The sequence below is a fragment of the Haliotis rubra genome, unplaced genomic scaffold (assembly GCF_003918875.1).
Source record: "Haliotis rubra isolate DU_JTF1 unplaced genomic scaffold, ASM391887v1 Scf196, whole genome shotgun sequence".
Taxonomy (NCBI): Eukaryota; Metazoa; Mollusca; class Gastropoda; order Lepetellida; family Haliotidae; genus Haliotis; species Haliotis rubra.
The window spans coordinates 1474945-1591084 of NW_025765958.1; the positions used below are offsets into that span (position 1 = coordinate 1474945).

At 39.5% G+C, this 116140-nt stretch overlaps 6 protein-coding genes across 12 annotated transcripts; 2 read left to right on the forward strand and 4 right to left on the reverse strand.

The window, feature by feature from the left end:
• Positions 1-3848: 3848 nt before the first annotated feature.
• LOC124274930 (tripartite motif-containing protein 2-like) lies at positions 3849-32462 on the reverse strand. 5 transcript variants are annotated; one of them, XM_046710302.1, is made up of 3 exons: positions 32363-32462; positions 7819-7913; positions 3849-6341 (listed from the first exon to the last, which is right to left on the reverse strand). In XM_046710302.1, the coding sequence occupies exons 2-3, from the start codon at positions 7883-7885 to the stop codon at positions 5266-5268; spliced, it is 1143 nt and encodes a 380-aa protein (XP_046566258.1). In that variant the 5' UTR covers positions 7886-7913; positions 32363-32462; the 3' UTR covers positions 3849-5265. The 5 variants fall into 5 exon arrangements, with proteins under 5 accessions (XP_046566258.1, XP_046566260.1, XP_046566259.1 ...); XM_046710304.1 differs by lacking the exon at positions 32363-32462 and adding an exon at positions 19284-19355; XM_046710303.1 differs by lacking the exon at positions 32363-32462 and adding an exon at positions 18983-19225.
• An 8267-nt stretch (positions 32463-40729) lies between these two features.
• On the reverse strand, positions 40730-59064 carry LOC124274931 (tripartite motif-containing protein 2-like). Of its 3 annotated transcripts, none has more exons than XM_046710305.1 (3): positions 58922-59064; positions 44707-44867; positions 40730-43318 (listed from the first exon to the last, which is right to left on the reverse strand). In XM_046710305.1, the coding sequence occupies exons 1-3, from the start codon at positions 59047-59049 to the stop codon at positions 42267-42269; spliced, it is 1341 nt and encodes a 446-aa protein (XP_046566261.1). In that variant the 5' UTR covers positions 59050-59064; the 3' UTR covers positions 40730-42266. The 3 variants fall into 3 exon arrangements, with proteins under 3 accessions (XP_046566261.1, XP_046566263.1, XP_046566262.1); XM_046710307.1 differs by lacking the exon at positions 58922-59064 and adding an exon at positions 53724-53980; XM_046710306.1 differs by lacking the exon at positions 58922-59064 and adding an exon at positions 48621-48767.
• Positions 59065-71051: 11987 nt separating this feature from the next.
• Positions 71052-82317, reverse strand: LOC124274932. Its single transcript, XM_046710309.1, is given in 4 exon segments — positions 71052-73867; positions 74375-75458; positions 75460-75607; positions 82211-82317. Coding segments are annotated over 3 exon segments (2337 nt in total). The 5' UTR covers positions 75553-75607; positions 82211-82317; the 3' UTR covers positions 71052-72707.
• Positions 79382-80506, reverse strand: LOC124274917 (archaemetzincin-2-like). Its single transcript, XM_046710285.1, has one exon. The coding sequence runs from the start codon at positions 80504-80506 to the stop codon at positions 79382-79384; it is 1125 nt and encodes a 374-aa protein (XP_046566241.1).
• Positions 82318-82374: 57 nt separating the features above from the next.
• LOC124274918 lies at positions 82375-94057 on the forward strand. Its single transcript, XM_046710286.1, has 7 exons — positions 82375-82449; positions 85362-85444; positions 88080-88162; positions 88398-88577; positions 92561-92676; positions 92825-92913; positions 94051-94057. The coding sequence occupies exons 2-7, from the start codon at positions 85386-85388 to the stop codon at positions 94055-94057; spliced, it is 534 nt and encodes a 177-aa protein (XP_046566242.1). The 5' UTR covers positions 82375-82449; positions 85362-85385.
• Positions 92566-115377, forward strand: LOC124274921 (serine/threonine-protein kinase ATR-like; the record flags this gene model as incomplete). The annotated part of the gene is made up of 24 exons (XM_046710288.1): positions 92566-92676; positions 92825-92913; positions 93329-93442; positions 94384-94514; positions 95011-95326; positions 95510-95652; positions 95992-96088; positions 96922-97016; positions 98172-98338; positions 99167-99234; positions 99777-99858; positions 100405-100499; positions 100605-100708; positions 101008-101106; positions 108579-108655; positions 109103-109213; positions 109604-109736; positions 111288-111452; positions 112152-112248; positions 112560-112634; positions 113567-113683; positions 114148-114243; positions 114361-114462; positions 115282-115377. Coding segments are annotated over exons 4-24 (2409 nt in total), but the record flags the coding sequence as incomplete, so codon positions are not given.
• Between the last annotated feature and the right edge of the window lie 763 nt (positions 115378-116140).

A 116140-nucleotide genomic window follows, 5' to 3' on the forward strand; every position in this document is an offset into this window, starting at 1 on the left:
AACAGAGCCATCTCGGTGTGATAAGCCTGTACGGCGACACAATAGGTTCAATGGTATTGCAATTCACAATCAAGAGTGTTTGAATAGCGGGTGTGTACAAGGGAGATAACTCTATCGACCTAACAACTGCGCACAGACGATCCCGATAACAATACCATGCCTGCATTCATGGAATTCAGAAAGCACGACTGCTGGTATTGTTCCCTTGAAAATAATGTGACACATGTCCTTCTTGCACGTGGATGGTGAAAGCTGATCTTGTTAGAGAGGCTTAGTGCTCGATTCAATAAGGACTTCATCAAGGACTAGCTGTGCTTCACGCCTCATCAACTTCATGAGCTTAGGATGAAAACTTGTTATTGTTAGTCTGTCTGCATTTCTGTGTTTCTCATCTCCCGTCCGCCTTGAATGTTCTTTCTGATCTGAAGTGATTTTCTCATTTCAAATTTGCACGCCGATGTTGAAATTTATGGCGTTTTGCGATAAACAGCATACACTTAGCTCTGTGAATGGCATTTAGAAGTGATTCACATAAGGAAGAGAGTTTTATGGATGTCAACTTTTTATTTTGAGGAACACAACGTTTCGGAGTACATCCTTACTCCTTCATCGTTGTGTTTCTCATTATCAAGAAGTTGACATTTATAAAAACTCTCTTCCTTAAAATACACTTAGCTTTGCAGACTCCTAAAACAGCTTGAGGTTTCTCAGGTTAATATATTATATATAAGTTACACAATTAGTGAAACACATTTTTGTTAATGTATATATTGCTTATTCCTTGTTTTCGTGCGCTGTCTGTCTTGATGGTTCAAGTTGGAGATGAGAAATATATAAACAAATAAGCATGGCCTTACACAGTGCGTACAGGGCGAAGGGGCTGGTAATACTACTACCTACTTGATTATATTGTTGTGGGTTGTGGGTTAAGCCGACAGCTGTTTATCATATTTATTAATAGGTTGTTTTCCTTAATGGAACAGGGAAGGCAGTGTAGGTGTTAATTTTTCATCTGATTCTATCAATTTGTGTTCACTTATGTTTGCTGATGATGTTTCTGTACTTTCTGATACATGTAATCAGTTACAACAGAAGATAAATGCACTTGAATGTTTTTGTAAACAAACTAGAATGTCAATGAATCTTAGTAAAACAAAAGTTCTTGTTTGTAGAAATGGTGGGTCGTTATGGGAATATGAAAAGTGGTTTTATAATGGTAATCCTATTGAAACTGTATCCTTTTAAAATACTGGTGTCACCTATTGTATATGCCTTATAATAGACTCTAAAACATTGTTATATTATGCTCAAGTCCTTAGATGATGCTGGCCGCACTACTTGCGCAACTTGTGTCAGAAATATTTTATTTAAGTATGGTTTTGGCTATGCATGAATCAGTCAGGATGTTGGCAATGTTGATTGATGGACTGACCCCTTGCCACATTAACGTCTATGGCTGTTGTCCTCGAATCTGTTTCTAAACATTTAACCAAGACGTTTTAAAATTATGGGCAATATTGTAGTTAGCGTCATATAATAACTTTAACAAGAAAGATCACCTGCGGAAAGTGATACACATTAAACAGTATTACATATACTATACGTTTAGAAAGATGTAACTATGCTTAAGAAACAAGTCATGGAAGACATTCAATTCATGAAAAGGACCATGCTTTAATGCGCACATTAAAGAAATAACGTATGTGTGAAACATTGTTCATTTAACGGGTTAAATGTATGTACAAACATAGTTTATTCTTGCAACCAACCGATATGTATATATGTTACCATTTTGTGTATATCATACATGTATTTAACATAGATAAGTTATTCATAATAATGATGTAAACATGAACCTCAAATGTCGCAGAACGCGGCCAGAGTGTAAATGAATTTCTGATCAAGTTCAAGGTCATAAGCAGACCAAGCTGCAGGGTAACCCGGTCCAATACGGATCAGGTTTTAGAATTCAAACTCACCTATAGACCTTTCTAATGGCTTGTAACACTCTGAAACCTGAAAGTGGTGGTGTTGTGTTGTAGAGGCCTGATTCAACTATGTTTGGTTCACACCGTAAAATCAGAAATGTAAAATGTACGTGTACGTATCTTACGCTGCTTTTATATTATATTTTCCACTTACAACGGAATAAAAGCATAATAGCGGGGTCGAAGGCGTAAACTATTTGTGATCACATGAATGCAAATGTTTCCGTAAAACCTAACCCAATAGCCACAGCGAATCAGGGATTTGACTGACTGACTGACTGAGTTTGGTTTTACGCCGCTTTTAGCAATATTCCAGCAACATCACGGCGGGGGACACCAGAAATGGGCTTCACACAATGTACCCATGTGGGGATTCGAACCCGGGTTTTCGGCGTGACGAGCCAACGCTAAAACCACTAAGCTACCCCACCGCCCTAATCAGGGATTTGAACCCACGATGAACAGCACAATGAACCTGCCCTGTATCATTTGTGGGACAACCGCGACCTGTGATACGATTGCTATATTGTTACACGCAACTGAGCAATGAAGGACAGGACAGGACAAGATATGCATTTGTTCTTAAATACATTGGGACAGGGTGGTGTTATGTTTGCGAACGGGGGATATCACATGGAGGTTTTCCCAACCGATTATGTGTGTCGTGGTGCGTTGAAGGTATGGACCGGACCTGTTTGAACGTATCTTGTTTCGAGGGAGTGAGTGAGTGAGTGAGTTGAGTTTTACGCCGCACTCAGCAATATTCCAGCTTTATGGCGGCGGTCTGTAAATAATCGAGTCTGGACCAGACAACCCAGTGATCAACATCATGAACATCGATCTGGTTTCGAGGGAGGATGGCATATAGCAAAGTGATTATGCTGCATGAAAACTATGTTCAAATGCCTAGTCACTAGTGTTCTGTTTATTTGTAATATTCGTAATATTTTGAACGACAGATATATTGTGTATACATGATAACGCCCGTCATCGTGTGAAGAAACAGTATTTCAACATCGGTGATTACGAAATAAGAGGCATTTCCAGTTTTAATTCGGGATATCCATGCTGATTATTTTCAAAGAATTACATGTTGTGAATGAATGGCGGGAATGAATGTTATTAAGTGACCCGTCTTGTTACAGCACAGTGAAACAGGAAGTGATCTCTCTTCAAGGGAGACAACTCTTTCTGCCCTGGTGAAGGTGTAGACTCGACTCCGCCCTTTTTTGACAGGTGATGATTTACATAGAGGATAGTATATGAGTGCCCATGTCATACTATGTTTACGACACGAGTGCCTAAATTTTGGTATTTCCCGAGCGAGAATATAATATTCTGTTTATTACCGAAGTCGTCAAATTGAGGAAGATAATCCCAAATCTACTTTCAAACATAGGCTGGCTACCCGCGGTCGCCGCATGTAGAACGCAAAGTCACCGAAGAAACGTGACGTCATAGCATTGTTCATGACGTCACGTCACCATGACAAAGTGATATTTTGCCCTAGGGCATCGTATGAAAAATATGAACCCCGATATGTTCGTCCTCGTAGGTATAAACTGGTGTATGTTGATTTATTGTTAGAAGTGTATTTTTCTCATGGATAAGATGTATGTATTACTAAGTGACTTTAAGGATCACTTTGATTAGGCTTTCAAACCAACAACCATGAAAATGGATCTGGTATACGAGCCCCCAACATAGGACTGGCATTCCAACCAGTTGCAGCTCTGCTCACTAAACAGCAGAACGAGTTAGGGACGAAGCTTCCTTGGTTAGAGAGAAGAGTATTTATAAGGCATGATAATATGCTGGCACTGTGTAATCCATCGTCAATAAACACAACAAAACAAGATAATCGATTGATCCCTTTAATACAACTAACAAAAGACAGCAATCAGGAATACCACTGACGTTATGTTATATTGTAATATCAATAATTCTCAGAATTTCATTAATTCGGAACATTTTGTTCCTTTTAACCAGTCTCATAGCGCTGAACCATATTCACAATATCTGTATGATTTGTAATGTTTTCATAGTGTTACGTAGTACATCAAATATAAAGATATTACTCTATCCATATCATATGTCACAACTGACGTCAACCAGATCACTGTTGTCGTGTAACAATACCACAACTGTGAATACCAGCCTTTAAACGTTACCGCAATTAAATATTTAACTACTTTCATGAGAAGGGCCACTATGAGAAATTAGAACCTTTATTTGCTTATGAATAATCAGTAAATACAATCATTGGAGAAATATGGCGTATTTATGTATATACTTCAGTGTCTCCTGGCTCCTCTGAGAAGTCCCACACCCAGATTGTTATTCAAATGATTAGCATACGAAACGCTATTGTAGTAACGAGGACTAGATTGACCACAAAAGCCCGTGTTGAACATACAGAATATGGTACTCAGAAACCGTGGATCAACTGTATCGCCGGAACGACTTCATGCTCATGTACTTGAAACTGTTTTTGGCATTTGTACAATACCCCATACAATCAATCATTCTCACATTTTGACAAATTTTTAAAAAATGTATTAGTTGTTACAGTGCTTATAAAAATAAAACAGAAAAATATTACCGAAACACTATACAAAAAAGGAATTCATTTTTCATTATCTGATAACTGATCGAAACAAAGTGTATATATAAAGCGAAAACGTTTATGCCTTTTCTTTTAAAAAATTACTTATTCCCACTTTACTGTAACTAATCCAAAACAAGGAGTCATAATGAAAAGAAAAGGTAAAGTAAAGAAAATTGAGTCTCAAAATACATATTTTTATGTTAAGGTTGAAGTTACATCAATCTTGTATTTGGTAAAACAGTTTCAATTCTCAATGCACTGTTTTCCACAAGCATGTAAAACGTTGCCATGAGAGATGATCACAGATATAAATGGCTTGGTTCAAGGTACTCAAGAAGATACGTGTATAGAAACATGGAAAAGAGTCTCGAAGTCATATCGTGCCCCATGCAGACATCTAAAACGAGATCATTGGGTGAACACAGACGAAATTGATAAAGAAGTCACTTGAAATGCCGGTCTTCCTCAATCCTCTTCGTAGTCACCTCTTATTCATGTGTTGCAATTGCCAACATGGCAGCTTATACAGAAGGTTCAATAAGACTTTCAATGGACGAGACGAAAGGCAACACTGAAGACTCGTTCGAGTCTATGTTTCAATCATTATTGCGTGTCTGGCTGAAAGTCCAACAACTGAAAGACAAGAAGCGAAATACCAGGCGCGTGCACCTACTTGTAGGTGCTCCGGGATGTCGGGTAGCGATAGCTGAATGTGGACTCCACTTTAGCACCAATATCACCGAAGTTGTTAATTCTGGAAGAGATGATGGACTCATCTCTGGCATTGAAGGAAAAGGTGGTCATAATTCCATCATCAATCTCCCTGATCTTGATTGGGGGTTGAGACCTGTACTCTCGGTACTGTTGATGTATGCTAAACATCTCCTCAATACTGGTCTCTTCCTTGGCTTGTTTCAGAGTTGATGAATGATCACGCAGGGTTTTCCTCCGTGACGAAAGGAGTTCAACTTTCTCATCCAACTTCTTCTTTTCTTTATTCACTTCATTTTCAGCGATACTTTCTAGTTCTCGCTCACGCTCCGCTATCTGCTGCTTCAAACGACCGAACGTGTCATGGATGTTCTTGAGCAGATCTGTTCTGACTTCTTCCAACTTCTTTGTAGCAGTGTCTAGCGTCTCCTGCTTCTTTTCCAGCATTGCAGCTTCGTTATCCATATCTGTGATAGCCGTGTCTAGAACTGGAGTATACTTGTCTAGAGCTTCGCTTAAGTCCATAACAAGATGGCCATCTTGTTCTTTGTGTTCTAACACGGTGCAATCACGACACACAGGCTGGATACAGGGTTCACAGAAGAAGTTCAAAGCCTGTAGCTTGTGTTTGGAGCAGAAGCTTACGGTGTATCGCTCGGTATGTTTAACAAAATCTAACAACTGGACCACTCTGTGATCCGTGGGCAATGTCCGTACGTTCTCCTCAGTGGTGATGAAGTTACCTCTGCAGGTCGGGCAGTGAAGACTTACTGCTGTTGGCATGCCCCTCAAAGAAGGGGTGAGACTTTGACGATACTCCACCTCAGTCCGGAACAGCGCTTTGATACACGGGAGGCAGAAAGAGTGGTGGCAAGGCAGAAGTTTAGGGGGCTTTAGAGGGTTCGTGAAGGAATCACGACAGACAGCACAGATGAGAAAGGTCTTCTCAAAACTCTCCTCATCCAAAACCAAAGATCGCTTGTTCAACGTGCGCTGAGATTCATATTGGGGACCTTTATTACGGAGCGTGACTCCTGAAATATTAAAAGCAACTGTTAAAAAAATTCACATCGCTTAAAACAATGAAACTCTACAAAAATAAACTTCACTCAAAATGTAATTGATGTGTTTGCATTAAGTGGAGTATTCACAGTTGTTACACTGTAAACCAATTTAGAGTTTTTAAAGATTTATAATGACAGCATGGTAAACCAGTCAGTTCATATAAAATCATGTATGCTGACTCAGGAGTTAAAATACACAGCATGCTGTTGCGTGTTGTGTGTGCCTACCATAGACTTAATCTTCCATTGTTCAAAGCTCAACGTCTGTGTCATCGGTAAAACGTCAAGCTGCACGGTTGTTGTTGTGGTGTTCACTGACACACAACCATGTAACTTGATGAGAACAAAACATCCAAGAATGATATCAGGTGTAGTCACTATATAAATAGGGTCCTTTCATTAAACAGGTGTCGAATAATTCAACTGAAAATTACACGCCTCCAGCATCGAATGAATGTATAGATCCAGAAAGGAAATTCATCAAATTAGCATTCTCTTCATTACATTACGTGATTCAGGTAATATTTCTTTCATGATAGCTCAGTCCAGACAGACCTTCAAGGACTTCTAGGACACTAATTACAGGTACACATGCACAAATCATTGTTATCCATGCATAGTGTGTTCTGACTCCAGTCATTCTAGGTGACACTCTGACCCTTATCGTCAGACAAGTGTGAAAATGTGGGGCTGTAATGCAGCAGGAATGAATAATAGATATGGCCTCTGCTCGTAAATAGGTTTATATAAATAGAAAACAACTATTATCCTTGCTCTGAAAGCGCAAGCTCTTCTTAAAGGTTCACAACGTTGTGGATTCCTTGGTGTGTACCCTCTATTGACATTTATCAATGTGCAATTCCTAGGATATTCACATAGTGCTTACAATGGGTCTTGCGTCTGACCGAAAAAAGACATGTACCAAACCATACCGGAATGTTTACCTTTTGTCAGACAATCATGTTTACTCCAGATTTAGGCTAGATAAAATCAATTAGAAGAAAGGTGCGTTACTGGTCCCGATGTTTCCAGTAGTAAGAGGTTTAACTTCAACACTCTATATAGCTATAATATTTGCAGGATATTGGTAGCATCCAAGTTGGGGACACACTCGAGCCAACATCTGTTCATCGCCATATGTCCATTTCTGATTTCCGACATAAGATATAACAATAGGCCTATTCACATTCTCATTGATCCCTTATTGATTTGACCAACATTGTGTCTAGTTGTCGTGTTAGAATATACTTATATACAAAATACCTTACAAAATACTTAATCTTTATATGAAATTGAACACTCGGCTCCTCGCAGTCATATCCAGATTTGGTAACAATTGACCAGTCTGGACATCCAAGAATACGACTTGTGTCAAAGTCAATTTTAGTCAAAACAAGCGTTAGGAAGATGTGATTTCCGAGTGTCCACCATTGGTCAGAATACTCACCTTCAGTCAAAGCTTTACACAGCTCCTTGTCAGGTGCTTCCTCATCAACCCAGCAGGCTTTGGCCATTCTCAGCTCTGCAGGTTATCTCCCTTTCCTAGAAATAGGCAAAGAAAAGTGTCACTGGCATGCGAGAACGGAAACTGTATACAGTCAAACCTCGTTATTGTGGACGTCGTATCATGAGGACGGCACGAGTCCACTCGATATTTCAAACATCACGTTCCACCTTCGTCAGTTATAAAACTGTCCAAATTAACGAGGTTTGACTGTTTTACCTAACGCGATACGGCTAAGAAGGACCAAAATGACACAAAGTGATGCAGACTGCTGTCAGATGAAGTATTAGACCATGTCACATGCATTGTATTTCCAAGTGCAGCAACTGATCGAGCAGTGTTCCATATACATGGTCGCAGATATGTGACCTTGTCTGATTCATAAATACACAAATACGTATTTTATAGGGTATCAACACTTTAAGAAAGCACTTTGAAGGGATATGAACTACACCGAAATATACCATCTTCATTCAATAGGGATATTAACAGTATAACAGTCACTTTTCTAACATGCTTGAAATATACCATATCCATGTTACAGGGGTATCAAATGTTAAAAAAATCACTTTGAAGAGACAGGAACATCACTGAAAAATACCATGACATCTCAATTTCGAAACGATGTCAACCTTACAAGGGAGTAACTGTATCATATCCCTGGGACAAGTCAAAAGACTTCAGGCAGGTCATGAGTTGTTCCCCTAGACCATCAGAAAGGATAAAGATGTAGAGAACATCGAGAAATAGCTTAATATTGTTTAAACAGTACGCTTTCAGTGTATCACAACATATTCTCACGACCATCATGCTAGTCATAAGGTTGAGGCATAGTCAGATATCTCCACAGGGTCTGTAGAAACTCGAACCCTGGCCAGGCAAACCAGTGGTTGATAATATGAGGACCCACATCGATTTAAATAATTACACAGGATTAGCCGAGTCGTCCACATTAATCGGCCCTTACGATAGTGACGTTAACTTTTACGTTCACTCGTTCTCACGACAAGCATGGTACACTGGTGACTTCCCTGACCCGACATGTCCATGACAACGAACGTTAACAACAAAACTGTTTGAACAATAAACGTTTTATGTCTAACAAAACGAAATCGATAAGAAATCTTGTCTCAATTGCCAGTTAAGTAGGAACAGCCATACCTACAGTGAAAATGTAGTGATTTACAATAACCCTTGAACGAACTCAAGAACTGATAAGATGAGAACTGACTGGCTTGGTATGAACTGCAGGCCAACACACACACCACATACGTTTGATTAATACATACATAAAAATACAATAAATAACACAGGTATGGATATTACTGTTTATTACTGTTTATTTCAGTCTGGGTGTAAACTGTACACGTAAATCGTGTGTCGTATCAAAGAGATTGGAAGGGAATAAGCTGCATGTACGCAAAGACAAACGTTACCTGTAAGACAAACTGAAACCGATAAGAAATCGGGTGTCTGTTGCAAATGAAGTAGTTACGATCATGGCTACAGTGAAATGTGGTGATTTACAATGATCCTTCAAGATATCAAGACAGAACCCATATGGTTATCTGAGCGGTGAATGCTCTCTCTGACTTGCCTGGTAAATAGCAGCAACGCCTACACCCCCATTAGAAGCATATGTTTCACGTAACAACTGTATTTTGGATAACACCTTCTTAGTAACGTACAAATCCGAGTACGTATTCGGTTTGAGTCACATCCGGGATTCGAACCCACTCTCTCAGAGTGAGGCATATGTCCTTACACTAGTGTTGGGAATTGGTTAAAATCTCATAATTGATGATTGGTTCATTACTACCGATCAATCATCGAAAATAATTGGTTAGCGTCATTTATGAAATTTGTTAATGCACATAAAAATAAGGAAAAAAACCATGTAGTTCTTTTGGGGTTTTTTGGCAAATTTTCATATCTTTAAAGGATGACTAGTATGTTAGGAACATAAATTTCTTGGAATCTTTAAGATAAATTCAATCATGACTTGAAACGAGCTTGTAGTGCTTATGAAATGTAACAGACAAAACCAACCTTGTGAAAAATATTGTTAATAAAAACAAGTGTTCCAGAATTGTTTGTGTTCGATTATGAGAAATTATGATCGATTGCTTGGTCGTTTAGTCACTACGACTAATCTTCGATTATTTCAATTTATCGGACCACCACTACCTTACACTACATAAAGGTACAGGTAATGAACCCACTCACTTCAAGTCGTATGTGTCTCTCCCATATCCGATCCAAGAAATGTGTTAATTATTGCTATCCAGATCAGTTTTCCTGTTTCATTACCTTATTGATCATCATGGTTGATATTCTTGAGTTTGAAATGTTGTCCTGCGTATACCACCAATATCAATGCACACGCCTCCTGTTCATTCAAAGCTAAGAATACCTTCTCTGCATAGTCGACATACGACCTGATAACCTCCGCGGTAAAGGTACAACACCACCTTGGCCTAATATATACTCCTCACTGAATGCAACTTCTAATGCCATAGTGAGCGTGCTTGGTTGTGTTATTGGAACCACATACAGGATTTCTTTGGATACACGGGGAAGCATGTTCCGTGCATACACGATGGGTATTCCAGCCACGTTTTGCATATAAACATGGTAGGAGTGTGACAGACTTGACCCTGCAAGCAGAAGAATACCTGCTCTGCATTAAACAGGCACCGTACAGGACCTGTGAAAGGTTGAAAGATGCTAATATATAGCATTAACAGGTACATACAGGTGAACGACAAGGCATGGTGTAAGAATTGCATTGAGATATACATAACACATGTGTTGATATAGATGTATTGATTGCGAGATAGCTCAAGAGCGTGGTGTACAATACATAGTGCGACATTCTATGTATGTGTGCCATGTAGACAAGTCACTGAAACGAAAACATGACCTTTTCATTTGGACCGATATTCCACATATATATCGAATAGATAACAATGAGTCAAATAGATCAGAGATGCTGGCATTGATGCAGGGGGACATTAAGGAAGCATCTCCTCCACATATGGGATAGTCGTGCAATTTATGCTTCGTCTACTTCGCATACAAGCAATACTTTGATATTTGTATTAAGCCAGTATCGTGCGTAAATATGTATCAGTTAGCCTTACCAAAAAATAGTACACTCAAGTCTATTAGAATAACCCATGTGGTTATATATCCGTTACATGCATTCACTACTCCAGAGTTGAAATTACACAATATACAGGAATGGTTGGAATATAAACCATCCACAACATGTCATCGCTGTTTAAACATTTCAAACATACAGACTGTTTATTCAGTATTTAAAGGTCTAATGGCCCATCGTACAGCAACAGATGCCAGTAGATAACATTGTCACGTGTTTACAATTAGATGTAATTTGTCGTAAGACAAAATCAACGCTGAGACGGTTATTACACCTCCTACAGACTAACAAAAAATCGAATTCGTCTTTAATTGCTACTTTCAAACATTTTACAAGCAGTGTTACTTATTTCAACCTCGTGCGATCTTCTGTGAATACTTATTCCAATGCTGTGCAGTGAGATTCGAAATTTATATAAAGCACTCTCTAATAACTTATCTCATAAATGGAGTAAATATTTCTGTGGCTGCAAAATAGATTTTGAGTTGTTACACATAGAGATATAGTCCAACTACATTGTTCAGTTCATTTCTTTTCATATCCCATCCACACTTAGACAAAGAACATTACTCTACTCTGCCCTCATATGACATGAGTGAGTGAGTGAGTTAATATTTAACGTCACATCGGCAATATCTCAGCCATATCCCCTCATATGACGTATAAACGATAGCTACTGCGTTCATCCTTTCAAAGAGCGACAGATGCTTGCACCAGTTGTTAAATGATCCACGTACCTTGTGGATTTTCATAATAGGACGAGATCTCAACATGTACGAAACCAACGACGGCGTGTAAACAGAAATACCCTGCTATTGAATTTAGGTCGTGTTGGATAGGACAGAGATAGCAATTTGAACTACTCCATTTAAAATGGGTTTATATATATATAGCAAACACAAGGTCCTGAATCTACAGTGTTTAACTGTGCTTCAACATTTCCGAGACTAACATCTCTGCATCAAACACGGTATAATTTCAAGTCACATTTAGTAGGTCATTTGTCATGGTCGTATTTAAAATACATAGTTCTGCATTCGTGTTATATTTCTGTACCCGTTTCGCAAGCAACTGCTGTCATCATGGTTTTTTTCAGTAAACTACATTTATTTCAAACACGCAGATAAAAATTGACGTATGTAACGAAATGGTTTTCTGTCCTGTCCACATTCTGTATGTTTTGGTCGAAATGAGTATGAAGAACTACAGTTATTAAAAGTGAGTGAGTTTAGTTTTACGCCGCTTTTATCAATATTCCAGCAATATCACGACTGGGTACACCAGAAATGAACTTCACACACTGTACCCATGTAAGGAATCGAACCCGTGTCTTCGGCGTTACCAGCGAATGCTTTAACCTCTAGGCTACCCCACCGCCCCGGTTATTACGATCTACAGTTATTGGTTCCTTAGTGATTTAGTATTAGTTATGTATTATACTATATTGTATTGTAATCATCCCCATCTTGCCTTGTACACCTACATGAATCTTTTTCGACCGATAATCGATATTCTCTGGCGTCGATGTTTTGTTTATATCGTGCATTCGTTCTTCTTTGACAAAACAAAATTCGGAAAGCAGCCCGTATAAACATTGCCAAGATGTATTCCCACGATCGATGAAGTCTAAAGCACTGATCAAAGTTGATAAGATCTGGTTGATTTCAATGGCCTATGCCGTTGGTGAAAACTACATGTACTTGTATACGTTTGAACTCCAGATGATAGATACTGATTATATATAAACTGGTATAAATACGCCTGAAAGTTCGAAGGTCGAAATGAGTATGAAGAACTACAGTTATTAAAAGTGAGTGAGTTAGTTTTACGCCGCTTTTAGCAATATTCCAGCAATATCACGACTGGGTACACCAGAAATGAACTTCACACACTGTACCCATGTAAGGAATCGAACCCGTGTCTTCGGCGTTACCAGCGAATGCTTTAACCTCTGGGCTACCCCACCGCCCCGGTCCTACAATTATTGGTTCCTTAGTGATTTAGTAATAGTTATGTATTATACTATATTGTATTGTAATCATCCCCATCTTGCCTTGTACACCTACATGAATCTTTTTCGACCGATAATCGATATTCTCTGGCGTCGATGTTTTGTTTATATCGTGCATTCGTTTTTCTTTGACAAAACAAAATTCGGAAAGCAGCCCGTATAAACATTGCCAAGATGTATTCCCACGATCGATGAAGTCTAAAGCACTGATCAAAGTTGATAAGATCTGGTTGATTTCAATGGCCTATGCCGTTGGTGAAAACTACATGTACTTGTATACGTTTGAACTCCAGATGATAGATACTGATTATATATAAACTGGTATAAATACGCCTGAAAGTTTTAATTCTGTCATTGACCTCGATGAATCACTTTAAAGTTCAGCTCCGTAAAATGTCAAACTGAAATGATGCCCCAGAAAGTATGTTAAGTACATAAGTGAATAGAATGTTGCGAGCCAGTAGAATCATAATGTCGATTTACATATTATTATTTCCTGCTTTAAATGTAGAGGCTTGAAAATGATAATAATGAAAAATCAGCGCCATATTGACAAAAAAACAACTAACCTGATTAGGTACAGCTCGATAATGTGAATACATAGCTCGAACCTGCATACCTTCTTTATATCGCGTCCATCCCACCCACATTACACGACTGTGATCAATGTTGACACACGCCCAGGTCTGGGGACGACTAGTAAAAGTTGTGTTGAGCCAATTGGTTGTGTCCTAGTCGGTATGTTTGTTTAGCCTGTCGCTAGTTGACATAAGATCACTTTCACGTTTATTTTCCGCACACTCAGCAAGTGGTAGTGTACTTGCTGGAATGGGTTTAGCATTATGGACCTTCTGTCGTATATCTGTAGTTAGAATTAAACACTACTCGAAAACATGTTCACTGGGCACCCAAAGAGGAATACATGTCAGCATATGAATGATGCCTGCAAAAGGCGATTTAAGCATACCTGCCAACAATCACGCCTTTGGCTTGAGACTCACGCTTTTGTTACTCATGTCATGCTCTCACGACAAAACAGAATCTTAATCTCACCCCAATCCGGGTTCTGTGATAAATAGAAATCCGTTTCTCGAATCCTGTTTCACATTTGGGCAACTTACAATCACCCAAATAGGTCTGAATACATCCTTTTCTGAGAAGGGAATTTGCAATCATGCCTTGACTTCAGGGAGGCTTGGCCCCCCGTCGTCCCCATCTCCTATCTCCGCCCCCGAACTGACCACTGAGTTCCGGCATCTCAATTTTTTCTGTCTTGGTGTTGGAAGCTCTGTTGCAATGTAAAAGTACGGATCACCCACTTGTGTGGGCAGGGGTGGAAATAACTTTAAAATTGCTAGTGTACTCCGGTACAGTGGCACATGTAAAATCACTTGGCCTGATAATTTTTCCACTATACCGGCCGTTTTCTTGTTGATTTTTAAATAAACAACATAATTAACATTGGAATATCAACTGGACACCGGTACAGTGTGATATACAAATTTGCTTGCCCGACAGAAAAAAACACTGGACTCGGGCGTCGGGCAATGGGTTATTTCCACCCCTGGTGTGTCAGGGGATGCGGTAGCCTGATGGTTGTAGTTCACACGCGTTCGATTCCTCAAGGGACAAAATGTGGATTCAAGATACGATACAATGTACAATGTCTGTTCTTGATGGTCCTCCCTTGAGTTTCTGTTATATTGCCGAAATACTCCCAATACCCACTGTTTAATGTGAGTCGTGTTAAGATGCATCACTGTTGGAACGATAATTTAACAGACCAGAGCATACAAGGAGTCAAACACGTGTTTTCTTTAAGTGCAACCAGCAGCTGATCCAATGCAAACTGATTGCAAGTAGGCTCAGGTCATATTGTACTTTTACGTCATGAATGACAATAGACTATTGCCACTGGACTCAGATCACAAGGTAAGAGTTCAAGTAGCCGAGCTGCTTCGATCAGTCTTTGGGGCGGTAGCCGGGTGGTTTGAGTGTTCACTCGTCTCACGAAGACCAGGTTTCGACCCATGAAACTCATTTCTAGTGTCTCCTGTAACACACGTTGTATTTGGGATTACTCTTTCAATAAAGTACAGTTTCTGATACTTTTGTTGGGTACTAGAAGCTGTATTTTACTTAGAAAGTGTAATTACACACATAACATGTGTTACATTTGACCACTTTCTAAATGGCATTGTGTATTGATATTCAAGTGTCTTCTGTAACATTGTAGGAACAAATTACATCGAAACAATTCTCAATCACTGATAATACAGTTAGTCTGTATTAAATTCTATGATACTTACAGTGATATATATATATATATGTGTGTGTCTAATATGTCCACATATTTGTGGTTATTCACGGATTAGCTCCAAGATTTACGATATTTTTTTTAATCTACCATTAATATGTTTATTTCAGAAAATGAAAACAAAAACCTTCGTTGTTTGATATTGTTATTGTGTAACTCCTGTCAGAATACGTATCCAGCTAAAAAACATAGACAGTAAAAGGGCGCGGATTTATCTCTGGACACTGTTTCCTTGCTGGAGGCTTGAATAAGTCCAAACAAAACACCAGCACGGTCCCGAATGGAAATTTCACGGCTGAATGGCTTCCATGGGTCACGACTGGGTCGATATTGAACATCACGCGGTTTTTGAGACAACTATTGAGACTTGGCAGTCAATACCACATGTTGGACAAATGCCACATTTATTCCTTGAAACACGTTGCATAACTAAATACACTTCATATTTCAATGTCAAAAACCATAAAGGCGTCTTACAGCTTGTTGAAGTATGTTTTAAAACGGTGCAACTGAGTTGTTGTTTCTCTTGAATTGTGTGAATGTCAAATATAGAAATTAATGATTTCCGATACGGTCCTAGTTGGTGATGAACTATGGCTGCTCGTGAGACCATACAGTTTAAAATAGCTGGGTTAATACATGTTCGAGTGGATCTACAATGCGTGAGCACAAAGCACATTAAAAGGTCAAGGTCATATAACATCTGTTTCACTCGACAACTGTGACATTTTCATTTTACGTACCTTCCAGTAATTAATAATATCATTTTCTCTGTATATAAATAGTATATCGATAAAAAATATCAGGAAATAAAGACGGTTTTTACATCGCCCAAAAACCTGCATGTTTTTTTCCTCATTTCAACAGAAATCAAGTCGATTTACTAAAACCTATATACATCAGCATCGGTCTCGCTACAGTGAAGCAGACGAAACGTTTTCCTCTGTGACCTTCCCGCCAATTTTAGAGTGCATAGATTGCATGATCATACCTACTGCCAGGCTTGTGTTTCCTATTTCTATTAATACAACGCTCAAAACTGGTCGCTCTACTGTCTATTTGAACAACCGACTTCAAAACGCACCCCTACATGCCGCAGTCACCAGTCACGTGGTCAAACGCCTTGCTCTGTATAGTTTCGCCAGTCAGCAGAACCCAACCCCCAATCACACACCATACCTTGTCAAATAATATTTAAAGCACACAGTCCGTTAACAGGAGCAAAATGCTCGTCAAGCAATCTGTGGTAAAATAAGTCAACGAGCAGACGACATTCGACATGGAGATATAACAATGTGTACGTTGGACATTCTCCACTCAGTATTGACATAGTGCTTATTACAATAAAGAAGTACACTGGTGCAACGGATATCGATTACAAACGTCCCACTTCACAATATCATCCTATAGTAATCAAGCTTACCGTCTGTGTCATCATGGTTGCTCGCCAAGAGCAGCTTGCCGCCAAAACGCAGAGACACTGTCCTCCTGTGACCTCAACAGAATATGCAGAAAACGTCACAATATTCCGTGCACCTGCCTATTCGCAGCTTCCTGTATACTGGAGTATATGTCGAGTGTTGTCACACAAAGAATCACACTATTCACACCCACACCGGTTTAGGATCACGAGGCTCAATGGCTACATGCAGGCCCCACAGTCATAAAGTGACATTCACAAGGCTCGTCAGTGTTAGTAAAACCGTGTCAAACGAGACCGACCTACCCCATCCATCATGTCCCGCTCTCAACTTTTGTCTGGACACAGCTTGGCAATTGATGGTCCGGTGTTATAGTACTCAATACTGAAGGAGGTGAAGACTAATCATGCCCTCTAACCATCCACACCAACCAGCGCCAGCCAGTAAAGGCTCCACAAATTTAAATCTGTATATTTTTTAATCGTCGTTACTGTGAGGCAGTGTCCCGCTATAGTGAGCACCGTGTATCTATGCTTGTATAATTAGCATACATGGTGACACCAATAGAGGCGCGCATGATACCGACTGTATGGATAGACTATAAAGACAGTGAATACAAATGTGATCTCAACGTCAACATATAAACAGAATATATAAAAAATATGTACACAATACACAAATTTATCTATTCCATGTACCTGATATAACTGTGCATTAAAGTATGAAAGATTTTTAAGTTGAGATTATAATACATAATTGGGATAATAGCATGCAACAGAGCCGGTATACATCTAAATCTCTTGAAACAGGACACATAAACTGATCCTGTAATTCGACCCGAGCCCAGTCTCCTTTTCATTGTAGAACCTAGTTTTCCGTGAATTATTTAATGCTGGACAACTTGGTAGATACCCAAAGAGTATCTGTAACACGTTTCTGGTTTTATCTCGTGCTATCGATTTGTTTAGACAAAGGATATACTCCGAACGGGTAATGAGAAAGTGTAGTCGTGTCATGTACACAGTCTGTGCCATAAAGCCTGGGTCAACTGTTCCAGGTCATCAACTACCTGGCGGACAGTAATGAACAGGGTAGCATAGCAACGGCTAAATGGCGGAATTGCGGTCCAGTGGGGTGGACAAGCTTTGCAAACGGTGTGGTCGAGGGCCGATACCCATGACATATTTGGCTGATACTAAAACTGGCCTTTCCAGCTGCACACAATGGAGCATCATTGTTTAATAAGGAAACATTAATTCGTCTCATAAACTGAAACACAGCAATGTACAGACGATAGTCCAAAAGTCAAAAGATTTACTTAAAGGTATATTTTCTAAATACATTGTTGATGAAACAACAAGACCATACTTTGAGATTTTGTTACAAAGTAAAGCACCTTGTCAAACATCAACAAGTATATATATATTTACTCCCCTCAGTGACAATCAACAATTAAAAATTTAAAGCAACATAAATAGGAGAATTTAAGGACACTTTTAGTAATGTTGGAGCAGTAACAACAGAATAGTTTTCACATGTATGTGCGGGCCCACAAACTTGGGTCTCACTCACATCTAGCCCAGGGCTAGTTGTTGCCTGCAGAAATTAGTACTTGGGATACACCAGTTGACCACAATGTAACCACAGGTAATGGGGACCGTGAGTGTACATACGTCTGCATACAATATTGATCAACAATCACATCAAGCATGCATCAGTTACTTTTCAATCTAACCAGTTCCTGAGCACAGTGTGAATGTTTTCATGCTCAAACACTTCGAGTGCCTACGTTGACATGATGGCTTGCAGTGTTACCAGGCATTGTGCACCATATCCTGCAACCGCACCTGATGGAACGAATAATCAATACGTCTGACATGTAAGATAGACTACGCAGACATATGATATCCTAGCCAGGCTGCTTATGCCTATGCCGCTGCTGATGATGCTGGTGACTGTGGTGATTTGAAATTCCCCAATGGATTGTTATCGCTAAATATTACACAAGCAATAGAGATATTAGGCTTTAATTCTTCATGAACGTGCAAACACTTCCATCGAAGAACTAATTCCCTGATAAAGTGGACGTTATCATCCACAGCTAACATCCTTTACTTCATCATTTTTGCATAAATGGACAATACATTCGGTAGATATTAACACTAATTCCCTGACCTGTACTACGTGGTACTTACCCGTTGAAAACCATCGTGCTTCCACATTGTTCGCCCTGCATGGCAATGATATCCCACCAGTAACAACTCAGTCCATCTCTCCAATGAAAGCTGCGTGTTTCTCTTACTTAATCAGCGCCTGACGTCAACCGCGGTTCCTTCAAATGACCTCGATCCTAGAGTAAACTTCATCAACGGGTATTCAACCGGAGGAATGTGAATCTTTGTGTTGTATGAACGACAGGGCAGCTCAAGGAAGGTTAAGGGGAGCGAACACTGTTAATGTGGGGTATGGTTCAACTGTGAATGATAACAAGGTTACCTGAGAGCGTAGGTGGTGGCAGAATTTCTGTGGTGATAACATGGGGCTTTGATGCAGGAACTGAAGCGGAGCAACGTGTAGCCATTATCAATATATCATAATACGTCGTGCATGTATGGATAATGCATTGTAACACGTTTTGTGTTGTCGTAAGTGATTTTGTTTTTATCGATGTTCATTTGTATCCTAATCAACCCGACAACAGCATATGGTGAACGATTTTTAAATACAGCCAACTTCAAAGCTCGAAGTTATGAATATATACATATGGGACTTTCAGCAAAATATTTTGAACTGCATTGTCAGATACGGAATTGATCGTTGGAAACAGTTGTAAACGTACATATGTGTGGAGTTTGGCGCTATATAAAGGAACACATTATGTATTATTATATTGGCTGTTCCATTTCAATCCGTACTTTTATCGGGTGCAGTGCTGTTACAAGGTACAGCTGTTTGTGTGACAATACCTTCTGGCAATATTGCAAAGAGATATTATATAATTTCAGAGCCTCCGCCAAATCTTTAACAAAGAGTTGGCGTACAGCGTCTTCAAAAACATCGTTTACGCTAATGTGACTATCGAATTTTGGTACACTGTGATCGCCAAAACAATTTCGTATGATCGCTTTTCAGTTTATATCTGATTTCTCCCAAGAGAAAGGCATTAAATGTGCCAACAGACGCATGTTTGTTTGCAAGCAGGCACAGATTGGCAGTCACAGATTGACGGATTCACAGACACAGTCCCATCTGTCACCTTCCCAATGGCGTGACGTGTTACAAAACAAATCATATTAATGTCACTATCATTTGTTTGACAGTCACCAATAACACGTTATTTTATTTATGGTTATGCAATAAAAGGCAAGTCTCAAACATGCATAAGGAATACCACATGTGTTTTGGAAGCTGTGTGGGTTAGATGGCTACTTTGTGTGTGCTGGCGATTAAGTGCCTGACTCAACTAAAGAACAAGAGTCTGTACTTGACTGAGAAAGTGTAATCCCAAATATAACATTTCGAGACAAGCACCTTGCGCTTCAGTACATAGCCAATCCGAACAGCTCCAAGATATATATTTGTCTTTGACTTCTCTTGAAATTACCCATGCGAGATATCGTCATTATACTCTCGTTACCCTGGGGCTATCAACACTGTCGTGCTTCATGCATGAGGAGAGGTGAGGCAACCTCCCTCAACCTTACGCCTGACATCAACGTTTGGCTGCAACTAATTAATCATAAACGAACTTGCCCTCACTTGCCGACTCCGTTTCTGTGACGTTAAAACTTAAAGGAATGGCTCTGAGTGACTGTTGAAAATTATATTATGAAAGAAATATAAACAATCTATTTTAACATGATCATAGATTCTCAAAGTTTATACTTTTGGAAATATTGCTTTATGCTAACACTTATTTGTACTCTAAATGGAACAATTATTTGGAGATACCCGTGTAATAGCACAGCACTTGAGTGAGTCGGGGTGACGAGCTTCACATTGTACCCATGTGGGGAATCGAACCCAGGTCTTCAGCGTGACGAGCGAACGCTTTAACCACTAGGCTACCCCACAGCATTTGAGAGGATTCACAATTACCAGGTTCCAAAGAGGAGTCTGGTATATAGGCATTGGGTCATGAGTAGATATGAACAGAAGATAAATGGAATTTCGATATGTGCAAGAAAAATATATGTGCTCAAAATGGTTTCCAGCTGTATATGTCACCTTGAATGTCATCGTAATATCAACTCTGGCCATTGATTGGCCTGACCCTTCTAGGAAAATAAGATTCTTACTGACTACCCTAGTACACCACCATTGGCATGTATATCAAGCATGACGTCACTGTCATCTACATGAACAGGGTGGCTGAAAACTTCAGTACTTTATTGATTTTATTATATGCTTAGTAAGGGAAACACTTAAAGCGATGAACTTGCACTGACTCATTCAATGCTATACATTAAAGATGAAGAGCGGGCGTGTATATCGATATGCTGCTTGGCTGGAGAGTGCTATATAATCAATACACGGTATACATACATACTGATAGTAGAGGATGCCGATATTTCTGGTTGATGTGTACTTCCAACTGTAAACATAATAGCCATATCTTTTGTTTATTCTTTATCAGTCAAAATAATTTGTATTTACAGATAAGCTCCTTTCCATCATCATACGAATACCCTGCTGAAAGTCGAGTCTATTTTACTATTTGTAAGGTACAATAAGCATGTATGTCTTTATCGTTAGTATTCAGCGATAATGTTTGAGAAAAGATGATCATATCCTGACCCACGGAAGACACTCACCACAAACACGTGCAATGGCTAGGCAAGCATTTGCCTGAGCAAACAGGGGAGCAGATTGCGCAAATCCCGTTTGCAGAGTGAAACTCTTATGATAAAAAACCTACATGTCTACATGTCTGCCACAAGACATTTGGAAAGCTTAGCCTTCTAATGCCTTACATGCAGTAACCCTGTGCAAAAACCTTTTGAGGACGAATTTTCCCTGTTCTTTGAAATAGAACGATCGTAAATGTTTTTGTACGTGTGGGGAATACAATGCAAAAATTATGTGAACTGTCTCTGAACCTACAAAATGCACTTCCAAACATGGCGTTTACTCCAAACACTTATTTGCTGCTTTAAACGCCGATAGGGACTGAGGAAGGTGTTATGCATTTTACCTGGGGGTACGAGGAAACTGTTCAGGATAAAGTGTGTTTTGATCTGCCCCGGGCTGAAAAAATATGAACTCACCTGAAGACACTGAGATGTTTAAAAAAATCAAATGTTTCTCATTAATCAAAATGACTGTGCGCGTAGTTAATAAGGTACACGAGTAAAAAGCACACTTTGGGACCAGATATGTTCGGTTTGTGACAATATTGTGGTTATACGCAACGGTGCGTGTAGCAGGAGGATTTCCTGTGACTATAAAGTATTAGAGTTATCTCCCTTTGATCTCTGTCGTCTGCCACAGACGTGAGGCGCTTGCTCAGGTTTGCGATTAGGTCGTTATTGAACTTTGTCCTGGTCTTTGAAACACGTTAGTAATGGGGGAAATATTGATTATAATGAATCATATATTAGTATCTTTTCTAACTATAGTTCCTTTTAACATCTTGCTTCACTATGTATTAGGTGCTGGGTGACAGTCGCTGGAACAAACGAAAAACCGTACTGATGTTGACCGTTTTTAATAATCTCTACACACAGTGCGGAGTTGCGTCCCTTGGCCGTGACAGAATCCGGTGATCATGGCTCCTCTGAATAAGTGACTAGGCTCGTCAGCTCTACATCCATGATTGTAGCTTTCACTGAAGTTACAAACGTCTAAAACGTGCATCTTTTCAGTCTCTGCTGTTTTCTCATACGAACACGCCTTAACATAATTGTATTAAAAACACATGTCATCGTATCCCAGATGCCTAGATCGATGCTCATGATGTTGATCACTGGATTGTCTGATCCAGACTCGGTTATTTACAGACCGCCGCCATATAGCTGGAATATTGCTATTGGCGGCGTAAAACTAAACGAACTCACTCACTAAAACCATATAGCTTTTAATTCTGTTGTATTTTCATTTTAATTTGATTAATGTCCAACGCGACAATAAACCAAACCAACTTAATTAAATACTGCTTGGTAGTAGTAGAACCATAATATACGGCAACAACATCCACAGAGATTACAGTGAACTAAGGTGATAACGGTAAGGCTCGGTTATGTTTACTTCGGCATAACCGTAGTTCGTTATACCCATTTCGACTGACATGCACAACTCGCGTTATATCTGTCATCTCGTTATAAACGTACTCTACTGTATTCAAAATGAGGCCATGCAGAAATCAATTACCAGTAAATATTCAGCAAGATTGAAAACCGCTTCAACAAGTCAATTTAATGTTTTAGTGGCGACAGCTTATCAAAACCACATGCCCCGACGCCTTCATTAAAGTTAAGGTCCCAGCCATAAAACATTTCAACTGACAAATTACACGCCCCATATAACAATTCCGTATGTGCGACCCAGTAATTTCGCTGTGTAGCAAGCAGCGCCAAATAATTGCACTTGGTGTCAGGTAACAGCAACTCCACCTGTGAACTGATTTGGTCAAATTCAAATTAACTCGTCCACGTGGATGAGGACGCCAGTTTTGGAGCGGTCATGTGATGTAGATATGTACCTACATACATACGTCAGCCGTAACACACGACGCGACACTGGTTCACCTGGCTGGCCGCCTGCGCGTCACGGTCTGATGCGTAGAAGCGTGATGATAGATGGGCTATTTACACATGTATGCAAGCGCCTTGTGGATGTAGTTCCATGGGCGTACTTTAACTTTCAATCTTGATATACGTACGTTATAATATTATGGGTGACAATTTCATAGATATAAACATTCTTAATTAAGACAATGAATTCAAAGATGCAAAACAAAGTTTACATAATCCAGGCCCTGATATGATAATACAAAATTATTGAGTGAGTTTAGTTTTACGCCGCACGCAGTGATATGTCAGCTATATGGCGGCGGGCTGTAAATAATCGAGTCTGGACCTGACAATCCAGTGATCAACAGCATAAACGTCGATCTACGCAATTAGGGAACCGATGACAAGTGTCAACCAAGTCGTGAGCCTGACCACCCGATCCCGTCGGTCGCCTCTTACGACAAGCATGGGTTGCTGAAGACCAATTCTAACCCGGACCTCCACAGGTTAATACAAAAGTAGCCATCACCTTCCTCAGGTTGACTACAAATACTGCAGGCAACAATTACAAATTAGAATAGTTCACAACACTCCATTAAACTAGCGTTCGGTTAATTCTGATCAGCTGATCGAGACTGGTCTGTATAGTTCCTACTCGAGGGGTAGCCTAGTGGTTAAAGCGTTCGCTCGTCACGCCGAAGACCCGGGTTCGATTCCCCACATGGGTACAATGTGTTTAGCCCATTTCTGGCGTCACCCGACGTGATATTGCTGGAATATTGCTTAAAAGGGCGCAAAACCATACACACTCACTTCTACTCTGTACAGTTATGTTTTGGAGTTTAATTTTTAAATGGGTATGTGCAGTTTGTTAAGAAAGCGTGCAGTGAACATGCAAGCATATTATGCACTCAGAGATAAACTGGGTCCCTATAGTTCTACTGGAGGATGGCAAAGTCCAAACTGTCGGAGTTCGCGGTGAGGAGTTGCGTCCCTTAGACGTGCCAGAACCCTATGGTCGTTGGTTCTGCTCATGTTTCAAGGTCTATAAACCCAATACCACATCATTTCTTTGAAGACGGTGTTAGGATCTACATCGAAACGTCGCATCTATTGCTATGAAGAAGTTGTCTATCCATAAAATGTGTTGACTGTTCCTTTTCATCATACAAGCTTCTAAATGCCACCTAAAGTAGTAACACCATACCCGTCTGCATGGTTTTCAACAAAGGGGTAAACGTCACATTTAGCTTACACGCCGTGACATGACTGAAACAGTGTCCAATGTAAGCCCAAGTCAGTAACTTATAGTACTGTTAGAGCGGTTGGGTAGATAGTGGTTAAATCGTTCTATCGTCACGCAGGTGGGCCCGGGTTCTATTCCCCCGTACTGCTAATTTATACTAAAACTGAATGGAATATGATGTTAACAAATGAGCCCTTTCCTTGGGACAGCATATTATCCATCAAAGCGACAGTCGTAAATCAATGTTAAAATAGGGGCGGTGGGGTAGCCTATTGGTTAAAGCGCTCGCTCGTCACGCCGAAGACACGGGTTCGATTCCCCACATGGGTACAATGTGTGAAGCCCATTTCTGGTGTCCCCACCGTGATATTGCTGGAATATTGCTAAAAGCAGCGTAAAACTAAACTCACTCACTCACTACGATAAAATATGGAAGTTAGCATCACAACAGCGCTGCGATCGTTCCGAGGAACAAACCTCCGCGTATCATATCAAACATTCGAGTGAAATGCATACATAAAAATCGTAACGTTTTGGAGGAGGGCAAGTGCTTTCTTTATTTCCTGAACTTTCCCACAACCAGTAGCGTCAGTAGCGTATTGGGTGTGTAGCGACCCTAAGTGTGAGTTTAGTCACAGGGTAAATATATCCTGTACATAGGAAAACTGTTGCGTCACAACACCGCCACAACAGGGTGAAATACGAGTTACGACTGTGGCTGAGTGTTAACTAAACAATGCCGTTCAAGCATTTACCTTATCGTATTGAATAACAGGTTTTTCTATGACAAAGAGTTTGAAAACTATATCACACAATAGAATATGGTTCTTGTTTCAAACGCGAACGTCTGCAAGCTACCAACCACCTTGTTATTGTCTGTTTGAACAAACATCGTGTCTGAGGACTGGAATGTTAACTCAGAATATCAGTACCAACAAATGTTTTGTGTAAGTATTTGATACGACCCAACGATAAGAAGTAAGCAGTAAAATACAATTCCCCTGGAGCGGCGAGGTTGCTCGTATCCGAGGCATGGCCTTCTGATTTGAAGCTTCTGATCAACATTAGATATGAGCAGGCCCGTCAGTCATGGCAGAATAAGCGCCTATAACAACGGTTTTAACATTTCAGAAGGACGTCTAAACTTATTGAAGTCAAAAGTGAACATAGTATGGGCCTTTTCTGGTATTGCTGGAATATGAAATTATACTCACTCCCTTTTATAGGGGTAACAAAAGTGTTATACTCATGCCAATAATGGTTGTCACCCCTCCCACCCCCCAACCCCACACACCCTCTCCAATGAAAAAATTGAAGGGGGTGACAACCATTATTGGCATGAGTATATATTGAACAAAACTTGACCTGATCAAGTAGTTACTCTCAGTGGCTTGCAGTAATATATCAGTGATAAGGACATTTATCACCGACCTAGAGTATCACATGCCAGCAGAACGTTCTGAACAAGATATATATGTTACAGGTACCAAGGCTGATCATCCGATCAGACATCACGTCATCAATAATACACGTCAAATTGACAAGACAAAACACTTATTGAGCTTGGTCTACGAGCAAAGTTGAGCCAAAGAATATGCTTTCATTTGCTAAAAACAGCAACAAGTAAAAACAAAATCCATAGTTAAACTGGTCTTGACATACAAACTTCTACGGCACATGACATCATTGGCCACAGATGTTGGTGACAGAGTTGTATCAGATGTGAGACCGATATAACATCCAGCTACATTACAACTACAATACCTTGATGAATACAGCTACACCGTATAGATAGTGTGGCCTACTCTTGCAGCAGAAACATCAGTCTCCACTACGTTTCTAGGGGAGGGGCCAAATGCAATTCAGGGATAACACTGAGGGTGTGAGTTCTAGGGCCACTACAAATATGCATCTAATGAAAAAGTAATGTATTGTAGTTAATGACTCTAGGATCTTGCTTATTACAGCTTCCTTTCTATATTTCTATATGTTCATGATGTCTAATATAACCCTAAACTAGGAACAAAAAACAATAATGTTGTATAATAGACATGTCTAGAATTATTAAGATTGTTTCAAATTCATGGGAAACACTAACTGCTCCGAGTTTGGGGTACTTTAATTTCAGAATCAAACACCAACCGTATTATATTTAATGATTAGTGTTTCGGAAGGTAACAAACTGAAGACGCTTTAGAAATCCGAAGGGCCGCGTTGTAAAGGTTCACACTGCAGAGGTTGTATTGGCCACTGACAGTTGAACATTGATTTCGTTATTCTATTCTGAGTCCGTAATGTGTGGAACAGCTGCTACCACCTGCCAACAAATGTATGTGTCACATTTCAACCAACTAGAACAGTCATTTACATTGTACAGTACATTTGTTCCTCGGGCTATCCTAGTAAGCAATAGTGTCAAAATATATGCCATAGATTAGATGATTGCATTAACCTCAGCATGACAGATTACGATCTAAATGAAATCAAACATAATGTGGGGTACAATCCTCAAATACTAGGTCACTGGAACAATAAAACATTAAAAATAATGTTGTAAGTACAATGTAGAAATTAGGCCAATGTTACAACTCGATGGGGTAGGACATTTGCAACACAGTGTATCGTCTTAATAGGTAAATTTACAGTCGTGAATCGATGAGCTGGTATGTCGTCTAAAGCTTTTAAGGTCCAGTCATATGATCATGGTAAGCTATTTGTGAGGGGAATGGTAATGTGGATCCACGTCGCAGTGATCATATAGCCGCGAATGGAATGTCAAGTATACCTTGGACTAAGGTTCATTTGGTGAGGTGTTGCGGACCCTCGAAATAACAACGTTTCGGCTTCTAACTTGTCAGCTGTCACATCCATTGGTTAGACCGACATAGTAGGCAGCAGACAAGTATGGCAACTAGATACAACGAATGAGCTTATCAGCTATTAAGATGATATCCAGTGAACGTATCTTGTAATCTATGTTCCAGATTTGCTTCTGTTGTAACGGGTGGACTACCTCATACATACAATGTCCTACTGGAATGGTAATGCAATAATCAAACTAATACGATTTCGCAAAATTTAAATATATAGCAGGGACGTGTGAATAAGTAAGAGGATTCTGTTTTATACCCCTTTGAACAGTATTTCCGTTACACGAAGACATGTCAGCTTCACATGAAAGATCAAGGCAAATTCATAGCCTTACACGTTTACCAGTTTGGAGAAACAAAAGATCACAAATATGGCGCCGCCCAACCTACTAATATGCTCAAGTCGTTCCAGGATTCGAATCCACGATCACAGGTAACTGCCAAGCCTACAGGACGCTACAGTACTGACAACCTGAACAAGATAAAAAACACGTTGACACCTGGAATTATACACGCGACGTATACAACTGCACAAAAGACATTAAACAACGACACTACATTGGCTGTAAAACAGTGCACACACGCCAGAGATAATATTCGATAACTAAAAAAACCCATCAGTATCCTTCTATCCAACTTCGCCCAACCTGAAGTGAAGCAGTGTCTTAAAAAACACAGCACGTAGTTACTTGCCGTCGATATTGATAACCGTTCAATCTGTGTCGACTTGACATGGTCTCTGACTGTTTCCTCAAATGAGCCATTGTTGCACAACTTTGTAAGAGCCTATTGATTACAATTAAACCCCACACTTCTCCATATTTGCTTTCAGAATGTCACAGCCAAGATCAATGCTGACAACCGAGTCCCGGGCCGGGTGGATATGAACATGATTGCATGGCTGCATTTTTATTGGTTGTTCACATGTAGCAGACGACTATGTGCGACACCTGACAGAACCAAACGACAACCAATTTCCTCCAGTCCTAAAGGAATATCAGATACACCCAATAGATACTCCAGAGAACAAAGTGGGTAGCTGTACAGAAAATTGCTTTCCATTTGCATGATTAAACACTATCGTTAAAAGAACATTATTTTCGATTGATCTATTAATATTGATTTGGATTTTTTTATAGATGACAAAGCATTCTCAAGCCAAAGCCTGGTTTTCTATTGCATAGATGAACATACCTTGATGTTAGAAGTCATCTGTTTAGCATTTGCAAAACATGAATTTGTTCTAGATAAAAAGATATCATTTATACTAAAACGGCCTATTTCTTTCGTATTTTCTATGTGAATAGTACAAAGAGAGAATTTACAATGACGTGTAATATATGATTAAACCATAAGTTAATATAGTTTGCAATCGATTTACGCTTACTTGAAGTGAAAATGTGTAATTTACTGTTGCTTCAACGTGTTCGTTGCTAATGGGTCCTCTTCCAGTAATAGACTCACAATAATTCCACTTTCCGGTATATAAATCCCTTCCAAACTGTATAGTATTCATTGAAGTTACCTACACGTAAAGCGGGGAAACATTCAACTGTCCATGTACTCAGTCATGGACGTATTCCAAACTGTATAGCTCCCATTGAGGTTACCTACACGTAAAGCGGGGAGAAATTCAATTACGCATGTACACCGTCATGAACGTGCTCGGAAACTGAATGGCCTACAATAAGTGAACACAGAAACTGACTTCTGATTGAATGTACATGCGTGACAATCACGATCTGCCAAACTGTTATTTCAAAAGCTTTACAGAAACACTTCAGTGTGTGATGGAAAATCTTCTGTTACTTGTTCACACCTAATCTCTGACGTCTGCTCTGAAAGATGGTATCGTCTGCTCTTAGGGTTAAGTGTCGTCTGCTTCAAGTGCAGAACGTGTTAACCACAATACGTTTGGAAGAGGTGGTGATTATTTTGTTAATGTGGTTCAAAATAATCGAACTCCATTCTGAAATAGGATATGTTAACAAACACTGTCATGTCTTGTCTGTCGTAACATTGACTAGTATGCTAGTACAGAGTTCACTGTAGATATGACAGGGTTTCCTATAGGTCAAGTACAACCAAATATCAAATCTATACCAAAGGCAGTAGCACAATGATGGTTATATCGTCACCTATGTCAATCATGGTCAGACATCAATATTCTTGAACGCAGAATCGGGTTAACGAGTTCTACACATATCACACAGTATACATGTTACATCTTAATCATACATTCTGAAGTACACTGTCGGGAAAAGGAACAAACACGCTTGTAAAATGTTTTCAGAAAGTTGCTACGCAAGAAACAGTCGGAGAAATACTGAAAATGTATTCAACAAAGATGCACATTTCGAATACACCTATGAAACAACAATTTCTTGCATTCATTTAATTTGTATTGAGAACAATCTCAGTTGTAAGGTTGCACTCGAATCGCAACAGCCTAGAGGCTATGTCAGGCCTCTCCTCCAATATCTTGCGATAAATCATTTTAGTTTCACCACCCCCACAAAGCCTCCTGTATCTTTTATCTTAATCATCCGGGGCGGTGGGGTAGCCTAATGGTTAAAGCGTTGGCTTGTCACGCCGAAGACCCGGGTTCGAATCACCACATGGGCACAATGTGTGAAGCCCATTTCTGGTGTCCCCCGCCGTGATGTTGCTGGAATATTTCTACAAGCGGCGTAAAACCAAACTCAGACAGTCAGTCTTAATCATCCATCCACAAAACTGGTTCATGTTAATACGTACATTAAAAGTAACCTACATCTGTGGGTTACTTTGACATATTTATACAACAATAATATTTACATGAACAATGAAATCCGGGTCGGCGATGAACATTTGACTCCACATGATACCAAACACAACACACATATATGATGATTTCTAGCTTAGCCAAAGACATTAGTCACTTCTACTACCTTCCTTAGTACTTTCTGATTACCCCTCCGTCACCCGTGGCGCAATCCCGCCCTCGGGGTACATTAACATTATGAATGACCACGACCAACTCCCATGAATGTGAGGAATGTATAATCAAACAAACGGAAAGCATGCAGCGGTTGTTGAATTGTGTGGAGTGAAAGCACACTAACCTAACTAGTTATTGCAATATAGGTAGGTTACAGCATGCGTTCCAGGGTAGTTGGTAACAGTCCATAACCTCCGGAGGTATTATGTCTGTGTGAGTAACCACTCCCAGTATCATTGAAGCAGACGACAAATAGTCTCTTGAAATCAGCATGGTTGACATAGATTGTATACTTATAATAAAAAAATATAATCATATCTTTATATTTTAATAACATCTGGTCTCTATCCAAGCATATATATATATATCCACGATTCGGAATACATGACTAATAAATAATAAAATGACTATGTATTAACTATAGTGAAATGATACTTTAGAAGACTAATTCATCAGTTTCCCCCAAAGGCAGCTGTTAAATTGTAATTTTGATTCTGTGTTACATTCATGTTTTCTAGTGGTATAAAGGGACGTCGTGTAGATCGTAAGGGTGCCCCTAGACAGGGATTATTGATTTCACTGGCACTGCAACTCTCGTAGAACAATGGTCTTTGTGCTTTGTCTGGAACACTGTCTGGACATCGAGGGGTGGCAATCGAGGCGGAAGCTTGCGGAACAAAACCCTCATATGGTGTGTTATTAATGTATTCAGAAAATGAGAAGATACAGGGACTATCTATCGGTATAAACCGTGTACGACAAGTCCTCGTCTGAAATGGTTTAATGAAAGGGTAAAGGTTTTGGCTTCTAAAACTATGATGATTAATTATTTTGGGGAAGAGATATATTTGAGCTAGACAAAGGATGGAAGTGACGTATAGATCCCTTGACACTAACGTCTTGATTCAACACTAAGGTTTACGACTTATGCCTGAGTGGCTTCAAACATTTTACTTAACAATTTGTAACAAACACTGAATGATAAAAACATCTGCAACACATTTTTAAACTTCAAGGCTGGGTCTTTTGACGAACAAAACTACTTGTATCTTGATGTTGATGTGAAGTGATGACATAGACGTCCAGGTGTTCATCCGTATTTGGCTGGATTTATGAGAGTAAATAGGTTAATATCATTTGTCAACACAACTCGTGTTACGACATTTCCAATAGGACGACTTGTGAGAAAGAAAGTGATATCATTCACAATGGTTCTCTCGCAAAATGTTTATTCAGGGTCAAAGGGAGAGGTCGGTCTGACCTATAGTAAACAATGAGATGCTGGCTGGAATATCACAAATCCGTGACAGGAATATCAACCGACCATCCTGCTAGAGGCGATCTGACCAGGTGACCATCTGATTGTGGGCTGTCAGATATGCCCTGAATTAACCCGAAGCGCTCTTCTCTACTCAATAGATCGATAATTGTGTCGCCTAAGCCCTTGATGCGATTGAAGGATGACAGTTCCGAAAGGAGAGGAGACTAGTTGTATTTACAAAATCATAATCACAAGCTAAACGACCGTGTCGTTTTCAGTCGTCTTACGAGGATGTGCCCTACTGTATTTTACACTTCACACATGTGTTTGAATTAAACCGAATATAACATTCAGACTGTACTCGGTAAATCAGGCGAGCGTCTGGAGAGCACGAGTTATTTCGACTCTGAAAGTCAGCCAAGGCGTTAAAGGGTTGATAGGCGATGGAAAACGAGAGGATGCTAGCAGGGAAAATGTGTAGACTTACCGTTAATGGATCCAGTTGAATAATGCACGTTTTCTCTGTACTCGCCACACTCTCTACTCGGCGTGTTTGTGTTTTGAAGCTTTGTCCCGGGAGCTGTCTGCGCATGCGTGGCTATCTGTCAACTGCCGGGTCGTTTCATTTGACCTATTTAGGCTGCTACCTCTGAAATCCTTATCTTAATATCTATAAATAACAATTCATCTGACATCATTCTTGTTTCCTACGATGACATACTCCTACAACATATCCACGAAGGTTCTAGCTCATGAACAATAAGAAGGCCCTTTAACTGAAAGTGGTGATTTTCATAATTGTAGCATTTACCAAGTGATGCGAGCATGGCACTCCCCGCACTGTTACAGTATATCTATACTTCCATTGTACCAAATCCAACAGATTTAATGATAGATATTAATATAATGTCCTTGTTCATCACGTGACCAGATTTCAGTCATTTTGGTCGGAGAATAGCTAGATGACTGACAACGTTTAGAGTTGCGTGGGTTAATTATGGAAATTATCCTTAAAGTTTTCCATGCCGTTTTTATATCGGTATATGGCATAATTAGATCATCTGAAATGTCAAACGAAAATTGTTTATATTCACAGCACACGACGAAAAGGATAGATTCGTGGGATAAAAAGGTTGAATGGTGCACGGTGTGGTTGTTTTGGGTTCATGGGAAAAAGTCAAAGGTGCTGGAGACCACATTTACATAGTCTTATGTGATATTTGTTACACAACCTGATGAACCTAACATTCACCGAATTGCTATATTTACATTTCAACACAGTCTGTCGAACAATCCCTTAAACGTTATTTTCCCTATCGCCAAATTCTTTAGCTAATTAAAAGAGTATAATTACCCCCACTTTCAGGATCTTCCATCTAACTATTAATTATTTGTTTCTATCACAATAATATATTTTCAGAGACTGTTAGTCTAACGTTAAGGACGCAAGACCTTTTTGGCCTTTCGGTGTACAGAGTACAGATTTAAGTTATGTGTAGGTTTTGGCTCAGGCAATCGGGTGTCCTACACCGTTTATTGAGTAACGCGATAGGTGCAGCGTCTTCTAATTATTTACTGACGCGTTTCAACAGACACCCTCAACAAGGATATGAAATTACATATGGACATAAACATTTCACTGTAAACAGGTTGTGTTAGGATATCGGAAGACAATTTACCTCGTGTACCACACACACACACAAACACACACACATCACACACACACACACATCACACAATAACAAATCAGGTGCATCGTTACCCCTGAGGTTAAAGAGACTCAGGTTATATAAGTTTCAGTGGATAATAGAATCATATGAAATCGTAAAACTTAGATTCAGTGAGAACTGTTGTGCTAGCCAGCTCGGTGCTTCTGCACTACTGTGTTTATTGGAGCGTCTCTAGGCAGTGTTTACTCAGATGTATTGTGCTGTAAAAGTAATCGCCGTTGTTGTATTCTGCAATTCTCCATGTAAAGATAGTGGTAACCCCTAAACGTGATAATTGCAGATCAGACATGTAGTCAGTAAATGCTTGGGTTCATCACAGTGTGCAGAAATGACTGTCTTCACCGTGTTATACAAGTAAAACTAGTCTAATTGATTGATTGTTACTGACTGACACCTGCTGCTGAAGACAGAAATACCTGTGGCCCAGGTAGTTGAAACTGGTCATATTTAAAGGGGTATTGAACTCGGGACAGCTGGTATTGCAAGCTCGTTTCATCAGGGATACAACATTCAGAGTCTCAGTAAAGATTATAAAAGATTTATGGCAGACATATGGAAGACATTCATAAATCAGTGATAGAAATCGTGTCCCATGTATCACTTAATTTCATAGTTTTGGCATGTTTTGCGTTTAGTCGTTGGCATGTTTTATGACTTGTTTAGTCGAACACTCCTTTAGCCTTTTCACAAACAATATTTTATTGATAAATACAATGCATATGATATAGTCGTACTGTGGACAGCCGGATGCTTCCTTTGATTATGCAAATGGTTTTTGTTGCTTTTATGTATTTCATATATCATTGAGTGATTGAGTGAGTTTAGTTTTACGTCGCTTTTAGCAATATTCCAGACATATCACGAAGGGGAACACCAGAAATGGGCTTCACACATTGTGTGTCTTAGTTTGAGACATGGCATACTGAAACCAGATCATCTAGTACCAGATCATAGATCGCAGACCCCCTTCAAATGGGTGGAGTGAGTGAGTGAGTTTAGTTTACGCCACACTCAGCAATATTCCAGCATTATGGCGCCAAGCTGTAAATAATCGAGTCTGGACCAGACAATCAAGTGATCAACAGCATGAGCATCGATCTGCGCCATTGGGAACCGATGACATGTGTCAACCAAGTCAGTGAGCCTGACCACCCGATCCCGTTTGTCGCCTCTGACGACAAGCATGGGTTACTGAGGATCAATATTCTAACCCGGACCTTCACGGGTCGCTTCAAATGGGGTTAAGAAGAAGTGTAACACTGACTATTACTAATTATGTCCACTTGATTATTTATTTCGATTGTGTTCAATTGAACGATAAAAGAGTAGGAGAGATTGGCATTTCTATTTTTATTGACATTCTGATAACAGTATCACATTGGACGAGTTGGTATGTATATTTGTGAATATATACTTCACATATATACCCGAAGTTCGCTTCACCATATCGCCCACACGCAAAACATAAAATTGACACTGACATTTTCTTCACACGAGAACTCGAAACATCTATTTATAATCTGTTCTTCCTAATTGAACTTAATAACTGATATTGCGTATAAGTATCAATTTGTATTGCAGTAAGAATCCCAACAGTACGTGATCATATGACCTGGTTGGTATTAATTACGTTTACTTATTTAAACACCCACGACACACGGGGATGAGTCTAACAATGCATAGAATGAACATCCGTCCAAGTCGCGATACGAGTTATTCAGGGGACATAACTCCTCTTGCCTACCTGTGCTTATATTGTATATGTATACCTATCTACTATTCAACATTGATGTCGTGCAGCATGTTTGGTGTGTGTACTGTACAATACTTTAACATGTCCCTTCCCTCAGTGTTGTATATACTCGCGGTACTGATGACGTCAGACATGATGCAGGAACAGTATATTAAGTGTATTCCTTATTCACATAAATGCTGTATGAGTTTATTAATGAGCTTATGATATAATTATATGATAATTGTATGTACGACATGCAGTTGAAAAGACTGTTTTCGGGTTTAATGTTTCTGTTTCAAGTTTGACTTGTTTTCCTTTACCTCCTGTGTCAGAAGGTATTTTCTATCATGGTGTGGAACAAGATATCTTTGTGTGTCTGATATAAGTAAAACTATTCGAGATAAGTAAAAAAGGGATGCAACTCCGTTTGTTCTCTGAAGAAAATTCCAGTCTAGGGATTTATTCCCATAGAAGTAGATGATAGTTCAAGCAATGATTGGCTCTGTTCTCTTTCACGTTGGCACGGGGACGTAAGTCAGCTCTGGCGCCACATTTCGCTGTACAGAGTGACCGCCCTTGGGCATGCCAGGAACCTGTGATCGTGGATTGGAATCCTAATTTGCCCTGATGATGTTTCTAACGTGTCAAGCCGTGTCCGTGGGTTAAGTGGTATCGTCCAAAACCTGCAAAAAACAAAATCACTCTGATTTTCAACGTGAAGTTTAAACCTGTGATACAAACTAAATACTGGCCAAAGAAACATAAAACGGACAAAACCAATTCAATAGTCATATTAAACATATTTAATAGCGATAGATTTTGTTTTTAACAATCATGAGAAATCTCTACTGATAGCACAAAGCATTGTAGATACACATTAAAACATAAGAATGTGTTTAAGACTCATTTTGAACAAGTAACGATATCTGGTTGTCCCGGACAGGTGAAACTGCAAACAACAACACGTACCAGGTACAGAACACCACATAACAACACATAAATTCTATACCCTCATGGCATCCCAAAATCAAACAGCCACAAAATACCTTGCAATGTATATATTCCATGCCATGAATATGAGATCCTCTGCATTACAGATGTGATATTATTTACTATATACATGTATTCATTTATATTGCACCATCTGCTATTGTATGTTAAATGTACTATAGGCCTACGACCTCTTCAGTACTGTAAATAAAGATTGATTGATTGAACTCATACAATACCTGTGCAGCATGGTAAGATTTTTCAACTCTTAATTTGAAACTTTTTTACATTTAAAAAGAATCGTGGAATGCACGACTGATCATAGATATTTTGGATATGGTATACTTGAAAAACATTACATTTGCCTTTATTGATGGAAGCGTCCCTGTCAAACATGACAGGGGTTTGCGTTTGTAGCTATATGTCTCATTAGTCTTCAACGAACCAATACAGTTTTATACAAACTTACCAAACGAAATTCACTTTTTACAAACTGTAGCATGGAAGAGAGATGATTATTGACACAATCAAATTTAACAACAGTACCTTGTATATCTACTGTATATAATTATTTATAAAGATTCTACTTTCTCTGGCAGTGCACCAGCTGCCAATCTATGCTGACAGTCCTGGCACGTGAGGTGACGTCATTCATCCACGGTGGAGGGTCGTGTCAGCAGCTCCTTTCACGAGACAACGGTTTAACATGATGTCACCTATATGCTTATGTCAGATCTATTTGTGTCTCTCCCAATAACCCCATAAGCTTTGTCTGTGCGTTCTTGCCTCAGCTAGACATCGCGTGCTCTATTATCTGGCCGTGATCTCACCATTTTCCCGGTTTGTTGTGACATTTTATCCAACTGAAGGATGTACTGTATTATGTTAGTGAGTGAGTGAGTGACTTTAGTTTTACGCCGCTTTTAGCAATATTCCAGCAGTATCTGATTTGTGACATGTGCACTATGCCCTTAGGATCCCCTTTCGACACACCCCACACCCCCAAAAAGAAATACAACTGCGAACGCGAATAACTGCAATATCAGTTACGGACCAATATTCTTATTTCTACAAACTCACTGGATACTCTAAACAATTTCAGTATGTTTATTGCATACATACTGTATGTGTAGTAGAGTCATTTCAGTCCATTGTATATAACTCGCTGAATATACATTTTAGGGAATTATCTATTCGTAAGGAAGCCGAGTGTATTATGTGCTCAATATATACATGTTTACATAAGGTCCATATGCAAGCATGTAATCAATAATATACGGACGTAGTGTACATACTTTCCTCACATCCAGCGTTCTTACATTTGATGCAACAGCCTTTATTGATTATTCTATACAGGAAGAGATGACATATCTTTTATGACTAGGGATATTGGCACTGACATATTCGACTTTTTTCTCCATCTTCCTATAAGGTACTACATATTCTGTATTCTGAATGGAAATCATTAAAGTTTGAGTGGGAATGCTATTAAACCACTGCGATATTCTACAGACACTGACGGCTGTGTCGCGTTTTGTATGTTTTTCGACATCTTGGTTGTTAACCCTTTACCTTACAAGGAACTCACGCACACAGTAACGTAACTTCATACCGTTAGAGTGAGTGAGGCTTTACGTCGCTCTTAGTAATATTCACGGCGCGGTACACAAGAAATGGGCTTCATCACATTGTACGCATGATGGGAATCGAACCCGGGTCTTCAGCGTGACGAGAGGACGCTTTAACCCAGAGGCTACCCCCACTGCCCCCATACCTATAGAAAAGATTCAGCTTGAAACAAAGTCAAATAATACCTTGTATTTGTTAATGAGTTCAGAAGATTAGATTCCGAAACAGCGTAAACATTATACGTACTGATTAAAGCCATGACTTGTAGTGTTGAAGGACCAGGTTCGATTCGACACATGAGTGGAATGTGTGAAACCATTTCCTGGTATCCTGTCCTGGCTTTAAGCTTGGACGCTTATTAAAAGTGGCGAAAAAGCAAACTTCCTCACTCACTCACGCTTAGCAATACACTGCACCCTGTGTGTATTTCAATGACCTTTGAGAATTCATGTACGTACACAATGTATGTAACATAACAGGTAAATAACGAACCTAAATTATTGATAATGTTCATGTAGTTGGAACAGGGGCGGTGGGTAGACAGATGGTTAAAGTGTGATATTGCTGGAATATTGCTAAAAGCGGCGTAAAACTAAACTCACTCACAGTGGTAAAAGAAACTGTTCGTGTATCTATGTGTTGCCGTAGCAGTGAAAAGGTTAATGGTAGATGAAAAGGAAAGTTGCGGTGACCCCGAGGAGGACTCTCATTTGATTGATCTCACTTCACGTGAGAAGCATTCCGTTTTGCAGCAGACTGGAAGATGCACAGGTCGTCTACATCTAGGTTGAACAAATACATCGTCAGAGAAAATACCTATGTTTTGATACTGCACGCGATGTGGATATCTCACATGGGATTTCTTATCTGTCATAATATTATTAAAAATTTCATTATGCCTATTACTATTTTGGTAACATTGGGGGGGGACTACTGGAAAGTTTCTAAAAATCAGGTAATGAAACTTAAAAAGGCTTGATATTTGCATACTCTTACAAGAATACGCAGACATTTGGATAAAAAACGACAGAGAACAAAAAAATCGTTTCAGTTTCATATGGGTTGAAGGTTTTCTTTGAGCGTTCATCTCTGGAGGTATATTCTATATAGTTTCTTGACGAACCTCCTTATCACCTTCATACTTTTAGCTTGTTTTCTTCTCTCTCTGTTCTTCTTCTGCACATAAATATTGTGTCGACGGAGTAAGGGATATATACCTTAAGCTTTTACAACGGTCTGTCGGGCAAATATTGTTCTTTCTTATATAAACTCTGTACAAGGTGTGAAGCCCATTTCTGGCGATATCTTGTACCTAGTATTCCTTCTTATATACACTGGGTACGACGTCTAAAGTCGACTTCTGGCGATACTCTCATAACATTGCCAAGAGTTAAGAAAGACAACACTATCTCCCTCTTCAAATAAGAAGATAATTTCAACCAAGTTGGAGCTGATTAAAATTAAATTTGTTATGCCCTTTGGATGTGACTAGATTCATAATATAGATTCCATTCTAAAAGTTTACGTTTTAAAACATAAACAGTGTCCATTCATCACCATTGTTATGTCGAAGTTGAACAGACAATTTCTCAGTTAAATATTGCATGTGTTATAAGAAGTGCTTCCCACAAGAGTGTGTGTGTGTTTTTGGCTGTTTATGTAGTGATCTTAGTACCGTAGAAATTAGAAAATCTTCCACAATTATACAGACTGGATCTATCTTTCAAGGGATGTTTTACTGAAAAGGTTCGTTACACATTACCATTTATGATCCTCAACTTTACGTGATTTAATAGTCAAAATGATTCATAGTTCATTAATATATCTTGTCGTTGACTCCAAGCTAAGATGATTAATAATAAAATAATAATGGTTATTTACAAAGCGCCGGTTTCCACACGCTTGTGCATGCTCAAAGCGCTAACACATCATTACCCGTACAACCCAGGCTGTACTACTGTATATAATGGAATATACTGGGAAGTCTGTATTCACTGACACGAAGTACATTGTTCCTTTTTAATTTCACCTTCCGGTCTATCCAACTGTCATGTTTGTGTATTGTTTTGTCAAATAACTCACAGTATATTGTTTCCTGGTTTCCTGGTGACTATTGTAACCATGGATACCGTCATACATACATTAGATAACGTGTACAGATGGTACATAGTCTGTCAGTGAACCTCTGATTAAGGTGATGTGTTAGAACAGCTGAACCTCAAGTTAATCCGAGATGACTGAATTCACTTCGACACTCCCCATGTTATTTCAAGCGTGTTTAGTGCGGCTAAACAAACATACCACGCTGGGTTTTGCTAGAATGGGTGAGTAACGTACACAGCCCCAGAACCTGTTTGAGGAGCTGATAACAACGGATCCAGCTGGCTGGCGACAGTGAATACTCCACTGTTGGTTTGAATTTGAAATAAGGTCATAAAAGTGTTACTTTTGAATATGTAGGAACGTGTTTATTATGAGTGCTGTTCTGGCCCTACCCATACATCTGCCTGTCAAAGTTTGTATCTCCTTGCCAGTATTGAATTTGATTTAACTAGGGTCTTCACTAAACAACAAAATTCTCCATGAAAAGATCCATTTGTGTGGGGCTTTCGCTTGCCTTGATAACTCTATTCAGTAAAGATTTAAAGTGCGAAAACTCCATCTATATTTTAGCGGTGTTTTCTATAAGTATTAAGGAGTACTCATTCCTTCTGTAAACATCACTCATGTTGATGCACGAGGATCGATTTGATGATAACAAAATACACAGTTGTGTTTTATAATTTTATTTCAGTACTCAAACAGCGATGAGTACAATACTTATATAAATGTACATATAGGTCGTATATACCAAACAGAATGTAAAACATCCTCAAAACTGGCTCGAGATCACAGAAATAGCGGCAATATATAATATATAATACAAAGCTGCATCAGCATTATCCTTATTAAACCTTACATTCTGTATCCTAAGTGGTGATTTAAGCTGATATACTGCTGTTACATAGCAGATATGTATGTCTTAGAACTATCACCCGACGAAAATTGATTTTAATAAATAAATACCTTCTTTATGCGTAACATTAATCCTGAAAGTACACAACAATCAAAGCTTAATATTGAGTTTTAAAACATATGAATAAACATGCCGACCAATTGTTCTGTTCGAGCCATTTTTAGCGTGTGGAATGAACGGATGACTCCTATTGCCTTAAACCCGCTACGAATGAGCTCACAATAACATCACACGGAAATGGTATGAATTATGTGGAATCTTTGTTACCGTTGAAGCAAAATACCTGCTCACTAGATGCAATGTTGTTATCACATACACATTTTACTCCCACTAGCTCTATTATAAAATGCCATGTGTTGGAAATCTGACAAAATATGTTTACTTCCGATAACACTAAAATGACATCGCTATATGACTTACACAACGCCGACGCGACGTAAAACAACTCACTAGTGTGACACTGAAACAAAATCTGAACAAATTAACAAATTTAAGAAACCAGTAAGCTAACGCTTGAAAAATATTCTTATGCAACAATACATAAAACAGATGCTGATAAAACAATGAGACTCCTCTGAGCAATGTATACAGAGCACATATAGGACAGTCACATAGAGTGTGAGATGGAGGAGGAAAGTTCAAGATAGCTGTACACGGTAAATAAACATAAGAGTGACTGAAACGATATAAACTATACAATAACATATCTGAATTAACAAGTTATTGAAATTATTGAATGATGTTTCCTGATGACTGTTAAAACAAAGACTATCCTACGGCAAGAATTTACAGTATTTAGCACACATATTTTTATCGAACAATTCTACTAAATGAGGTAAATTGATAGGCAATAAGGCAAACATACTTCACCTGCTCATCATATTATTCAAACCAAAAGTTGAATTAGTAGAAGAATACATCAATGTGAACGGGAAAATGGTTTTGATAGTGATTGAAATATTTCCTATGCCGTCGATGGCAGCTTCTGAAATGAATATTTATGTGGTTTCCTCGGTAAGAGACAGTAACATATTGCCAACTCTAACATTTACATATTTACGGTTTTTAATTCGTAATGTTCTCAAGCCCTTGTAACAGTCTTCGGAACACTTTATGACAAATTAAACTAGCATTGCCTTTCTCTCAAAATGCTCGAAAAGAGAGGAGACGTACATCTGTCCTCAACGTTTAGAGTTTCCCGAATACTATGTGAATTAACACAGCCTACCACTTCTGTACAAACAACTGTCACTTGCGTATTAGAGCACCTGGTCTGGTTTAAGTCCACGGGTTAATCTTGAAACACAATATCCGCAAGATTGGTCACCTCTTGTCGAATGTTCCTTTCTTGGCGGTCATCACAGCTGAACTCCACCGCAAAATTGTCCATCGAATCAATCACAACTTCGACCTTCTGAGACAGCACATCTCTCGCTGCCTTGTGACCTGAAAACATGCAGCTTATATCCTTCTCTTCCTTGGCATTAGATAGAGATTTGAGTTGATTCTTCAGAGTCTCGTCTCGTTCTATAACAACCTTCATGTTCTCTTGTAGCTTCTCCCTCTTCCTCCCAACTTCTCTTTCTGTCATCTCGTACAGCTCTCGTTCACGCTCATCAATCGTTTCACGGAGACGAATAAACGCATCCTTGATCTTATCGTTGACATCCTTTTGTGTCGAGTCAAGTTTCTCCGCGCTCTTCATTAATGTTTCCTTCTTGGTTTCGAGAGAACCTTTCTCAGTCTGTATTTCTTCCATGGTACTCTCCAGGATTGGCGTATATTTATCCATGGCTTCGTTTACATTGACGACAATATGTCCTTTGGACTCTTTGTGGTCGATCACGGTACAGTCACAACACACAGGGATAATACAAGGCTCACAGAAGAAGTTGAGTGGCTGCATTTGATGCTTAGAGCAGTATTGAACATCACTTCGGCCTGTTTCCTTCATGAAGGCCAGTAGTTCCATGATGGTGTGATCATTTGGGAGACGCTTCACTTCAGCTTCTGACGTGATCAGGCCGTCTCTGCAAGTTGGACACTGAATCTTCACCGCCATTGGCATACCTCTGAAGGCTGATGTTAAGGTCTGTCGAAACTCCCCTTCCACTCGCCACATCTGACGCAGACAATCCAGGCAAAATGTGTGGTGACAAGGAAGCATTTTGGGCATCTTTTCATCCATGTCAAAATTCTCTCGACAGATAAGACATTTGAGGAAGGTGTCCTCAAATCTCTCTTCGTCAAATATAATATTCTTCCTCCTCTTATCCCGAAATCTGTTTGGACATGAAACTTCCTCATTTTGCTCCTGTTGTTCTTGCAGCGCCTGGTTTCGCTCTGTTGTGAAAAGAATATATAAGATTAGACAACATTTGTAAAAACATAGTTTGAGGCATGGGTTGAGGTAAACATTTATTACATGTACCATTGTTAGAATGATATCGCAAGATATTTGGTCACCATAAGTCATCTTGACGTGTGCACTAGGTTTGTTCTGTTTGTTTATTTCCGTCTCATTCTCTTAAAGGGGCGGTGGGGTAGCCTATTGGTTAAAGCGTTGGCTCGTCACGCCGAAGACCCAGGTTCGAATCCCCACATGGGCACAATGTGTTAAGCCCATTTCTGGTGTCCCCCGCCGTGATGTTGCTGGAATATTGCTAAAAGCGGGGTTAAACCAAACTCAGTCAGTCAGTCAGTCATTCTCCTAAAAGGGACGTGGTGGTGGTAGGTATCTCAAGCTCTGCAGAGTTAATGTTTCAGAAGTCACAGACTCAGAAATACTCTTTTCAAGTAAACCCTATTCCCTGCAATTAAGTCCTCAAAGGGCAGCCTATGTTTAAACGGTAAACATTCAGCTAAATATATAGGTTACGCATTCCCGCCACAAGTAAACAGCATTGCTTTGAGCTTTCACCTGAAGCAAATTTAACACGAAGAGGACGGTCGTTTTTAAATTACATCTTGCTCACTGGTTCGTAAGTGTGGGGTCGTAACGAATACGACGTAGAAATGACGACTACAAGATATCTTGTCTGCGTACATAAACATGTCTGGTACAGTTACATTTTGCTGGACAAAACATTCCTCATTGGTATTTGACCTGAGTCGTTACTTGAATAATGCAATTTGAGTCGTTACTTGAATTTGTATATATACTGTTACCTTCTGTTTAAACAATTGAGTTTATTTGTCCTTAGCAAGCACAAATCTTTGAGTCAACTCTTGTTCGGTTAAATATTGAATTTCGCTACTTTCTTGCGTAATGGTAATCCAAAAGAAACGTTTATGATTAATCGAGAGAGAAACACTGACTGACTGACTGAGTTTGGTTTTACGCCGCTTTTAGCAATATTCCAGCAACATCACGGCGGGGAACACCAGAAATGGGCTTCACACATTGTACCCATGTGGGGATTCGAACCCGGGTCTTCGGCGTGACGAGCCAACGCTTTAACCATTAGGCTACCCCAATATGTTACAGGATATATTATGGTAAAACTTTAGTATGCATGTTCCGTATGTCCTGTTCCTTTTGCAGTTACATATCCAGTTTGAATGAACTGATGACCCGAGACAAACCTCCTTTTCAAACTCGTATTAAAGCAAAACATTTTATGGTGTTAGTACTGTTCAAAATGAGTAATTTTGTTGGTAGTAATTGAATTCAAAGTATACCCAACTTCCACATGACCTGATCACATCGGAAAACCCTTAAATCCTCTTACCTTTTCTCTCCATCTCCTCCTTTTCAAACTGTTTCAGCTTCTCTTCAAGCTTGGCACTATCGGCGGTGTCCCCGGTTGTCGGTGCGTCTGACATCATGGCGCTAAAGTCTGGTAACTGTGGCCTTGACGGGGGAATTGCCGGAATAGCGTCTCGTCTCGTTCTGAAACCAATATTGACATTTTAGAATTTATATGTGGATGCTTTTTAAAATTAATCCACCAACAGAATGTGAAATGGGAACAGAATGGCTACACACCGTTCCATCCTGCACAAACTGTTTTTTTTCTACTGAAGGAAATACTGATTCAGCATCATGGTTGAATGACAGCGCAACAGGTCATTCCTGTTGGGTTGCTTTGTACACATGTAAATGTGGCAATCGTTGATGGGGAAATATGTCGACCAACCAGCTGTTGTTTGATAGCTCCATAGCCCTTATTCTATGACGATACATTCAGAAATTCTAAAAACACTCTAAGCAGTTTCAAACCTTAAAGTTGTAAAAGAGTGGTGGTACTGTCAAAATCCATACCAGAAACATACAATCACATGATTTGTACTGTGAATATCTACATGTACATACATGAAACCACATCAAAAGTCACCAGACATTTCGGCTGATCCCGTTTAACAAGCTTATCCAGTAAAGGTACTCGTTGTAGATATCGTAATTCCTTTTATAACGAGGTTTATGTATAAAGTGGTTGTCCAGTGGGTCAGTTGTAAACCCCCCGCTATTCCTAAGTACCTCTCAGTTTTATAGCGTTATGGCCACACACAAACCAGTGTAAAACTATTACCTAAACCAGGATAATGCCCATAGAACTATGAATTCATTTGTCGTGGTTGCTTTGTTTCAATTCGAAAATAGTAAAGATGTGAACGTGTTTTAGGCACAGTAAAAATATTTAGATTCAAGAAAGAAAATAAAAAAATGATTCTCCGCTAGTCTTTCCTGAGTAAACGTTAACCGATATATTTTTAAATGACCGAAGGCAACAATGGATATCTCATTAACGCAGCAAGAACCTTCACGCAACAAAGGAGGGTATAAAGAAATGTAGGTCAGTAGAAGTAGTCATAAATCGACCTAGTCATATGTGTATAAGCCTTGTTAATATCCCCAATATGTTCAGTGAGGTACGACACAATGTGCCTGGGAACCTATAGTAGCAATGAATATGGTCTTTTCATGTGAGAGAAGCCCCACCAATGCCATAAAAAGCGTTCTTTTCAGCAGTAAAAGTTTCAATATTTATACCACATACAGAAATTATACAGAACTCATCTCACGTACAAGAAATGTATGAGTTTCTGGATATAGGCCTCTGACTTTTCTGCTTGAGCGATTTTGTGTGATAGTTTCAACGAGTGCAAACGATGCAGGGGACAAGTGCTTGACAACCACATCGTGTTACCATGGTAGGGAAAATGGAATACTACATCATGACCGTGTTCACTCTTATAAGCAGTTCAACTTGTCATCATTTTATCAACGGAATTAACATATTCCGAACATTTTAAATATCTTGTTTGATTATTTAGTCCAGAACAGCACTGAATGAGCCCAGATGTGTATGGATCAAACGTCTTGTGTTTTGAAATAAGTATGGAGAAATAAGTAGCGCGTGTCTTCCACTCGTGACGTCTTCAATCATCCCATGATGACAGTATTTAAGTGGATATGGATCAGGCGAGATTATAAACATAAATTGTTATCATCAACCAGGGACAACACCATTAAATGCTTTGTCAGCCTCGTAACCATTAAAATATCTGAAAGGGCGCTCCCTTACTAGGATAACCATCCTTGAATAACAAACAATGAGTTAGTGTAGGTTTGTTAGTTTAAACAAATATGTGGACATCCCACATGTGTTTCGTCTGGTATATCCTGACGCTGTACGTAGAATCACAGTATTCTAGTTAAAATATACACTTTGAAGTCAATCAAAATATTTTGCTAAAACAATAATTTCTAAATACGTTTGAATATTAAATAAATACGATTCAACTTCTCCTTCTGCTACAGTTACTATTAAATGAATTTATTTTTGTGATGAAAACAACACAATCCTTAAAGGTTAGTTGAAACAAATATATAAAATGCCATACTACCCCTAGTGGACTCGTACCAGGATGAAAAACACAGTAACCCAACACAGATAAACTTAAGTTCAGTTTTCAGTTTAATCTAATTGACTCAAATGAACCAACAAGATATAAACACTGAGTAGACTTTTTCAAGCACTGAATCTCACGACAAACACTAGACTATCTCAGTTTCTACTGGTACAGGTCCGACTGAGATTACCTGGGCAACGTATGGGTTGAAGACAGCCCTGTGTGTGTGGCTAGAGTAGTCAAACTGCTTCATCTGTTTGTCTTCATCTTGGGGGCATATGTGAGAGAAGCCGCCTTGCAGGTTAATGATGTGTGGTGTGGTGATGTTTGAAAGCTGCTCATTGCGACGAGTATTTACTAAGATGAGTTTGCGTTGAAACGTTTGTCAAGGGAGAGTGTGCACGTGGTCACATTGAAGTTATCTATCAATAACATGTTCTGTATGTGTCCTCAGAAAAGTCTATTAAATATGAGCGAAAAAATACTGCCATAATCATACGAAATATCAGCTAAGCATACTACCAATGTTACTTAGTGTCTCTCGTTGCAGTACAAAATAATACTGATTAATCATGAGTCTTACCAGAGATTTCACTGCTCAACCTGCGATCTCCTTTACACGTGCAGTCGTGTCTCGAGACTGACCAACAGGTCGCAACATTGGCACATATATGATAACCATTGGTGTATTGTATGTGAACACGTTTGGAGCTGTTGCTTGAGGCATTTGTATGTGTATTACCTCTGTGTCATTTTACCCCATTCAATATTAATTCAACACATTGAAGTATCCACACAAAAGGCTTCTCTGAGATTGTTACGAATCTGAATATCTGCATAAATTTGCGCAGACTAACAAAAGAACCTAACAAAAGAACCTAGGATAACGTCTGTAGATATGGTGTCTGTGGGCTGAGGTATGTCTTTCAGCTGGAGGACATTTCACGCAGACGAGTTTGAAATAGAACAAAACCAGCCAGACAGAAAGAGGAAATTCCTCAGGAACAACTTTTGAATATGTGTTGTCTAGTGTCAGTTAATTCTACCTCGTTTTGTATAAAGAGACATATATAGTATATTCAAACAGGTTCTGCCACTTAGATACAAGAGTCAGAGAAACTTGAATGATAACTAAATTTAACTGTTCAGAAAAAAACTGTTATGAAGTCATCAGTCTTTTGATATTAGCAGATTGTTTCGCTGTACCAAACCTTCACAACAGTGACATGGCGATGTACCTCCTCATTATCTACAGAGTGATATAGCCTTGTGCAGGTAATCAAATGTTTTAACAGAGACGTACACATACAGGGACAAGGGACATTCACAGGGTAGTGTGGAATCTGAGAACGTACAAAACACTTATCAACTTGATCTGAATATCATTATGTATGAAAACTGAATAAAACTGAATTTCATTTTTCGTGTTCATATCATTTTGCAACAAAACACATACACATCTAGCAATCGTTATGGCGTTAGGATGTGCAGAATAGTTAGACAGTATCGTATTGGAGTGTCCAGAATAGTTAGACAGTATCGTTAGGATGTCAAGTGTAGTTAGACCGTATCGTTAGGATGTCCAGTGTAGTTAGACCGTATCGCATCAGGATGTCCAGTGTAGTTGGACAGTATCGTATTAGGATGTTCGGTGAAGTTTGACAGTACAGCATTAGGATGTCTCGTTAACACTGCATAAAACAGTGAGCGAGTTACAAGAGCTGTCACAGGACACTCGACTACACATCCCATGTGATATATAGCTACTAAACACATAACTATGACATACCTGGAAATATCCGGGGTCCCAGAGGGATACGACAGTGGCCGACCGTAAGCGTTGGTGATATTCCTCAGTGACATGAGGACTTCACTTTCCTTGTGATAATTCAAAGGGGTTCGGCAGGGCTATTCATTTATACCGGTCCTGTCATGTGCATACGTATGTTTGGTCTATGTACAAAATACTGTCATCTGATTGGCTAAATCGCCATGTACACAAGCCGGGCTGAGCCTACAGGTGTTAGGTCAACCATCCATGTCGTATCATCTCGATGTAAAGCGAGAGGATAGCATTGTAAAGTAACGACTGCACTTTCAAATTGTTTTCATCTAACAGTTTTGAGTGGCTTGATGAAGGTATATTGAAATTCCTTTCCCTCCAAAATGATAGTTTGCTACAGCTTGTAAGCCTTATAATAAAACACTTGCGCAGTCGGTGAGTAGGTGAAGTGACGATTTTTCAAGAGGTGAAAGTGGGACATCTACCGGATATGCGTATTCCATATATGGAAGTTTTCGGAACAAAGACCCACCCACCCCGACAAATCCCATTGTGACGACATTTGGCGGAATTTACCGAATGTGACGTATCAAAATGTTTTGTCAGAAATACATCACACCGTTGTTTGAATATTTCAAAATAATTGGGCGGTGTAGACTGCCGTGTAAGTGGCTTGCTGGGCCTTAGTAATACTGGTATTATGACATAGCGATAAATCTCTCTTACAGTTATTACGTTCATACGCATTATGAAAGTGATACCCACGATCTTTTCAGGGGATTATCAATGTTCTTTAAATATTTTATTGAAATTTATAGATTCTATTTTTTCAAGAACTTATGAAGTTTTGTGATACCCATTAATACATACATACTTATTGATACACACCAACTATTTCAATCACTTCATATAAGGATCCAGAAGGGTGTGTGCATACGATGATTATTGATTGTTTTCCATGGGACGAAATATGTCAGGAGCCTTCCCCGAAATAGCCCCGACACTCCCCAGACCTGTGTTAAGAACGGGTTATAGATCCACTGTCACCTCCCTGACATATTTCATTGTTATCGGTGGAACAAGGACAAGTAGATCTGCCCTGGGGTGAATGTATACTGACTGACTGACTGAGTTTGGTTTTACGCCGCTTTTAGCAATATTGCAGCAACGTCACGGCGGGGAACACCAGAAATGGGCTTCACACATTGTACCCTTGTGGGGATTCGAACCCGGGTCTTCGGCGTGACGAGCCAACGCTTTAACCACTAGGCTACCCCACCGTCCCTGAATGTATACATTATTAGTTATGTCATCACACGGAAGATGGTTCTGACCTAACATTCCTGGACTACTGTTTATAGGAAGAATAGAACGTCATACTTACATTCTGTCTTACTTAGTCACTCAGTCATTACAACAATGTGAATGTTGGGGCTGAGGCGATAGTGTAGCCTAATGGTTAAAGCTTCCGCCAATCTCGCTGAAGACACGGGTTCTATTCCCCACATGGGTACAATGTGTGAAGTCCCTTTCAGGTGTCCCCAGCCGTGATGTCTCTAAAACATTGCTAAAAGCGGCGTAAAACCATACTCTCTCACTGTCAGATAGGTGGTACTAAAAGGAACTGGGCTTGTGGTCCCCTGCCTGTTATTGCATGTTTTATATTGCATATCATTCTTAAGCTGAGAGCATTTAGAAGTTTAGAATGTCAACATGACAATGATAATAATAACGCATAACAACTTCTTTATTATACGTACAAGCGTTTTACTCTTCTTGAATATTTGGACAAAAAGTGACCATGCAGTGTTGGTGAAGTGTGACAAAGAAAACATCAACAATTATGCTCACTTCTAAGTCTAAAGGTAAATGATGTACACTTGGACAATTCATCAGTATCGCATATAGGGTTGGTTAGTCGGACAGTGGGAATCACACCAACCAACACAGTCAACCTTTACGTCAACAACAGGAGCCTACCAAACAACCCTATGAATTCTGCAGGGTTAACATCCAAGCAGTGAGTGAGTGCGTTTTACGCCGCTTTTAGCAATATTCCAGCTTTAAGCAATATTCCAGCAATATCACGGCGGCACCAGAAATGGGCTTCACACATTGTACCCATGTGGGGAATCGAACCCGGGTCTTCAGCGTGACAAGCGAACGCTTTAACCACTAGGCTACCCTACCGCCCCTAACCTCCAAGCAACGCCAAACGAGTAATCAATGCTTGTTACGAACTGTATTTTTGTTGCATGTTGTACTTAATGAATACATATTGATTGGTGGGATTTCCATAGTGCATGTGCGTACATGTCAATAACGATGTGGTTCCACCTTTCATCTCATACACTGTATTGTAACACATCGATCCAGTAGGAGCTGGCATTTCACATTACACATGGTATTGAGTTACCCATAACTATCCTATATCCTCCATACATGTGTATTTGTTTCCAATGTTATACGTAACATACTACAAATAGATATTCAGTGTTATAAATGAAATTTGTCATGTCACGTTGACCTTGACTCAGCATACATATCACCTATGTTTGAATCCATATTTACATTATGAGCCAGCTGTCAGCGACTATCTCTTCAAACATAAATGCAATGGAGGATATAGAATTATAAATATGTTCACATCTAGTAAATAAAACTAGAATTAAGACTGCATTCATTACAGGAGCATTTTCCTGTTGTTGTCTTTCTCTGTGTTCTACTCAATACTTTAACTTATTATGTTCTACTTTCATAAACTCTTTTCAACACTTTATAACAAAACTCCTGAAAAGGACGACTGGCTCTGATGATGGCCTCTTCTTTGCAGCCTTCAGTGGGGTCATTCTGGATTGTTGATATGGCACTTGATTAAGACAGTAGGTTTGGCATACTGGACACTGCAAACGTGTTTTTCTTTACTCTTATAGGTGTCACTTTTTCATTGTAATATTTGAGTCTTACATTATTCATATTTATGTATGATTAAGACATGAAACATGTTTATGTACAACTACACTTCGACGTTTCATGACGACTTCTCTTACCATTCAACTGGGTTATTTCCCCCCTTCACCCTATCTTACGAATGAAGTAGATTTGAAACGTTCTTACAAGCAATAAAGAAGGTTGCATGTTTTCATGGTACTCCAGTCCTTCCGTGACTATCAAATATGTTATGTATATTTTCTTTCCCTGGAGGAAATATATCAAAAAGGAGGTTCTACAGGAGATGTTCTTCACCTTACAAAGGAAGGTTGGTTGTCCTCCAGTCTTAAGGTGGCTGTCAAATATTTGATCTATGGTATTCATTTCTCTAAAGAAATTATACCCCAAATCCGCTTCATATACGTGTTACTTTTACACATTTGTCTACGAATGAATTATTCCAGTTAAATATTTATTTCTGCATATATTATTACAAAGAAAGAGTTACTTAAATACACTTGTCTACGCATGAATTATTCCAACTGAATATATACTTCTATATATATTGTAACAGAGAAAATACAGTCAATTAGAAGTAGTGATCTCCTTCCACAGTGTGAAATAGAGACGTCAGTGAGTTGAATGGTGGACGTGAACTACACACCGCGACAAGAGAAAGACCAGACACCACCGTCCGCTAGTTTAAGCTGGGAACACATGATCAATTGACTGGCAAACCCCGCTAGGATCAATGGGGTAAACGTTTATAGGTCACCCATGCAGAACCACTGCGACCTGTAGATACCTCTCCAACAAAGGTCTACATGGCCAATGTACTGTTACTGAGATGGGAAACTATGCCCCAGGCGTCAATGTTTTGATAAGGAATATAACACTTTCATGTTTTGATTCGACACAGTACTGTACACAGTACTGCATACAGTACTGTACACTTGAATGTATACAATGTAAATTGTGAAAATGAATTCACATCTCTGATCATATTAATCGGAGCAGTGAGAAAATCGAGAAACACAAAGTGCAGCTTGTTATTTTGAAACGTCCTACATATGATACGCTTCGATGGTTTGGAACATTTTTAATGTAGGTCATGTGATGTAGATGCTGTAAATCTGGTTTACTCAATATATAATTACGAATAAAGCTTTGTCCCAAACACACATCTGTTTATAATACACGATACCATCAATGTACTAGGTTGCCTTTCTGACAACAGATGGCATAATATGTAACTTAAAAACAGCAATAACCAGTACGGGTGTACACAAAGGATGAGCTTCACAATACCTAGATGTTAAAGTTTATTAAGAAAGGATTCGCGATGCTTCAATAATGTGTTCATGTTTACACAAAGGATAAGTTTAACAGTATTCAGTATTCAATCATGTGTCAAGGTTTTCAGAAGGGAAATTCACATACCTCATACTGAATTTGATGATATATAACAGTTTATGATGAAAGCCTACAAAAACACATAAGGAAATATACAGGACATTTCCTCAACTTACTCCATTAACACAGATCTAAACGGTAAACTGATCCGACTGAGTAAGTCATGAACCTGGGGTGACGAGGCGACAGTTGACAAGAACAAACTACAATAAATCACATATAAACGAATGGCAAACACAATGAAACAGAATCGAAAGCGACTTATTTTCCAAACATTATCATGCAGGGGATGAGTATAGATGTGTTACTGATGACAATAACACAACCTTGATACATGAACAGGATAGGTAAATATAATGTCATTTCAGGCAATACGATGGTGTAGGTATCCTAGGCCAGTACATGCCAGAGTTAGCCTTCCCTGGACGTCAGATTGAGATCAATATAAACATACGGAATAACAGTCATGGCGACTGCCAGAGGGCAACAACACAGGTTTGCGTTCGTGATGAGAACGGGGATAAATTAGCTGAATACAGATGACAACGACATTTCAGTGTCATCGTATATTCAAGTGAACTGACCAGTTGTCATGATTTAGGGTGAATAACCACCCCCATCTCAATCTCTGGTTAGGACAGTCAGGTAAGAGTGTATACAGCTGTAGGTTCATAACGACCTGGAGCTGTGGTACGTCTAGCTATCACAGAACTATGAGGAAGGTAAATGATCTCTGCTCTCCATGTGACATTAAACAAGTGTTACCTGAGCCACGAAACGGTGCTCCATAATGTATGGTCCTCTGGCGGTGTCTCGTCGGCCATGCTTACGGTTTCCCTGACACAAACCCCCAACCTGAAATTGTTATCGTCTGCTTCGCCGGAATTCCGCGGCAAATCGATGGCCCAATGACTGCAGTCGACACGTCAAGCCTCACAGTCTGAGCTGGGTTAGACAATAACCTTTACAGCTGTGGTGAAGCATGTAGCGTCACATTGAAGGTATACAGGTACTTGTTGAGCTCGTCCTAAATGCGCTTTTCTCTGTCTCAAATCTCCTCACAGCGACTGTGTCGGGGTCGCTCCACAACACGCCTCGCCTTCCGACGCCGCCCTATTGCTCATAAACCACAGCAAAGGTTGAGTTCAGGGTATTAGCATTAGATGCTTCACTACTATACATGTCCGACCATTTTGAGCGAACGTGACTTCAATGAAAACATATTAATTACGACGGGTGACAGGTGCATTTGAACCTGAAGATGCATGCAAATATCCCAATACATCAAATCACAACCCTATCGAATAACGTTTGTTTGTTTTAGCCACCATTCACATGGGTGCATATAGCCTGTCGTACAGACCCTGAAGCAAATATATCCAAGAAAGCCCACGCAAGTCTCGAAAATGTGGCAAGTCTAGATTTCCACAGCTGGAAGAAGAAAGTCTCAGGGCTTTTGTTTTTTTTTTTTTTTCACTATGAACATTTTTGGGTAAAATATGTTCATTTCAGAGACTAGTTGTTAGTCTAGGGTGCATACTTTCTTATGCCTAGCAGGTTACACACTGAGACCATACTACAACACCCGTTGTGCATATTATGTACGAATGTAAACATATATTTGGGATGCTGTAAGATATGAGAATGTGTGGAAAGTTTATACTGATGTCTCTACAGAAATGAAAACAACTTCCATCAGCCAGTTCGCTCAACTATCACATTCGATTTCCTTCATAAGGGTATTTTCAGAAAGCCCATAAAACAGGTTTCACAAGATTTGTAATAATAATACTGATCCTAATCAGGACACGAGTTACCGCGTCTGTGCTCAGTAACATACTTCACAACAGCGCTGCTCCGTTGATATATACGGAAGTGTTCATGTAATTTCCTTATCTGCGCAGTTATGTACGCATACACATTGATCCACTATCACCCTGTCTCTCATGACCATGTGTCAAGACGGCTGATGGTGTCAATGTGTTGTGTACATGTAGCACTAACGTACTAGTATTAGGCAGTTGCAGTTGTGGTTGCTAGCTGTAGTTATAATGTCGTCGTTGACGTCCATACAAGACGACGCTATTATCAGTCGTTGACGTCCATACGAGACGACGCTATTACCGGTCGTTGACGCCCATACAAGACGACACTATTATCAGTCGTTGACGTCCATACAAGACGACACTATTATCAGTCGTTGACGTCCATACAACACGACACTATTATCAGTCGTTGACGCCAATACAAGGCGACGCTATTATCAGTCGTTGACGTCCATACGAGACGACGCTATTACCGGTTGTTGACGCCCATACAAGACGACACTATTATCAGTCGTTGACGTCCATACAAGACGACGCTATTACCAGTCGTTGACGCCAATACAAGGCGACGCCATAGCCAAAACACATTGCTGACGCACATCAGCAATTTTTGCAATCGATCAATTGTAACTTCCTAATACAATTTAGAATCATATATGGGTAAGAACGCTAGGTGTGTTGTTTGGTGTTTAAAGTTGCGCTCAGCTCTGTTCCTGCTAAATGTCACGTTAAGGGTCCGGTTAGAATTGGTCTTCAGTAACCCATGCGTGTCGTAAGAGGCGACTAACGGGATCGGGTGGCCAGGCTCGCTGATTTGGTAGACACATGTCATGTCATCGTATCCCAATCGCGTAGATTGATGTTCATGCTGTTGATCACTGGATTGTCTGTTCCAGACTCGATTATTTACAGACCGCAATATAGCTGGAATATTGCTGAGTGCGGCGTTAAAGAACAAACCAACCAATACTTCTCCATGACGGCGGCCGTTAAATGTTCGTGTCAGAGGCAGACACCCAGTCCATTTAAGATGACACGCAATCAACCAAGTCATCGAGTCTGACAAATCCATTGTCGCCTTGGACAAGCTTGGGACCTATTCTGACCCGGAAACCCCACGCAGAGTATGACACCAGCAGATTGGATTGTCTTGTCCCTGCGTTGTGAACGAAAGCCATGTAAAATGGATGAGCAGATGGCAAAACGAGCGGGATTGAAAGGTCATACCAGATAATAAACGGATGCACTTCCCAAAACATTATCCAAGCATGCATGTGTGAGTAATCTGAAGAGGGGATAAATAATTTAGCTTATAGTGCTCAATATCAGATGATCGCAATGACGCTCTAACACAAAGAAACGTGCTGTTTAAGAACAGATGTAAATTCACAATCGATACACGAGAGAACCAGTATGAATAAACTTTACTGCAGATGTCTGGTAAATCTCTGATGGGGGAAATGCATCTCAACACAAAGCATGTTTTGAGAGTCATAACAACAAGATCGCGTCTATCACCGCTATGATGTATTCACGATGGACAAGGAGGTGATATCTGTGACCACTAGCCATCTGTAACAAGGAAAAGTGACAGATACTTTTGACAATTAGGGTATCTCGTGTCATAATAGTGATGTGATACAGTTTAGAGTGAGTCAGTGAGTGAGTTTAGTTTTATGCCGCTTTTAGCAATATTCCAGCAATATCGCGGCGGGGGCGCCAGAAATGGGCTTCACACTATGTACCCATGTGGGGAATAGAACCCGGGTCTTCGGCGTGATGAGCAAACACTTTCACCACGTACTAGGTTACCCCTACCACCCCGATCCTGTTTAGAAGAAATTATTAACTAATTTCACCCATTTTTGTATTCCAATACGTTCCTGAGGCCCAATGCAAATCAAAATTAAAACCAGATCCTGTGATTACACAGCATGCACTGAACGTTGGACACGTTACATGACAGAGGTTAGATGGCGACACTTTCTTGAAAAGTGTCACTGTATGTTTGACAGGCAGGCCGTTATTTCGTATGCACAACTGCCGCTTAGGACAACCTATACACAGCTCTTGGATATCGATGAACCCATGAATGTTGTAAACTTCCCAATAAGGAAGTCATGCGAGAAATGATAATTTCGGATGGACTCACATTTTGTCCGAGTATGACAAAACATTAAACTAGGAAAAGACTGTTCTAACTCCATGGGACAGCTCATTTCTTATTCTGTTATTTCAATCCTTGTGGTTGTATCAAAAACCAGAAGGGCCGAGCAGAATGCTATCATTGTTTAGTGTTAATGGCTTGTACACAGTGATGTGATATTTTGCAGCTAGTTCGTGAGACATGGCTTTATCGATTGTCAGTTTGGGAAGGACGAATGTGTGAATTAATGCCTCTACAATATACTAAGTCCCTGATTCCCGGAAGCTGTGTTCATCAGAAAAGAAACATGGATCCTCACTTTAACTGTTTAACAATATTATTTTAAATGTGTTAAAGTCATGCCTTTATATTAGTTTCAAGTTTTCAAGTGATATCTTATAGCTATTCTACCAGTGAAGACGGGTTTGACAATTGAATTTCAACTACCTTAATCTTTCAATGCGGCATTATAGAACATGACATAGTTCCTTTATTAAGCAAGTGACAAAGTAGTAGGGAGAGGATACAAGCACTTCACTGAAACGTTAGAAGTTGCAATCCCATGTCAACCGGGTCGTCAGAAACATTTCAATTCGTTCGTTTTAATTCATTCATTTATTCATTCATTCATTCATTCTGGTAACTGTATTTTGCATTAAAGAATATCGCCACGTTATGTTCATATGTACACTAAATAACAGTTGCAATATTGGTACTACTCGCAATATTATATTGAATATGTTGGATGAAATTCACACAGTTGATGCAAACAAATGGTACTTTTGTCCTTCCTAATATGGGTGTGTTTTTAGCAAACATTTGTGGTTTAATTAACATTAAATACCGACTTTGTACCACTCCCAATACTACAGTGAATATATTGTTAGAAATTCACACAGCTAATGCAAACAAGTGATAATCTCGTCCTTCTGTATATGGGTGTGACTTTAGCAAAAACCTATGGATCAAGTACCATTCAATACCGATTTTGTCGTGAATGATTTTTATATATGATTTATCATGTCATATACATGTCTTATCAATGCTACTGGATACATTGTTTGTCAGCAGTACGTAGATAGACCAGTTCACGATATAATTGTAGCAGTGTTTATGTCTTGTTACATTTGCCACTGAAGACTTATTTGAGGGATAATTTATGCAATATGTAAAGTTTAATACCGCCCCAACAATCTCAATTCCCGTGGTAATCGATAGTTGTATTACTGCTTACTTCGGGTCGAAACAACGATAATATAAGTCCAGATATAGGTAATCCGGGAAAGGGGAGTACGAGATAAAACCACATGGGCATTACTTTTGAACAAACAAGCACAGTATGAGGACAGTAGATTATAAACAGTTGCCCATTTGAAGCAACAGGTTTGTAGGTTCTTACTGTAGTAGACATCATCTGTATGACCATCACAGTGGTAGGACTGTTTGTCGGCCATATGAAACTACATGTTTATCTGATGAACTGCCAACATATTCGACCATATGAAGTTTCACATCTATGAGGGTGTACTTTGGACGACGTCTACCCCAGCTGCTAGTACATTTGGACATTTGAAGTTTCACGTCTATAAGGATTTATAAGGACAAAGCGAAGTATATACCTGACAACCAAAAGCCCGAATAACTGAAAGACTTTGCACATGGCTACCTTCTTAGGTAAACATAAATAAACAACAAATAGTCTGCGAAGCGAAGTATATACCTTACAACCAAAATCCCGAATAACTGAAAGACTTTTCACATGGCTACCTTCTTAGGTAAACATAAATAAACAACCAATAGTCTGCCAGCACATTTGGAATCAGGTAGATGTTAATGGGTGTTATGTACGACACGCATAAACAAACAACATCCCAAGCCAACACATCTACACACATGAAGGGACATGTCTATGGAATCCTACGTACAATGATTAATAAACATCTCGAGTTCCAGCACATATCTGGACATGGGTGCAGGTCTGTAGTGCTTACCTTGGCCATGTTTCTTGCAGTCCGTACAATGGCGGTCTGGGGCGGACTCTTGGCGGCGTGACAGGGTTCAGGCGAAGACGCCGAAGCACAGGGGGAAGACAACACAGGAGCTGGTCGTCACTGATCATAGGCCCTGGGTAAACAGGGCTGAAATATTCAGCAGGTTCACGACACTTGTAAAGCAGGATTTGAGGAATGTTATATGAAGAGAGATGGTGAGGTCCTGTTAGACCACATCTGTGTATCGCGTCTGACAAGAGTCAGATCTGGAGAAACAACTGTCAGATCTGATGAAGCAACTATGACCGTCGATGTTGAATATATTAATTAGGAGCGTTGTATTGGCCATGAAAAATGCATGAATAAATGGACATTCCGGCCATTTGATTGCGTATTGATGCAAAAACCTTTTTGATGGAAAAGCATGAATATGTAACACGCCAAAAATAATCAGCGACTGTCACTGGCCATTTTTTATGTCCCGTTATTGCAATTACTATTTCAGCTGTCACCGTTTTGCCTCCTCACGCTTCAAACTGCCAAAACAGCAGACGACAAAGAGTAAACTTGTAATGGCGGCCAGCGAATGTTTCAGAGGTCGAGCATCGCATAAATTTACGCCATTTTGGTTGACGTCTGCGACAATGTATGTCAGTTAAAGGTCAGAGTTTAGAGATAAAGCGGTTGAAGAAGAGCCGGCAGAGCAGTTCCAAGGATGCTATACTCACGTGGTGGGATGAATAACAACGGTTACCGACTGTATTGATTATTTAGCCTTCGTTGTGCTCCGCATGTCTGATAAACCCGTCTGGTCCTCTCTAGTATCGATTGATCGCTGAAGTTGAATAACACTCATTTTTCACAAAAATCCTGAGAGATGAGATTACACAAAATCGAACTAGTTCACACCAATCTGTTGAGTGGTTACACCAACTCTGAATATAACATACAACTTCCAAGGCATGACACCATTGCTGCCTTGAAATGTACCTAAACTTGAACTACATGGGAACAGAATGAAAAATACTGAAACCTTTCATGATATATATATATACCTAGAACCTCTATCTGCCTTTAATACATATTTTTACGCAAGGACCTTATATATACTCTTTGCCAAAACGTCCGTCACCTTACCTGCGGAGAGTTTCGTTAAGGGTTATGTCAATATGTCATCCTATCCCAACAGCTTAGATATATGTCCACTTCAGGTACTGGGTTGTCAGGTTCAAACTCGATTATTTATAGGCCTCGTCATTTAGTTGGAGTATCGCTCAGTGCGGCGTTAAGGAATTACAAAACAAAGAGGCAATCAACCTTACCATTTACTGTGGAACCATTTTGAGTCAGTGACATCAAGAACGTTCACAAATATAAACATAACCAAACACACCTGTTCACTCTTTAGAGATTCTGATGCACCACCAGAAGGCCATTGTCCGCATCTCCTAAGCCGGCTTCTGTACTGACTTCCCTATTTTACCTGACACAAGTGATGACAGAACCCCATCTTCATCATCGATTTATATTAATGTGCATCAATTAACATATCAGGTCATTGTCATGAATCGTGACTCATTCTCAGCTAGGGAGAGTTGTTCCATGTTCACAGAACACCTTGACTAACTGACTGACAGAGAGACTGACAGATAGGTTGTGATACGTTCTCTTCTTCAGATTTACAGAACCATGACTGGAATTCTTAATTGTCGTACTAATTATTCCAACCAGTTTCAGCAGACTATCACAACTACTTCTTTCTCACGTTTACAATATTTGTTAACTGAACAAAGACTTATACCCCAACCTTGTGAAAATATTGTTAATGCAAACAAGTTTTATACCCCGTTCAACGGACCAGGACATCCTGACTATGATAGTAACATCTCCCTGTCAGACGAGAACATCCTGATTGTTGTAATGATGTCACCCCGACGATTAACAGACCAGGACATCCAGATTATGAGAATGATCTCCCTTTCAGGATTAACAGACCAGATCACCCAGACAAAGATAGTTACCTGTCTATCTCGCAGACCAGAACATGACTGGATGTGATGCTTAAGTCAACAGATCAGGTCACCTTCACTTTGGTAGTGATGCTTACCTAAGGTTCAGCCAATTTTCATATTTTCGAAACTATGACTGACACCTTGATTGCATTATTGCAGTGTCTTATTGAAATCTTACAGGGCACCCTGACTTTGGTAGTGATGCCTTCCTAAGGTTTCGGCCATTTTCATATTTTGGAACCTATGATTCACACCTTGATTGTACCGAAGTGATGTCTTATTCAAATCTTCTTCACTGAACCTAATATGCGTGTTAGTTGTGTTAATTCTAATCATTATTAAAATCAACGTCCCATTTGGACGATAACCTGCGTCAAAACTTTGGTACAAGAAACGTTGCTGACACTTAGAACCCAAACGTGGCAATGTGATCGTAAACGAAATAGTCGTTTGTTTTATTTAAATTTATACTGTAAATCAGCGATGTGCTCATTGTGTGTGAGTGTGTGTGTGTGTGAGAGAGAGAGAGAGAGAGTGAGTGTGTGTGTGGTGTGTGTGTGTGTGTGTGTGTGAGAGAGTGCTTGCGTGCGTGCGTGCAGGTGTACATGATATTATATCCTCCTATTTCTTTCCTTGAGCTGTGCTGCACCCTATGCAGTATTCGCAGTCAATGATGGATAACACGGAAACATTCAGTGATGTATTGTCACGGGACAGAACAAAATGTGCCCACGCAGACTGTGTGCATCACATCTGTGATACTCACACATCAAACAAGATTAGGTCGTATTCATTGTCACTCACTCACTCACACACACACCTGACCTAGCTAATATCAACATGCAAGTGTTAATTACACTCACGATACAGTTGGTACTCACGCTAATTCGACAGCGTGATATCTCTTCCATGTTGGATGCAATCTCAAACTAAAACATGATCAATAGTCGCAGATATAATGGCTGATATATCTCGCACCATCTCAGGGTGCATGGCAGAATACTCTTTCATGACTCACAGTCTAAACAGTTTGTGTTTCTACTACTACTTCTCATATTTGTGTTCCTACTACTACTTCTTCTATTTGTGTTTCTACTACTACTACTACTTCTCCTATTTATGTTTCTATTACTACTTCTCCTATTTGTGTTTCTACTACTGCTACTACTACGACTACTACTACTACTACTACTACTACTACTACTACTTCTATTTGTGTTTCTACTACTACTACTTCTTCTATTTATGTTTCTACTACTACTTCTCCTATTTGTGTTTCTACTACTACTTCTCCTATTTGTTTTTCTACTACTACTACTTCTCCTATTTATGTTTCTACTACTACAACTACTACTTCTTCTATTTGTGTTTCTACTACTACTACTACTTCTCCTATTTATGTTTCTACTACTACTTCTTTTTTGTGTGTTTCTACTACTACTACTACTACTTCTCCTATTTATGTTTCTACTACTACTACTACTACTACTACTTCTTCTATTTGTGTTTCTTTTCTCCTATTTGTGTTTCACTACTACTACTTCTCCTATTTATGTTTCTACTACTACTTCTTCTATTTGTGCTTCTACTACCACTACTACTTCTTCTAATTGTGTTTCTACTACCACTACTACTTCTTCTACTTGTGTTTCTACTCCTACTACTTCTTCTATTTGTGTTTCTACTACTACTACCTCTTTTATTTGTGTTTCTAATACTACTTCTTCTATTTGTGTTTCTACTACTACTACCTCTTTTATTTGTGTTTCTAATACTGCTTCTTCTATTTGTGTTTCTACTACTACTACCTCTTTTATTTGTGTTTCTACTACTACTAATACTTCTTCTATTTGTGTTTCTACTACTACTTATACTTCTTCTATTTGTGTTTCTACTACTACTTCTACTTCTTATATTTGTGTTTCTACTACTACTTCTACTACTACTACTGCTTCTTCTATTTGTGTTTCTACTACTACTACTTCTTCTATTTGTGTTTCTACTTACTACTTCTATTTGTGTTTCTACTACTACCACTCTTTTATTTGTGTTTCTACTTCTTCTTCTGTTACTACTACTCTTCTTTTATTTGTGTTTCTACTTCTACTACTACTGCTTCTTCTATTTGTGTTTCTACTACTACTACTACTCTTCTTATTTGTGTTGTGTTTCTACTACTAATACTAATGCTTCTTCTATTTGTGTTTCTACTACTACTTCTTCTTTCTATTTGTGTTTCTATTACTACCATGTTTTATTTGTGTTTCTACTACTACTTCTTCTATTTGTGTTTCTACTACTACTGCCTCTTTTATTTGTGTTTCTACTACTACTTCTTCTGTTTGTGTTTCTACTACTACTTCTTCTATTTGTGTTTATACTACTACTGCCTCTTCTATTTGTGTTTCTACTACTACTTCTTCTATTTGTGTTTCTATTACTACTACCTGTTTTATTTGTGTTTCTACTACTACTTCTTCTATGTGTGTTTATACTACTACTGCCTCTTCTATTTGTGTTTCTACTACTACTTCTTCTATTTGTGTTTCTACTACTACTACTTCTTCTATTTGTGTTTCTACTACTACTACTGCTTCTTCTATTTGTGTTTCTACTACTACTTCTTCTATGTGTGTTTCTACTACTACTACCTCTTCCTATTTGTGTGTTTCTACTACTACTGCTTCTTCTATTCGTTACTTTCTACTACTACTTACTTCTTTTATTTTTGTTTCTACTACTACTACTTCTTCTATTTGTGTTTCTACTACTACTACTTCTTCTATTTGTGTTTCTACTACTACTACTACCTCTTTTATTTGTGTTTCTACTACTACTTCTTCTATGTGTGTTTCTACCAATACTAATACTTCTTCTATTTGTGTTTCTACTACTACTTCTTCTATTCGTGTTTCTACTACTACTACTTCTTTCATTTTTGTTTCTACAACTACTTCTTCTATTTGTGTTTCTACTACTACTTCTTCTATTTGTGTTTCTACTACTACTACCTCTTTTATTTGTGTTTCTACTACTACTACTACTACTTCTTCTTCTATCTGTGTTTCTACTACTACTACTTCTTCTATTTGTGTTTCTCCCACTTTTCTACAGCCAATACTTCTTCTATTTGTGTTTCTACTACTACTTATCCTTATTATATTTGTGTTTCTACTACTACTACTTCTTCTATTTGTGTTTCTACTACTACTACTTCTTCTATTTGTGTTTCTACTACTACTACTTCTTCTATTTGTGTTTCTACTATTACTACTTCTTCTATTTATGTTTCTACTACTACTTCTCCTATTTGTCTTTCTACTACTAATACGTCTTCTATTTGTGTTTCTACCACTACTACTTCTTCTATTTGTGTTTCTACCACTACTACTACTTCTCCTATTTGTGTTTCTACTACTACTACTACTACTACTTCTTCTTCTATCTGTGTTTACTACTACTACTACTACTTCTTCTATTTATGTTTCTACTACTACTTCTCCTATTTGTTTTCTACAACTAATACGTCTTCTATTTGTGTTTCTACTACTACTATCTCTTTCTATTTGTGTTTCTACTACTACTACTTATTCTATTTGTGTTTCTACTACTACTACTACTACTACTACCTCTTCTATTTTGTGTTTCTACTACTACTTCTTCTATTTGTGTTTCTACCACTAATACTTCTCTTATTTGTGTTTCTACTACTAATGCTTCTTCTATTTGTGTTTCTTCTACTACTTCTTCTATTTGTGTTTCTACTACTAATACGTCTTCTATTTGTGTTTCTACCACTACTACTTCTTCTATTTATGTTTCTACTACTAATACCTCTTCTATTTGTGTTTTACTACTACTTCTTCTATATATTTGTGTTCTCCTTTGGAATTTTAGGAGGAGACCCAATTGAGAAACACTAGAGAAAAAATTGCCGCATTTGAAACATCTACAATAGGCTGCCTAACGGGAAGCAACACCTTCAGACAGAGACGTAATGAAGCTGCATAACATTGCCAGAACAGACTAAGATGACAACCGACAATCATTGTATAACCTTTTTGGAGCAACAGGGTAACTGGCCTCTGACAATAAGACCCCTATCAGCACATGTACCGTAACTGGACCACACTCAAAGGTCCTTTTCAGCAGTGATATAAGATGACAAAATCACATCGAACAAAAGTTAAGCTATCTCAGTAATTCAGACATTACATAATGGTCTTCGACCTTGTGACTTCCTTCCTTATGATGAAGAAAACGAAAGTCTAAATTAGAATATCATCATATTCAGAGATGTTTAATGTATATTCCTTCATTATCAGTTTCCCCTCAGGAGTACAGAGTGATGCTTACCTAAGGTTCAGTCAATTTTCATATTTTCGAAACTATGACTGACACCTTGATTGTATTATTGCAGTGTCTTATTGCAGTGTCCAATTGAGTACAGAGTGTGGAACCCATTTCTGTGTCCCCAGTCGTGATATTGCTAAATATGGCTAAAAAACGTATATACTCTAGTGGTGTAACGATTCATCAATAGTATCGATGTTTACATCTTCAACTACACACGAGTGCATCGATACAAAACACATTTAGGCAATAAATCAGGACATTTATATTTCGAGGGTCCATGATATATGGATGTATCGCCACAAGTGACTATATATCTCGATACAACTTAAATACTACTTAAAGTTGTAAGGAGTACTGCATTAGGAATAGGAAAGGAGTTTCTTTGAAATTCTTCTGAATTCTAAAATTAAATTGAACTTTAAAAGAAATGTGATTGTGTCTGTTATCTTTGTTACATGAACAAAGGAGTTGGTGTATAAGTCAAAAAGTGTGAACATTTTACAAACTCTGTGACCTGTAGAATACTTGTAGAGTAATTGAAATATGCAGATATGTTTTGGTTGTTTGACAAATAACACCTTTCATTAACACCTATGAACGATGTCTTAGCTTTGTTAAGAAAGAGATCAAAGGGAAACTAAAATTTAGAAAGCAGACTTAATAGGTGTTTTTTTTAGTGATTCTGAATTCTGATATAAATTACATTGAGTTGTTTGTGAAAGCATTGGTGCAGGAACACAACTTCCCAAGGGGAAACTCCACTTATTAAATCAAGGCATACTGAATATGTTTGACTGTACTTTCGTAAGCATTAAATGCTGAAACTTTATTAGATAAACAGCTTTTAAGTGTGTGTGAATGTAACACAAGTTCTGCTGTATAACAAATAAAGTGTCAGTCATTTCATCTACCATATCTGTTCTGTTATTAGAAATTGTAAGGTAACGGGATACGTATCGTATCACCACCATTGTATCGTGATAATAATCGTCTCACAGGTTCCTTGCCAATACTTTCATGATATATCGTCTCGCCTCATTAAACTGGTATCGGGATATATCGTCTCGCCACTTAGGCCACGATACACAGCTCTAATATACTCACACAAGTTGCTTAAGTTGGTTACACTATATGAAGAAATGAGAACACTGAGAAATGTTTAATAAAATGTAGCAACTTGTGAACAGGTCTTCGTTTTTAAAACCGAAATATTGGTACATACAAAAAAGCACGAGAAAGTGAGAGAGTTTGGTTCAAGCCGCTTTAAACAGAATATACTAATTCAGTGATATTTCGGTTTGTACGCAGTTCGAAGTTTACGTTGCTTGTTCTCGTTGATCAGCATAATTTTCCACATTGCCGAACTAAGCTACTTCGTTAACAAAACACACGTCAGAAACTCTATACACAACTCACATACGTTTTGTTCTTGACGACAGTCAGAATTTGACACATCATTGACGTAATGGTGCCTGACGCAGTTCCCTCTTGTCACTTGTTCATGTGACACTTCATTTGCCTTTGCAAGTGTTTGTGACATCACCTTTTTCGTGAACCCCATGGGATCGTGACAGTTTGATAATAATTCAACTCATGACTATGATAGAGTCGGAATCGAACAGGGGACGGAAAGTGTTTCTAAAGTTTTAAATTTAATATGTGTCGCTTTAATTCTGAGTGTTATATTCAATATTTGGCTTGTCGTCAAATGTTGGTGCGTCCCACCAAGACTTAGGTGCATCTCCCCACATATTTATGGATGCGATATACCGCGACATTGCTGCAAAAAGAAAAAGTGGTGTAAAACCCATTTGTATCCTCCATTTTCCCCAAAGATTTGCTAAAATAGTGTAAGCCGGATTCCAAGATTTCAATGCAACTTGTTTTAGGCGGGTTAGGACGCAGGGCTAGTGAATGGATTCATTATTGTGGAGGAACTAGGGGTTTGCAGGTACACTAGATTAGAAAAGACAGATCGTTTTGTTTGTTGCTAACTTGCGGATGTGCTGTGGCATATATGACAGATGACTCTTGATATTCCTGGATACTGTGCAGCATTCCTATCCCAAAACATCACCAATCGCATAAGGCGAGTCATAAACATGTCATACTATGATAGATAGGATTAAGAATAGGTTTTACGTGTATGTACCCCAGTGATTGGCATTAGAGGAAAAGACAGGTTTACTGTGCAGCCTGAAGGGGACTGGCTTCAGTCAAACCTCGCTTTTATACGACTCTTTTCCACAAACAACCTCTCAACCTCAAACGTATCTCCTTTTTTCATTGTATTTTGCCTCCTGCTCTTCAGTGTCCCCTTTGTTAATGTCACATTGGGTTTCTTGATGAATCACTAGTCTGAACTTTGTGAAAGTGTGCGTGTAAAATTAGAGATGACATTCTTTAAATAGTTATCTATGTACTGTGCAATTAGCTTAATGTAAACAGATATTATAATGTTGATCCATCTAGGCGTAGCTCGCTATCGTCGTCTTTAATATTATCCAACAGCCAGGTATCTTGGTGAATAAGGAAGGTGGCCCAGTTGTGTTAGGCGACGTAATTCGCCGTGCAGAGTTGCTGCCCTTTAGGAGTGCGAGAAACTTCTAAAATGAATAGGTTCGGGTTAATGCGACGTACTAAAACCAAAATAGTGTGTTTTCAGCATTAAAGTAACCTCACTCACTCACGAATATTACAGTCACGTTCGGGAAGATCAGTTGTTCATAGCTTGAGAAACTCGTTAAAACGAATTGCTCAAAATCAGACAAATGGACCAACAGTCTCCATCATAATGTTTACAATTGCAATATTGAGTTTAACAGTTTCACATGGCTACCCCCCACAGTCACGGAGTAGCAAGTATTATGCGTTCACGTATTTTGTTAGGACGAATCCGGGGACTGAACCTCTGCTTTTACGTTCTCAGGCTGACGTTATATCCACTAGCCCGCAATCTGTAGTGAGCGGGCCTTTGTTACTAATGTAACCTGATTTATCAACTATTGACTGCAAAATGAAGGAATAATTTTACAGTGATCATAATGACTAGTGACTGGAGTGATCATATTGAAGTATATTGGGTGTCATATTCCCTTATCACAGAAATGATCGCGCGGGGACGGGTGTCCCAATCATATGACTGACTGACTGACTGACTAAGTTTGGTTTTACGCCGCTTTTAGCAATATTCCAGCAACATCACGGCGGGGGACACCAGAAATGGGCTTCACACATTGTACCCATGCAGGGATTCGAACCCGGGTCTTCGGCGTGACGAGCCAACGCTTTAACCATTAGGCTACCCCACCGCCCCCACCAATCATATGAGACACCGTGCAGAGTTCCGTCCCTTGGGCACGCCAGAAACCTATGGTTGCATGGTTAGTCAGCACAATACCGTGCTAGTGGGTTTCACTGGTGATACATCACCTCGTGCTTTCCACCCACATAAACCATACCGCGACATTGTATGACTGGACTACCGTTCACAAGGGCGTTAAACTCAACTCAGTTTAAACTGAGGTATGACATCAATGGTCATATTTAAGTACGGTGAATGTACGAATGACAGAAAGGGGAACCAAACTGGAAGCCGTTGTACCAGGGATAATCTACGTTATATAGTCTCGAGCTCCCTGGTTGTACAAAGCGATCTTAGCGCTAAGGTGATCGTAACTCTTATACCATAACATGGACTTCAGACTGGCGTAGAACTAAGGTTGCTTTGTACAAGGACACTCTGGTCAACTGCTAAATGTCCTCAAGCAGCGTTCGAAATTAACGTCGGCCCTTAGGCCCGAAGCCGACTGAAAACCACTCGGACCCTTTGCTTTTTGTTTCTGCAGGTCTTTATGACCGACAGCTTTTTCATCCCCAATAACTAAGAGTATTATTTTTCAGAAAATATAATTCAGTAAGTTTTAGTTTTTATCTCGATCAGCAGCTGTTGTCTATAAGTGAAACGACTATCATTTTCGAGGAAGCAGTTTAGATTAGTGCATGAGATATGATCTTTTGCTGGTGATTTTGCTGTAAATGAAGACCAGTCAGTCACAAGAGTTAAATAAACTTTTTAACTCAGTTGTAAAATTTTTGTTTGCTGGGAATTACTTAAAATGTAGCTTCTAAAATATTGGGCCTACACATTCTGATCAGGACCCACAACTTCTTATGGTTCTGGGTCCTTAGGGCTGCAGCTTTTCAGGGTTAAGGGCAAACACTGTCCTCAAGGTGTCCATATTTCATTCATATCGATATCGGGGTATACGACCCGGTAACACATCAACACTGGAATGTTCTTTCAGTCGCTCTCTATGTAGAGTGTTGGCGTCATCGGGAGATCAGTTCTCAAGTTGGTAACACCCACATTGTGACCTTACCTCGAGCAGATAACGCTGAGTGTTTTCAGGGAATATAGGAGGGAAAACCAAATAGTGTGTACAACGAGAATGATAAATAACTCTGTAAATATACTGCCTGGTAAACCGTAGTGTCAGTTCTAAAATTATTTGTAGCTATGAGTAAAGTTTAAATATATATTAGGAAAACAATGAATTTATCGATCCACTTGATGACAAATATACTGACGTAAAAGGTGAATTGGTGACCAGAAATATAGAAAGGCGATATGGGAATAGCGAAGCGTATGAAACTGAACGTACTCCTGTTCCAGAGTCTATTTTACAAGTCACTAAATCATTTCATTAGTCGCAGTTTTGTCACATACATATACATGTCCGGCTGTTTATTGAATAATCTAATCCAAAGATAAAAATATGTACAGGATGTATCTTCAATGTCATCTCCCCAGCGAAAACCCCTCTCGACAAAACTTTATCAGATGACAATGAAACGTAATCTCGACGTACCCATAAAGTCTGTTATTGACAATTACTTTGTAAACAAAAAATAGTCCTCGGATATGATTAGGGGCGGTGGGGTAGCATAATGGTTAAAGCGTTGGCTCGTCACGCCGAAGACCCGGGTTCGAATTCCACATGGGCACAATGTGTGAAGCCCATTTCTGGTGTCCCCCGGCGTGATGTTGCTGGAATATTGCTAAAAGCGGCGTAAAACCAAACTCAGTCAGTCGGTCAGTCGGATATGATTATTTCACTGTCAGATTTACAACAGATAAACACGTATTTTACACAGAGGTGGGTTTATTCGTTCAGCAACCTCTACTTATAAACAAATATCGGTGTATTGCGTTGTTTTACTGAACTCAAGTTGGTGTGCACTTACAATAAAATGGCTGAATCATTGAAGTGACTACACAGTTCGTGACATTATTTCTTGTTTAAAAATGAAAATAAAACAGAAAATATTATACACCAGAAGGAACTGTGTTCCCCCCGAAACAAAATGTTCAACATCAGTCAGTAAAAGAAGTGAAAAAGTTGTCACTCCGTCTTGAAATGGCAAAAGAAATGATAGAAGCGCCCGTAAAATACACTAAAATATCTGTTCCACTGGCATGGGCACTTGGTTCCGATCATATTACTGTTCTACCTTATCATGGCGTGTAAATTTAATATTGAAGAAAGCCAAGAGGACCTGCGACGGAATGATCTTATGGTTTGTGCTGAGGAACAAAGAGCACCCTTGTCACAGACTGCTACTATCACCCTAACAACATTTTCTAGTGACAGGTGGTTCCAGTATGCATGTACTATTTTCCTTTCATCGCGAGGAATATTTTGTGACTAGTTCATACATCCTTAACATTCCCTGGTGTAAAAGAATGTCAAAGGTGTCAGTTTCTTTTACTTCTTTATTGTAAATATGATAAAGTGATATGGTTTCAAAACTACATTCATTTATGCATGTGTACTGACATATTTAAATATATTATTGTATTTAGAAAACCACACAACAGATGCATAGCAGATGGAATACACATTATTTCATGACAGCTTTCATACCATATCCACTTGAATACATAACTATGGTATGATGTAAAACAAACACAAAGATAACATGATAAACATACATACATAAGAAAACATGTATAACATTGTAACAGGATTATGAAAATTATATGGGCAAAACAACCTAACAAGTTAATGAGGACAAAAATTAAACCACATGTTGCCCAAACACTCATACCCTTGTACACAAGAATACCTACCTGGCATATGTCAAATAGTGGCTAACTTGAAATAAAAGTCACACTTTAACGATAGTTTTTATGTGTAACAAACTGTTCCAATACTTTGATAAAAAGAGGAATGCATAATCATAAAAGATATTGATGCAAAGTGTAACATGGTATAAAAAATATTCACATCATGTATATTGCAATTGATAAATATTACAGAGCTTGTATACTCAACCTGATTTCACAATGCTGCCAAAAAGGTAAACAAGGAATAAGGATAGTCCCTTGGAAAATACTCTAATCACAGTCAAATTCAATTCCCCGAAGTCACTTGACTTATGCTGCATACTAGTCGTTCTGCATTAATAAAGTTTAAAAAGAAATAGTAAATGTTTTCTATCAAATATTATACATTCATGTATAGCACTCAGTCAGACAATTTGAAATCTGTATCTGAAATATATAATGCAACACGGCCTAAGCTAATATCTGTGGTATTGAAAAGACAATACACTAGTTGATATTAGTTAACTAGTTATGACATCTCTTATAAATGCTGCCTCATTCAAGAAAACATAACAACATAGTGCATAATTGATAAATTGCACTTAAACGTTTGGATGAAACAACTGATATTCTCCACATTAAATACTCCATTATTTAGAATATCACCGTAACTTGGTCATGTTTAATATAGATGGTACAGAAGATTTGCATCTCTTTGATTTCCAGGGAGTGACCATGGATGCAGGTCAGCTAAGGGATGCAAGTCAGCAATCAATTTTACCAAAATGGCTTTTGGTGAGTAGAACTACAAACATTTACAACTTTGTAGAAACAAATCAATAATGTATGGTGCTGACAAAAATCAAAACACAATCAGGGACAGGATTGAATGGTAGTTCTCATCAGCTCATGATGGTTTAGATGTCAGTCACTGGCTTGTTTGGTTCAGACTTGATACCATCAACATACAGCTGGAATATTCCTGAGTGAGGAATTAAGCATATATTTTTCATCAACTGCTTCATTGTGGGCACAAATACAACTTGTTTGTAACATCAATAAGTGTTCATGCATATCGACCAACAGGTTGACTTCTGTGAAGGGGTGACAGTTCATAAATTTTGGTGCACTTTATTTCTTAATACAACCACAAGTAACATATATAAGAAAGAATAATCTTGGAATTATAGATTATCCATTCAAAAAGGAATTTAGGCTAATTCTAACGTCTGAAGGTTTGAAATGACATCAGTTAGTTACTGAGAAAATACAAAATGCTATTCCCCAAACCCTTTCTCTTAGATGGATCTTACTTATGTTCCTCTGCCTGAATAAACAGGATCCTCCTCTCCACCCACCCCACCTCACTCTCCATCCCATGTTTCTTGTAGAATTCCAGCAGCTTCTTGTACCGATCGGTCACATCCATCCCTGTCAGGACCTGCAACTTGTGGAGGTCCACTGGACACAGATGCATGGGCTGGCGGAAATCCTCAGCCAGGTGGCCAGACCCGTTCATACAACAGTCAAAATATATACAATGCCCAATGCCAAGAAGATGACAAATTTCATGGACTACAAGTTTACAGCTGCGCTGAAGAATAAGCTGTCTTCTGTCTTGATCTGACACACTCTCAGTTTTGTTAATATCATACCAGAATTCAGTGGAGAAAGTAAGTCTTGGGTCATATCTGTGCACACTAAAGATGGCAACATTTTGTTTTCCAGATGCCATTCCTGCAACAAACAAATCTGTATCACCCCCATATAGATCATACATGGTAAGCCCAATTAAACCCAGGGCATCAGGGGGCAGATTCCGGTTCAGTTCAGAGAGAACGACTCCAACATCCATCTGGAAATGTTTGAACTCTGAATTATACCGGGTCTTTATCACAGGACTAACATCAGGATCATCAAGCAGGACAAGTTGTTGGTTTGAAAATTCAAGCTTCAGCGCTGGCAGTGTTTTTATCGGCAGACATAGGTACCTCCTTGCGTAATCAACAAGCTCAGCAAAATCAAAACAAGAATTTTCATCAAAGTTCCCGACTTGCACAACATAAATTTTTCCTTCTGGGTACTTCTCACACAATGTCTTTCCATCAGGGACAAACTTGTGATCCATCCTCTTGTACTTTATGTTTGACATCCAAGGGCAATGTTCAACATAATCTGAAAAGGACTGTCCTTTCACGTTATACTGAGCCAGCCAATCATCAATAGAGGTTGGTCGGGGAATGGCAGCAAAGACAGTGATGTCTGATATTGGACGGTACTGGGGCGGGATGTTGTTTGTATCAAATCCTATGGCATCTGTTCTTTCCTTAATGGTAGGAACTTGGAATCCTTTAACATAAGGCACATATCTTCTGGACTTCCTGGACCTGAACCTGCTTTTCTTCCTTGTTTTACCACTAGCTTCCATTTTCTCAAGCGGATCCTGAGACATGTGAGTATCTTCTAAGTCTAGAAAGGAGAATGGCCATGCGTAAAGACTCAGTCAACTGAACAGGTCAGAGAGAGTAGATTCAATGTTTTTCAAATGCGATCATGTTGCAAGGGGATTTTTATCAACTTTAACAATAAATAAGATAATGTCTTGAAATATAAGGCAAGGTAATCCAAAAACTTTCACATCATATACTGTGGCTGTTTGGAACGGACAGTGTAATATTTTGTGGTGGTGAGGGAACACATTTTGGGAAAAAGATATTTTACAAATTCCAGTGTCAAATTGTTAACTCAGACTTTGCTATGACATCAAAGAGAGCAATGTTCACTGAGAACAATTTTCACAGAGACAATGTCTAATTTCACACAGGCCACTATGATTACAACTTCATGACTGCAACTTAGATCCAATTATAGAGTTTCTCAAATTTTTACTTTAAACTTTTACAAAACAAACAAAAGTTGAAGTATGAGAAATACAGACAACAGACATATTTGGATCCAAACCTTATAAATAATCACCATGTGATTTCAGTTGAATTGCCTTCCCCTGTTTCTGTGCCTCTTCCTGAATATACAGGATCCTCCTCTCCACCCACGCCGCCTCACTCTCCATCCCATGTTTCTTGTAGAACTCCAGCAGCTTCTTGTACCGATCGGTCACATCCATCCCTGTCAGGACCTCCAGCTTGTGGAGGTCCACAGGGCACAGATGCATGGGCTGGCGGAAATCCTCAGCCAGGTGGCCAGACCCGTTCATACAACAGTCAAAATAAATACAGTGGTCGATCCCCAGAAGATGATTGATTTCATGAACAACCAATTTACAGCTTCTCTGGAGAACCAGCCTCTGTCTGTCCTGGTCAGAGACCTTTTCGGTCTGTTTGATGTCGTACCAGAACTCCTTAGAGAATGTCAGCCTTGGGTCATACCTGAGTACACTGAAGACAGCAACATTGTGATTGCCAGCAGCCATTCCAGCAACAAACAGATCTGTATCGTCACCGTACAGGTCATGCATTGTCAGACCAATCACACAGAGAGCATCTTGCGGAATCTTCCTCCTCAGTTCTCGGAGAACTGATACCACATCTATCTGCAGATGTTTGCTTTTGGAATGATAACGTATATCTATGTTAGCACGACGGGCACGGCTCTTTCTACCTGATGGATGAACCGACGCCTCTTCAGTTAGAAAAAGCTGATCTTTTGAAAATTCTAATTTCATTTCTGGTAAGACTGCCACAGGGAGGCACAGAAATCTGTTTGCATAGTCAACAAGATCATCAAACACAATACCTGACTTGCCATCAAAGTTTCCAACTGGCACTATGTAAATCTTTCCCTCTGGATATTTCTGTTTCATTGTTGTCCCTTTGGATACAAATCTGTGTTTCATGCCTGTGACCTTCCTCGTAGACAACCATGGACATTCATCAAGAAATGCTGAGTACGTCTGCCCTTCTTCGTCGTACTGAGCCAACCAGTCATCAATAGATGTTGGTTGTGGAACTGATGTGAAGAAGTTTGTGTCTGAAGAGGGATGGTACTGAGGTGGAATTCCATCAACATCAAACCCGATGGCTTTCATTCTTGCAACCTTTGCCAGGCACCTTGAATCCTCGGGCATAGGGTACATATCTAGAATCTTTCATTTTTGTCTTGGATTTGCTAGATCTTGACTTTCCACCACCTTCCATCTTGTGCTGGTAGATGGTAGTGTTCTTGTTTGAACAAGAGTCAAGTTGTCAGGAACTGTAACAAAAAGATGAGATTTACTCTACTTTAAGTAAACAATGTTGATTTAACTTTTGTCTGTTTTCTTTCCATTATTACTGATAATGGAAAGTGAAATCATTTTCAAAATCTTTGACAATGACATTTTGTCTTCAAATGATTAATTTGAGCAATTTCTTTTGATTCAAAACTTTTCAATTTTCATATTTCCTGATCATCCATGTACGAATAAAAAATATATATTTCAAAAGCATGGACTCCTAGTCCTGGTGGCACACATCATATTTGTATATGCTCTCACATCAACAATGATAAAATTGTCAAGATTGTTTAATGGTAACTTGTACAGGCCTTTATACTTTCATAATATTTGTTTTCACAACAGCATTTTTGGGACTGTGTACATGAAGTTTCTGCATCATGTTTCAGGATCTGTTCACCAAGGAGAAAATGGGTACCTGGTGGGATGAGTCATATGACTATTAACCTTCTAATGCCTCACAAGCAGCTTGGGTTATCCAGGGTAATAATGTCAATATGTTGTATACTCTTAGAGCATGTCCGTGCAGCATGGAGATCAGCACAATAAAAGTGGCCTTATTATTATTATCATACACTTTGTGATTTCAGAGAAGATATGAGTGAGCTTAATTTTACGCCGCTTTTAGCAATACTCAAGCCACATCATGGCAGGAGTATCCAGAAAGGCCTTCACATATTGTCCCCATGAGGGGACTTGAACGATGGTCTTCAGCGTGACGAGCAACCAACCACCCTGAGAAGATATGAAGAAAATGGTATCAGAGGCACCAAGTTGAATGCAAAGACCAAAAGTGTTACATAAATATTAAGCATAATACCAAACCAGAAATACTCCCTGTTCATAATATAACCCTGTAGTAACTGCCATGTAAGATATTAGAATAGGACTGCTGGACCATCCAGATTCAGCATCAGGGAAGATGTAAAAATGTTACAATTTATGACTGCTAGTTGACACAAATAATGGACCAGGTGTGCTTCTTTTCTAAGACTTTAAGGTTGATCTGTCTTTACCATATAGGCACAATTTCTTTTCCATTTGAAACTGTGAGCTGTTGTATACACACAACTTACTTGCCTGTGGCTTGATGAAAAAAGCTTCCTTTCTTTACAACAGAAATACCATTGAAAGCCAAGTTAAACCCAGCTCACTCACTCACTCACTCATGTAGTGCCAGATGAAAATCTGGGTTAGAATTGGTTTTCAGTCACCAATGCTTGTAAGGGGCAACTAATGGGATTGCCGACTTGGTTTACGCAATCACATCCCAATTGATTAGAGCGATGCAGATGCTGTCAGTCACTGAATATTCACGGAATATTCTGTCAGACCTGATTATTTACATTACATGGCCAATACATAATTTACTAAGCAGCAAAAGAAATGTCAGTTTGGAATTTTCCGTCGCAGAAACGGATAACTGTAAACTCATTTAATGTTTTGATTGTATATTTTTGACAACATCTCCAACTTTACCTGAGCAAAGACATTCCTTCCCAAACTCAGAATGGAACCCAGAAAATGGTCTCAAAAACACAACCTGATCTCAAAGATGTTACGTAGTTCTCCATGTTTATCATGCAACTCACGCTGCACGTGCTGTTCACAAGGACCAGCCCTATAAAATGCACCCCCAAACCTGGTTTAAACATTCACATTACAACATCAGCAGGATGCCGCGACTCACGGCAGCTCAGAGGAACCAGGCGCAATGAAGACTTGAAGCTGGCCACACTGCACAAGCCGTTCCCAATCACTTCCAGGTCAACATTTGGACCATCTACAGGGTGCAGCAACATTTCCAGGCCACCAACACCACAAATGTCGCCTCGTACTGGGGTATTCACTAGTGTTGAGAATCAGAACCCAAATCAACTATCGATTATCGGAGGACTTGTGGTGAAAGATTATCGATTATAATCGAAATAAATAAACTTTTAATGTAATCACCAATTTTAAGCGTTTTCCCCGAGTCAATTTCTAATTAATGTTTTTTTTTAATAACTAATACCATCATGCAATGAAATGCATGCATGCAAGAAAGACACAGGAATTTTTACAATGCTTACTGTCATCTTTTCATTGCTTGATTATATTAATCGATATCATTAAATATATATACCATCATTCATGAGTATCCTGAGTCTATGAATACAATGCGCATAGCTTTACACTGTTGAGCTCATGATTCGTCAAATTTAATGGTTAGTTTACTTCATTCAGGTGTGTTATACTATAACAACTAAATTCCGATTGATCGAAAATATGTTTTTTTACAATTAATAATTATTTTTAATCCTTCTTTCGATCGATTATTTTCGATCATTGGAACACCACTAGTATTCACGGAATATTCTGTCCAGACCTGATTATTTACAGACCTTCATCGAAGTGATGAAGTCTTGCTGAGTGCATCAGACAACAAACCTAACAACAAAAATATCTCTTCTTTGAGAGGCATTTTAGAAATTGGATAGATGAAGGAAAACCAAGTTGTATGGATAGTCAACTTCTTTATTGCTTGATAACAGTGTTAGTACCTACACCGGGACGTCGCACCCAATGCAATAAAGAAGTTGACTATCCATACAACTTGGTTTTCCTTAAAAAATATCTCTGTTACGGAACAATCCAAAAACTCCTAGTGTGGTCAATACATAATAGTTTATTACAAAAGTAAAGAGCAGATCAATGCAAAAATGCCATTAATCACAAAGTTCCACATGGACGATAATATTCCCTGATATATTACATATCATCAAAACTTGCTGTGAGTAAAGTTATGTACAAGATGAAACAGGTAAAAAATACATGACTATTTAAAGTCAAACAAGAATGGCGAGCAACTTAAAGTATTAACAATGCTCCAATTTTTATAATGCTTCAAAACAAGCCATGAAAATTACAAACAAGCCACAAAAAGTGAATAGCACACAGCATCACAGCCAAAATATGAATCAAATACCATCTACTCATACACTGTGTAATATATATCACAGCACACAGCATCACAGCCAAAATATGAATCAAATACCATCTACTCATACACTGTGTAATATATATCACAGCACACAGCATCACAGCCAAAATATGAATCAAATACCATCTACTCATACACTGTGTAATATATATCACAGCACACAGCATCACAGCCAAAATATGAATCGAATACCATCTACTCATACACTGTGTAATATATATCACAGCACACAGCTTACTGCCTACAGGATAGTCACACGATAATCACAAACATCCAGTACCAGTACAGAAGAAAATAAGATTTTTAACTTTGATCAGACACATGAATATCACACAAACAAATAATCACACTACACAAAGTACACACGGTGGTATAACCCATCATGTAACTGAGGTGAGAGACAATATATAATGTATTTATAGCCTCTGCTATAACAATAAGCTGATGGAAACAGACGACCGTCTACACTGTCATCATAAGGACTACAAAGAGTGACATTGACTACAGAAATGTAAAGGGGCGGTGGGGTAGCCTAATGGTTGAAGCGTTGGCTCGTCACGCCGAAGAACCGGGTTCAAATCACCACATGGGCACAATGTGTGAAGCCCATTTCTGGTGTCCCCCGCCGTGATGTTGCTGGAATATTGCTAAAAGCGGCGTAAAACCAAACTCAGTCAGTCAGACAGAAATGTAAAACCATGTTATCTATCAAAGTCCTTCTGGAAACTTAAAAAGCAATTGAGTTTAATATGTTCAGCTACTAATCCTTTTATTTCCAAGCACTTTTCTTCGCCTGTTTCGGTTCCTTTCCGTGAATAAACAGGATCCTCCTGTTTACCCACTCCGCCTCACTCTCCATCCCATGTTTCTTGTAGAACTCCAGCAACTTCTCATACCGATTGGTCACATCCATCCCGGTGAGAACCTGCAGCTTGTGGAGGTCCACTGGGCACAGGTGCATGGGCTGGCGGAAATCCTCAGCCAGATGACCCGACCCGTTCATACAACAGTCAAAATAAATACAATGGTCGATCCTCAGAAGATGACAAATTTCATGGACTACAAGTTTGCAGCTTCTCTGGAGAACCATCCTCTTCCTGTCCTTGTCAGAAACATCCTCTGTTTCTTTGATGTCATACCAAAACTCAGTGGAGAACGTCAGTTTGGGATCATATCGGAAGATGCTGAAGACAGCAACCTTCTGACTTGCAGAAGCCAAACCAGCCATGAACAAATCAGAATCTTCTCCATAAAGATCATACATAGTAAGTCCGATGACACATATAGCATCCTCAGGAACTCTGTCATGCAGTATGGGGAGAACCGAACTGATGCTTAACTGCAGATGTTTTGACTCTTCACTGTACCTCGACTCAAGCTCACACTCACCATCAACCGCTTCAAGGACAATCTTGTCTTCTTTCCGCTGTAGGTTCAAACCAGGTAAGGTTGCCACAGGAACACAAAGAAATCTTCCAGTATAGTCGATGAGATCTTCGAAAGCAAAGCAAGATTCTTCATCAAACTTCCCAACAGGAACAATATAGATCTTACCCTTGGGGTACTTCTCACTCAGCGTCTTTCCAACCTTGGTCGAAGGGCTCTTTGTCAGTGTCAACCAAGGCACCTGCCAAAGGAAGCCCCGGAAACTCTGCCCATCCTCTTTATACTGGGCCAGCCAATCATCAACACTTGTGGGTTGTGAGAGGTGTGTGAAGAAGTCAGTGTCAGAGTGGTTGTATGCAGGAGGAATGTTCTTTACATCAAACCCAATTGCCAGTGTTCTTTCCTTCTCAGATGGAGCTTTGAATCCCCTTATGTAGGGCACACACCGTGGAGGTTTCTTTGACGTCGATTTGATTTTGCCAGTTTTGGTCTTTTTTCCTGTGTTCATCTTGAGTTGGGAATGTGCTGCTGACAAGTGTAACCTTTCTCTAGAATGTGTAAGAGAAATAAAACTTTAAACAAATTTTAATTGATCACACCATAGCCAGTAGAAATTCGTAAATTGTCGATTGATATACACCTAAATGACACAGCCATATTATGTTCTCCATTGAGGACTGCCCATTTATATTCATTTCTGAAAATCAGACACTGGAATTTTACCACTCCAAATTCTTGTTCACTCAATATAGGAACTAAGAGGTGAGGTGAAATTGGGTTTAACATTGTGCTTGAGAATATTTCGCTCATATGATGACGTGCATGCGTGTGTATGTGTGGCTGCTTGTACTAGCCCAGAATGAAGCTGGTTTTATAGTGCTAGCCCACTGAGATACCATGCCGCAGTGAAGCATGAATACCCCACTCAGACACATTATACTGACTCCGAGCCGACCAGTCCTTGTTGTACCCATTAATGCCGAGTGCCAGGCTGGGACCAACAAGTACCATATTTTAACATCTTTTGGTATGACGCGGTCGGGGATCGCACATGAGGCCTTCCGCTCTCCGGGCGGACGCTCTAGGAACTAAGGAGCATTCCTTGCTGATTATAATGTACACCTGATGTGAATTATTTAAAACAACAGATAAAAGTGTAGCCTTCATTCCAGCCAGTCAAATTTTGACAGTTTCTACTCTTACAAATTATATTTTTCACATATGATAATATGAAAAACCACCCCAGCACAGCTTAGGGATATGACTGTCTAAAAATTACAGATGTAAATAAACAAAATATAGCCATGAGACCGTTCATAATTATGGTTGGGGGTGGGGGTGGGGGGTGATGATTTTTATAGAGAAGCATGTACAATGTGAATTTTCCCCCCCATAAAATTATGTACAAATTTAAGTAATTGCCATGATATAGTGCAAAAGACCTGAGTGTGCAAATTGGAATTTATGCAGACACAGCAGTTCAGTGATGAGTCATCTCTATTTTTAGACAAGAATACCTTTGAACACCTTGAACATATGTTGAAGACTAAATGCTAATTTTGTGAACATGTGGTGACGAGGGAAAACCTGGGTCTATGATCCACATAACAGACATAACATATGAAACAACAAATCTTTGTCAAATTCATATAAACATGTCAGAATATATGAATGGTGGAACAGTTATTGGAACATAATCATTTGGCATTAACAGCTAAGTTTACCTTTAAGTTGAAATCTAAGAAATGACATTGGAAGGTACAAGATATATATTCACTACATTTACTTTATTAACGTAACGGATGGATTTTCTGTTATAAACTCATTCCCAGTTCCATTGTAACATTAGAAGCAATATGTCAACACCTTGGCGTGAGCAAAGAAAACAATATGATGGGGTTCAACGATATTAATTATTATCAGGTAACTGTGACAAATGACATCAACTGAGACAAAATGCAGATATGATCTGTTGTCAGTCAACATATTACCATGGATCGCATTCAGTAGTATATCCATCAGCATGTCCACCTACTAAATCGTTGATTTCATGTGGTAGGACAATATCACACTGATAATCAGTGACATCAGCTGATGTGATGATTTGATATGTCAGTTCATCTGCGACTGACATCTCAAATATATTTAAGCAAAACAAATGTATTAATCCACAAATAACCAACACACGGGTACGTTTAAAACTGTGTGTTACCTTCAATGACATGAAATGACGTCCGTCAACTTGCAATAAATACTTGTTTCTGGAACACCATGGTGAAATGTAAACTGCAAGCGAAGGCTTTCCGGTTCTTGAATAATTTCTATTTTTAGAATCAAGGGAGGTAATGCCCGGAACTCGGCGCTTTCTATTTCAAGGCGGGAAGACGAGACTGTCAATACGTTGTTTATTTGGAAAACAGCTGCCAAACGGGACTATGAAGTTAGACAGAGGTGAACATTGTCAATGCAAATGGTTGCAATATGATGTTGTTGGAATCCTTTCAGGTGTTATTTTCACAAGGACAAGCAGAAGACCACATTTTTTGAAGTTCAAATGTCAACAAATAATGGTCATTTGACAAAAATAGACTTTAGGGTACTCTTAGTTCATACTCTTTGCATTCAGAGGGAGTCAGGATATTATACTTGATTATGAATATCCTGAATATTGTTTTTCTATCTTCTATCGTCTATCATGCGTGTCATAAACAGCTGATATCGCTACTCATGCTTGGGTCAACAGGTGGTTAAGAAACTAATTTGGGTTTTGAAAATTTGGAGTTTGATCTTTTAAAATTTAATATGAGTATCATCTCATGACATTATTCTGATGTTTTATACTTTACTTAGGACTTTGCTTATAGAAGTTGTCATCTTGTGATGTAACTCAGATAATGTCTGAAGTAATACCATACATATAGTTGTACCCACAGATTCATGCCAAAGTACAGAACCGTAACCTCAATTCATAGATAACCTGATTCGTGGATCGTGGTAATTATCATGACGTCACAAAGCGGTACCTTTGATTTCACACAGTGCCACACAATTCTGACAAAAATGTTCTGAATCTCTGCATTACACATAAATACACTACCATCTAATTCTCCAGGACTGAAATAAATAACCAAGATCACTTATACCACTACTAATACAAAATTTTGTTTTTATAAAATGTCAAGTAAAAAAGATATCGCTTCGTTAGCACCAAGCTTCTCACATCTCGTCGTCTTCTTTCCTAGTGTCAGTTATGCTGCAATGGGCTGTCGTACATAGTAGTGGTGGTCCGATTAATTGAAATAATCAAAGATTGGTCGCAGTGACCAAACGACCAAGCAATCGATCACATTTTCTCCTAATCGAACATATCCGATTTTGGAGCTACAGTTTTAGTGTTTGAAACACTTGACGATGGAACATACCTTAGAAATTGTCAGGCCTGAAAACGTGTTTGATTCCTACAAAACTCACTTCATTAACTGAAAATTCATGACTGAATATTTCTTTACAATCCCAGGAAGTTTATGTTCATGATATGTTTATTAGTCATCACTTTAAAGAAGCAAGTTGCATCATTTTACATTAGGGTTGACATTTGCAAATGTAATTTACAAGTTTCTAACAAACCCCCACCCTCAAAAAACAAACAAACAAAATACGAAAACAAACCCCAAACCCAGAGATCCATGTTATACTTATCTTATCTGTGAAAACATCCTGAATAATAAAATCTGAAAAATGACGCTGGCCAATTTATTCGATTATTGCTCGTTGGTAATGTACCAATCATCAATTGTGTGATTTCAACCAATTCCCAACACTAGTACATAGTGATATATTGTACCCGACTACATAATTCACGAAACAAGGTAACATCACATTTTGTGTGCACACTAATGGATTATGATTGCAAATGACTTAGGTAAACAAACATTTTATTTATGAGTGGAATATTAGGCATTTTCAATTTGCTGAATCAATGAATAAACTAATCAGTTAGTATACAAAATGAAATCGTGCATTAAAATTTGATTTCGATGCACTTCCCTTATATCCACGAATAAAGGCTACGCAAGTGTAAATGAACTGAATATGACTAACAGGACATATTGTCTCAGTATACATGGTATACATTTTGATTGTGATGTAGGAATACAGAAACATTACTTGTCATCAATTGCAAAGAGAATGATTTAAAGAGCATGTGCTGCCCAAACCTATTAATATGGCGATTTAATGAAGTTTTCAACTCATATGCATTTTGCTTGAGCTCATGCTGTTGATCACTGGATTGTCTGGTCCAGACTCGATTATTTACAGACTGCTGCCATATAGCTTGAATATTGCTGAGTGCGGAGTAAAACTCACTCACTCACAACACATCCCAACACATCCCAACCACTTGCTAGTAGAACTGTTCAACAGCCAGGTGTGCGAGTTGTAAATGTGAAATTGCAGTGCACGCCCTTGTTGATTACCTGGCTGTTCAACCAGCAATTGGTCCTCCCTCGTGAAGAAATGGCGAAAAAGTGACAACAAAGTAATGATCGTTTGTTAAACAACTTTTTATTCGGTGTCAAATATTATGAGACAAATCATCAGAGTTGGTCTGTCGATTTCATGTGACTGCAAAATTTGTTTTGGTTGCAATTATTAGATTTTGTGTTAGTGAGCAATTCATCGGTCCAAAATGAATTCAAACGGGACCATAATAGGGCTCCAGATAATTTTTCAACATCAGAGTAATGCCTGGAAAACCTTAAAGAGTACATTTAGTGTACTGAATGGAATTTAATGGAGTATTACTATCAGTAATCTTGTGTTTCGTTTCATATATATGCACCACAACATTGCTACTCTTGTGTAAACAGGTCAATAAACAATAAAACAATATGTTTCAGATAAATACCTTTGTAAACGATTATAAGATCGTACACCATTGCTATGGTGCGTATATGCTATGTTTTCTTAATTATTTCCCACCATATCGTGCATATTTTAAACATATACTGCCCTTATCTGGAGCCCTGTAACTAAGCTGCAGATCGTTTCTATTTGTAGCAGACAAACATTTGATAAATGATCAAATTTCTTGTACACCATGTAAACCAATGTGCACCAGGCGAGCCTTTAGTGTTATCAACTATGCACTACTGCATCATTTCCGTTTGTCTTAAGCCATCCATGAATGCAGCAGCCCAGTTTCAATCCTTTAGAAACGGAAGTAATATTTTACTTTAATTTTCAACAATCATGACCAAGATGATCAGTTATTTAGATTATACATGCAATAGGCCTCCATGTATAAAGCTTAAACTTGACAGTCTACCATTTGATTATGTGATCTTTTACATTATTTTCAGATTACTGACAATGTACTAGACAATATGGCGGATGCCAAGATGTTGAAAAGGCAGCTTGCAGAGGCTGTGAAGATCATAGCTGAGTATGTATTTTCTTAGAATCGTAGCAATTGCAGATATCTTTGGCTGGGGTGGGGTGTGTGTTGAATATAAGATTCACACAAAATATGATTCTGTGTGTCGACATCGTTCAGTAGTTCCACATTTTTTATTTTGTCCTTCCCCCCATAATGTATAGATAGATGACTATATTATATGCTATATATAGTATTGTGTAAACCATAGTTAGCATGTTTTTGGCTTGATAACCATATTGATCACGGTAATACAGAGGACCAGATAAACTGCGTATCCGGGAAATATACGCATAGAAAATTTCCCATTATGCATTGAAAAATATTTCTTGCGTACCAATTACGCATTTAAAGTGTTAGATACGCAAAAAGTTTAAAACAAATGCTTATGGAATATATTTATAAAAATCGCTTGCGTAATGAAAAAGACATTGATTGCTATCAAGTTGTACTGGTAAAGTACTGTCGGAAATAGAAAAAAACTGTATTTTCTCATTTATCTCTACAATTTATGTAGTTGATATGTGCAAATGTGAAATATCTGTTAAACTAAGTTCGGCCTAACTACAGTCTCAGTGGTAGGGACATAGGAAACATAGAAAAAAGACTTTACTGAGGAGAGATTAGTGCAGAAATGATTAATGCGGGGTTTTCTAAGTCCAAAACGATTTATTTGGAACAGACCATGGCTTTATGCAAATTAGTGTGCAACGATATTGTATTACAAAGGACACTTTTTAAATGCCCAATTTGAAATTAGACGTAGCTTCATTATAAACGATAGCTGGCGTAAAAAATAATAACTTTCATGCTGAAACTATTAAGGATGTAGCTACCATGGAGTCTCACTGTCACTATAACAAAAAACAGATAGGAGGGTTCGTCTCAAAAGCAAAACCTGGACGGGTGTCGCAGACGATCATTGGGGTCAGGCTGGGGGATAGAGATATCAGCTAAGATAAGATAGTCCTTTAGGGCAATTATACTGGGGAAGTACACGGCATGTCATAACAATTTACAAATAATATCCAGTCCTGTCGATCTTGGCAATCGGGTGGTCATGCCACCTATATATTTTGAGACATTTAATATGGTGCGTTTCTATGGTTATCAGGTACCACACTCTTTTACATATCTCAACGTGAACTTCATGAAAGAAAAAAAACGTAAGATGTTAATCAACAGATAGCATAGTCAACACACATGAAAAAGCACAAAATATATTTGAGATGACCCCTTGTGCCTGTAGGCAGCATATGCATTTCATGCCAGGTGAGTCGACGGTCCGTCGTCATACCTGGCTGAGCGACCTAATTGCCATCTATAGTCTGAAGTTTCTAATCTAGGTCTCTTAGTTTTTTTATTTAAAGGCCGGGGTTCAAACCTATACACAGATGGGGTGTGGCCTCCTGCCTTGCCAAAACTGTCTTTCAATGCAAAGCAATGCAGTATTCAAGTACATTCCATGAAATATCACAAAATTGACTTGCCGCTTCTTGATGAAATTGAGCCATAGTGTAAACAAGTGTGTTATGAAGACACACTGCAAAAAGTGTTGATGCAGACAGTGTACAAAACCTGCATCTTAAAAATATATCTCTTTTTGAAATTCAGATTTGAGTTTGCCTCTGTATCAGTCAGGAGGCCAGAGGAGGTGCGTCTCTCCAGAAACAAACTCCTGAGTGGAAGTTGAAGGTTCATTCAGGGTTTCATATTTCACTTTCTTCCCAGGCAGTCAGGTAGTGCCCTCCTCCACTACCCTGACCCCCCAGCTGTGCGGGTTGTACGCTGATTTGACTCTGACACTGAGTGGAACACTTGATTCCCCCCAGAGGGGTGATATTGGCTTGGTATCCTTGTTATTATTATCAACACATCAAGTAGGCAAATGTAATTATCTTCTATAGTAAACCTTTGATGTCCTAAATTCTTCAAAATAACATAAGATTCTCTAAAATGCAGCAACATAACCATGATAACATTCTGTACTCAAAACCCAAACCCCTAAAGCCTCAAATGAACCTTGCTTAGTTTTAGTTTGGTAACTTGTGGGTCAGATCACACTTCATTGACTCCTACTATCGGAGTACACTTGACATCTCTCATTATCTGGTTGACCATACAAATTTTCTCACAAGATGGATCCAAGTAAGCGAAGTGCTCGTTTTACAATTGAAATACCTGGTGACCAAGAAGTCAAGCAAGGTATTCTCCAAAAACTGAAATAAGTGAAAACACACCTAAAAGCAGAGACAAGCAAGCCTGCTCATACTGCACGAATCTGTAATTTTTGTCTTCATGAAATGAAGGGAAGGGTTGTTGGACAGTTACTATCAGGCACATGTTTGTTCTAGTAGTAAATTCCAAGCTTAACCTCTGACAATGACATCCCCAGACTCCCATCAGGCCCTTGCCAGGCACCCATAGCTGTTACAGTCCTGTCACTCATGGGCAGATAACATCTACACTGCTGAGGAGTAGCCAAAGGGGGGACTATTTGGGAACCCAGGGGGGATTTGGAGGTTTGCTCCCCGACCTTTAACCCAAATAATTCTCGCCTCTTTTGTTGTCATGTTGGATTTATAAGCATGGTAAGCACCCAACAAAGTTACCTTACATTAATTTTTTTTTTTTTCTTTTCCAGTTTGAAGAAAAGTCTTGGCATCTATGAATGTAGAAAATCAATCTGTAGATTTTTGGATGATTTCTTTGGAGATATTGATGTTGGTAAGTTTTGACTCAAGTATGACTGTTTCATTTACAACTCTAATTGTGCAGTTACTTAATGATATCTATTCTGTTTCTGTATATTTAAAGCAAACAGTAGGAACAGACCTAATAATTATGAATGATTTTCAGAATTGTCTATTTTAAACATTCAAAATTATTTTAGTATTAATTGATCACTTCAGCTGGCTGTATCACTTACTGTTTGTATCTTAGCTTCTTACTGTCATTTCAGTGTCAGAATCTCTGAAGAACCATGGCGACAAGAGTGAGTGTTTCCACATGTTGATGTGGTGCCTGCACTGTCTCAGGAATGAACCTCAGATCTACATACTTCTCCATCCAACTACTGACACCAGCAGTGTCCCAGCTCCCAAACCTGGGCAGCTGAAGAGTGAAGTGCAGCTCTCTCAAGGTAGGTCCTCCACTCCACTCCAGCATTCTTTTTCATAGATCGTCCGTGGGGTACATATATGCATTTTCTGCTGCTGAAAATGTCATGTGACAGTTGTATCAATGTTTTAATAAAATATTGTACAATAAATAAAAAGCCTTTTTTTTATTCATTATACGCTCCCACCCCCACCACTCCAGCAGTCCTGACTGAACCCAAATTTGTAAAAATAACAGCAGCTTGTTGTGACAAACAAATTGACATTAAATCTACAGCAGGCTGTAAAGATTTTGACAAGTTACAAAATACTGTCCAGCATGATTTTGCCGAAAACATGCTCTTCTGGATATCCCTATGCGCATCCCACTGAATGCCAAGTTAGGCCCGAAGTGGGTTATTTTAATTATAGGCTATTTGCAATTGTAGTAGCCAAATTTAGGGATACAGAGTAAAAGCCTTAAAACAGTTTTTCTATTTCCGACAGTACTTTAGTATAGGGACTTAAATTACAGGATAGAGTGACTTTTTATGAAATCATTTCCATTATATTTTAAGTTGGTTTTGCTTAGGTATGACCCTTAAGGCGAGTATATACCTGCTTAGTAAACTTACTCAATGATATATATACTTAGGTGAGTAAAATCACTGAAAATACCCACATATTTGAGAAGCAGTGGGTAAGCGGAAGGAAATGAAATACCCACTCAGACATTCATAATACCCACTCCAAAAAAATACAGTAGGTACAGTCGACGACAGTTGTAACTATATTTTTCAATAAAATATTTACAAAACAAAACTTCGTCTTTGTTGTATGCTTGTAAATTACCCCAAGGAGGATCTCTTTTGAAACAGAATCAGAACAAACCTGTAGGGTTTCACGATTCTTTTGAAAGAGTCCCCTTGAAGTAGAGATTCTCTACCTCCCAGTATTCTGTCTGATTTGGATTTCAGCATGAAAAGTGAAGTCACGGGGTTCAGCGCTTAGAGTTACCTGCTCTTGGCTGTTAGAAGGGCCCCAAAGGGGGGCCTGTAGGGATAAGCTCAACAAAACAAAAACATGTTTTTTGTTTGTAAATATTGATTAAAGAAAATATAATTACAACTGTAGAGTAGGAACTAAAATGGACATTTTTAATACTTACACAAGTTCCCAAAGGGGACTCTTTTCACCCCACCCCATGTCATGCTTAAGCAAATCATTGACCTCTTACCTGAGTACATGTTAGGTACAAAATTGATGACAATAACGGGGAAAGACAAAAGAAAGAACAACCAACCCAACCCAAAACACACACACACACACACACACACACACACACACACACACACACACACACACACACACACACACACACACACACACACACACACACACACACACACACACACACACACTCCCCAGAACAAAATGGAAGGCTAGTCCTTGATGATGAACACACAGGCTGGTTTGAAATTGGCATAATGTACACATATTTCATTTATATAATTGTCTGCAGCGTTTCAGACCCAGCTAGTGAATTTTGCATACAGTTGACAATACTATGAGCCATTTTATATTCCCCAATGTTGTGCATTGCTTTATTGTCAGGTAAATAGAGAATCTCACCAAAGTGTCTTCTGATATCAATTATATCAACCACGAGTTGATAAGTTACAAATATCGAGGGGCTTGCCCGAGGATATTTTACTTTATCAACAGTGTTGATATATTGATATCAGAAGACAAGAAATGAATTCTATTTATCATCAAAATCACTCTTCATTAATTTTCAATGAAAAATGTACATCTGAACATGGTACTGCCATTAGACTTGCAGTGCAGCGATGTCATAACATTGTGATGTCATCAAAGTACATGGCGTCATAGCATTGTCAGGGCATTATTACAAAATCTACTATCAAAACGATATCTCCTAGGAGATATCGTTTGATCTCCCTAGCGATATCTCCTGTGGAACACAGTTTTGGATGATAAACAATTTGTACTTTGACGGTGTGTTTGTTATACTCCCAGTAGCTTTATATAAAACTGTCTTTCAATGCAAAAAGCAATGCAGTATTCAAGTACATTCCACGAAATATCCACAAAATTGACTTGCGGTTTTGATGAAATTGAGCCATGGAGTGTAAACAAGTATGTTATGAAGACACTGCAAAAGTGTTGATGCAGACAGTGTACCGCAAAACCTGCATCTTAAAATATGCCATAATCTCTTTTGGAAATCCAGATTTAGAATTTGCCACTGTGTGTGTCAGTCAGGGGAGGGAGGCCAGAGGAGGTCGTCTCCTAGAAACAGACTCCTTAGTGGAAGTTAAAGCTTCATTCAGGGTTTCATATTTCACTTTCTTCCCAGGCAGTCAGGTAGTGCCCTCCTCTCCACTACCCTGACATCCCCAAACCCCGACCCCCAGCTGTGCGAGTTTGCACACTGATTTATTTCTTTGACATTAGGTGGAACACTTGATTCCCCCAGTGATATTGGCTTGGTATCCTTGTTAATATTATCAACACTGTGATCAAGTAGAGCAAATTTAATTATCTTCTATAGTAAACCTTTTGATGTTCTAAATTCTTTAAAATAACATAAGATTCTCTAAAATGCAGTAACATAACATTCTGTACTCAAGAGCCCAAACCCCTAAAGCCTCAAAATGAACCTTTGCTTAGTTTTGGTAGTAATGCTAACTTGTGGGTCTGATCAATTTATTGACTCCTACCATCCGGAATAAACTTCACCATATCTCATTATCTGGCTCTGGGGCGGTGGGAGTAGCCTAGTGGTTAAGGCGGATTCTCTCGTCTCGCCGAAGACCGAGGTTCCATTCCCTACATGTAAGTACAATGTGTTAAGCCCATTTCTGGTGTCCTCCGCCCGTGGATATTGCTGGAATATTGCTAAAAGCGCGAAAACCAAACTCTCACTCTCACTCACTCATTATCTGGCTGACCATACAAATTTCCTCACAAGATAGATCCGGGTAAGCTTAAGTGCCTGCTTTGGCTAATCGGAAGCACCCGGTGACCAAGTCGTCAAGCTGGTATTCTCCAAAAACTGAAATAAGTTGAAAGCACACCTAAAGCAGGGAGACAAGCAAGCCTGCTATTAATGCCATGAATCTGTAATTTGTCTTCATGAAATGGAAGGGAAGGGTTGTTGGACATTTACTATCAGGCACATGTTTGTTCTAGTAGTGAAATTCCAAAGCTTACCTGCTGACAATGACATATCCCCAGATTCCCATCAGGCTCTCTCACCAGGGTTCCATAGCTGTGCCATAGTCCTGTCACTCATGGGCAGAGATAACATCTACTGCTGAGGAGTAGCCAGCTAGGACTTATTTGGGGATTTTGGAGGTTTGTGTCTCGACCTTTAACCCAAATAATTCTCGCCTCTTTTGTTGTCATTTTGGATTTATATACATGGTGGGCACTTTTGTCTTGTTTGACCACTTCCCTTAAGGGTCCCTCATGGGCCCCACAGCCAAGAGAACTCTAACCTTTAATCTCGTAACTCACTTTCTGGTGATGTTTGCCTCTGTGGGAGTCACTAAGGGCGTCCGAGGGAAATAAGTATAAGTATAAGTACCCCAAGGAGGACTCTCTTCAAAGAAGGGGCGGTGGTTTAGCCTAGTGGTTAAAGCGTTCGCTCGTCACGCGGAAGGCCCCGGGTTCGATTCCCCACATGGGCACAATGTGTGAAACCCATTTCTGGTGTCCCCCACTGTGATATTGCTGGAATATTGCTAAAAGCGGCGTAAAACCCAACTCACTCACTCACTCTTTAAAGAATCAGCAACCTCTGCCGGTTGGTTCGAGTTTTGTGTGTCTGCTCCATTCTAATCCTCAGTGTATTTGCAGGGAATATTTGGATATCAATGCTGATGGCAACTCTGGTCTTACACCTTAGTATTCAAATTGGAAGAAGTTATCAGAGTTTGATATATATATGTTTAAGATTGTTTCAGTTATTGCAGTGATGCATGAGTTGTTGTGGTTACAGAGTTGGTGCAGATCAATGACCAGCTGTATTCACCCGAACCACCAGAGTTTGTGACTCTGTCCAGGTTCCAAGTTCCCCTGGACAAGGTCAAACAAAGTCACGTGGAGCCTGGCAAGGTGAATGAATGTTTCCATTTAGCATTATCAAAAATATTATGAAAGTTTTGTAAACATTTGCTGGAACATTGTTGAGTGTTTTTATGAAGCAACAAACAAATGTAATGTCTATTGCTGTAACCATCACACCTGACATCTCCGTGCCCAGAGTGTGGACGCAGAAGGCCTGACCCTACAGGACATGAAGATCAACATAGCAGATCCCTGTCACTGTGAACTGCTGCAGATCAACCTCACGTGAGTAGAAGCAGTCTCCAAAAGCTTACTCTTTACTTCTGTTTCCAGTGATCTGACCAACCAGTCAAACAGGTGTTTAAGAAAAGTATGTTGAATTCTGGCTCTGAACTAGATTCTAAACATGTTAACGGGACCATAGTTAGATCCTACTTGCAAACTGTATTTCCACCAAATTATTTTTTATTTCAAATTTAGTAATGACAGACTTCTTTAGTAAATGCTTCTTTTACATTTTCAATTTACTATGTATTACTATGTGAAATATCTCCTTTCCTAAACATCCTATTGGTTGCACTCTCTATTCTTTTTATGTACATTTTGAATGTTTGATATTTAAGAAACAGGATTTAATATTACTAAATCCCTGCTCTTGCACTATGGTGAAATGGCCCACAATGATATCTGATGATTACAGGAAGATAGTCCACGGATAAGCTACATGAGGTCTGTGTAGTGGACCAAGCACCATGTACAGTTGCTATGGGATGTCTGTGCTGCCACCTGGAGTTCGGGACATTCAGCTAAAATAGTAACAAACATCCAGTCTCTTAATAATCAGGCCCCAATTTCTCGAAACAAACTTAAGTCTGAGTTTTGACTTAAGTTAGAGTTTTTACTCAAATTTGAGAAAATGCATTTCCCAGAATCGATAATAAACTCAAACATAGTAGACAATTTGGTGGATAGATTACTTAAGATGTTTGGGCTCTTTTATTTAAAAAATGCAGTTGAGTTTAAAATTCAGCTGTTTCAAATTGTCAAATTCAGTTTGAAATTTGAGTAAAAACTTAAGTTTGTTTCGAGAAATCGGGGCCTGATATTTTACTCTTGCATAATACGTGTCTGCTTGAAAATCTGACGTCAGAATTTTGCAAATTAAACCCTGTGTCAAGTCTAACTGGAAGATGCTTGTGTATTTAATCCAATCTGAAGTCACGTTTCAAAAGCAAATCAGCTTGATTTCAGAAATTGTGATTTGAAAAAGTGGAAAAAGCAGACAGAACTCAGACATTCATTCAGTGGCGCTCAAGTTGGGTGTTGTCATGCAGAGACGTATCATCAGAGTAGTAAATAATACAACTTCATAGTCATATGGCCACTGTGCTTGAATCTGAAATGCTTTTTCCTTGTCTACAGGACATAATCTATTGACAACACCGTCATTTCACAGCTTTCTCAAAGTGTTAACAGTCTGCATCTTTTGGGTCAGTTGGATCAAAGTTAATGTAGAACACAGTCAGTGAAGTTTACATGAATGTATAAATACAGATCTTGGTGTGTCCCTGGCCAGTTCTTCTATCATTTCACACCTTGCTTAAAGTGTTAACAGTCCTCATCTTTTGGATCTTTTGGGTAAAAGTTTATTTAGAGCACACTCAGTGAAGTTTACGTGTGCCTGTAAGTACTGATCTTGGTCCGTCCCTGGCCAGGTCTTCCGGGCTTGATTTACATGGAGTCCTATGTTTCCAGTGTTCCCTGTCCACCCTGTCTGACATCCTCACTTCGTCTGGTCTACCCACCCTGGTTATGGACTACTTCCTGGGCTGTGTGGCCGGGCTGTTGGAGTTCCTGCTGACTGATTGTGATGATGTCCCAGAGAGGTGAGGAAAAAGAATTTGATGAGGGGTAGCCCAATCCCTGGATTTGTAGAATACAGTGAACCCTTTTCTTCATTCTTGGTCCTTTAAGCATGTTTGGTGTTGATAGTTGGTGTTTAAAAAACAACAAGCTGTTGGTGTTACGTTTCCTGATCTGCGCAGTGAACCAATTATGGGTTTAGGGATAAGAAAATAGTATAAATAATGTTTGAGGTTCTTAGTGGAAATATTGAAATAATTTCTGTGAAGTTCATGCAGTATGAAACACTGATCTTGTCCTGTCATCAGATTATAGTGCATTATGTTCAGTGTCGTCATTCTTTTATTGTCTTACATATTTGTGATTGTGGTCCTCCTTCCACCAATTATTTAGCATATTATCAGAGGATTTTCTCATTTAACCTCTCAAACATCCACATGTTATCAAATTCATACAGTCATCAGATAGTGGTAATGTTTAGTGAAGTATCATACTGAATTTCATAGTATTTTCTTTCAGCGAGTTAAAAGAACTTGAAGAAAACAGTGCTTTGATGATGAATGGTCTCATAGCAGCAGATGCAAAGCCTTTCAAGATAAATCAGGTCTCTGTCGGCCAGGCTGAGGACCAGCTGAAAAGACTTGCTGACATGGCAGTTAAACTCGGACTGACTGGTCTCCGCACTGACAACATGAGGCAGGCGAAGTCACGCTGGATTTGTCACCTTCTCGGAAAATTCCCTTCTGACCTCAGACACAGTCAGCTGTTCTGCTACTATAGACGGCAGCTTGTGATAGCTTTGTTTGGAGTCTTTGGATCAACAATATCTTACGAGGTCAGTAAAAATATTAATTTAGAGATAAATTGAGATTTGTTCATATGAGAGTGTTTATGACAGTCACCTTATATCGTGTTCCAGTAGACCAAATACAAGTAGATTCTGTAGGCTGTTGCTTGTGTGTTATCTCAATATTGTTGATATGGATGTCCTACTGCACCAAACGTTCTTCACTTTCAGTTCATCGTGAACCCCTTGCATCAGCTCATTGTGATCGATCTTCAAGGTCAGCCACCAAAACAAGGGGAGACAACCAGGGTGGATGTTGAGCAGGACCGGAGGGATAAACACAAGAGACCAGGACTGTCACAGAAGCGAAAAAGGTCTATAATATATCTGCTTAAATCCTAGGTTTGAAAAAAACCCAGTACCATCAAGAAGTAATGTACATATTCTTTGGTTATTTATGTATTAATATTTGACCAACGATATAGAACTAAGGTGCTGGGTGGCCAAGTTGTGCAATTTGCTGCTGAGTTATGTCCCTTGATTTAAGATTCAGCCTCATTTTGATCTTTGGTTTATCAGAACCAAGACCCTCATAATCCAAATGTGGAACTGCAACTATTGTATATGATTAACATACAACAAATGAGGCTCATGTGTTTACTGTTGAGTTATACAGTGAAGGAGACTGAAGGCCCTGTGTTGTATGTCCACAGGAAGCCGTCAGATGACGATGAGGGCAACCTGGAGAAGCAGTCCACCACCTTCAAACAGGCCATGCAGAAGCTGAGGATGTCTGTCATCAACAGAAAGGTAGTGTCACATGTCAGGGGATACCTATATATATCTTGCATGCTGCACTTTCCAGTGTATTCTGTATATTATATATATTCATATCTTTGTGTTATGTTGAGTTTGGCTGACATGATGTAGAAGAAATGATCCAGTCAAATTACTGTTCTTGTATGATTGAAACAAGCATCACTGAATCATTGAAGACGTGCAAATTCGTTTTTAGGGAGCAGAACATATTATAAATACTGTTCAATGTTTCTTCACCAAATGTTTGGTTTCCATGGCAACAAATTTGACTTCGACTGAAATTGGTGGTAGTGGTATTGAAAACCGTTCAGTTGGCACAAAGATAGGTCTGGTTGTGAACTGATGCCTTTTCGTAGTTTTGGATTTCTGATTAAAATATATGTTGCGTTTCCATGGCAACAGGTTTGACTTTGACTGAAATTGTAGGTAGTGCTCTTTTCCGGAACAGTACTTTGAAACCTTTCAATACTCTCCTTCCACTTTAGGCTATTCAAGAACCTAATGACATAAATCAACAGTACCACTCTGTTTCCAGTATCAACATTACTGAGGTTACATTAAACTGTGGAAGCACTCAGGCAGTCTGTAGTTGATACAAGCATGCTAGTATATGAATAGTTTACATACGTATGTTTTCGTCATATCAATGTGAAGAACAATGTCCCATATGACAGTCATAACTAGTTGACATATTCATGAAGAGTATTTTACCTTTGCAGGGGATGTTGATGACTTTGTCTTCTTGTTAAGAATCCTAATCATTTGTACGAATTTATGATTATTTTTTACAATTTTGATTTCAGTAAGTTGTTTTTATGTTGCAGACAGACTACATGTCATGTCTGAAGATCATACAGACGGTGATTGAGCTGGCAGCAAGGGGAATAGTCCACTGCCAGAATACAAGAGGGGAGGACCGGTAAGGCTCTGATTAGTCATAGAACTTAGATAACACAATTCACGTTGTTGACATTAGTGCTGGGAATTGGTTAAAATCTCATAATTGATGATTGGTTCATTACAACCGATCAATCATCGTAAATAATTGTTAGTGTCATTTATGAAATTTGTTAATGAAGAAAAAACAATAAGGAAAAAAATGTTCTTTTGGATTTTTTGGCAAAATTTCACATCTTTAAAAGATGACTAGTATGTTAGGAACATAAATTTCTCGGAGTCTTTAAGATAAATTCAATCATGACTTGGAATGAGCTTGTAGTGCTTATGAAATGTCACAGACAAAACCAACCTTGTGAAAAATATTGTTAATGAAAACAAGTGTTCCAGAATTGTTTGTGTTCGATTATGAGAAAACATGATCGATTAATTGGTTGTTTAGTCACTGCAACCAATCTTCAATCATTTCAATTAATCGGACCACCACCAGTTGACATCACTTCAGTTAATAATTTCAGTGGTTAGATTAAGATGTACCTGCCTGTAAGAAGATTGTTCAGTATTGACAAACTTTATGGGTAGTGTCTTTTATACACAGGTGCAATGTTTCGATACAGTTTCTTGTAACGTTACCCAACTCTGTATCAAAACATCGCACTCCCGAAATAAAAGAATTTGTTTTCACACCATAAAGTTGGTCAATATTGTGCTTACCAACTTCTAAAATTGCCACTGTTCATTGACAACATATTAACAAAGTGGTTGCAGTGTTTCCGTTCTCCGGTATATACCTGAAAATCGCCGGTAAAATTTGTTGGGGACCGGTAAATTGAAAGCCAGCAGGACACCGTGTCCGGTAAATAATCATGTATTAAAATAAAATCATCATGGGTAAGCGAAATGACAGTCTTGGCTGTGCTTTCATAGTCACAAAAACTGTTATGTTTCGGAAATACCCAGGCTAAAAATAACTTTAAAATGAGTACTTACAGTATGGTAATAGGATATGACCGGCAAATTTCATTCATGACCGGTAAAATTTTAGGTCACCAGACACAGTGTCCGATAAATAATGAAGTCAGCGGAAACACTGGGTTGTTAATGGATAACTATATGTATCTGAAAATATAAAAGTGATTTCAGGGATTTACCTGAGTTATCCATTTTTGGGCTCTAGGGGTCCATGTGTTCTGCAGACCTGGTTAAGCAAGCAGCTCCTGCGGCAGTTCTACGATGTCTGGGCGGAGTACTTGTTTCATGACAAGACCAACCTGTCTCCAGCCAGCATCAACTGTGGCATCAACATTATAATCCAGTCTGTGGGAACTCTCCTGGCGCTGCAAGGTAGGGCAGTAGTATGCCTTGGGACAGGAACGACACATTTCTTTGTGATATAATACATATACAAGAGTTGGTCTCGATTTGATAACCCAAATACTCGATGCATGCAAAGAAATTGGTCCAACAGAAACATATGATGGTTTCAGTGACAATGTCTACATACCCCTTATGCACATGAGCAGAAAGTATCATTCTGCATGGTTTTTTTCATGACATTTTGAGTTTGTCGTGTACATGTGATTATTTGGTTTTGTAATGAGAACATGAGATATACAATACTCTGATAGCATGGAGAATAGTAGGGAACCACTGGTATCTTTTATATTGCATAGATGGCTCTCTGGCTCATTTCTGTAAAATCTGTGATCAAAGTTGCAGAGGACATTGAGGAAGGCTTGATGTCAGTGGACATTCAGGATGTCAGCGGACATTCAGGATGTCAGTTCTTTGGTTCACTTTGGCTAGAAATCAGCTGGACGGATGTTATAGATGATGCTAATATTTTTCTGGACCTTTCATTGCCATACATTAAATGTTACTCACTGAACCTGTGAAGGTCCGGGTTAGAATATTGGCCTTCAGTAACCCATGCTTGTCGTAAGAGGCGACTAGCAGGATCGGGTGGTCAGGCTCGCTGACTTGGTTGACACATGTCATTGGTTCTCAATTGCGCAGATCGATGTTCATGCTGTTGATCACTGGATTGTTTGGTCCAGACTCGATTATTTACCTACGGCCGCCATATAGCTGGAATATTGCTGAGTACGGCGTAAAACTCAAAAGAGAGAAAGTGAGTGTAATTCACTGTAACAAGAAATCTGTTTATTTCAGATGCAGTTCTTTCTGACATTGACATTCTGACAGATTTTGCTTGGATATTGTCATTGCCATGGTTACCAGTAAGTCCAAAACATATTTGTCATCAATACTGCATGGACTGAAACAGACATTATTCATGTCATGACCAACACATTCTAGCAGACATGTTTGTAGAATGTTGACATGTCTTCCATGCATTATGAGACAACAGCTGATTGTTGTTGAAGCTATTTTAACCTGGGTGTGTCAGTCACCATCTATTTGCATACATTTGCTTATTTTGGATATTTATGATATCAGGTTTGCATGTAATGAGTCACACTGTGTCTATCAGACTAGTTGCTGTTGGGGTTTTGGGTAACAACTGGTCCCTTCAACCTATGCAGCATGCTGATGTTACTAAGCTACACAATCGTGCCCGGGCTAAAAGTCATCAGAACATTGCCCATAAAATTAATAACAGATTTGTCTGGCCCACACTTAATTACTTCAGGCGACTCAAAGAAGCAAATAAACAAAGTCTCTTCCATATTAAAGTATTTTCTTTTCATTGATGTGGCTGGAATATTGCTTGATGTATTGTGAAATGCCCATTGCAGTTAAGCTCTCGTTTGTTTTCCAGAATGACCTGTCATGGCTTGACCTGAGGCCAGTCAGGGCCAAGGAGATTGCCCAGCTAAGCAACACCCTGTCTGATGTTATTGGTGAGATTTGGAAGAGGAAAACTGCAGTTTGGAATTGTATCATGCAACTGTTAGTTTCAGCTCACCATGACATTGATAAACGAGCTCATGATCTCATGAAAATTAGATCTATAATCGTCCGATAAAAAAGGTGCATGGGAGCTCATAACGACTTGTAGATGAGCAATGTCCAGTGAATATGTTTGGGCTCAAACCAAAGATAAACAAAATAGTGCTGGTAACGCAAGTACATTGGGTTATTTATTCATTCTGAAAATTACAATTGCACTATCAGTATTATTATCTCATTACAAATGTCAAAATTCAAATACTGAACACAGAAATAGTGTCTGTGTTTACATGGAGTAAATATATTTAGAGACTTTGCTCTGGTTCCATGTTTGGAAAAGTTCTCTCACCCTGTTCACAGTCAATCGAATTCATATTTATTCCTAATTTGTCACATAAATTTGATGTGATGTTTTCATTGCCACATTGTTTGCATCACTATTCCTAGCCAGTAAGCTCCTTACATCGCTACTGTACCTGTGTCTGGGTTTGTTACAGACACAGCGACACTGTGTGAGAGTCTGCGGGTCCTGTCTCTGCTGCCCAAAGATGTTGCTTCTAAGTGGAGGATCCATATCTTCACTCAGACTTTTGTAAGTTTTGTGCTGATATTATGAATCAAATTAACGCAGATGTCAGTATTCGAGAATTGTTGGGTGTGAATTTGTAATTGATATGAGATTCAATCTTGATTTCAGGCTGACAGCAGTGCAGATATCCGCCTAGCATCGCTTCAGGTCATGCCAGAATTCCTCTTCAACCTTGGACCTAATGGGAACCATCTGATTACAAACTTCTTGCAGTAAGTCATTTTCATAAGGCTGTAAATCCTGTTGAAACAAAATATGTATGGTCCCCACACATATTTATGTTCTAAGTGGTTTAATTTGCTGTGGAAATGAGTAGTGTCATTTGCTACAAAGATTTCAAATCACATATGTGATACAGAGTTAGTGTATTAAGAATGTTGGTAGAATATGAACAATATGTAATTCACTGTGACTAATTTTCTGACACAACAGTTTTAGTATTAAATACTAAACAGCCAAGTGATCTTCTTATTTGCAGCATCAATCCTTACAGCCAATTCTTTCCTTGCAGCCCTCTCATTGGGGACAAACACCAACCAATTGTTGAAACCCTGGCCACAAATTTAGGGGTCATCACTTGTGTTGTCAGTCGGAAAGCAGTCTTTAAGTGGTGAGTGTCATCTGTTCTTCCACAGTTACATTCTTATCTGAAACTTCTGATGTATAAAAGGTCTCCACAGTGTTTTAACTCGCCTCACAAACATGGGGTCCCGGGGACCTTCAATTATTAGTTTTAGGGGTCCTTGCAGGCATTATGAGGGTCCTGTGAAGTAACAGTGTAGAAAACTGTATATTTTTCCTTATCCTGACTCATGCTCTTTTGCTTGTCTTCTTCTTCTTGCGAACATAGTGGAACACTTGTATCTCCTTAATTGAAGCTCCCTTCAATGTAAAATCACTAATTGGTACTCACCACGAGTTGCCTCCCTTGCCCTTTTGGCGGGAACAGGTGTCGCCACCCTCTGGCCTCATGCTTCACTCTCTCCTTCTTCGGCCAGTGAGCAGGATGTGAGAGCGCCTGTGTCTCCTTACACACTATATCCTTTGGTTTTTTCTTAGTTTATTACCTCTTATAGGTTACTATAGAGGTATAGCTAGTATCCTTCATTAATTTGCATTGATATTTAATCGTGATTTCTACTGTTTATTCACGGAGTTCGTGATTGTTCAGCTAGTATTTACGCTGATGAAAATCTGTACTATTTGCAATTTACGCTTTTTCAATTGCTGACCCGCGATGTATTATGCCCTAGCTGTGCTACTTTGCAGCGCTTGATACACGCTGCAGTTACTGCATTAATCTATCCAATTCTGCTTTTCATAAATATCTTTAAGGCCGCGGAGACGCACCGCAGATAGGTCACGCAAACAAGGGTTAGACATGGCCGATACATCGATTCCCCTTCCAGTCAGCTGCTGTCGATAGACCCTCCCCGCCTGGTGTTTCGCAAGAGACTCCGCCGAAAGATGGGCGCGGATGCAGTCCGCCAACACTAAGAAGCGCCCTGCCTCCCCAGACGCCCCGCCATCGCAGATAAAGTCCAAGAGGGCCACGACGCCTTCCCCAACGCAGACTTCGACCCCAGGGCAGCTGCCGACATCTAAGGGGAAGTCTACGGTCGCCAAGAACTTTCTCAGCCGAGATTGTTCCAGCCGCCGAACTGGGCTCTACGATGATCAGCCGATCATCATCCCTGACGACGCCACAAGAAGCTTACCCGTGACAGCTACAGTGACATCAGCAGAGATCGCCATGCAGCCTGATGCTCTTCTACACTGATGTCAGACGACTTCTTGAGGGGTCAGCAGCTGTCATCGCAGAGGGGCACCGACTACTTCGCCGCAGACCATCCCAGACGAAGCTGTTGCGGCAGATCATGACCATGATGGAGGGCCACTACAGTCGGGAAGCAGCCAGCCCAGGGCCCGAGCAACGAGACGATACCCCAGAGGCACCCCAGTCAGCGAGCAGCCACGACGAAGCAGCCTTCGAGAAGGAAGTCACAGACCACCTCAACGAAGGACGAGATGTACAGTCGTCAAGAGCCTTCACGAAGACGGAGAGATCGCCATCATCCTCGACCTCATCCTCAGATGCAGACTCAGACCACCAGACGCCACGAAACCGTCCACGGAAGTCACGCGCCCCCAGGTCCGGACGCTGAGGAAGCTGCACGGCGTCGCCACACAGATCGCCATCGCCCAGAAGGACGCCGAGGGACTATTCAAGAGCTTCACGGCCGCCAACATTCTCCTCGCAGATCTAGGTCTTCCCATAGACGCAGATCACCTAGACGATCTCCACGCCGCTCACCACGATCTCCACGCATATCACCGCAGGGTCATCACACAAGTCGGCACACAGGTCTACACTCAGGTCTCCCCGAAAGTCACCCGACATAGAGATAGCAGCCCAGAGGTCACCATCAGAAGAGCATCAACCTCTCATCTCCGATGCTGGTACAGAAGATGATGGAGGCATCATCTTCTCAGACGCTGAGATAAGATATTGATGGTAAACAACCTAGATTTATCTTCATCGGCCAAGAGTGGCAACTCAGCGCAGACATACCTGATGAAGGAAGACGATGCAGACGCCATCACCTTACCTCCGATCGAATTCGGATTGCCGCGGTGCCACATAATCTAGATACAGCCTTCATTAAAGCTACATGAAAGTGCAGACTCCACATCTGCCGAACTTTCACGCTTAAGAAGTTCTCCACGCACAACATGGACCCCTTCCTGAAGGCACAAGACATCGATGAAAACTACAAGCTGATCAGCCGATGTTAAGAACAAGAACTACAAGATTGACGATCGCAAGCTGGTGCAGATAGAAAACATGACGAGACGATGTTCTTTGGCCTAAATAGATCTAGAACGATCAATGAGACACTTATCACCAGATTTCTCGTATCATAACCTCTGAAGATGATAGGATGATCTACTCGCCCTACTGATGCAAAAGAAGGACCAGCAGTTCCTTACAGATCATCTCACATCTGTCTCAGCAGCACTGACCTTAGCTCGTCGTCAAGGCCTCCTCGCTTCCTGCAGCTGGGGTGAGAACTTTACAGCTCCACTCTATACAGCCCCGTGGTCATCCCCAAACATCTTTGACGGAGGAATAGACAAAGTCTCCAAGGAAGTCACTAAGGACTCCAGAGAAGTCCTTATGATCAAGTCGATGGACACGCTTAGCAAGCTGCCATCAGGCAGACTTCACAAAGATACTCAGGGAGATCTAAGTTCTCGACTACAGAAAGCACGGATAGGAAGATAGCCAGCGCCAGGGGAAAGATTCTTTTCGCCGCCCATATGGCAACTATAGAGGAGGGTCAGGAAGAGGCAGGACACCCAGAGGTTCCCGCAAACTATAAACGCTGAAAGACAGGTTCGAACGACTGGAGTCTTCCACCCCAGCCGCTCCAGTACAACCGCCACAAGTGGGTGGACGCCTCCAACTACACTGGGAGAACTGGGGAATGTTAAAAGACCCTTATGTCTCCAACATTCTTCAACACGGATTTCAGATCCCACTACAGGCCAAGCCTCCGCTGACAGTCAACCCCTACAAGTTCGACTTACAGGCACAACAACTACCAAAGTTAAGAGAGGCGGTTACATCACTCATAACCAAGCAGGCCATAGAAGTACTAGATCAAGTAGACATCGAACCAGGCTTCTACTCCCCAGTTTTCCTAGTACCCAAGAAAAACTCCAAGGAGAAATACAGACTCATTTACAACATGAGCTTTTTCAACAGGAATTATCTACGAAAACCACCAAAGTTTCGCATGATACACCTTCCTCAGTTACGGCAGTTGATTCGGCCCCATGGATTACATGGCCAGTATAGATCTGCAAGACGCTTATCTACATATCCCGGATACATCCCTAATCCAGGAAATATCTAAGATTTACACTAGACGGGCTACATTACCAATGGAAAGTAATTCCCATTCGGCATATCATCAGCCCCTGGCTATTCAATGAGGATAACGAAAACCTATTGTCACCTATCTACATCGCTCTAGGGCTACGCAGTGCTCTACCTCGACGACGGGATACAAGTAGATCAAGATCCACAGCATCTCAAACTACAGTTAAACTACATCATAAAGCTACTAACACAGCTAGGATGGTTAGTAAACTTACTCAAGTCGGACCTAGTACCATCGCAAGATCTGCAGTTCCTAGGCATTCGATTTATCACTTAATCACAACCGTATCGTCAAGTAGACCAGAAGACCGCTGGCTCAAGATCCAACAGACCATTCCATTAGTTCTACTCTCTCCGCTACCACTACGACAATGGCAGAGCTGCGTTGGGTCTCTACATCAGCCCAAGACATGACAGTCTCAGGCAGATTACAGTTACTTCATTACAGGTCTTCATCAATGCACATCTCGACGACCTACAACCATTCAGTCTACCAAACGCCTCTCAGACCTCATCTACTATGGTGGACCAGGAGGTCAATGTTTGGCGAAGGTATTTGTTTAGAAGAGCAGGAATTCAAAACCCATCTATATGTAGACGCTGCCGCCCAAGGTTGGGGAGCTCATCTCGCCAACCGGACGGCATCAGGGTTATGGAATCAGCAAGAAAGCAAGCTCCATATAAACATGTTAGAGATGAAAGCTGTAATCAACGCCATACTTCATTGGAGCAACATTCTACAGAATGCGACTTAATGATTCATACCGACAACTCGACAGTGGCGCTCTATGTGAACAAACAAGGTTCAACAAGATCACTGAACCTATTGACTTTAAGCTTTCAACTGTTCGATCTAATACACGATCTAAAACCTACATGTCAGAGCATGTCACATTCCCGAGCCAAGAATGTACTAGCAGACGACTCTCTCTCGCCACATCAACCGGCCACCGACAGAATGGATGCTCAATACAGAAATATTTGCACAGATAATCAAGCAAATAGGAGCACCGCTAGTAGATCTATTCGCGCAACACGCTTCAACAATCAGCTACCGACATTCGTGTCACCAGTCCCAGACCCACAAGCATGGGCAACGGATCTTAAGCATATCCTGAAGGCCTCACGCGCACGCTTCGCTTCCGCCGCCAGCAATAATACCTCAAGTGTTACAGAAAATCAGACAAACACAGAGCCTCCAACTCACTTTGGTCACTTTACTGGTCAAGCCAGAACGTGGTTTCCCATTCTAATTCAAGAAATCGGTCAACCAACACTAGAGCTACCCAAGCTAAAATCTATTAATACATCCACACACCAAACAGGTGCACGGAAGCCCAGAAGTATTCCAACTTCACGTGATGGACTGTATTAAAATGTGTTTAAACAAGAGAGGGTATTCTACCAGGGCGCAAAAGCGGTCACGCTTTGCCTTTACGCTATTCTACACGCAACTTGTACCATACAAGTGGCACAGTTTTGAGAATTACGCAGTAAATAAGGGATTTACAGCAAGAGATGCTACTCATCCACAAGTGGCAGATTATTTGTGTTACTTACGGCAAAACAAACATTTAAAAGGCTCGACATTGTCAACATATCTTGCCGCTGCTTAGTTCTGTCATTACCATGAGAACGGGTGTTAGATTAACAAGAACTCCAGAGTTACTGGCCTTACTACTGGCTTTCCGATTGAGGACCAAAAGCGGAAGTTCCACTTCCAGCTTGGGATCTGAATATAGTGTTGCAACACCTCACAAGTGAGGCTTATGAACCACTGGAATCGATAAACTTTGAGCTTCTCTCACAGAAAACGCTTTTCCTGTTATCTCTAGCCACAGCAGCCAGGATGTCGGAAATTCACGCACTAGATTATGAGAGGATACAGTTTGATGACAATCAAAACACAGCACACCTGGGATTAAGATGGATTTCATCGCCAAAAATCAACTACCAGGTCAACCAGACAGGTTATTTCATATCCCTGCATTATCCTCCATTCTCGATCTCAAGATACACTGGACTTATCTCTATGCCCAGTCAGAGCTCTCAAAATCTATTTACGACGCTCCAAAACAAGGCTTAAGATTTCTCAAACGATTATTCATTCCTTGTCGGCAACAACTCAGACAGAAGTCTCGCACTCACCATATCTATATGGATAAGAACTGTCATACTTCTCACCTACAAGGCAGCAGGACTGGACCCTCCAACAGCATCAAATCCCCATGAAATCAGGGCTGCTAGCTTCCACTCTCGCCTTACACGGTAACTGTTCTTGAATACAATTATGGAAGGATGCTTTGGAAATCTAACATGGTGTTTGCTAATCACTACCTGAGATATCACCACCGAGGACGCCTCAGGCATTCACCATTTCGGTCCCTTGGTCCTCGCACAGCAGTTGACAGTCCCTCGTAAACGCTAACACGAAGTCTTCACGAGATTAATATGCATAATTGTTACATGCATTATCTAGCTTATAACTCTCACGGAGTTCTAGCAGTATGTATATATGTTCAATGGTATAGCTTCTCTATCAGAGTCGCTTTGATATTGTTGTTTATAATATCTCAGTATATCATAATGTAAATACCCCAGTATGGCATTATAACCTATGGCTTATAATAGAGGAATTATCCTAAGTCTATGCCTTTATGAAGTTCCCGTGAGGGGTTATTACAGTTACATCTATTTAAATCACTAATTCTATAAATCCAAAGTATTCTGTTTTGCCCACCTCCGCTTCCTCAGAGGATTCTACAAGCAAAGAGCATGAGTCAGGATAAGGAAAAAATATGTAATTTTTGAGTAAAATTGATATTTTATACTTATCCTGACTCATGAGGTTAGCCCTCCCATCCTCCCCACATAACACTTTGGATTTCCCCTGTAAATTCAAGTGTTGGGCTCGCAAAATCAGGAGAGAGTGAAGCATGAGGCCAGAGGGTGGCGACACCTGTTCCCGCCAAAAGGGCAAGGGAGGCAACTCGTGGTGAGTACCAATTAGTGATTTTACATTGAAGGGAGCTTCAATTAAGGAGATACAAGTGTTCCACTATGTTCGCAAGAAGAAGAAGACAAGCAAAAGAGCATGAGTCAGGATAAGTATAAAATATCAATTTTACTCAAAAAATTACATGTTTCTATAATTTCTTTAGAGCCTGGAATGAATCATTGATCATTTGGACTGATGGATGAAATGATGCCCGTAACTGCTCTGAAAGAAACAACCAAACATTTAGCAAAGTCATAGATGTGTTGTGGGTACAGTGAATAATAATATATCAATATGTCGTTTTCCTGAGTTTATCCTCTACATATTGTGCGTACTGGATGCACAATTGCACGTCGTGTATAACTCTGTCTCTATAAAGTTTGCCACATCCCTGATGGATGTGGTGTAACACAAATGACTGTGATAATTGTGCATGTGATGAGGTGCTGGTGGGATGTAGACACCATGAACTGGTTCACTAGCTGCAGTACCTTCCTCAGAGTGGTCTCAGAACAACTGTGTCTTATAAAACACAAAATGAAGCCATTTGAGGAGGTTGTGTTTAAGAAATATTATGAATTATTTAGCTTTGTTTAGTATGGCATTGTTTTGGAGTGTTTGAATTTTTGAATAATATTGTGTAAAAAACTTGGCACCAATACTAAGGCTGATGGTGTTTTTAGCTTTGTCAGCACCATGCCCAGGGGTTTCGTCAAAGTGGCAAACATCACTATGGTTTTGCTCCCACATCAAGCTGACATGCTTTGATAAAAATGAATTGTTGTCCAAGGGGGCATGGGACCAAACTCGCTCACACCAAACTCAATGCTGGTTTATGAAACGTGACTGACTGACTGAGTTTGGTTTTACGCCGCTTTAAGCAATATTCCAGCAATATCACGGCGGGGGACACCAGAAATGGGCTTCACTCATTGTACCCATGTGGGGATTCGAACCCGGGTCTTCAGCATGACGAGCCAACGCTTTAACCACTGGACTACCCCACCGCCCCTTATGAAAAGTGCCAAGGTTACACACTATTTGCTTTGAAAGTGAGGTTGGTTTCTGCTGATTGCCAGTTTTCCATGTGTATGTGGCAGTTATCATATCAGTAGTTACCGGGGTATGTTGGTTTCAGTGGTGACTACTCGGCGGTCTGTGACCCCCTGTACAAGAGGTTCAGCATCAGGTGCGCTGTGTGTGACGACTTGCAAGGTGAGACGAGGGAGGTTGTCATGTCAGAACAGATTAATGCTATTCTTGAATTAATGAGCTTTGAACATGTGGGTGATATTTGCTTACTTTGTATCAATACATGTAAGAAAGAGATAGGTTTGGTCAAGCGGTGATTGGCCTGAAATGTTCTGCAAACCTTGCATGGCTGTGAGTATCACAGTCAGCACCATACAATTCAGTGGTATCACAACAATCTGCATTACCTTGGCCATGAGCTGATATACACTTAACAGCTACATTAAACCTACTTATAATCACTTGCTCACCAATTCGGACCACTCACTCACTCACTCACTCACTTCTGTATGTAGCCGCACATACACATACACACGCATGCACGTCGTCATATGAGCGAAAATATTCTCAAGCACGACGTTAAATCCAATTTCACCTCACCTCACCTCACCTCACTTCTGTATGTTGCAGGAAAGACTGACGGATGCAGCTCTCAGAAGGAGAGGTCAAAGAGTGTTGACCCAGCTCTATTCAGTCCCTTCCTGCAGCTCCTGGAGATAGGTGATGTGACTATAAAGAAAGGTAGGACAACCTCTGTGCCCTCATTGGATGTTTAGTGAAGGTGTTCGTCTTATCACTCAAATGACATAATGCTAAAAATTTGTGAATGAAATATAGTTATAGTAGTTATCGAGGTGATGACATCACTTCAGAAATTAATCTGTGACGTGGAATGGGTTCTGGGGATTGAGGTGATGACATCACTTCCGAAATTAATCTGTGACATGGAATGGGTTCTGGGGATTTGTACTATTAGCATGGAGAGATGATACTCATGAACATGATGAGAGGTTCGAATGTATTGTACAGTGACAAGATATTTAATGCATTTGCAGTCTATTTTGGATAATTCTGCAGTGAGATTCTGTTGTGAGTTTAAGATCCATGTTTATCAGTATACATGTTTTTTAGCTTTCATCAAGAGCATAAGACAGATGTTCAGCCACATCAGCATTCGTGCCCACAACCAAATCACAGTGGCTATGTTGAATCAGTGCCTTGGCCTTGTAGAAGACACAGACCACCAAGTTAGGACACGTTTCAGGTGATTCTGATGCAGAGTTGAATTCCAAGATCTTACATGGATTGGCTTGAATGTTCATAGATTTCATCAAAGTTGAAAGAGTCTAACACAAGTAGCACTTTGGAATTTCAATGTTTTACAACAAAGTGGAAACATTAAAACATTAACAAAATGCCTCACTACACTGACAATATAATAGCAGGCATTTAAGCTGTAACTACATAACAAACTGAAGAACCAAACACAGAATAATTTGTTGATTAGATTCAGACAAAAAGAGGTACCGTATATGACCGTCTATAAGCCGAATTTTGAGGACCAATCAAAGCAGTCTGTAGAAGGGGGTCGTCTTATCCATGGGTTACGCTATCGTCAAACTTTTTTCCAGGGGTAAGAAAACAACATCGTATCACTTCGCGTGAACAAACAACAGAAGACGACTTTGTCAGTAGAGACGTCAAATTTGCAATTAAACATCACTAGACAAGATTATTTACCTTTTAAGTTATAAGTTGTTTTTGCTGGGCATTGTATTATTTGCAGGGATTAAGATTACCGTGCGTATTTGTCTCGCATACAAAGCCGAAATAGCAATCAGCTGTTCACATCGCTTCCGGCTAACAAGTTCAAACATGCACAATAATATAACGGGATCTAATTCTGACGCAGTCATCAGTAAAATATAATACAGAATACCATTATGTAACCCAAAGAAATATATCCTAGCATTGTGGAATTTTAGTTACAGTTTTTGCTCTATAAATTAATTAAGATTACCGTGTGTATTTGAGCCGGAAATAGCAATCAGCTGTGCACACGATTCCCGGCGAACAAGTTCAAACATGCACAATAATATAACGGGATGAATTCTGACGCAGTCGTCAGTAAAATATAATGCAGAATACTATTAATTAACCCAAAGAAATATATCCTAGCATTGTGTAATTTTATTTACAGTTTTTGTGTAAAATATATATAATCAACACTAAGGTTATACGGACCCTCATGAACGTGGTAAGCACATGGAATGGGGTAGGAAGCCATTTAAATTCACACATTTTTACCGATGTTACTGTAAACTAGCAGTCAATGGTAAACGAAGCGGTTCATGATGGTTGAATGGGGTAAAATAAGCAAGCCAGTTTGTTGCTACAATAAATATGATATTTAGAGAAGCAAAATATATTATGCATTTTCTGTCAACTACACTTCGTTTCGATCCGTGAGTAGACACAATATACGACTGTGAATTCTTTGAATAATGTGGACCAAAGTTATAATTATTGGTAACTGCCAGTTGTCTGTGGTCTGTGTTTGCCGCGATTAGGACCCCATCGCGGGGGATCGACTTATGCACGAAACATACCATTTTGACACTGATTTTAAGGGTCAAGTTTGGGGGTCGTCTTATCCATGGGGTCGTCTTTTAGACGGTCATATACGGTAACTCTTTGCACCTCTAGCTAGCCAGACAACAAGCTGAAATGCGACTATATAACAAAATACTGTTAAAAATTTAATTACTGTTCAAACCTGTGTTACAGCAGTGTCACAAATGGTACAATGTTTCAGCGAGGTGATTCAGCACCTCCTGGGAGAGGAAGTGGAAGGAGAGAAGAAGGGAGGCGTGGATAACATCATAATGAACCGACTTCAGCAGGTGTACTTCCAGGCCCGGTCTGACAGCAATATCAGGCTCCAAGAAACTGTACTGTACACCATCGGGCAACTGGGAAGGTAGGTGGACTCTTAGACCTGATTAGTTATTCAATTTTATGAATCTGAAAAATTCATTCCACCAGTTTCATGCCTCTTGCTGAATTGATACTTCTTATTATTTAAACAAGTGATTTAGTATATGGCTGTCCCACACTTTTTGTTAGCTAAGAGATGTCCAGAACCACTGCATGAACTTGCTCCCAAGGTGCTTCAGGGATTTTCCAATCAGCTTCATATAATGACCTTGACCTAATTTTTGTTGTTGGCAATATATTTGAACAATTATTTTGCTGTAGTCCACAGACTAGTGACCTTGACCTTCAACTTCATAAATAATGATTGATCAGGTGTGAAGGTCACTGAGTCTGCAAATCCCCTACTGGATTATGGAAACATTGTTACTTTCGGGTCACAGTTATCTTCGGCCTTAGTTGGATTTGTACATTAGGAACTATTTACAAGTTATTTTGAAAATATTGTCTGTCCTTTTGTGCATCAGGAGATTTTTTGCATAAAAACATTCTTGTCTGATTATATTATTTTGTAGAACAATCTTTTCTTTGTCTTTAGATGAGAGACTTCTATAAAAGATCAATAAATTTTTATCAACAGATAGTAAATAATTTCTTGAAAAGCCCACCCTTTGAAGTAGAACTGCGAATTAATGTTACAAGTTCACAAGAACTGAATGTTCTCAACGTCCTCTCTGCTTCTCAGAGTCGCAGAGAAGGACATCCTCCTGGTGGTGCTGGTGAGCTTGCTGGAGAGCCTGCTGTCTGCCATTCCACTCACTGCTGCCACGGCCTACCACGAGGTGAGACATGTGCTCACACTGATATAAGTATACCCTGCCTCATGGCAACAGTCAGTGTCCAGATCTCTGTAATCTCTGCAGGTCAAGCTCCTACAGCAAGACATGGAATAAAGTATATTGACTGTCACTTTGATGTCATTTTGACATCTGGATTTCACCTGGCAACATTGCATCTAAATCTGAAATATAAACATGCAGTTATTATGTTATGCCTTCAGGAAATATCTACAAATAAAATCGTATTACCCATGGTATACCTGGAACTTATGATACAAACTAACGTGTTTATGTTCACATTATTTGTGTTTCAGTTACATGCTATTGCTGATCATAAGAAGATGAGCACCCAGAACCTTTTAAGCAAGTTCCGACAAGGCATATGCAAGGTATAAGTGGATGATATAAAGAAGTTAAGGCATTTTTGTAGCTCACCCAGGGATAGAAATACTTTCTTTTCTAAGTGTGCCTTAGGGCACCAGACAAATATTTTAGGTGTGCCTTTCAGAAATCAAGTGTGCCCACATGTTTTTAGAATATATGACAATGATGATGATCATTTGAAATATATTGTTAAATAAAGAAATGGGTTTATGAGCATTCAAATATGTATGGTATTATTCAGTTTGGAAAAAAATAATTGTTTGGGGGATTAAATGACTAAATGTGAGTTATGTCTCTAAAAAATTAAGCGTGTCAAAAGGGCACCGAGAGCATTTTTCAGCCGTGCCATTTCAATATTTACTGTGCCATGGCACACTAATATATGGGGTATTTCGAACCCTGTCACCTGTCCTGAAAGGTGTCATTTTAGTCTCAGTATAATTCTCAAAGGGTCTTGATGTTTAGTGGTCTAAACATGTCAGCCGCAGGATTCAGTTTCAGATACTCGTACTTTGAGAAATGTTCCTGTCCTGATGTATGGTTTTCCTGTCACTGCCTTGTACAATCGGGATGATTGTTGGTTGTTGATACAGCCTAGTACATATTCCAACAGCAAGTTACAAAGTCTCGTCATGCATTCTGATGTTGTCGCCCAGAGCTGTGTGTCACCTACTCCATCCCACCCTGGACTGATGGATAATCACACATGGGCCACTTCTTTGCTCCCTCATTGTCTCATAAAGTGTCAAGTTGAAGCCTTGAAATGTATTAACAACCATTGGCTATTAAAGACCTGAAAAAGCCATTAGTGTAAATTTTTCTTTTCGATCACTGACACCTGTATTTTTGACTGTAGCTGGTCTTGTCTTTTTGAGTTTTATGTACACTTGTACACATGTTTGTCTTATTCTAATCAAAAAGTTGTTTTCCTTCTCAGTTTCTGGTGGAAGCCATGCACGATGCAGCCACAGGAAGCGGGGATAACACCCCAGAGATTATACTACACAAGGTGGCAAGGGCTCTCAAGTACCAGGACGTCAAGACCTTCCTGCAGGTAGCCATTTGTTCAGCATAACAATCGGGAAGATAACTCTGCAAAGTGTAGGGCAGACAACTCAGACTTGTCAGTGAGACCAGTAGTACTTTAACAGTGTTTTACTGCAGCAGCGATAACAACCATAGCATCATAATGAATAACTTTTGAGTTGTGACACTGAATAAAAAAATTCAATTCAGATATTTGTTTACAAGTTTGATACTTTTCACTTGTCATTAAAACTATTGATTGTGTTCAATTTGTGTCTGTTTTAAACATATGGTATGTACTTAAAGAATGAACCATGGAATATCTCTGGTGTCATGAAATGTTGGTAATAACAGCATTAGACCTGTTTCATCACTCTGCTGAAGTAATTGATCCGAAATTGTTTTCAAGATAAATTACACAAGTTGGTATTTTTGTCTAGATAAATATGACAGTGTCAGAATGTGTTAAACAGTCTGTTGCCATGGTTTCAGGGGTCTGAGAAGCACATCGTCCCATTCCTTGTGAGTAAGGCCACTCCAGTCGCCTCAAACCTCCTGAAGATGATCTCCACACTCCTGAATATAAATGTAAGAGATCGGTGAAACTTGCAGTGACAGCTATCAAATCTTGTCTTGTAATTGGTTATAGTGTGTCCTTTCCGTCAGATCTGTCTTGCATCTAAAGGACATTACCTTACGTTCCAGACACGACGTCTCCTCCTGGTGCACAACATGAAGTACATCTTCTCCTATCTGGTCAGACTTTGCCAGGCCGCTGAGCTGGAGAAAGCTCTGGCATTTCTACAAGTGGGTACAGACATCGTTTTACAGAAACAATTTGATCTTGATCAAACCTGTTCACAGAGATCCTTCTTTTTTCGGAGAATAGCCTTATCATGCACAGGCTACAATTACTCTTATCTCAGAAATCATAGAGATTGCACATATCCTGATGAATACTGATATTAGCTCTTGGGCTCAACATAAACCACAGAAGTCCTTGACATAGCCTTAATATTGATTGTACATATTTAAGGGTCCAAAGATTCCAATACTAAACACTGAACTTGAGTGGAAAACCTCCTGGGCCTCCTTTCACAAAGCACTAAGGTGATCGTAAGTCACTAAGGTAACCTTAGTGCAATGTTAAAGAATGGGAGTTAAGGTTAACCTTAGTAAAGGTTGCTTCGTGAAAGGAGACCCTGGACCACAGAAATAAGCTTAATCTATCAGACTGAAATGTATGACTGAGAATGGGGTATAGATGTTGAATGAGCTGCGAGTGGTTGAGTATGGTGTTAACTGAACGATGAACGTGGGCCAGGTAAGGGTGACTTGATGCAGATGGAATATTTTGCTTATGACTCAGGGGTGGAAATAACCCATTGCCCGACGTCCGAGTCCAGTGTTTTTTTCTGTCGGGCAAGCAAATTTGTATATCACACTGTACCGGTGTCCAGTTGACTTTCCAATGTTTATTATGTTGTTAATTTAAAAAATCAGCAAGAAAACGGTTGGTATAGTGGGAAAATAATCAGGGCAAGTGACTTTACATGTGCCACTGTACCAGAGTACACTAGCAATTTTAAACTTATTTCCACCCCTGTGACTTCATGTTTCACACAGAGTGAGGCCAACATGGACCTCGGCAAGCTGATCCGCCTCGATTTCCAGCGGCTTCACAACGAGCTCCTGCTTCATCTCAGCTCCAACTACCAACAGGTATGACATAGATATCAAACAGACTCAGATCAATATGAAATATGACAATGTCATTGTTAGGAGACAGACACCATCGTTAGTATTGGGACCAGTAACTGGTGGCCCCCTTGGTGTGTAGAGAAACTGATTATCAAGGGTTCATATCCTGTTTTGAGCTGATTTTGTTACTGTGTGAAAACCGTACCAGTGTTTCATGAACGTACTAAACATCTAAGACCACCACCATTTTGGGCTTTCTTCAGCTCACACACCATGATACAACTGAAACACAATTCAATGTGATGTAAATCCCAACTTGCTTTTGCAATATCAAAAAACACAGACATAATCTTGACAGTATGTTAAACGTCTGGAGGAAAACGTTTTATCTTCAGCATGTTATGAATTGAGGTCCAAAATGCCCATATTCAAATGTTTTTAATTGATACAAATCCTCTTAGCATGTATATTTTTCCTTATCCTGACTCATGCTCTTTTGCTTGTCTTCTTCTTCTTGCGAACATAGTGGAACACTTGTATCTCCTTATTTGAAGCTCCCTTCAAAATAAAATCACTAATTGGTACTCACCACGAGTTGCTCCCCTTTGTCTCCCCAGGCGGGAAAAGGTGTCGCCACCCTCTGGCCATGTGCTCCACTCTCTCCTTCTTCGCCCAGTGAGCAGGATGTGAGCGCGCTTTGTGTCTCCTTACACACATATCCTTTGATAATTTCTTAGTTTTACCTCCTCATAGGTTACTATAGAGGTATAGCTAGTATCCTTTA

Excerpts from the sequence above, each read along its gene's own strand:
- LOC124274930 (XM_046710302.1), bottom strand. The coding sequence starts at position 7,885 with ATGGCCAAAGCCTGCTGGGTTGATGAGGAAGCACCTGACAAGGAGCTG. Across the intron at positions 6,342-7,818 it reads GTGTAAAGCTTTGACTGAAG|GAGTCACGCTCCGTAATAAA; the intron begins GTGAGTATTCTG and ends TTAATATTTCAG.
- LOC124274931 (XM_046710305.1), bottom strand. The coding sequence starts at position 59,049 with ATGATCAGTGACGACCAGCTCCTGTGTTGTCTTCCCCCTGTGCTTCGG. Across the intron at positions 44,868-58,921 it reads CTGCAAGAAACATGGCCAAG|AACGAGACGAGACGCTATTC; the intron begins GTAAGCACTACA and ends TATTGGTTTCAG. Across the intron at positions 43,319-44,706 it reads GGAGGAGATGGAGAGAAAAG|AGCGAAACCAGGCGCTGCAA; the intron begins GTAAGAGGATTT and ends TTTTCACAACAG.
- LOC124274917 (XM_046710285.1), bottom strand. The coding sequence starts at position 80,506 with ATGAACACAGGAAAAAAGACCAAAACTGGCAAAATCAAATCGACGTCA.
- LOC124274918 (XM_046710286.1), top strand. The coding sequence starts at position 85,386 with ATGGCGGATGCCAAGATGTTGAAAAGGCAGCTTGCAGAGGCTGTGAAG. Across the intron at positions 88,163-88,397 it reads CTTTGGAGATATTGATGTTG|TGTCAGAATCTCTGAAGAAC; the intron begins GTAAGTTTTGAC and ends CTGTCATTTCAG. Across the intron at positions 88,578-92,560 it reads TGAAGTGCAGCTCTCTCAAG|AGTTGGTGCAGATCAATGAC; the intron begins GTAGGTCCTCCA and ends TTGTGGTTACAG.